The sequence below is a fragment of the Paroedura picta genome, chromosome 10 (genome assembly GCF_049243985.1).
Source record: "Paroedura picta isolate Pp20150507F chromosome 10, Ppicta_v3.0, whole genome shotgun sequence".
Taxonomy (NCBI): Eukaryota; Metazoa; Chordata; class Lepidosauria; order Squamata; family Gekkonidae; genus Paroedura; species Paroedura picta.
Genome location: NC_135378.1, coordinates 8,674,134 through 8,813,660, shown reverse-complemented (window position 1 = coordinate 8,813,660; position 139,527 = coordinate 8,674,134). Strand labels below are relative to the sequence as shown.

General features: G+C 46.0%; 1 protein-coding gene and 2 long non-coding RNA genes across 6 annotated transcripts; 1 reads left to right on the top strand and 2 right to left on the bottom strand.

The window, feature by feature from the left end:
• Positions 1-1,770: 1,770 nt before the first annotated feature.
• LOC143819427 (uncharacterized) lies at positions 1,771-16,372 on the top strand. Its single transcript, XR_013224967.1, has 3 exons — positions 1,771-2,180; positions 3,549-3,648; positions 14,001-16,372. It is a non-coding gene; the product is annotated as an uncharacterized LOC143819427 (long non-coding RNA).
• A 1,680-nt stretch (positions 16,373-18,052) lies between these two features.
• Positions 18,053-26,555, bottom strand: LOC143819482 (uncharacterized). The gene is made up of 4 exons (XR_013224986.1): positions 26,488-26,555; positions 25,450-25,564; positions 24,550-24,803; positions 18,053-18,846 (listed from the first exon to the last, which is right to left on the bottom strand). It is a non-coding gene; the product is annotated as an uncharacterized LOC143819482 (long non-coding RNA).
• Positions 26,556-32,870: 6,315 nt separating this feature from the next.
• Positions 32,871-125,412, bottom strand: LOC143819112 (ras-related protein Rab-28-like). 4 transcript variants are annotated; one of them, XM_077300263.1, is made up of 8 exons: positions 124,971-125,411; positions 115,441-115,537; positions 107,846-107,934; positions 104,613-104,742; positions 50,659-50,762; positions 49,671-49,748; positions 36,488-36,588; positions 32,871-33,323 (listed from the first exon to the last, which is right to left on the bottom strand). In XM_077300263.1, exons 1-7 carry the CDS (start codon positions 125,043-125,045, stop codon positions 36,493-36,495), a joined length of 669 nt encoding a protein of 222 aa, XP_077156378.1. In that variant the 5' UTR covers positions 125,046-125,411; the 3' UTR covers positions 32,871-33,323; positions 36,488-36,492. The 4 variants fall into 4 exon arrangements, with proteins under 4 accessions (XP_077156378.1, XP_077156377.1, XP_077156379.1 ...); XM_077300262.1 differs by having other exon boundaries at positions 36,493-36,588; positions 124,971-125,410; XM_077300264.1 differs by lacking the exon at positions 36,488-36,588 and having other exon boundaries at positions 124,971-125,409.
• Positions 125,413-139,527: the final 14,115 nt, after the last annotated feature.

Genomic DNA, 139,527 nt, shown 5'->3' with positions numbered 1-139,527 from the left:
TTCCCTTCTTCTCCCCACAACAGGCACCCTGTGAGGTAGGTGGGGCTGAGAGAGCTCTGATATTACTGATCTGTGAGAACAGCTGTAATAGGACTGTGACTAGCTCAGGGTCTCCCAGCTGGCTGTGTGTGGAGGAGTGAGAATCAAATCTTGCTCTCCAGATCAGATCCCGCTGCTCTTAACCACTACGCCATGCTAGTGTTGGAAGTCCCTGGAAATGCATAGCCCTGGAGTCTTTTGAGTTGTGCCCAAAGTCCCCCTGACCAATGCAGTGCACCATTAGACTCAGGCCTTGTGAGAAAAGGGCCTGTCCTATTTTGTGCGAAACTGGTGTAGAACGAGGCCCCGCTCTCTCTCTTCTGCCGGCTCACGTTTGGGCCACAAGGAGATTGGCTGCAGAAGCCATGATGCCCCCCGCACCATGTCAGCCACATGGCATTGCCAGGTTCTGGTGGCCAGCGTGGAAGGAAAGGCCACGGCCACGGACACCCCTGTCGGAGTCAGCCTGGAGCCTAGCAGTTTGTTTGCTTGGCATGCATTTGTGGACCTGAGGGAAAGCCTCTCCGAAGACACCCGCCAGAGAGCTCTTCATCCAGTGAATACCAACTTGTTGATGGTCCCCCAAATGTGCACTTGGCCTCAACCAGGGATTTTTCAGCCCTGGCCACAGCCTGGCGGACTGTGTTGCCGGTTGCAATGTGAGCCCTTATGGAGCCTTCCAGTTTCCGGAGGGCTTGCGAGACGGCACTCTTCCAGCAGGCATGTGGTTGAGGCCCAGGACCACCATCGCCATCAATGCTGGCCGGACCCCCCACTACTCCTCCGCTGTGCCTGGCCAGCTGCAGCCCACCTTACTTCCAGGCACTGAGGGTAGGAGCGAGGACACAGACTGTTTCAATGTATTTTTAAATCTGAAACTTACTGTCCTGGTTTTTAACTTATTGTTAATGGCAAGGAGCAGGGCAGCCTATAAATTGAAACATGATTAGATAGATAGATAGATAGATAGATAGATAGATAGATAGATAGATAGATAGATAGATAGATAGATAGATAGATAGATAGATAGATAGATAGATAGATAGATAGATAGATAGATAGATAGATAGATAGATAGATAGATAGATAGATAGATAGATGAGTAAAGCAGGCAAGAACAGCAAATAACTGCAGGAGAGTCATAGTTGGAATTCACCAAGCTTTGCCATGGTGAGGGAAGGAGGGCTGTGGGGGCTTTCTTTGAGATTTTTAAAAGGTTGTCTAGTCTTTTTATTTGTGTACTGTCAGTGGGACACACGGCATTTCATCATGTGTTCCTGCCTTCAGGTGTTCCTGCTAGGAAGTATTAAACTGAGAGATCCCTGCTGGGTCAGGCCAGGGAGGGCCCATCCAGTCCAGCCTCCCGCCCCACACAGGGGCCAGCCAGTCCCTCTGCAGGGCCAGCCATGGGGCAGAGAGACAGTACCGATGCTGCCTCCTGGCTCTGGGCTTCAGATGCTTAGTTCCTCTGAATGTGGGGGTCCCCCTCAGTCCCCAGCTGCTGACGGATTTCTCCTCCATGCATCTCTCCAGCCCCTTTGAAATCTGCTTGTTCCTGTGGCCATCACGGCATCCTCTGGGAGCCACTTCCACATTTGAATCATTTTCCGTGTAAAAAAATATTTCCTTTAGCTACCCTTAAAATTTTTTTAAATAGGCCCTTATTTTTAATGTTTGCACAGTCAGCCTGGATTTTGCTAATCGTTTATATAATTCCTCGAAGCAGGTGACGAGACCTGTAGGTTCATCCGGCACTGCCTTCCGACCCCCAGCGGTCCCTTAATCCTCTTCAGCACAGCATTGCTGAATCCAGCTACCAGAATCCCTCCTTGCATCTTCTGTATGAGCAGCCAAGGCAGAGAGAAAAGTCAGTTCAGCCCAGAGATCACAGGAGTAATATCGGAGTGGGAGATCGCTTCGACACCTGCTGGCCAAATCGGGGTATAGCGCCGTGAAATCTGCAAGCCTGTGTTCAGCCAGGCGCATAGAAGGAGCTCTCTCTCTCTTCTTCTTCTGGAAACTGACGTATATGCCCTGTGGAGTTGTGGGTTACACACATTAGCATGGAACTTGGGGAATTAGGAATTCTGGCTCAGACAGTATGGCTTGGCAGGAATGCAGCTTCAGCAACTTACTTTCTGGTAAGCCACATTTTGAATGTTTCTTGTAAATAATTTTGTTAGAGTTAAGCAGAGAAGTGGGGGGAATGAATTGAAAAGACCTGTTTGCATGGGGGGCCTGCTGCAGTGTTGAAAGAGCGTGATGGTGTCCAAAGCACTCTGCAATTTTCCTTTTATAGGCTGTAACTTTTTCTTTCCAATGAGTACAGAACCAGGATAGCTTCCAGAGGGTAGCTGTGTTGGTCTGAAACAACAGAACAAATTTAGAGCCCCAGAAGCGCCACTAGACTCCAGAACCAGTACAGATGCAGATATGACATCCACGTTCTTGTTCCTGTTCCCGTAACGCCAGGGTGACTGTAATGCCTTTCCCCTGAGACCACCCTAGGATGAGAAAGGGAGAGCTGATCAGAAGGCATATACAGTTTCCTATTCTACTGGGGTCAGCGGCATGAAGCATCTGCCTTCAGCAGTGGAACAAGCTTCTCTGCTGGTTGGCAATCTCTAGATTTAGTCATCTACAAATGACAAAACGGCTCATAGCATTTTCCTTTTGAAATCCATGCCTCTAAGTGTAACAGACACTTACCGAGCAGCCTGAACGTGGGTTTCCCCGAAGATGCAATGGGAACCATCTCCGGAGTGCTCCTCTGTATGTTTTGAATACAAGCAACTTTGATCTGGAGCCCTCTGCAATAATGGTAATCCCTCAGGATACAACCCTGCCCATCCTTGCTTCATTTCGGTTTCATGGCTGTTGTCAGGTTTCACGCACAGGCTTACTAGGAACTGCGCACCCTCCCTCCCCCCCCCCCCACGGTGAGGCGCTGGCTGAGGCGGCCTGGAGTGGCCAATTCAGACAACTCGGCGCATAACCCTACGTCTTAGTGGGCCTGGCCTTGAGAAGTCATGAAAAACACCTAGAGATCATCTATGTCTTTGTTAGGGTTAGTCCACTTTTCTGCCTGGGATTACACAGAGCAAGTCAATGTAAACCACAGGACGGGACATTCCAAAAACAATTCAATAGGATTAGGATTATAGACATCTGGAACCCACTGGAATTCTGAAAAACAGATCTGAAGCAAAGCACGGGTATTAAAATGACACATTAAATCAATGACATTGTGAATTCCTACTTGTGCTTGTTAAATGCTTGTTCAACTTCCAATTTATGGCAGCCCTATGGATTAAAGTCTTCCGAAATGCCTTCTTGTTCAGAGCCTTGCAAACTGCGGCCCATGGCTGGCTGGCTGGAGTCAATCCATCACTGCATGTTGGATCTTCCCATTTTCCTGAAGCCTCCAGTTTTTCCTAGCATTATTGTCTTTTCCAGTGACTCTTTTCTTCTCATAACATGAATTAAAATCTCTTCAAATTGCTGGGCAGGGTTGGTACTTCAATGAGAGACCACCAAGGATGAATCTACAGAGGAAAGCACTGACAAGATTTCTCTGCTTCTCACTTGCCATGAGTTGCCATGAGCTGGGTAAGGCTAGAAGGCACGTATGTATTTTTCTCATTGAGGGCTTTTCTGCATTTTTTTTAAAATTTATTTCAATAGAAATTACAGAAAAAGAGAAACTTGTCAAAAGAGTAAGAGAGCAGGCATTCTGCTACCTTTACCATTATAACACCATTATAACACCACATTATTCTTATTCTTATTGTTGCTATTTTATTTCTTCTCCATCCCTCCCAGGTGTAAATCAAATCCATAAACTATACATTTCCTTCTGATTAGACCATACAGCTATTTCTTCATATTCAGATTAAACACGTCTACATTTGTCACAGTTCATCCGATCATTTTTTTGTCTTTCCTGTAAAAAGTCCATAAAAGGTTTCCAGTGCATCATAAAGGAAGCTGTTGTATTTTCCCTAACCAGTGCTATGAGTTTGGCCATTTTGGCTAATTCTAGCAACTTTACAATTCAATCATCTACTGTAGGCAGATTTACCATACGGGTAAAGTTCCTTGATTAATCAATCGAGCCCAACAAGAATGCTTCTGGTCTCATTTGTATAACACTCTTTAAGATCTTGGTATGCAAGAATGTAGCCAGAAGGTCTATCACATATGGTAAAATGCCCCTGATTGTTGTTCATATTCCTAATATTTGTTTGATCTATTGTGATACATTTTAGTCAATTTTGATGGTGTCATTTACCAGCTGTAAATTATTTAAATTGGATCTTAATGTAAATGTAATACCTTTCTACCACATTTGTTCCCGTTGCTCCATTTGTATACTATAACTTCAAGGGGGTTGTAGTCTGCATATGTGCTAGGTAATATTTCTACATTAGCCATCAAAGGTTTTGGAAAGCCAACACTGATCAATTCTTGAATAAGAATTATGTTGTTCTGAGAAAAAATATATCTGCATTTATTAGGATGCGATTCTCTCCAAACATCTACTAGAGCTGGTTGTTTAACATTTAATGATGCCATCTTTAGCATCTTAGCACCATTGATCTTCTTTGATTTGTCCATCAATGGATCTGTGACTGCATTAAAATCACCATTCCTAATCACTTCAGTATATATTAATTCTACATATAACTGGGACAGCTCTCAAAAAAAATTGTTTCCATTATTTGGTGCATATATGTTGACCAGGGTCCAAGTCGTCACATTTGTTAAGAATAATTTAACAATAAATCCTCCTTCCTTCTTGGATCTCCGATGTCTTCCCCAGTCCCTCCCCCTCCCCCTCTCTCAGACACACACATGAACTCCTTCACCTTCCGCTCCGCCCTCCCCCTTACCTCTTGCGGCAGGAGGACCCCAGCCGATGGCTTCACAGGAGCCACTTTGGCCTCTTCTGGATACACAAGCAGCGCCCCAGCCAGCTTTGCAGGTGCCACCAAGGCCTCTGCCAGTTTTGTGGGTAGTGCCCCAGCCTCCTCCAGCTATGCAGGCAGTGCCTTGGCCTCCTATGGCTTCGTAGCCACCACCTTGGCCTCGCCCTCCTCCACTGGCTGCCTCCCTGTCTCTTCAGGTGTGCTCCTGGGGCAGGACTACAGACATCATAGAATCATAGAATCATAGAATCATAGAGTTGGAAGGGGCCATACAGGCCATCTAGTCCAACCCCCTGCTCAACGCAGGATCAGCCCTAAGCATCCTAAAGCATCCAAGAAAAGTGTGTATCCAACCTTTGCTTGAAGACTGCCAGTGAGGGGGAGCTCACCACCTTCTTAGGCAGCCTTTTCCACTGCTGAACTACTCTGACTGTGAAAAACTTTTTCCTGATATCTAGCCTATATCGTTGTACTTGAAGTTTAAACCCATTACTGTGCGTCCTCTCCTCTGCAGCCAGCAGAAACAGCATCCTGCCCTCCTCCAAGTGACAACCTTTCAAATACTTAAAGAGGGCTATCATGTCCCCTCTCAGCCTCCTTTTCTCCAGGCTGAACATTCCCAAGTCCCTCAACCTATCTTCATAGGGCTTGGTCCCTTGGCCCCAGATCATCTTCGTCGCTCTCCTCTGTACCCTTTCAATTTTATCGATGTCCTTCTTGAAGTGAGGCCTCCAGAACTGCACACAGTACTCCAGGTGTGGTCTGACCAGTGCCGTATACAATGGGACTATGACATCTTGTGATTTTGATGTGATGCCTCTATTGATACAGCCCAAAATGTTATTTGCCTTTTTTACCGCTGCATCACACTGCCTGCTCATGTTTAGTTTACAATCCACAAGTACTCCAAGGTCTCGTTCACACACAGTGCTACCTAGAAGCGTATCCCCCATCCAGTAGGCATGTTTTTCATTTTTCTGACCCAGATGCAGAACTTTACACTTATCTTTATTAAATTGCATCTTGTTCTCATTTGCCCATTTTTCCATTGTGTTCAGATCTCGTTGAACTCTGTCTCTATCTTCCGGAGTATTTGCCAGTCCTCCCAATTTGGTGTCATCTGCAAACTTGATGAGTAGTCCCTCCACCCCCTCATCTAGATCATTAATAAATATGTTAAAAAGTACCGGGCCGAGCACCGAACTCTGAGGTACCCCGCTACTCACCTCTCTCCAGTCTGATGAAACACCATTGACAACAACTCTTTGAGTGCGGTTCTCTAACCAATTCCCTATCCACCTAACGATCTGAAAATCCAGATTGCAGTCCTTCAATTTATCCATCAGAACATCATGGGGAACCTTGTCAAAAGCTTTACTAAAATCCAAGTAAATGACATCAACCAAATTTCCCCGATCCAGCAAACCTGTTACTTGGTCAAAAAAGGAAACTAGGTTGGTCTGGCAGGACCTGTTGGAGACAAATCCATGCTGACTTCCTTGGATCACCAAATTGTCCTCCAGATGTTTGCAGATCGCTCCCTTTAATATCTGCTCCATTATCTTCCCCACAACAGAGGTCAGACTCACTGGTCTGTAGTTTCCCGGGTCATCCTTCCTCCCTTTTTTGAAGATCGGAATAACGTTTGCTCTTTTCCAGTCCTCCGGGACATCTCCAGTCCTTAAAGAGGTTCCGAAGATGATGGACAAGGGCTGTGCAAGTTCTCTGGAAAGTTCTTTGAGTACTCTCGGGTGCATTTCATCTGGACCAGGGGATTTGAACTCATCCAGTGCAGCTAAATGCCTCTCGACAACCTCTCTATCCATGTTAACCTGCCACCCAGACACTATCCTTTGGCTACAGCCATCTCTAGATGTGCCTAAACACTTTGACCTGTGGGAAAAAACAGATGTAAAATAGGCACTAAGCCTTTCTGCTTTCTCTGCATCTTTCGTTAGAGTTTGTCTATCCGCACCCAACAGCGGGCCTATTGCCTCTTTTACTTTACGTTTGCTCCTCACGTAACTGAAAAATCTTTTCTTGTTACAATGGGCTTCCCTGGCCAATCTTAGCTCACTCTCAGCTTTGGCCTTTCTGATGATTGATCTACAGTGCCTAGTAACCTGTAGGTACTCTTCTTTAGAGCTCTGTCCTTTCCTCCGTTTCCTGAACATTTTCCTTTTCTTTCTTAGTTCCTCTTGAAGTTCTCTGTTCATCCAAATAGGCTTCTTAGAGCTCCTGCAGTGTTTTCGTATTTCTGGAATAGTCATTGATTGAGCATGCAATAGCTCTTGTTTGAGTAGCGCCCACCCTTCACATGCTCCCTTCCCTTCCAGCATTCTCATCCAGGGTATGACACTCATCATGTCTCTGAGTTTATTAACGTTTGCCCTACGAAAATCCAACATCCGCGTCTGGCTACAAGCTTCCTTGGCTCCCCATCTCAAAAGGAATTCTATGAGGACATGGTCACTTCCCCCTAGGGTCCCCATCCATACCTATTTCTGTCGGGCAACACAGCAGAAGATGTGTTCCACATTAATAGTAAAGCAACCCTCCACGTCTTGGGCCAAAATTTTTGCATTAACATTGGGATTTGAGATATAGACAGCCACCCATCATTATTTAACCTTTGTGATAACTATAAAAACTTTTTTGTTTCTTTACATTCAATTTTTTAATGCTTTTGTTTGATGTTTCCTGTAAACAAACTATATCCACTCCGGCCTTTTAAAATTGGTTTTATATTTCTATACCACCCTCTCCTGAGGCTCAGGGTGGTTTACATAAAAGATAGGGATATTACAGTATAAATTCATAGTAGAACATCAGGACATCAGAACAATGATAACAATGGGTACCAGGACTGAAGACAACAAGAATTACAACATTTCATAATAACAGCATTAACTTCTAACCCTAATCCTGTTGGTGCCCAATTTGAATTTAGATCATGAGTAGGGGTTTCAGGGGGACCCAGTGGATGCTGTTGGATTGGTTGGCCTCAACTAAATGCCTGGCAGAAGAGCTCCCTTTAGCAGGCCCTGTGGAACTGTGGGAATTCAAGCAGACCCCTGATCTTTTCAGGGAGCTCATTCCACCAGGTGAGGGCCAGGAGGACAGAGAAAGCTCTGGCCCTAGTTGAGGTCCAACATGCTTCTTTGGGGCCAGAAATCACCAGCCAGTTGGACATGGCAGAGCCTAGGGTTCTTTGGGGGGTGTAGGCTGAGAGACAGTCTCTCAGGTACACTGGTCCCAAACTGTGTATGGCCTTGAAGGCCTTAAGTCTGATCCAGAATTCAACTGGGAGCCAGTGCAGCTATTGGAGAGCAGGCTTCATGTGGGACCTCCATGGAGTACTTGTGAAGATCCTGGCCACAGCATTCTGGACCAGTTGCAGTTTCCAGATAAGGGTAGACCTGCATACAGTGAATTGCAGAAGTCTAGTCTAGAGGTGACCATCGCATGGATCACTGTGGCTAGGTGTTCTGGGGCTAAGTAGGGCACTAGTAGCTTGGCTTGGTGTAGATGGTAGAAAGCCTGCTGTGCTTCACTCGTGACCTGTTCCTCCATCCCACCCAGGTTTCTAGTGAAGTGAGGTATCGATAGCTGCACTCTGTCCAGGTTTAGAAAGGTTAAGCATCAAACGATTCTGCTTGAGCCACCTCGTCACTTCTTCCAGACATCTCGCTAAGGCTTTTTGTTGGTACATTTAGACCTTTCACATTTCTTGAAAGGATTTTGAGTCTCTCCATATGTTTATCTTTTCACCTTCAGTCTTTATCCTGATTTAGATAGACCCTGTGTTGGTTGGTTGGTGCCCTGGAATATTTATTTATTTGATTTATTTGATTTCTATACCGCCCTTCCATATGGCTCTGGGCAGTTTACATACAACATGGGGAGATATATGGAACAAATTAATATATAATATAAACAAATACAACAACAACAATAATCTAAAGAATAGATCTTTTCCATTCAAATTTCCTCATCCACCAAATAATCTGGAACTAAATCCTTGACATCTTGGATCAGATTATCTTTGCCAAAATCTTCTGGAAAACCTTTCACCCTCAAGTTCTGTGATCTGCCTTGAATCTCTAAATGCTCCAGCCTGTCTTCAGCTGAGTCTTGCCATCCCTTTTATCTTTTTAACATCATACTGTGATTGTTGTACCTTGGCCTGAGTGTCTTCTATTTGACTTGTATTTATTTCCACAGATTGCTTAAGGTCATTAATTCTAGTTGCTAGCTGTTTCTTAGTGCCCACCACTTCTTTCTTCACATCAACTATTTCTTTTCTCATGCCTTCAATTAAGTCTTGAAGCTCCTAACAGGGGTAGTCAAACTGCGGCCCTCCAGATGTCCATGGACTACAATTCCCAGGAGACCCCTGCCAGCGAATGCTGGCAGGGGTCTCCTGGGAATTGTAGTCCATGGACATCTGGAGGGCCGCAGTTTGACTACCCCTACCTTAGGTTATTCATCCAAGCCCCGCATAATCTGTGACAACAATCGTTGTCATTGTTGCTGTTGCTGTTCTCCCCCTGTTTTCTTCCATCTTGTCTTTTGGGACATGTCCTTCTTTCTTCTCCAGTAAGCTCTTAGGTCTGCCAAGTGTTTTTGTTTGGGAGAAGCCAGAATATTAGATCAATCCAGAATTAATTGATTAGACGTATATTGGCAAAACTGTTATTTAAACTCTGTTTTAAAATATTGTTAAAACACTGGTTAAAAATAATTGATTAATCAAATTGGCAAATTCGTTTAGATCATCAGTTAACAATCAATTATTAATGTATAATAACACCCAGATTGATTTTTAGTATCAGCACACTTAATTAAGACAAGGCCCAAAAGACAAAGGAAAGCAGCAATTGATTTCTGATCATCCGTATACCACAAAGTTAAGATAATTATCTTGTTAAAATGGGTCAAAGTTAAAAAAAACAATAGGAAAAACAATTCTTGAATATTATCCCTATAAAGGTCAGCCAAATACCATGTCAGGATTGTCTCTTCTTTAAACCTTCGTTTTCTTCTACAGTTGGCAAGGTTCTACACGATGGACAATAAATTACACCTGTCCTCTTCAGTTCTTCAGATTCTTTTGAAGCTCTCCAAATAACCCAGTTAGTGCCCCTGCGGCTTTTTGTCACCCAAGGCAAACAATGACCACATCGCCCACCTGGTCCATTGCCTCATTCCCTACAGTGGCCAGTTAGAGGTTGTTGAGACTCCCACAAGCATCGCATGAAGAGTACAGCTGCCCCCAAGCCAGCAGCCTTCCATTGCCCTCCCTCCAAGCTACTGTCATAAGGTTACTAGTTGCTGGATAGATTCCCTCACCCCAATTGTCACAAAGATTTAAGATGTTGACAAGGAGAATGAGGTGAGAAAGAATGCTGCAATGCTCATGAAGCCAGGCCCATGACCTGCCCCGAAACCTTTTGACCCACTTTTGGGTCCTGACTCAAAGGTTGGGAAACACGGATATAGATTTTCCCTTACACTTATGATGGTGAAATGCCCGTGTATGTTGCATTGCTAGCACGGGGTTTCAAAACCTTTCGCCCAGAAGGATCAGCATCTTTTGATGCTAGCACTCGTGCAGCCGAGCTTGGGGGCGGTCCCTTGAGCCTGGATTTGCATTCAGCATCCGTCTCATGGAAGCGCTCTAGAAAATAATAGGCCACGATGGTAGGAAACCCTCTGGAATCTCAGAAGTCGGTAGAAAGTAACTTGTGAAACTAATTACTGCTGCACTTTAACTCAGGATAATTTCTGCAGGATATTATCTAAAAGCCGAGAAACAGACCCTCCTTACAAGAGATCATAAACTCGCCCTTTCACTGAAAGCTGACGAAAGTGATGTTTCTAATTGTTATAATGGCACATTTATTAATGACTCATCTGGTTAGTATTTCTTACTTTGGACAGCTTTAATCAGGGCAATTATCTCTTTGACAGCCTAGACAGGCAGTTGGACAAGGAGAGACCCCTTAATAAGATTTAACTCCTATGAACCAATTAATCTTTCTATAAATTTATGTGTTCTAACAGATGGACCATACTCAAAGCAGGCTTTTGACTAAAACCATAAATCCTCTTGTGACTTCTTTTTTCTTTTCTTTTTTTCCTGGCAGTAGCAAGAGAAATTCATACCCTTTTTTGCAAGTCAACCAGAATTATTATTAAAAAACCCTCTTAAGCTGTGATTTTTAAAACAGGGCAATTTAATGCAGTTAGGTTAGTCTGTGTATATTGAGTTTGCCGTAAAAGATTCGTGGTTTTTGGAAACTCAGCCATGCACTTTGCTTATCTGTGGTTAAAAGGGGAATAGATATAAAAGTCTTTTTTGTTCTCTTGGAATATAATTTTGATGCATAAAGATAGTTTTTGTTCACACTAAAACTGGTGTGGCACATATATATGTGTGTGTGTGTGTGTGTGTGTGTGTGTGTGTATGTAAAGTTATTTAAAAACATTTATCAAGTGATATGACCATATATAATCATGTTCACCTGCCCCCCCCCCAAAAAAAGAAATGGCCAATGATGATCCTGGAGGGGGTGGGAAAGGGAGGGACCCAATTTGGGCATGTAAAGAGCTCTGCTTCCCAACCATATACGGCCTGATTGTGCCACTTCTGGGGGTTCTCAAAGCCTGAAGAATGTTTCAGGGGTTGCTCAACAGTACAAAAGTTGAGAAAGGCAGGTCTAACTGAATGGAAGCTGAATACTAACAGTAGTTTCCAAGGTGTAATGCAAAGCTGTGTGTGTGCGTGTGCAGACAATTGGTAGGGGATGGGTGGAGGTGGGCTGATGTTGTGGGACATCCATAACCATTCCTGTAATTCAAGGAGCACAGCTGTCCACAGCAGGGTGTCCAAACTTCCACTTCTGTGAAAGGAGTTGTTTGTCTGTGGTTGAAATTTCAGAAAGGTTCTACGGAAAGAGGCGCCAAGGAAAAGGCTCATGGCAGGAAATCTACCTGGGTTGATGTCCCAGAAAATGCAGTTCATCCTGAGACAGAGCCCAGCATTACCCAAATAGACAGGCTCCTAATTAGTTGGGGAAATTAGCTTTGAGGAGACAAAGCAAGCGGGAGTAACTGGGTGTTTCCACTTTTGTATACCAGGATTTTCCCTTTAAAAGAACTTTCCAATAAATCAGGCTGATGTTCAACTGGAAAGGTTTTTTATTAGAAAGAAAATGAACATAAACAAGAACGCATACACATGCAAGAGCTAAGTAAGAAAAATTGGGAGGAAAGGGGAGAGATCAGGGAAAGGCGATAATTTCCAATCCTGAAGAAGTCCGCAGAAGCAGCAAGCTGAAGAGCAAAATGTTTTCCGCTGTGCAGGGACAGGGGAGGGGGAGAGCAAATCCACAAAGGTGTTCCTAATATACGGCAAAATGTTCGATGGGCTTTCCTGTTAAGGTAGGACAATGGTAGATTGAGGTCCGATGACCCTATAAGTACCAGGGTTTAGGTGAATAGAATTAACAGTGATCGTCGAGGCGGCTGAACCAAGCTGAAGCATACAACTGTAATTGCCCTCATGATGTGATGTCACTTCTGGGGAGAAACCAGAAGTGACATCACACTGCTCTATCAATTGCTCTGTGGCAAGACCATCGTGTTTCCGGTGTTTCCCAGAGTGGCATGACATCACTTCTGGGTTTTCTCTGGCAGTGACATCATCCCTCACTGGCAGTCTTCAAGCAAAGGTTGGATGCACACTTTTCTTGGATGCTTTAGGATACTTTGGGCTGATCCTGCATTGAGCAGGGGGTTGGACTAGATGGCCTGTGTGGCCCCTTCCAACTCATGTTTCTATGATTCTATCTCATGGCACCAATAGTGGTTGCTTCTATTACCATTTCTCCCACCAGTTGCCAAAATGGTAAGAGAAGAGGGGGCAGCAGGAGGCTGGGCACTCCTGACTGTAGCACATCGTCTCCCTGGTGAGTTCCTTATCTGGCTGTGCTCTGCCCAAGCTCTGCCCCATTCTATGACTATTTCAAGGGCTGCAAGTGAGTATGACATAAGTCACTGGAATTCTTGCGCAGTCACCAAACAGGGAAGTGGCTTTGCTGGAGATGTTCACAAAAGCCAAGTAGCTTTGGCCCTGATGCCTACATTGGTCCAGGCCATTGTCAGAGAACACCCAGCCTGCCACAGCAAGACTGGGCTCATTTCCCTTTTTGCAAAAGTAGGCTGGAAAAAGGAACCAAGTTGATAATCTGATTGGTATGCAAAACCTGGCCAGAATTAAGCAGCACTGAAAACTCCAAATTTTTGAGTCACAGCATCACATTAAAAAGAGCAATAGAGCAAAAGCCCTTGCAGGTTTCTGCCAAAAATAACCGAAAGCATTAAAAACCCACAATAGTCTCTCTTTAGCCACCTTGACCTCACTTGATTTCACCCTCTCTCCCAAAAATACTTCTTGCCATCAGCTTTTAGCACTTCCACTTCACCTTCAATAATAATGTCTCGCCCCTCTGCATCTTTCTTTTCCAGAGCAGCTCTGCTGGCAGGGGGCAAAGGAGAAAGCCGACCAGAGGAACAGCATAGAGGGATCACCCCGTTTCTCTTTCGAAATGCCAAGGAAGGCAGTGGCTTTATGACAACATCCCTCTCTTCCAATCCCTTCATCTCAGACCAATTTGTATTTCTCGCAGGAAAATGGGGGGATTGGCTATCATGCATATGAGACCTGCTTATGGGCACAATGGAATGATTTTGTTAGCTGGAAATCAGGGAGAATTGTTTATTTGTCTATTTTATCCATCCATCCATCCATTCATTTTCAGGCTGCCCCTCCCTGCCTAGCAGGCAACCCAGGTTGAACCTACATGGATTCAGCCTGAGTTGTCTGGGACTCAACTGAACTTCGGCCAAGTTAGTGGGTGACAGGTCACTCTCTAGAAGAGAAGCACATGGATGTTTTAGAACCTAACCAAGTAATCTTTTTGAAAAGCACAGTTCTGTTTTTCAGTTCCATTTTATTATCTTTATAAGGAGATGCTGAATCACAACTTGAGAAGAAGAAATAAGAAGTAACTGGAGATGTTTGAAGAAGCACTCTTGGAATCCACCTGCTCTCCTGCGACGTGGTCTGCCAGTCTACGACCTCTTGCCACACGCAGGATTGGTTCTCAACCAACAACGGCCTGAACTGGGCCCAATCCTTCAGAGGCTCTACAGCCATTCTTTCTATCACGGAGTCATCAGAAGACATGTCAGACTCTTCTCCTAACAAGCTCACCAGCACTGCTGGTTCGGTTGCGATTTCACTGGTCTCCCTGTGGGTGTAGCGCCACCCAGGCAGGGTAGGTAGGTGTGGCAGGAATCTGCAGGACTCAGTGAGTCTGCACTGCCCGCATTCTCCACCAGTGTGGTGCTCCTAGGGGAGCCCCCCTGGGCTCCTCCCCCTTCTGCCATTTTGGGATTCCTATGAGGGCTTCTTCTAGAGACACAAGCAGTTGACTGCAACCACAATGAATTTATTGAAGCACAAATTCTCTTTACAGATTCCTCCCATTTCTTTCCCATCCATTCCTACTCTCTACACCCTCCTCGTGCTCTCCGTGTCTTTTATCCTTTTCCACAAGCCCCACCCTGCCAGGCTCCTATTCTGCTGTGCCTACCTCCTTCCTTAACCAGCCCAGCTCTTGGGCATTGTCTACATCTGCCTTCTGCCATCCAAACCATCCACCGCTTTTTCCATTTTCTTCTCTATTTCATATTCCGGCCATCCTCGTACTTACCCTTCTGGGGGAAGTGGCTGTGGGACCTTAGGTCTCACTCCCCCCTGCTCCCTCCCCCCTGTTGGGTATGTTGCAGTTCCTCTGCAGAGTCCGGCAGTGCCCACAGGTATGTCTCCTTCTCTTCCTCCGCTTCTTTCCCTAGTTGCTCCCCCTCGTCCGGCCCCCTATTTGGTTTGCTCACTACAGCACTGATAGCTATTCTCACCGAGCAGGAATATCAGGGGTCTCTCAGCCCCACCTCTCTCACAGGGTGTCTGTTGTGGGTAGAGGAAAGGGAAGATGAATGTAAGCCACTTTGAGACTCCTTTGGCATGGAGTCTCATATAAGAACCAACTCTTTTTCTTCCTCCTGAGATCTGTCCCACTGGAGAAAATAACTACTTTGGAGGGTGGATTCTATGACATTATATCCAATTGAGGTCTTTCCCAGACGCAGCGGGCCTGCTCTGAGCCCCACGCTGAAGCTGGGGGCTCAGGGGGAGGGGGAGCCGATGGGGAGGCCAGTGGGGACCTCCCACACCCACCCACTGCCCACTAGCTCCCACTGTATTTTGGCTACAGCGGGCTTAAACACTAGATATATATAAGTCTAAGAGTCTAAGAATATTAACATCAATGCAATAACCAGGCAAACTTCTTCATTGAACTCCTTCAGCTGCATGAAACACCAAGCTGGCTCTCTGAAACTGGAGTTCAGTTGTAATTCTGGGAGATTTCCAGGTTCCACCTGGAGATTGGCAACGCTAAGCCTGGAAGCAACCTCTGAGTGACCTGATACCACCCAAATTGCTTGACTCAACTAGGCCTGGGTACTTGCTACTGTTCAACAGCAACCATTCTATACAAACTAGTTGTCAACAACAAGCCTTTAATAGCATATAAAAGTACAATATAAGAAGGGAAAGTGCAAAAGGATCCACTGCTAGTGAGAACAAAGGCAAAGATCATGCTTTAGAGTAAGACATAATACATTCACGATTTCTCACGGCAAGATGTAAAAACTTTGCTACTGGTTCAATTATATCAGGGTTCTGGAATGTCAAAAGAAACGGAGTCTTTCATTCATCCAAATGCAGTTCTCTTTTACGCAGCAGTGAGTTAAGAAATTTGGCTCGGATCAAAGAATAAAATGGACAATGGAAGAAAACGTGTGTAATTGATTCTATACAGCATTGTCCACATGGGCACAACCTAGCTGAATATGGGATCTGTTGAAATCTCCCATATGGAACAGCAGAAGGTAGAGCATTAGTTCTAGCTAGCATGAATGCTCTACGCTGTTGTGGGAAGATTAGATGGTAGAAGTATGCAGCTAGGGGCTGAGAGCTTGGTGAGATCCCCAAGCTCAATGGCGAGCAACCGTTTCTAGCGTTTTAAGCCAATTTGTGAATGGGATAGCACTACCGCATCATCTGCGTATAAAAGCAGTGGGATGTGAAGAGAACCAATTTTTGGGCAATGGCCAGAATTGGGGGATAAGGACGGAGCAAGGTCATTTATAAAAAGGTTAAATAGGAGGGGAGCCCAAATGCATCCTTGTTTTACCCCTTTGTTGATTGGTATTTTAGGAGTAAGACTCCCAAGGGGGGTGAGTTTGACTTGGCAACAGGTAGAAGAATAGAGTTTCCTTATAAGATATCTATCTTCATCTATTTTATCTATCTTCAACAGCTTATCCCAGAGAAGATCTCTAGGGATAGAATCAAAGGCCCCCTTAAGGTCCAGAAAAGCTGCAAAGAGCTTTGGACCCTCTTTCTTAGTATATTTGTTGACAAGGTGGGCAAGGATGGTGCAATGATCAAGGGAGGATTTCCCTTGACAGAATCCAACCTGCTCAGGGCCTAGAATCTTTTCTTTAGTCAACCACAAGGTAAGTTTATTTGATAGAAGTTTGGCATATAGCTTCCCAACAATAGAGAGAAGGCTGATGGGTCTATAATTGGTTGGGAGCGAGCGGTCACCCTTTTTAAATACTGGAACAAGGATTGCATTTGTCCATGAGTCAGGCATCAGGCCTGTTTTGTTAATTACAGTAAAGAGAGCAGCCAAGAGAGGAGCCCACCAAACTAGTTGTCATGGCCCCGTCTCCAGAGGGTGCCTCTGCACCACTGCCTGAGCTCATTCTGCCAGCTCCCTCGGAGGAAGAAGTGGAGGAGCCGGAGCAAAGCAGCAGGTTGCTGTTTAGAGAGGCAAGTCCCGATAGGGAGCCACAACCAGGTCCCAGCCAGACAAGCACCGTGCCCTCTGCACCAGCATTACCCCAGCCTGCACCCCTGAACAACCCAGACTCATCTCCAGAGTGCAAGAGGGAATGCAGGAGGACAACGTTGGCAACACGCAGGCAAAGTGCTCGACTTAGACTACAGCAACAGGCTAGGTTGGGCTCATTCATCGGAGGAAGGCTGAGTGCCAGGTGCAGCCACTTGGTGTGACAGCTCTGCTTGTTCTTAAGCACAGCCGAAGTGCTTCCCAGTGTGGCTGCAACTTTGTGCACATGTCCACCTGTTGCCTTGACTGGTTTCCTGCTCCCCGACGCTTCGGCGAAGCTCTGTTTGACTGATTCCCGGCTTGACCTTAATAAAGATAAATGACAACTCTTTCGGTTCTCTTTTGGACTTCGTCAGCTAACAATTCCTGATAAGACCCGGACTGGACTTTTGACTACTCTCTGGTATGGGCTTTGAACTTGCTGGACTCAGTAACTGTACTTGCCCTTGCACTAACCCTGTGTGTGCCCGGCTAGGGCAGCACACTTTGCTGCCACCAGTTCTCCCATCCTTGCGGTTGGAATTCAGAGCCAGCAGCTCCAGCCAGGATGGACCCAGCTACAGCAGCCAACTTGGCTGCCCGCCATCAGCTGCTAGAACAACAGGTGGCTGATTTGAATGGGCAGAACCAAGCCGTGGAAACCAGAGTGCAGCAGCTTACCACTGCCGTGTTGGGACTGCAGCAAGCAGCTGGAGCAGCTGCCCAAGCTGCTCTGCCCTCCTGCCATCTCAAGGCTCCAGAAAAATATGAGGGAAGCTGGGAGACCTTTACCACATTCCTGGCCCAGGTAAAGAGGTTTATTCTCCCCGGCCCCGGGAGTTTCCTACGGAGCAGGCCAAGGTCAGCTTTACCATCAGCCTGCTTAAAGGGCCAGCTGCCCGGTGGGCTACACCACTGTTAATTGCAGACGCCCCTGAGCTGGCTAACTTCCAGGCTTTTGTAGCTAAAATGGATGAAGCCTTTGGGGACGCTCAAAAGGTGATTTGGGCCAGCCGGTGTTTGAGGCAGCTACGCCAAGGGACCCGGTCCATGAGGGACTATGCAGCGTCAAGCGCTAAAAGAACTCACAACAAAAACCTGTATAATAAGAAAGCTTTAATGGAAGTACTCTAGTCACTGTAACTCAAGAAGTCAAATCTACCCCACGATAGAACTGCAAGCCCTTTTCAATACAATTCTCCCGCCCAAAACTTGAATGTTCCCAAGGGGAGGGTGCCCTCATCCGCAGGTGTCAGCCCAGGCATCCTGACAGAGGTGCTACAATTCACACGTCCTTGGACTGGCCGGCGCCTATTGACAAGATACAATGTTGTTACAAAAAGCAGAGCTGGCAAGCAGGGATCAAAGGACAAACAGTTCAGAGCGGGCACTATAAATCATGATAACATGGAAACAGAAAGTAAGCTTCGGTTAAATAGAGAGCAGGCTTTGTTTACATAAAAAGCCTGGAAAAGAATAATGGAATACAGACAAAATGGGGTAACCCCTGTTCATGGACAAATCATGGCAGAGAACAGGCACTGATCTTGACATTCCTCCAACCCAAAAACAACTTCCCCTCATCCGTTATCCCGAGGCCTAGGGCACATGGGGAATTCCCAGTGGAATGCCCTAAGTAGTCTGGGAGCCTTGATATCAGAAGCCCCCACCCACTCCCTATCCCCCATGGGGAAGTCTTTCCATTCAATCAGATATTGCAGTTTGCTTTATGCCAGCGAGAGTCCAAAATCTTGTCGACCTCACAGTGGGTGTCCTTGTCGATGAAAACAGGCACAGGTGTGGACAAAGGAGGATGCCAATTTTCCGGAAGCGGGGCACGTTTCAGCAAGCTGGAATGAAAAACAGGGTGTACATTTCTATAAGTTTTAGGCAAGGCAAGTTCCACTGTAACAGCATTTATCAGTCTGGTCACCCGGAACGGACCTACAAACTTAGCCCCCAATTTGTGGGAGGGTTGCTGGCACCTCAGGTTTTTCGTGGATAAAGAAGCTAGGTCCCCCACCGCCCAGGATGGGTTCGCCACCCGTTTCTTATCAGCCTGAGCCTTATAGGCCAACTTGGCTTTCTCCAAGCACTTCACAATCCCTGGCCAGGCTTTGGAGATTTCACCAGCCCACTTCTGCAAATCCAGGGCTTCGGGGGAAGAGATTTCCCAGGTGGGCACAGCTAAGAGGTCTGCCCCATAGACCGCCTTGAAAGGGGACACACCCATCGAGGCATGCACCCCGTTGTTATAGGCAAATTCAGCCAGCAGTAGTAGAGACACCCAGTCAGTTTGTTGATGGTTGACAAAGCAATGGAGGTACTGTTCAAGTATCTGGTTCACCCTTTCAGTTTGACCATTCGTTTCGGGATGGTAACCAGAAGTGAGGGCTTGTTCCACCCCCAGGAGTCTCAAAACCTCCTGCCAGAACTTGGCAACGAACTGTGGGCTCCGATCCATGAGCAATCTACTAGGGATTCCATGTAGTCGATATACGTGGTTGATAAACAGGGAGGCCAGCTTCACAGCCAAGGGCATCCCCACGCATGGAATAATGTGCGCTTGCTTGGAAAAAGCGTCCACTACCACCCAGATCACACTTTTTCTGTGGCTGAGGGGCAAGTCTGTGATAAAGTCCATGGTGACATCCAACCAGGGCCAAGATGGGGTGGGCAGTGGTTGCAACAAGCCCTTCTTCTTTCCTCCCATTGGCTTAGAAGTCAAACAGCCAGGGCACCCCTGAATGTAAGTTTCCACATCCCTCCTCAGGGAAGGCCACCAATAATGCCTCTGAGCTAGGTGGAGTGTTTTCACAAAACCAAAATGACCAGCGGGTTTCGAGTCGTGGCACAATTTCAAAACCTCCTTTCTGGCGCTCAAGGGAACGTACAAACGGTTGTCTTTTAGAAACATGCCCCCCTTCTCCTCAAGAGAGGGGTGTAGCATCAGAAACTCAGTGTCAGTGAAAATGTCCTTCTGGATCCAACCCCCTGGGAATGAACCGCCCCTTTTGCTTTGCTGCGATTCATGACCATTAGCCTGAGTTGGGAGGGTGTGAACACCGTGTCCACCAATGGATCCCTCTTACTGTCATATTGGGGGAGGCGCGACAGCGCATCGGCCAGACAATTCATTTTCCCCGGCTGATGCTTGAGAGTAAAGTAGAACCAGGAGAAAAACTCCGCCCACCGCATTTGTTTGGCGGAAAGCGATCGGGGCTGCTTGAGAGCTTGCAAATTCTTATGGTCCGTCCAGACAACAAAAGGAAGAGCTGCCCCTTTTAGCCAATGTCTCCAGGTGGCCAGCACCAGCTTGACTGCAGCTACCTCTTTTTCCCAAATTGCCCAGTTCCGGGCCAGAGAATTTTTTAGACAAATAGGCGATTGGGTGCAGCTTGCCATCCCCCCCTTCTTGGAGAATCACCGCCCCCATTGCTATGTCCAAAGAGTCTACTTGCACCATGAATTGCTTCAATGGGTCCGCGTGCGCGAGCACCGGCCTTCAGGCGGTCAAATGCTGTTTGGCATGCCGGTGTCCACCGTAGAGGTGCACCCGCCCGCATGGCAGCTTTACCACCCTCCTTGGTTTTAATAGGTTAGTGAGGGGCAGGGCGACCTTAGCAAAATTGGGGATGAAGGTTCTGTAAAAATTGGCGAAGCCTAGGAAACTTTGGAGCTGTTTGCGCATCTTGAGGGGTTCCCACGCCAACAAGTCTCTGACCTTGCCAGGGTCCATTTCGATTCCCCTGCCTGACACCCTGAACCCCAGGAACTCCACAGCGTCCCGGTGGAATTCACATTTAGACAGTTTGGCAAACAATTGGTGCTTCCAGAGTCTCCGAAGGACCTCCCGTACCAAGGACACGTGTTCAGACCATTTGTCTGAATACACCAAAATATCATCAATGTACACCAGGACCCCCTGGTACAAAAAATCGTGCATAACTTCATTAATCATATTCATGAACACGCCGGGAGCCCCGGCGAGGCCAAACGGCATAACAGTATATTGAAACTGTCCCATCGTTTCCTTTCTTTATGCGCACCCTATAATAGGCTTCTCGTAAGTCCAGCTTGGTAAACACCCTTGCATTCCCCAAGTGCCCCAGCAGGTCTTTTATCTACGGCAACCAATAGGCATTACAGGTGGAGACTGCATTCAGCCCCCAATAGTCTGTGCAGAGACGTAACGTGCCGTCCTTCTTTTTCACAAAAAGAATGGGTGCCGCCAAAGGGAAGGTAGCCGGCCGGATGAATCCATAAGCCAAATTCTTGTCTAAAAAGGCTCACAACTCCTGCATCTCCATGGGGCACATGGAGTACAATTTGGCACTAGGGAGCGGCTCCCCGGGCTTGAGTTCAATCGCACAATCTGTTTTGCAGTGGTGGGGGGATCACATTCAGTCTCCACGAAAACGTCCTGAAATTCCCGGTACTCAGGTGGCAAGCCATTCCCTCCCGCCTCTGCTAACGCCGCCGTGATGGGTGGGGCGCAGTCCTCTGTCTCTGGAGGCTCGGTCCGTCGGTGCGACTCACACTCAGGGTCTAAAAATTGGACCGAGCCCTCCTTCCAATTCACGGTGGGGTTGTATTTGCGCAACCAGTCCAGACCCAGCACACATGGGAACGCAGACCTGGTGGCTACCACCGGCTGTATCTGTTCCCAGTGCTCCTTAATGTCCTATTAAAAACCAAGGAGGGTGGTAAAGCTGCCGCGCGGTGGTAAAGCTGCTGCGCCCCTACAGTGGACTGATCCTGATCCTGACTGATCCTGACATGCAGCAGAGTTCCAGATCATGGCACAAGACCTGGACTGGAATGAGCTGGCCTTAGTGGACCAGTTCATGGCCGGGCTCTCAGAAAAGGTCTTGGATGAGCTGGTTCACGTGGACTGGCCCCGTAGAATGAGCGACCTGATACAGTTGTGCTATCGGATAGACAACCGCCTGGAGCGGCGCCTCATCCGGTCCGGAACCCAGCCACCAAACCGAGGAGAGCCGTTTCTACCCCAGGTTACCGCTCCCAAGGCAGCAGTTCCCCTGGATTCGGGAGAACCGATGCAACTCGGCAGTGTGCGGCCTAGATTGGACCCCCGAGAAAAACAGTGGCACCGCACACAGAACCTCTGCCTGTACTGTGGGGGTGCAGGTCACTACGCAGGCCAGTGTCCTGGAAAAGCCAAGCCAGTGGGAAACGCCCGCTCCCAGACGACCCCGGCCCCGGTCGCCTGGGAGGAACCGTTGGGGCCACTCCGGGATTAATGCATTTGCTCCTGCCCGTATGCCTGCAACTACCTCAGAGACAGTGGCTCCTGGTCCATGCCCTGATTGACTCCGGGACCACCTGGTCTTACATCGATGCCAGAACTCGGTCCCCATCACAAAGAAGCACGGGTGGAAGCTATAGATGGGCGACTGATCTAGGCCGGATGGGTGAAATGGGAAACCCAGCCCCTGTTTCTCCAGGTGCAACAATATACTGAGACCATGGTATTTGATGTTGCACATATGCCTCGATTCCCATTGGTGCTGGGAATGGACTGGCTTGCCAAGCACAACCCGCGCATCGATTGGGTGAAGTTGGACCTGTGCTTTGCCCGGGACTGCATACATGCCACCCACACCTCTACTCCACCCGACCTCAACGGACTTCTGCATGAGTACCGTGATTATGCGGATGTGTTTGAGGAGAAAGGAGCAGATCATCTTCCCCCGCATAGAGACTATGACTGTGGGATCGACCTCAAACCAGGGGCTACTTTACCGGTCAAGAGGTTGTATGCATTCTCTGAACCCAAACGGCAGGTGCTTCAGGAGTTCCTGGAAAAAAACCTCAAGTGAGGATTCATCAGTCCGTCCACTGCCCCCACCTCAGTTCCAGTTCTGTTTGTCAAAAAGAAGTGTGGGGAGTTGAGGATGTGCCATGACTATCGGGCCCTGAACCAGATCATGATCAAGGATTGCTACCCATTACCTCTCATCTCTGAGCTGTTGGAGCAGGTAGGGGAGCCCAACAGTTTACCAAGCTGGACCTGCGGGGGGCCTATGACCTGATTCGCATCCGTCAGGGGGATGAGTGGAAAACAGTGTTTGGTACCCGTTACAGCCAGTTTGAGAACACCATAATGCTTTTTGGCCTCTGTAATGCACCCGCGGTGTTCCAGCGCTTCATCAATGACGTGTTCTGCGACCCGTTGGATTGGTTCATCATCATTTACCTCGATGATATCCTGGTGTACTCCTGCTCTCGCCAGAAGCACGCAGACCATGTTAGACAAGTCCTCCAACGACCTCGGGATCATGGGCTGTTTGCTAAACTGTCCAAGTGCTCCTTTTCCCAGACTACCATGGACTTTCTCAGGCACTGTCTTACCCCTCAGGGGGTACAGATGGATCCAGCCAAAGTTCAAGCTATACTCCAATGGGAGGAGCCCCAGAACCGAAAGCAGCTGCAACGGTTTCTGGGGTTCGCCAACTATTATAGAACTTTCCTCCCTAATTACGCGGACTTGGCTCACCCTCTGACGCAGCTTCTGAGCACCAAACGCCCTTTCCAGTGGGGATCAGATGCGGCACAGGCTTTTTAGACACTCACAGAGTGCTTTGTCTCTGAACCTTATCTAGGGTACCCCAACCCAGAGAAGCCTTTCCTGGTAGAGGCAGATGCTTCGAGCTCCGCCCTGGGGGCCGTACTCCTGCAACCCGGTCCTGGAGATGGTACACCGAGACCTTGCGCGTACTACTCCAGACAATTTACCCCCGCAGAAAGGAACTATACCATCTGGGAATGGGAGCTGCTGGCCATTAAGGCAGCTTTTGAGACCTGGCGCCACCACCTAGAAGGAACTAAGTTCAGGTATGCACTGACCACCGAAATTTAGAGTACCTCCAGTCTGCCCGCTGCCTGAATCAATGCCAGATCCGATGGGCTCTCTTCTTTGCCCGCTTTGATTTCCGGATTGAGTATATCCCCGGAAGCCAGAATAAGAGAGCGGATGCTCTCTCCAGACAACCCCAGTATCATTCGGACACTGAAGCCACACCGGCTCCCCAACTATTACCTGTTTTGGTTTTTGCCTCCCTGCCAGACCGGCTTGAGCTGCAGCAACAGATCCAGGATCGACAGGCTGAAGATCCATGGATTCAGGAGCGGATGCAGTGGCTCCAGGAACACCCTGAGGAACGATCAGAGTACCACATCCAGCAGGGTCCCTTACACCATTGGGATCGTGTAGTACTCCCAGCTGCTGACTTTTACACCCAATTTTTAAAGGCAACCCACAATGACCCAGCAGCCGAACACTTTGGCCAGTACAAGACCCTGCAACTGGTAACCCGATATTTCTGGTGGCCCCGAGTAAAGGCAGATGTGGAAAGATACGTGGCCTCCTGTCCGATTTGTATGGTAAGCCCGCAGGACTATTACAACCACTGCCTCTGCCCTCTGGACCCTAGCGAGAACTCACAATGGACTTCGTAACCGACCTGCCTGCCTCAAAAGGGTTCACCACCATTCTGGTAGTGGTGGACCGCTTTTCCAAAATGACGCACCTCATCCCTTGCCGAGGGTTGCCAAAGGCTCGGGAGACAGCTCGCCTGTTCATGGCCCACATCTTCAAGCTCCATGGCCTCCCAGATCGCATTGTAATGGATCGCAGTGTACAGTTCTCCTCCCGCTTCTGGCGTGAGCTGCATGCCGCCCTCGGAACCAAGTCTAGCCTCTCCAGCGCACATCACCCTGTTGCCTTGACTGGTTTCCTGCTCCCCGATGCTTCGGTGAAGCTCTGACTGATTCCCGGCTTGACCTTGGTAAAGATAAATGACAACTCAGTTCTCCTTTGGACTTCGTCAGCTAACCATTCCTGATAAGACCCGGGCTGGACTTTTGACTACTCTCTGGTATGCGCTTTGAACTTGCTGGACTCGGTAACTGTGCTTGCCCTTGCACTAACCCTGCGTGTGCCCGGCTAGGGCAGCACACTAGTAGAACAGTTACAGCTTCAGAGTATGGTCTGGGAGACCCAGGTTCAAATTCCCATCTTATTGTGGAAGTTCACTGGGGGTTTCTGGACCAGCCCCATATTTTCAGCCTCACCTACCTCACAGGGTTGTTGTGAGGATAATGCTGCTTTGGTTCCCACAGTGGGAAAGGTGGGGGTATAAATGAAGTAAATAAAGAATCAATGTAGCTGAAGATGGGAGGCAGAGAAAAGAGAGGCCAGCATCAAGCCACAGGTTTCCTGTGGGGGGTGGGAGCTAAAGATTGAGAGCCAGATAAAAATAGGTTGGCTGTTGGGCGGGAAGGACAGAAGGAGGCAGGAAAAGGGGAGAACCTATGGAGGCTTTCAAGAAAGGGAAATGAGGTGCCTCGCAGAGTCCTTGCCTTCTTCTTCTCTGGCATTAAAAACACACAGTCCCCAACCCACACATCCCATTTTAAACCTTGCTGACCTTCCTTATCCTATTATGCTCAACAGTAACAGTGTGGATTAAGGTTCACAATCCCAAGGACTCTGGGCATTGGTGGAAAGTTTGTTATTTTTTGTCCCAGTTTTTTATTTTAGACCTATAAAAGAAAAAAAATAGTCATCACAAATACTGTGTAGAAAAAAAACCCCAAAAAACAAACAACCACCACTAAATTAACTAAATACACAAAGTGACATATTTACATAATTAACTCCCAAACATTGCTATTTAAAGATTTTTTTTGTATTCTATTACATTTTTCCAAACTAAATCAAATTCATTCGTTTGACGGACTCCTTGAATTATTCTTATATTGTAAGTTATTTTTTCTAGTATCATAAGTTGCTTTAGTTTATTACACTTGTCTATCACCAAATTTTCAGCATTTTCCAATTGTTAGCAGTGACTATTCTGGCAGCTACAATCATAACATTAACCAAAGTTTTTTGTTTACAACATGTTATTATTCAAAAATAAGTTAAGAAGAGCTAATGAAGCTGATGGTTCTATCTTGTCTTTTATGATTTCTTCTATTTCTTTAAAGATTTCCCCCCAGAATTCTTTAACTACTGGACAATCCCACCACACATGAATAGAGGTCCCCAACTGGCCACAGTTTCGAGAACTACGTAGATAATATTATCTAATTGGTGTATAGTACCATTTCTGAATAACTTTTAAACCATGTTCTTGAACATTCCTAGATATTGAATTAAAGGGGATTTGCTTAAATAATTTATACCATTCCTCTTCTTTTATTTTTATATGAAGCTCTGAAAGTTTGCTATTTTTGAGTTACTTTCCAACTTATTGCCAAGAAGCTCTCTTGGGCACATTGTTTCTAACTTGAAAAGCAGCTCCTCTGGAGATAAATTAACACCGGGGCAGACCCCAGGCCAGAGTCATCGGGACGGGGAAGCAAAACACTGCTCTGCTCCGTTTCCTTTAATGAGCCACTGTTCTGCCGTAACCCTTTCTTTTGACTGGCGCTTTGCTCCCCTCTGAAGATGGGAATCTTACCTTTGTACAGCTGCAAAGCAGAAACACCAAGCACCATCCTTAAAATGCAGATTCAACCAATAACCCCCCCCCCCTCTCTCTCTCTCTGATTTCTTTGCCCCTAAAAATTCCCTGCTGGGGGAAGGAGGCAGAGATGGCCTCTCAATGTGATTAACTCCTAAAGCGCCAGTCTGCCAAAGAGCTTCATTTCTTCTCATTTTCTTCACACTGACTAGGAATTTGGGGTCAGAAGTGCATCCTCTAGAGCAGAGGTGGGCAAACTGTAGCTCTCCAGATGTCCATGGATTACACTTACCATGAGCCCCTGCCAGCATTCTAGCAGGGGCTCATGGTAAATGTAGTCTGTACACATCCGGAGAGCCAGTTTGGCCATCCCTGCACTTGAGGGTGCCCATCTGACCCAAAATGGAGTCTTCTGGGGCACCAATACTCAAAACCCCCACCCAGGCATTGCTGCTGAGTGCAGGCAGAGTCTGATTATGGGCACTGCTTTTATGATGCAACATCACAGTAGGGGGATCTGAACCCAGTGCCTGTTAAGGAATTCTCTAACCCTTTCCAGCTAAGTTCACTGTTCTCTGATTCTCTGCACATGGCAGCCACCCTCCCACACCAGTGGTTACTCCTCAAGACCTTAGGCTCGCACAACTCAGCTGCGGATCTGTTGCGAGGGGGGGAACTCACTCACACCCTGGACCATTCCATGAACTGGAATTGGCTGAGGAGGTCCGGAAGCTCCAGGCAGGCTTTTTCTATTATTCCCTCTTACCGTTCCTCCCTACCCTTTCTTGCTGCCAAGAAGAGACGTGCATGGTGCTCTGTGCTGCTTTAAGAACCAACTGCGCTGCATCAGGACTCAAGCAAGTAAGACAGCTGGACAGTTTTGTCCCTGCCCCCAACTACATGCCTTGTTTTTAGTATCTTACCTTGAATTTCTTGGGGAAGGCCTTCATTTGCTTTGTGATGTGCCTTACTCGGGGAGTTACTGAGACCAAACCAAGGTTAAGCTCTGCCAAGTGAGGGTCAGCCTTGATAGTGCCCTTTTACCCTCACCACACACAGAAACGGTCTGAAACAGGATGCATCAAGGCTTTTAGGGGGTCTGCTTCAGGGTGGGCACCTCTGCACAGGAATGGAACTCATCACCAGCAGTCTTCCATAGCAGAGCAGGCATTCAAATCTGGGTCTCCCACCGCTTTAACAGGTGCAGCCTGACCCACCACACCTCCTGGGCCAGGGGTAGTCAAACTGCAGCCTTTCAGATGTCCATGGACTACAATTTTCATGAGTTTGCTGGCAGGGGCTCATGGGAATTGTAGTCCATGGACATCTGAAGGGCCGCAGTTTGACTACCACTATCTTGGGCGGTGATCTTTCCCAGCCCTGCAACTTAAGCAGACAACAAGGATGGAACCAGAGACCTTCAGGAGGCAAAACATATCTTCTATCACTGAGAAACCTTAAAGAGGGACTTTGTACATTAATATTCTAGCAAGTATAGAATGCAGTTCTGCAACATATACACATTGGAATCCTTGTACGTACAAATGGGTCTGAAATAATTTACACTTGTGAATCTAGAAATGACCAAACCAGCACAGGAGGCTTTCACTTCCTCCCTTCTGTCAGGACCTCGCTCTTCACTGAGAGCTTCTCCAGTATATTAAGGGCTACGCAAACCTTTTTACCATTGCAAACAAGGCCTCTGCTGCACGGTTATCATGGAGAACCAAATCTCATATCAGTGGTCGAGACAATCCTTTTCTGCCCATGCTGGTTACTTTGCTCTTTCTCTCAAGACTACGGAGAGATTTTTCAAAGCAAATGGACTGAGAAGAGAATGTTTCCATTACGTGGCTTAAAGCACCACCTCATCCATTTTTGACAAATACAAGAACAGATCCAGGAACCGCACTTCATTTTTTCCTAGAGATCAAATAACGCCCCAAATATCACCAAGATGACGCAACTTGCGTTTGTGTGTCAGGGCCTTGATCCAGACAGTACACATGGATGCACGGTGTGTTTTAACCTGGGGTTGAGGATTCTGGTCCCCATGCATTTGGCCTACTCCAGTTGGCCTGACTCATCTCTCCTTCGCTGCTTTATTACAGGGTCACCAAACAGTAAGCCCCAAAAGCCATGACTCATCCCATTTCCTTAAAAAACCCTTCTACAGTGCCAAGTCACAAAGCTCCTCTTCAGCGGTAGGCGGGCCTAGGCGAAGTGGCGGGAAAGTGCAGTCACGTCACAGCTGACTAGGAGTGACCACATAGGTGTGACCACATAAGGCCAAACTGAGGCTCTCCAGATGTCCATGGACTACAATGACCATGAACCCCTGCTAGAATGCTGGAGAGCCACGGTTTGGCCATCCCTGCCACAGGATTTCTAAGGCAACTGATGTTCAGAGGTGGTTGTTCAATGTCTCTCCTCACATCATGACCCTGGTGTTCCAGATACCAGCCAGGGCTGACCCTGCTTAGCTTCCATGATCCGATGAGATTGGGTTAGCCCAGGCCATCCAGGCCATTAATGAAGACTGCTTAATGAGTTTGTGCTCTGTATAATATCAAGATCCCATGCTGGCAACAATATGAAGCACTCAATGTGATAACTGTTTAAAGCAGGAGTAGTCAAACTGCGGCCCTCCAGATGTCCATGGACTACAATTCCCAGGAGCCCCCTGCCAGCATTCGCTGGCAGGGGGCTCCTGGGAATTGTAGTCCATGGACATCTGGAGGGCCGCAGTTTGACTACCCCTGCTTTAAAGCAGCGGTTCTCAACCTCTGTAAAGCCGAGACCCCAGCTGTGGCTGTGGTGCCACGCGCACGCATGCAGGCACGCAGGTGCACACACAAGCACACCGTGATCTGGAGGCGACCAGTGCCACGGCTCTGCCGTCACCGGCCGCCACCAGCAGCTGCCACCCCTGCTGGCCACCAGCACCAACCTGTCCTGATGACCCCACAGAAGAGACCAGGAGGCCCCACTTGGGGTTGAGACCCCAAGATTGAGAACCACTTCAAAGGGTAAGTCTCCCGGGAGGGGGGGGGGTGGTTACAACATCCAAAACCCAGCTGAAGTGGCATTCTTGTTTGGATTCTGGCAGATTACTGAAACTGAAATGGTTTGGGGGTCAGCTGACCCAGTGACACTTTTTGAAAATGATCCTGTTTTTCCATCACCAATTGTGTGATTGTAACCCATATCGGCTACAAGGGCTCTGAGACGTTTGGGGGAGGAATCTAATTTTACTGCCTTGTATTTTGTAATGTGTAAATTGTTGTATATTGTGGGGAACTATTGTAGAGTTGTTGTACAGTGTATTGTATCTGGTTTTTACAAATTGATTGTATGTTTTATGATACGCTTTTCTTGCGAACTGCTGGCTGGGAACAGCGGTATAAAAATCTAATAAATAAAAAATTAATAAATAAAACGGGACAGACCCAACTCAGGGCAGAAACTCCGTGCTACAGTAAACTCAAAAAACAGGTATCTGTTCTGGGAAACTTCAGGGCTTTTGCTTTCTCACCTTTGGGCAGAAGATTTGTAAATTAAACATGGATGCTTACATTAATTAGAAAGCAGGTTGTACAAGGTACTGTGCGTGGTCCAAGTATTTGCTGAGGGGGAGGGGATGAAAACAAACCTGACTTATTCCAGTGGTGCCTGGTGTTTGACACCCTTGTTTATATTCATTTCATTTATTTATTTCTACGGTCACAGACCAGGATATAAAAAAAATAACAAATGGTAAAACATTAAGATTTTAAAAACATGTGGAGTGAGGTAGAAAATAAAATTGGCCCTTGTAAAAAAAAAAAAAAGCAAAGTTAGAGGTGCTTTGTTTCCTTCTGGCAGGCTTCAATCACGTAGACACAAAATGTCGCTGTTTGTGGAGACTGGAGGCCTTGTCTGTCACCCATGAGCAGCTCTTTGGTCCAATCTGCTCCTGCTTGGTGTGACCTTCCTTCCAAGAGGGGGTGGATAAGCTGGTTACAAGCTGTGCGACGCAGGGGGCAATGAAAGGGGGCAATGTTCCTTCGATCCCCCCTCCACTGATGGACAGGGGCACAGTCGTTCTGGGACTGGTATTCCTTTCTCTAGGCCAGGGGTAGTCAAACTGTGGCCCTCCAGACGTCCATGGACTACAATTCCCAGGAGCCCCCTGCCAGCGTTCGCTGGCAGGGGGCTCCTGGGAATTGTAGTCCATGGACATCTGGAGGGCCGCAGTTTGACTACCCCTGCTCTAGGCCCTCCAGAAGTGCTGTGGGATTGGCCGAACATCTGGCTCATGTTAGCGCTCCCCTATATTGGCTGATGTCAACCGATGAGAAGGAGCCAGCTGGTTTTAATATGTGCCTCGTGGAGAGCAATGGGAGAAAGCCTGGAGCATCTGCTCAGTCTTCTGTGCCTTCTGTTACTGGCCTGAGGACTCGCTTTGCCTGATCTTCACTCAGTCTGAGCAGATCATTTGGGGAAAAGCCCAAGGTTGCAAGCTGGGTCTTGGGGGTTTTACACCAACTAGAGTGGTAGGGGTCCTGAAGGATCAGAGGAAGGAGCCCTTGGGCCCTGAGATTTATTTTGAGCCACAGATATAGTCAGCCTGTGGCCCTCCAGATGTCCATGGACTACAATTCCCATGAGCCCCTGCCAGCATTTGAATCATGGAATTGTAGTCCATGAACATCTGGAGGACCACAGGTTGACTACCCCTGGATATAGGCACATGAGACTGACCCTTGTGTCGACTCTTAACATGCCGTTGTATTATGGCATTCAAGACACATCTCTGTGTTTTGTGCTTGAAACCCAATATCAGCTTTGTTTAGGGGAAAACCTATTTTTGTTTGCAGTCAACGCCAGCCAATTTGTCAGATTCCAGAGGTCACAGGCTGCCGGGGGTGGGAGCTCACTTTCCAGCTCCAGCCCGCCTGTGAGAAATGCCTCAGCGATGGAGAGGAAGGGCCATCCCATCCCTCTGGTTCCCCCCCCTCCCCAGCATCTTGCCTGGTGGTAAGGACAAGACCCAGTGCTGGGGCCCCCGTAAGAGAAGGCAGTCTTCCAGAAGGCACCTCCTGTGCGGGGTGGTCAGAGACGGACAGCTGCTTGATATGGGAAGGCATTGGCTTCATTTCTTGGACCGAGAGTCCAGCCCAGATTTCCATGTTGTCTAGAGTTGCTAGAATAAGATAGAAAAATGTCCTTCTACTCCATTTCCTTTAGGCGGTTCCAACAGATCTGAGTTAAATGGGCAGTTATGGGAACACAATAAGACCCCCTCCCAGCCAGAACCACCAGACTGTCCATGGAAGGAAATGGCTCCCGCAGAACTAACCAGGCTTTAATTTTTTGTTCACTTCCTGTCCTGTCTCCTCACCCCAAGCTGCCTCTGTTCAGTGTAGCAGCGTCTCCCTTGCTTTAATGATCCTTATTGTGTCTCTCCTGACTTCCTGTCAGTGAAACCATCTGAGTAGACGAAGGAGGCCGCTAATCCCGTTAGCCTCCAGCCAGCCTAGGGATTGTCCATCTTGGAGGAGTCCTTCACCTGAGAGTCGCACTCCAGTCAGCCCACTCCGATCACATCACATTTCAACTCACCTGTCAGTCTATAACAGGGGGAGTCAAACTGCGGCCCTCCAGATGTCCAAGGAACGCTGGCAGGGGCTCATGGGAATTGTAGTCCATGGACCTCTGGAGGGCCGCAGTTTGACTACCCCTGGTCTGTAACTTATAACCTGCCACCTGCATCACTCAGCACTGTCTCGCAGGCCAGTCTGTGGGCAGGCCCAGGAATGTCAAACCCTTTATCTGTCAGAACGTGGGCTCTGCTGTGTGCGCATTGCTCTCTCCACACCAACCATCGCTTTCCACACCCAATGTCATCGACCCCATTTCTTTGCTTTCTTGGACTCACCATTCTCCAAGACAAGTGATATTTTCTTTTTCCCTATTAAGTTGAGCTTAGAACTTAGCGTGTGTGTGTTTTCTCTGTGTGTTTCTTAATAAAACACAAAATCCTGTTTGGAACCCAATGAGGCCTGCTTATTTCAGGGTTTCCCCATAGGAACTGGAATCCTGTATACAAACAGGAAAAGATCTCCCCTCTCATGCAGTCAATTCCCCCACATTTAAGAGCATTTTGGGGAACACTAGCCTCCTCCTTCCTTGGCTGTGTCCAGGTAGGCTTTATAAAGGCATAGCTGGGGCCTCCCTCAGTGCGTGGTTTCCCAGCTAGTGGGCTCTGCCCTTTGCCCTCTCCAGCCATTTCCCCTCCAAGACTCTCCTTGTTCTTTGATGGTCTTAAAGGTGCCACTGGACTCCATAAAGAGCAAGAAGAAGAAGAAACAGAAAACATCAGGCATGAAAACAAGCAATATTTTAACTCCATTGGTTTATTTCAAGCATTGCCTTTCATGTATAATTTATACTTTTTCTGAAATATTCTAACAATATCTGTAAAAGGACATCTGTATACATAGTTACACTGGTTTATGGAAATATATAATTCACAAGAATATAGATATCTAGATTTCCATCTTAATTTTTGCGAAGTTTGTGGTCCCAAACATCCAAACCTTGGGTAGCCAAGGAAACTGCCTGCTGCTTGTTGCCTCTCAAATGGTCAGAATCTCTAACTGCACGAGAGAAATGTTCACAGTTAAAACAACACGCCTATGCAAAGGCAGCATAGCCGCTAAAGGAGATAAATACCCAAAAAAAGAGAGAGAAAAAATTCACTGAATTGTACACATCGAGCTTCTAGGAGAGTTAACTTTTCTCAACACGGGCTCCTGGCTGTAGTTTACAATATCTGCCTTCACCACCCTCTGTCATAAAAAGAGAGAGAGAGAGAGAGAGAAGAGGTTATAGTGAGAGAATCCAAAGGAAACGCCGTTCCAAAGTGCTAGTAAAACATTTCATATGTTAATGGCTCGTCTGGGAAGATAGAGACCTGACTATGAAATATGGAGCATTCAAAAGAAAGAGCTAGTCAGGAGCGCATGAGGCCGTCCTCTTTTCCTGGAAATCATGCATAAAGATTATGGTATGTCCTGATACTAATTCTAAATAAATTCCTTGATTCCAAATGAGGGGGGGGGGGACTGTTCTGTTGGTTTCTTTATGGTAGTGTGCTGAAATTTTATTTCTGAGGTAAAGAGTGGGGTCTGAGGGGTAAAAATGCCACCCTTAATCATCTCTCTCTCTTTCTCTCTCTTTCTCTCTCTCTCTCTCCATGACTGCACTGCTGAGGTGAAATTCATGCCGCTGCCTCCCAGGACTGTGGGGCACCCAGCTCTCCCAGGTTCACTTGTGCTAAATGCCAGTTCTGCCTGCCTAGTGCAGCTGAAGCAAATTATGGACTCAGGAAAACATTCCCACATGTCTTCAAATGAGGAGCCCCACCGATGCTCTGTCCCACTTAGTCAAATATGCACAGCTAGACAGGGAGAGCTATCACTGGCCTGGTGACGTCAGAATTAAAGGTGGGAATCTGGCATAAACCCAGCCAGAAAAAAAATCAGCATTTTCCAGGTATAATTTAAGCCAACTACAGAGCATCTGACGGGCTACCACTACAGCTAAATGAAAGCTGAGTTTTTTTTGTTTGTTTGTTTTGCTTCAGGGATCTTCTGCTATAGCAAGATCAGCTAGGGAAGTGGGAGCAGAGAGCTCCCAGCCAGGTCTGTGGCATGTGGCAGAGAGACACCTCTCCACCCCACACAGATCCTGCCCAGCTTCTCCTGCAGCTCTCTTTAAGATGCGCTGCAAGGGAAGCCAAACCAGCCTTAGGGTCAAAGTGGCCTTCTTAAACGGGCATTTTTTCTTCTCAGGTCTACTGAACTCCAAAACAGTTGGGATTTCTGAGATTTTTCAGAAATACCAATTCTTTTTCAGGTCAATAGACCCAAACCCAAAAATGCTGCTGGGGGTGGAAGGACACCACTCGTCAGAATAAGGGAACACTTGACCAATTTCCCCCTCACACCCAGGCAAACAATCTGCGGTAGAATCTTTCACACACCAGTAAAAGCAGAGAGGTGTGATTCTGCAGGGGGAAGAAAATTTTCTTAAAGTCCTCCCGAATTTTGCTTCGGCTTCATGTACTTTTTAATAACTGGTAATACTGCTCATGAAAGAGTTTTGTTGAATCTGATGGTAGAAAATGATGCAGCACTGGAAAGTATTCCAAACAGCACAAGCAGGTGCTGACGTCAGAGCTTCTAATAATGGAACATGAAGCTCCTTGAAGCTTTTGATACTTGTTGACCATGCCTGCCCTCAAGGTGAAAACCACCTCCCTGGTTTACCACAGAAGTGGGTGAGCTGAGAAGGGCCGGGAGAGGTCTAGAATAACATTGGCAGAGAAACTGCACAGATACCTTATGCCAGGGCTGTCCAAACTGTGGCCCTTTATTTGTCCATGAACTACAATTACCATGAGCATCCTGGCAGGCAATTGTAGTCCATGGACATCTGGAGAGCCACAGTTTGGCCACTCTGCCTTGGCCACAGAGGCCCTTGGAAGACCTATGAAGCAACAGTGAATGCAGCCAAGAAATGTTACCTCTCTGCTACTAGAGCATCGACTTGTTCACAACCATCCCAGTTGTTCAAGGTGGCTTAGCACCTGCTGACACGTAAATCTGAGCCTTTGTTGTCCCAGGAACAAACAATTAGCTGTAATATTATGCTGATAAAATACCAAGAACAATTCTGATACAGATGTTAGATGCAACAAAGGTACACCAGCAGAAAGGCCTATTATACTGCCTGGTCTATTTATGGGCCATTCTGACCCATTTAAAAAAGGCCTAATACTCTGCCTGTAGGGTTGTGCGCTTTGGCCGCCAAAGTGGCCATTCCAGCCTGAAACAGCCAGCGCCGCGGCATGGGGGGGCAGCGCCGGTGTGCCAGTTGGCGCATGCATGCAGAGTGCGCCTGCATGTGTGCACCAACTGGTGCACTGGCACCCTCCCCCCTGTGGCGCTGGCTGCTTTGGGCTGGAACGGCCGCTTTGGCGGCCAAAGCACACAACCCTCCGACCTGGTCTATTTATGGGCCGTTTTGACCCATTTAAGAAAGGCTTAAAACACTGCCTGGTCTATTTATGGGCCATTCTGACCCATTTAGGAAAGGCCTAATACTCTGCCTGGTCTATTTATGGAGAATTTTGACTCAGTTTCCGTGATGTGCTGACCAGATTCTGGGATTGGTGAAGGTACCCTGGACCCTTGCCCATCCTGGCTTCTAACACCACCTAAAGGCCACATCAACTAACCCTTAGGGATTGTGGTCTGTATTACTATGCACAGCTTCCTGTAAGTAGGATCCTACCATGTAACTTTTGCATCGCTTAATGTGTCATGTTAATACTTGTGCTTTGCTCCACTTCTTTCTCTCTTTTTGGTTTCTACTTGGTCTGAGACTCCTACTGCCCTAATCCTGTGACTCACTCTGTGTAATCCGCCTCGGGTACCAGAGTCAGGTGGACTGTAGCCAACATAAATACACGAGATAAATAATGTCTGCCATACAAAAAGCTTCACACATACAGTGGAGCAGAATCTCCCTTGCAGGATGTTCACCCATTGCCATCCAAGAAGTCATCCCTGAAATTTGGGGGGAAATGAGAAACACCTCCCAGTCAACCACAAAGAGGGACGGAGTGGGGAGAATCCCTGAGGAGTAAATGTGAAGGTCTCCACGTTTCAGCCCAGCCATCCTGTATTTATGTCTCTAAACACAGGTCTTCCACCTCACCTTAAATTCATCTAAACTAGCTCATGAAATCAATTGGAAGTTTTGGATAACTGAAGCCTCAGTGAATTTGGTGAGACTTTGGTCTGGTTTCCCTTCTGGATCTGGGTGGCATTATTTGATTGCATTATGCTCTATCCTTTGCAAAAGTACAAATCAAAATGACATACGATACCACAGTTACTATTTCACCTCTATCAAATAGTAACCCCAACTCGTTTTACTGTACCACCTGACCTACTGCACTGAACAGATTTTACTCTGACAGCTGGGCATGTTGGCCTGTTGGTTATCATCTTCAGGATACTTCACTAGTCCTGCCCTGACAACATGCTGCAGCCATGTGCCAAACAGAAGACAGCAAGGAGGTGAGTGGGAGGGGGGGGGAGAAAAAAAGAGAAAGAGAGATGAACAGTTAGAAAAGAAGTGATCGACACAAATGAACAGGAACAACAAACACAAGCCACCACATTCCAGACACCACAAAGAGTAGACATACCACCTGGTGCATCTCCCGTGTGCCACTCTCATTAGGTTGAAGAAGGCAGGCTGAACGTTCCAGCCTGCAAGTGAGAGCTGTGGCCATCTGCTCTAGAACCCTTCTAGTGGTGTCCCCATGGTCAAAGGGACAAAGGGCTTCACTGTGAGTGCTTTTTATAAGGTGGTCAAAGGCGGCTGCCCCTGTATAACTGCTACTGCAGGTGGTTTCTGGCAGAATTTAGAAATCTGTATTTTATTGCTGCTTTAAAGTTATTGTTGTGTTTGTTTTTTTTAATGAAGACTGTTTTCAGTCCCATCGGGAGATAGTGGGATACAAATGACATGAATGTGGCGTTAAAAAAAACATGGGACAGCATCATATCCTTCTAGAGATTCTGTTGGGCAGCTATGTAGGACTGAAGCCACTGAATAAAGTTTCAGGGGCACCTTTAAGTCCAAGAAGATTGAATTCTGGGTACGGTACGGCAGCTCAAGCAGTGTGAACACACCTGAAAGTTTCTACTCAGAATTAAACTTTGTTCGTCTTAATGGCGCCACTGGACTCAAACATTGTTCTATTGTTTAGGGCCCGGATCCCTCCTCCATGGGCGAAGGGGGAGGTTGCTCACAAACCACATTTGGGGCAACATGGCCTCCTTCTCATTAGCAAAGCATTGCTTGGCAAGAAATGTATTAAGTCACGTCAGTTTGCTCATGCTCTAGATCAGGGGTAGTCAAACTGCGGCCCTCCAGATGTCCATGGACTACAATTCCCATGATCCCTGGCCAGCATTCGCTGGCAGGGGCTCATGGGAATTGTAGTCCATGGACATCTGGAGGGCCGCAGTTTGACTACCCCTGATCTAGATGCATGATACATCCCTCCACAGCAGGCTTTCTCAACCAGGGTTTTATGAATCTCTGGAGCAGGGGTAGTCAAGCTGCGGCCCTCCAGATGTCCATGGACTACGATTCCCAGATGTCGTGGTTCGGTCCTTGGTGGCTTGGGAACGGGACCGAACCCCGCCATCAGAGGCGCCCGCGATCACGGAGGTAGGGCATGGTGATCATAGGCAAGCCGGCAGCTGGGCGCCCCACCCGATCGTTGAGGTGGCAATGGCCGCTAAAGAACCTCAATGTCCCCCTCCACCTTTTGACAAGGGCCCGGAGATGGCCCTTTGTTCCAGGAAAATGGGCCATCAGGAACCCCGGAAAACCTCGCATATGTGCATGAGTCATGATTGTATCAGCATGTTCCCTCCGCAAGTACTGGGTGGGGCAATACAGCCAAAGGAGGTGGGTTTTGTATAAAAGGGAGCTTCCACCTGGAGTTCGGTGGAAGCTCTTACTCCATACCAGCGGACTCCACGTTGCTGAAATAAAGCTTGTTCCTGTTGTATCGTTCACCCGGCCTGGCGTGACGTTTTCTTCAAAGGGGCACCCTGTTTTTTCAGTTAGCAAGCGGGTTCCCGACATCGTAAGAGCTTCCCACCGAACTCCAGGGTCGGCATCGCATCCGAGCGCTTATCGGGACGGATCCAGAGATGGCGTTTTCAAGCAACGGGGCGGTCTCGACCCCCACGAACCCCGGGAACATGAGTTTAATGTCCCCGGGAGATTTCCTCCGAAAATCGGGGGGCCAGGAGCAGCTGTCCGGGACCCCGAGACCCTCGGCAGCGGCGGCCAAGGGAAGGCGCCGGGCCATGGGTTTCCCAAGCACGGCGGGGAGCGCGCCGAGGTCTGGGGGGTTGGCCCCAACCTGGGACACCCAGCTGAGGCAGGCGCTTCGCCCGGTAGGACCTGAGGAATCCCTAGAGGACCTGCGGCGGGCCATGGCGGACTTGGCCAGGCGCTTGCAGGCAGCTGAAGCCCGTGAGCAAGCTCGGGCCGGGCCCGGAGGGACTGGTAATACAACGGCGGAGGGGATCGCGTCGAGTGAGGACGTCTCCAGCGACGAGGACGAGCCCGGGACTGGTGAGCGGGCCCCGGACCCCGACCCGGAGCAGTTTTCAGTCCCGAGTAGGCGAGACGGCCAGCGGAGAGGCGAGATAGCAGAGGATCTCGGGGGAGCGGGGGAGCCGACGGGGCGGCGAGAGCCGGACCAACGCAGGAGCGACGTGCAAGGCAGGGAGCGGCACGGCGTTGTTGGGCAAGTTGGTAGCCGGTGGAGCGGAGCAGGACGAGACGGCGGACGCCGAGAATCCCGGATCCGGAGGGGGTCGGACTACTCTCCAAAACGTTCCCCCCCAGAGCTTAAGGCGCGTTTCGACGGGACGCCGGACGACCTCCCGCAGTTCCTCCTCCACGCGCTGACGCATGCCCGGAGGTATGGAGACCGGTATGAGGACTCCGAGGACTTGGTCTGGGGGGTGGCCTCGTGTCTCCAGGGCAAGGCGGGTCAGTGGTACCTAGGGTTGGCCGAGCGCGGCGACCCGGCAACTCGGGACCTGCAGGACTTCGTGGTCGCGCTCCGCCGACGATTCCAGGACCCCCAGGCTGAGGACAAGGCAAAGAGTCGGATCAAGGGACTTCGACAGGGTACTAGGGGGGTTATGGACTATATAGACATTTTCCGGAGGGAAGCAGGCAAGGTGTTCTCCTGGAACGAGGAGACCCAAATCGAGTACTTCCGGGAGGGCCTTAACCCGAAGCTCAGGGAATGGGCCGTGATCAAGGGGACGGAAGAAGATCTGTCTACACTGGAGGGGTGGTGTTTTGTGGTCGCCAAGCTGGAAGCCAGCCTGGGTTGGGCCGCCGCACCCCCCCGGGAGGCCAAAGGCGGGTCAGCCGAGGCGCCGAGACCGGGCCCCGACAACTCTCGCCCCAAACGACCCCCGAACCCCGAGCGGGAAAGGAGACGCCGGGAAGGTCTGTGCCTGAAATGCGGGGGGTCAGGACATTTCGCAGCAGCGTGCCAACGGCAAGGGGGGGAGGACCGCGGGCTCTCCCAGGGGGGAGGTGCGACACGCCCCCAGCAGGCACGCCGGGCGGAGGACCTCCGCAACGAACCGGGAAGCGCCCAGGCGACGGGAAACGGCCAGGACCTGCTGTAGACGGCGCCGGGCAGCAGGTCCCGCGGTGCGAGGGAAAATCCCTACAGCATGAGGCGCGACCTCCGAACGTGGTAATTTTAGAGCTCCGGAACCCGGAGAACGGACTAAGTTGGGTGGGGGAGGCTCTTTTGGACTCTGGATGCGACCACAGCATGGTCCACCCCCAGATAGCCCGGGCTTTGGGGCTACCGAAGCGCATTCGGAAGGTTCCCCTGGTTTTCGTCCAGATGGACGGCAGCCCGATTCAGGGGGGACCTTTCGGGGAGGAGGTGGGTCCTATCGCCATCCACATAGGGGACCACCAAGAGCTGCGGTGGCTGATCCAGGTCCCCGTAGCGGGATATCGGGCGGTGTTGGGCCTGGATTGGCTGAAGGAACACAACCCCGTGGTGGACTGGCGGGCGGGGACCCTGAAGTTCGACTTGACGGTGGGTGCACGGCATCGGGTCCCCCACGAGAATTCCAGCCACAAGAGGACGGCGGCGCGTCCCAGGGGAGCGGCGGCGGCGCAGCAGGAGAAACCAGAGCCCGAGGTCCCGCCAGAGTACCGAGACCTCGCAGCCGTTTTCAGCGAGCGGGAAGCGGACGAGCTACCCCCACACCGCCGCACGGACTGCGCTATCAACATCCCAGAGGGGGCGGTACTACCCAAAGGGCGCATCTACAAGATGAGTGAGGGTGAGCTCAAGGACCTCCGGGAGTTTTTGGGTAAAAATCTGGCCCGAGGTTTCATCCGGCCCGCTTCCAGTCCCATGGGAGCTCCAGTCTTGTTCGTCCGGAAAAAGGATGGGTCCCGACGGCTGTGCCAGGACTACCGGGGCCTCAACGCCATCGCAGCGGGGAACGCTTACCCCCTCCCGCTGATCCCGGATTTGCTGGCCCGGCTGGGCAAAGGGACTCTGTTCACTAAGCTGGACCTAAGGGAGGCGTACTACCGGGTACGCATCCGGGAGGGGGATGAGTGGAAAACAGCGTTTAACTGTCAATTGGGACAATTCGAATTTAAAGTGATGCCGTTCGGTTTAAGCGGGGCACCTGGGGTTTTCATGAGTCTAATTAATGAGGTGTTGCAGGACCTTCTGTTTCAGGGGGTGGTGGTTTATTTGGATGACGTCCTGATCTACAGCCAAGATCCCCAAGAGCACGTGACCCTGGTGAGGGAGGTGTTAAAGCGCCTGCTGGCAAACCACCTATACGTGAAGCTGGCTAAGTGCGAATTCCACCGTCCCTCCCTGGACTATTTGGGCTACCGCATCTCAGCCCAGGGCATAGCTATGGACCCCGAGAAGGTGCAGGCGGTGCTGGCCTGGGAAAGGCCCCGCACCCGGAAACAGCTACAAAGCTTCCTGGGGTTTGCTAACTTTTTTAGAGGCTTCATCCCCAGATACTCCTCCGTAGTGGCTCCCCTCACGGACTTGCTAGGTACCAAGGGGAGAGGTCCTCGCGCCACGCGGCCCAGCGCAGCGCTCGGCTGGAATGAGAAATCGGAGGCAGCGTTCCTGGCCCTCAAGCAAGCTTTCGCGTCTGAGCCCACGCTACTGCACGTCGACCCAACCCAGCCGATGGTGGTACAAGTCGACGCCAGCGACGCAGCAGCCGGGGCGGTTCTCCTGCAGCGAGACAAGGCGGGACAGCTGAGGCCGGCGGCCTACCTCTCACGAAAATTCGCCGAAACGGAGCGGAACTGGTCTACCTGGGAGAAGGAGGCGTTTGCGATTAAGTTCGCCCTCACCGAATGGCGGCATTGGCTGGAGGAAACAGAGGAGCCGTTTGAGGTCTGGACAGATCACAAGAATCTGGAGGCGCTCCGGCAACCGCGATCCCTGAACGCCAAGCAGATGAGGTGGGCGGAGTTCTTTTCGCGGTACAATTTCAAGCTTGGTCACATCCCCGGCAAAGAGAATTTCCTCGCGGACGCCCTCTCCCGTCTGCCGCATTATGGGGAGGGGTACGCTCCCTGCACCAGGTCCGTGTTTGGTGAGGAGCAGCTGGGACGGGGGGTCGTCACTAGGCGTCGGGCCAGGGAGGAATGGGAGCCCGACCCGGCGACCGCCCCGCTCCGAGACCGCCTAGTGGCAGCCTACGGGACAGACGAGGAGCTGGCTGAGCTCCGGGACTCTTTGATTTTGGACTCCGGTCTCTGGCGGAGGGGGGAGGCTGTCTACGTCCCGGAAGGGCTACGACGGGAAGCCCTCAGCCTCTGCCACGATGCTAAGACCGCCGGGCACTTCGGTTTCGTAAAATCCTGGAAGTTGGCCCGGCGGCGGTTTTGGTGGCCCAGTCTGCGGCGGGACACAAAAGCTTACGTCAGTGGTTGTCCTGTCTGCCTGACCTGCAAGCCGGGGGTTGGCAAGCCGAAAGGTCTGCTGCACCCGCTCGAGGTCCCGACCCGGCCGTGGTCAGTGATCTCCATGGACTTTATAACAGACTTGCCTCCCAGCAAGGGGAAAACGGTGATCTGGGTGGTGGTAGATCTATTTTCCAAACAGGCCCATTTCATTCCTTGCGCCAGTGTCCCCAGTGCTTCACAGTTGGCTCGGATGTTCCTGGATCACGTGTTCCGACTGCACGGGCTGCCGGACAAGGTGATTTCCGATCGGGGCTCACAATTCGTGTCCCGGTTTTGGCAAGCTTTCCTGCGCCTGTTAGACATCGAGCAAGGGCTGAGCTCCGCTTACCACCCCCAGACGGACGGGCAGACCGAGCGGGTTAATCAAGTACTGGAGCAGTACTTGCGGTGTTTCGGTTCCTATCATCAAGACACCTGGGTGCCCCTGCTCCCCCTGGCCGAGTTCGCGTACAACAACGCAGACCACAGCAGCACGGAGATGTCGCCTTTTGCCGTCGTCTACGGGACAGACCTGAGACACTTCCCGGAGCTTGGAGAGGTCCCCGCCCGGGAATCGGCCGACCTTCGCGAGTGGGGGAAGCGTGCCGGGAGCTGCTGGAAGTCGCTGCAGGAGCAGCTCCACAAAGTCAAGGCAGCGCAGAAAGAGGACGCCGACCGGAAGAGACGACCAGCTGAGGAGATCCGACCGGGGGATCGAGTTTACCTTTCCACCCGGAACCTACGGTTGAATTTGCCCAGCAAGAAGCTAGGCCCTCGGTTTTTGGGGCCTTTCGAGGTCTTGGCCCCGATCAACGAAGTTTCGGTCAAGCTCAAGCTCCCCAAGAACCTCCGGCACATCCATCCCGTCTTTCACGTGAGCCTTCTAAAAAAAACTCCGGACGGTGACGTTTGGCACCCCGTGTTTTCCCCGCCAGCGCCCGAGGTCCTGCCGGGGGGGGAGCACCACGAGGTGGCGGATATCCTGGACTCTAGACTCCACAGGGGGAAGTTGCAGTACCTCGTGGAATGGAAGGACTTCGCTTTGGGGGACCGGGAATGGGTCTGGGCAGCGGACGTCCTTGCGCCCCGACTCACTGAACGTTTCCACAAGCGGTATCCTGGCCGTCCCGGGGGGTTGGAGAATGGACCTTTGGGGGGGCAGAATGTCGTGGTTCGGTCCTTGGTGGCTTGGGAACGGGACCGAACCCCGCCATCAGAGGCGCCCGCGATCACGGAGGTAGGGCATGGTGATCATAGGCAAGCCGGCAGCTGGGCGCCCCACCCGATCGTTGAGGTGGCAATGGCCGCTAAAGAACCTCAATGTCCCCCTCCACCTTTTGACAAGGGCCCGGAGATGGCCCTTTGTTCCAGGAAAATGGGCCATCAGGAACCCCGGAAAACCTCGCATATGTGCATGAGTCATGATTGTATCAGCATGTTCCCTCCGCAAGTACTGGGTGGGGCAATACAGCCAAAGGAGGTGGGTTTTGTATAAAAGGGAGCTTCCACCTGGAGTTCGGTGGAAGCTCTTACTCCATACCAGCGGACTCCACGTTGCTGAAATAAAGCTTGTTCCTGTTGTATCGTTCACCCGGCCTGGCGTGACGTTTTCTTCAAAGGGGCACCCTGTTTTTTCAGTTAGCAAGCGGGTTCCCGACACCAGAAGCCCCTGCCAGCGAATGCTGGCAGGGGGCTCCTGGGAATTGTAGTCCATGGACATCTGGAGGGCCGCAGTTTGACTACCCCTGCTCTGGGGTTTCTTGGTGGCCCTGGAAGGGCTTCCGGAATGGCTGGGTGTTAATTTTTAAAATATATATATTTAATTTGTTAGACATTTATTAGCTGATATGACCATATATGGTCATAACCTCCCCCCCCCTCGTTCCCAGAATGGCCGATGAGCCTGGAGGGGCCCTGGGGGGGGGCATGTACACGGCTATGCTGTCCAACCATATTCTGCATGATTACACCACTTCTGAAGAACGTTTCAAGGGTTTCTCACCCATTAAAAAAGTTGAGAAAGGTTCCTCCACGGGGACCCTGGGGTATGCAGAACAACATTATTGTTACCTTGAGGGGCTTTTCCCACTGCCCTTTCCCTCACCTTATTAATAAGGCTTATTTATGGGATCGTGGCACCTGGGAGCTTGCCCTTTTCTTTGATACTTTTCTCACACCTGTGGTCATTCTTTCCCTTAATTAAGTCCTCCCTACTTCAGCCATCTCCCTTAATTACTGGGGCATCAGATACCTGGACATTCTTGCTAACTAATCCTTTCATTTTATTTCAAATTTGGCCTCTGTACGCGTTTTCTGGAAGTGACCCTCAAAAACTTTGGTGGAGATTCTGCTGTTACTCTCTTGCTCAGACGCCTCATATAATCAGTTGATTTCCCCCTCCAGAATTCAGCAGGCAGGTCTATTTGCTTCAGCTTAATGGGAAAATGAGTTAACCATGTTCTGAAATCTTCCCAGCTGAAATCCAAGCGCTTAATTTTGGCTGGCTCAGAGGTCCTGTGGCTGGGTAGGAAGGGACCAGTGGACAAAGTATGTCTACCTAGCCTGGATGGCGTGCAACTTACTGTTGCACAGACTACCAGGAATCCAGGGGTGACACCTGATGCCTTCCTCTCTAGTTCACTCAGCCCCAGTCATTCATGCAACAGACACCTCTAGACTGGACTTCTGTAACTCGCTCTTCATGGGCCTTCCTTTATACTTTCTACCAGAGTCCTCACTTTGGAGGGCTCACACACACCTTGTGCTCAGGCAGCTGCATTGGCTCTCAGTAGAATAACAAATTAGGTTCAAGATGCTGGCTTTGACCTTTAATTTGTGGTCTGGACCCGGCATACCTGAGGAATCACTTCTCTAAATATGTTCCCCAAAGAGTGTTGCGCTCAGTCAGTTCCAGCACGCTAGTGGTCCCTGGCCCACAAGAGGTGCGGCTGGCCTTCTCGCTTCTGGCTCCTGCCTGGTGGAATGAGCTTCCAGGCCCTGTCAGAACCTACCCAGTTCTGCATGGCCTGCAAAATGGAGCTCTTCCACTAGCCATATGGTTGAGGCCAGGCCGCCAGGAACATCTAAAAACACCCCTCCCCCCAACCCTCTCCCTTGTAGCATCTAGACCAGGGGTAGTCCAACTGTGGCCCTCCAGATGTCCATGGACTACAATTCCCATGAGCCACTGCCAGCATTCGCTGGCAGGGGCTCATGGCAGTTGTAGTCCATGGACATCTGGAGGGCCACAGTTTGACTACCCCTGATGGCAATCAACATGGGGGGGGCAATGTGGGAGAGGCCTGGAGGTGCAGGATACGGACGTAGTGTTAGAATTTAATAGTTTTTAACAATGTTGTTTTAATGTGATGCACACCACCCCAAGATGACTGGGCGAGAGGGGCAGTCATATATCTGATTATAAATATAAATAAATAAATTTATAATTCAATAATTTAAGCCCCCATTCATTAATTTAAGCACCTATTGCCAGCTAAATCAGTGTCACATTACACCATCCTTGGCAAATGGTGTTCCCAATATGTGAAACATGCACATGTTTTAATGCACTTCAGATATACAGCTAATATTTTGTAGATGTGTATGACCATTTTTCCCCCCTTCTTCTAATTCAGCATAATGGGCAAAATGAAATCACATCAGAGGCATGATCCAGTCTGAGTGCCGAAATCCCACAGACTTTAATCAAGTCTCAGTGAAACCTGTGGAGCTGGTCTGGATCATGCCCTAATTTTCTTTTAAAGAAAAACACAGAAACTTTTACAGGTTCTCCCACTATATAAATATTTTAGTTGAAGATAACCTTGGTATGTATTAAACCAAAGTGGTAATGGACACAGATGGTAGGAGGGGTCTATGACCGTTTATGCACTGGAGGTTTCATGCCGTGCTGCCGGCTAGAGTTTTAGTTGTGGCAGGTTGCCCCACCTGTTCCTGCACCCACATGGGGGAGCATTTGGCTTGGTGTACCTCATCCGCCCCCGATTTGTATTCCTGTGCAGGAGCTGGGGCAGTGAAGTTCCCAGTGCATAAACGGTCTATGAGCTGCTCATGTTCTTCTTTGAGTTCTTACTGACATCATATTCTGTTATCAGGGAAGCAAGCACCATCACTCACAGGCTTCCCGGCCTCATGGTGTCATCAGAAGCTCAATCCTAGGAAGATCTTTGCAGAAGAACAACAGTAAGCTCAATACAGCAGACCCAACATGCTACCTTCAGCAGCTAGGAAAATCCTGGTTCAAATCCTCTCTTGTATACAACAGGGAGGTTACTGAACCCATGTCTCATGTACTGCATGGCAGAAGATTAACAAATGATTTAGAAGCCTTAAAAGAATGTCAAGCACAATGAACAGAGCATTGCCTTGACGGTACATTTAGATCCATTTAGAAAATCTGTACAAAGCTTCAGCTTCTCTTACAGATCAACTGGATTTGAGTCAGTTGTCCTTCAGGGACCAACACGACTGTTGGGAAATGAACTTTCCAGTGTAAAAGCTTCTTTTTTTCGGATACAAGTAGAAATGAAAATCCCTGAGTCTTTCTCTCCCAGTCTCCCAGTGGGAGGGGAGGTACAGAGAAACTAGTTGGGATGCCCAGGTATTTATTATGCAAAATGGAATCAGCTGGATTAGAAAACAGGAGAAATGCTGAGGGGCAGAAAATTTGCATCTGTCCTAAGATGCTAATCTTCCTGCCCTCCCTTGGTCTTTTGCACTCCGCAGTTTTGTGCTGCAATTGAGTTTGTTTGCTTGTATGGTCTTGTGGCCACTTTGAGAACAGGGCCAGATCAAATTTTGGGGGGACGCTAAGCCTTCGTGCCTACCTTTACCTTGTTTGAGCCTCTGTAACAGGTCTCTGGCCTTGGGACATTAACCAAAAGGACCAGTGTGGGGCTGTCAACCAGCTCTCCCCTTCAGATGGCGAGGGAACTGTGCAGCAACTTGCACCCATGTGGAACCTCAGGGCTTGCCATCCTGTGCTGCACCTGCAAGCAGGAGAGCTTGGGGGGAGGGGGGGATTACTGCCGCTGGGTGACAGGCAGGTCACCTGATGCTGGATCCATAACCTATGCTGCACCAAGGCTCCTTGGATTGTGTTCAATAGAAACTGTCACCCATTTCTTCTCTGGCCATGTGTCCTCTTCACCCTTGCTCCCTCCCCTGCCCCTAGAACTGCACAAGGATCCAGCCACACAATGTGGCACCCAACCAGCATCTCATCGGAACAGCACTCTCCACTGCCCCGTGTGCCACTGCTGCACCATGAAACGGGAGTGACACTAGTGGCCTATGATTATACACACGCCCCTTGAAATGAGACGCTTGTGCCTGCAATGCCATAGGGTGGCAAGACTGCCCTCTTGAAGGACTGGAAAGGCTGTCAGGAGGGAGGAAGGGAGTGGCAAGAATGGGGCGATATTATATGAAGTACCAGCTGGGTATTAAGGGGAAAGGTTAGTTCAGCAATGATATCAGCTGCCTAGGGAGCTCCCCCTGACTGTCAGTCTTCAAGCAGCATCTAACAAACACTCATCAGGGATTAGGCTGGCCCCGCATTGAGCAAGGGGTCAGATTAGATGGCCTATGGGGCCCCTTCCAGCCTTATGATTCTAGTTGCTGGCCAGCATCACGCTGAAATTGCACCCCGCTCCCGGAGATCCTTGCTCACATCATAACCGCTGTGAAGCACAGATAGTCAGACTGCCTGTTGACCAGACCGGGCCACTTAAACAGAGCCATCCTCTACAGTTCAGGAGGAGGCATTTCCTGCATTCTGCAGGGGGGTTGACTAGATGACCTTGGAGGTCCCTTCCAACTCTAGGATTCCAACTCTAGGCTAGGGGATAAAAATAAAGGATAACATTGTGAAAGCTGGCTTGTGAGAACAGGAGCTCTAGAAGAACAGATCCTCTCCCAGATATAGCAAAGAGAACAATGTGGGAAAATTGCTCACCTCTCCCAATCACGTGACAGTTTTGGAGAGAAACCTCCAATCTGGATTGATCGGGGGAGTGCTCTTTGCGGTGAGAGAACTCTAGAAGCTTGTAAGAATTTCTCCACAGCAGGGCTGCAGGACTGCACAGAAGCTACGAAGACTGGATTTCAGTCAGGCTTTTGACTAAGTCCCCCATGATGTTCTGAAGGGTAAGCAGGAGGACTGCAGACTGGATAGGGACCTAGTTAGAAAATCGTACCCAAAGAGTAGTTGTCAATTGTGTTTCATCAGATTGGAGTTGAGCAGGGGGTGCCACAGGGCTCAGGACCAAGTCTAGTACTTTTCAACATTTTTATCAATGATCTGGATGAGGTGGTGGAGGGACTACTATTGGCAGATGACACCAAATTGGGAGGAGTAGTGAACACCCCAGAAGATAGAGATAAGAGTTCAATGAGAACAGAACATGCAGTGAAAGGGGGCAAATGAGAACACAATGCAACTCAATAAGGAAAAGTGCAGAGTTCTACATCTGGATCACAAAAGGTAGCTTGGTGTAGTGGTTAGGAGAGCTGACTTCTAATCTGGTGAGCTGGGTTAGATTTTGCGCTGCTCTGCATGCAGCCCACTTGCCACAGCACTGTTCTGACCGAGCAGGAATCTCAGGGCTCTCTCAGCCTCACCTCCCTCACAGGGGGTCTGCTGTGGGGAGAGGAAAGGGAAGGCAAATGTAAGCCGCTTTGAGCCTCCTTCAGGTAGAGAAAAGAGGGATATAAGAACCAACTCTTCTTCTAGATATCAGGAAAACATTTGTTCACAATCAGAGTAGTTCAGCAGTGGAATGGGCTGCCTAAGGAGGTGGTGAGCTCCCCCTCACTGGTGGTCTCTAAGCAGCAGTTGGACAGATAATTATCATTGGTGCTGTAGGCTGATCCTGCATTGAGCAGGGAGCAGGACTAGGTGGCCTGTGTGGCCCCTTCTAACACTATGATTCTGTGATTCCAAAGGCTCTTCCTTGCTTTGGCACAGTGCATATAAGGAACAGTAGGCAAGAACACAAAGGGAAGTATTGCACTCAGAGGTGGAGGATAAGCCTCATCCCAGCCCTGGCATTTGGGAGCTCTTTACTAGTAGGGGACTCTGTGATGGGGGCGGGGGGGGGGAGGGGGGAAGCAAACTTTTCTTGTTCTTCCCAGACATTCAGCAACTTACCAGTTGACAGTTTAAATGAGGTCTGAAATACTGCTCTGTCAGCAAAGTGCAAAATTCTCATCAGCTCCCTGATAAGGGGAATGAACCCCAAAGAGTTTCCCAACGGCATCTTCAGATATGGCCTGGGAAGCCATTGCTTCCAACAAAACAAAAAGCACAGAAGGCAACAAATATACCAGGGAGCTGTAGGTCCCTACTGATGTGCAAGAACTTTGGGGGGAAATTAAAGCTAAAAGCTTAATTGTATGATTGCAAGTGTACATTTTGTTTCAGTATGCAAATCACACATTGCCCAAAGCAGCCACACCACACAGTAAAACCAATTATTATTGATGGCTTTAAATAAATCAGCTGGCAACAGCCACAAGCTCAGGAGGATCACCTGTGATTGCTCTATTTCCGCTCTGTTTAATTTGACGTCAAGGATGTCGGCAGCAATTCTTTGAAAACACAGGAAGACCTTTTTTAAAAAAAGAAAAGGCTTAAGTGATTAGAAACAGACATCCTGAAGTTACTTCAAATACAGTAAACATTTCCTGAACTATAAACAGTGAGATTTGGGGGGGGGGGGGGGGGGATATCACCTGTGCAAAAAAAAAAATCTCTGAAGGACTCCATTGGTAAATTTCATGCCAGTAAGCACAGCAGTATTTTACAACAGGGCTGGGCACCTTGGCCCCCGCCAACACCCTTTCTGGAGCTCACCAAGTGTTTTTAGAAAGGAGGTCGAGTTTCTGCCCTGGAAGGCTTCTGATTGGCTGAGCAGATTTTTCAAAATGTTGCTTTGGCATCCCCAGTGTGCCTGGAGTCAGCTGGGGCAGATATGTGTCGCTGGCTCTGCCCCCGAAGCAGCCGTTTTGTGGCATCTGTTTTGTGGCGGCACTCATCACTCTGCGTCAAAACTCCAATGGTGCCCCACAGGGTCAACCAGGGATGTGCGCTTCGGCTTGGCCACCTCGGCCATCACCGAAGCCACTGGCGCTGGCCTTCTATGCGCCGCCTCAGGCTTCGGTGATCGCCGAGGGGGCCAAGCCGAAGTGCATATCCCTAGTCCAAACAGTTGGGGACCCCTGTTCTAAAGCAACTGAATTACAAGGTGGAAAAAGGGCTAATGTTCTGGACTTCCAATGGGACTCTAAAGAAATAAATGCAGAAGATACTCTTGCATACAACGATAACCAGCATGATGCATGCAGCAGAATGGCTCTTTAAAGGCATGCCCAAAACCCCTACAGAGTTTTTGAAAAGCATCATGTTAAACACCTGTGAGCTCGCAAAAGCATTGCCCATAGTTTAGTTTCTTTTCACTCCGCTCTGGGGATTGGTGCGGTAAGTGTAAAGAGCGCTTAACATTCTTCACATTGACTTACAGAGTCACCTGTCTTGGCGGACACAAAATGGCTGCTGCAATGGTTTTCCTGACAGAAGCGATGGTGCCGATCAGCCTTGACCGTTCGCAGATGCTCCAAATCAACTGTGGAAAGTTTCACCGGAAAGAAAAACAACAAAATCAGAATCCAGTGGTATCTTTAAGATCAACAAAGATTTATTCAAGGCGTGAGCTTTCGAGTGCAAGCACTCTTCCTCAGACTATGAACTACCATCATAACAGTGGGAATATAAAGCAAAAGTTAATTCTGTTAAATTAGTAAACTGTGTCACAACATCCAAATTCAGCCATATGATAATTGTTTGCTAAAACAGCCGATCAATCCCCTTTAATTCGGTTGTAGATCACAAAACATAGGGAAGAAAAACAGCCTATTGTTGTTATTTCCTTAGATGCATTCGGACTTTCAGTTAAGTCATTAATTTTTTCTGGGAATAAATTCATTTTGTGTTAGAACATTCATTGACCTTTGAGCATGCTCACGTATTTTTAAACCACCTGTCCATCTCTTGGAGCCTAACCCAATGAAAATGGACCCTCCCTGCAATCACCATGGCTAAAAGACTGGTGTTACAACATTGGGAAAATAAAATTGTGATATTGTTACCCGCCACGAGCCACAAGGGAGTGGCGGGATATAAATATAAATATAAATATAAATATAAATATAAATATAAATATAAATATAAATATAAATATAAATATAAATATAATAATAATAATAATAATAATAATAATAATAATAATAATAATAATAATAATAATAATAATAGCAGCAGCCCCCCTCTGGTACTGAGGACCTTAGGACTATATCAGCAGACTCATCACCACAACTGTCATATTTTATCTTATCTTTAAGTATATCTTTCGTAAAAATCTTAATTAGTTGCTGGATTTTAATTGTCCCCCTTGTTCTTTTTTAATAATAATAATAAACTTTATTGTTCTTCCCCACAAGAAGAAGATTCTCATATGCCGCTTTTCCCTACCCGAAGGAGGCTCAAAGCAGCTTACAGTCGCCTTCCCATTCCTCTCCCCACAACAGACACCCTGTGGGGTGGGTGAGGCTGAGAGAGCCCTGATATTCCTGCTTGGTCAGAACAGCTTTATCAGTGCCGTGGCGAGCCCAAGGTCACCCAGCTGGTAGCATGTGGGGGAGCGCAGAATCGAACCTGGCATGCCAGATTAGAAGTCCGCACTCCTAACCACTACACCAAACTGGCTCAGGCCAAGTAACATCAGTCATAAAACATACAAATTCTAAAACAATAATTTATAATAAAACAGTCCCAACTAAACTCCTTTTATTAATTATACCTCAGCTTTGCAATTGTCTTGAATTTATTTTATTTATTGCATTGCATATTTTGAACTTGCGATGACCTATGACCTACTGCAATAAAATTTACTATTACTACTATAACGTATATACTTATATATGTTTTCCTGACAGACAAGCAGACAGACAGAAATATGTATCTAAGGAAATTTCCTTAGACACATTTTAAACATAAAATATCGAGCAGCTGGTACATTTCTTTGCACAGTCATCTGTACGATCACAGAGACAAGATTGCCCCAGAGACAAGTTCTCTAACAGCAGGCAAGAAATTGGCACTCTCATCCTTCCTGCTAAGAGTAAGCTTTGTCAAGAGGAGAGGTTAACATCCCAACTTCAGAATCCTCTATTTAGCTTCTTCAAAGAAGCAAAAAGAGAGGATCCAGCAGTAGAGCAGGTTAGGCAACAACAGAGATGACCACTAAAGAAGGTCCAGTTACAGGTAAGTGACCTGTCTGTTTTTGTGCTTTCTGCAGTTCCGCATAAGGTTACCCAAATAAGAAACGGATGTACTTGGACATTCTGGCCACAGAACTGAACCTCTTGTGGTGCAGGGTGGTAAGGCAGCAGACATGCTGTCTGAAGCTCTGACCATGAGGCTGAGAGTTCGATCCCCAGCAACCAGCTCAAGGTTGACTCAGCCTTCCATCCTTCCGAGGTCGGTAAAATGAGTACCCAGCTTGCTGGGGGGTAAACGGTAATGACTGGGGAAGGCACTGGCAAACCACCCCGTATTGAGTCTGCCAAGAAAACGCTAGAGGGCGTCACCCCAAGGGTCAGACATGACTCACTGCTTGCACAGGGGATACCTTTACCTTTACTGGCCACAGAGGCCAAAAGATTCATATTCCTGTACACAGCCACTGAGGTGGAAGAGGAAAATTGGGGGGGGGGGATTGTCTGAGCTGCTGCTCAATGTATACCTGGTGAAACAGGTGGATCAAAGAGTCCACTTGGTCTTACATAAAAAGCTGCTCATTCAAACTGGTGTCTTGGTGAAGAGATAAGCAAATGATCTCTGGGCTTCATTCCAGTCCTGATCAGATCCACAAAAGTACTTATTTCCATCATCTCTCCAAAAACTACAGAACATTGGTTGCCATCAGTCAAGGAATGAAGCCAGCCCCTCACATCACAGCCACAAAGAGGGCTTGTCTAATCTGTGTAGCATTGCAAATATTGTCTCTGACAAAGGGGGAGATCAACTGCTTTGAGATCAACTGCTGCTTGCAAGGTGGCCTAGTCATAGCAACTGGCTCCTATAGCAACCGGAGCATCCTGATCTTTCATGAACCAACACAAGTATCTCTGTTGATGTCAGTGCAGTGAATACACATACACGCAAGATGTTGCCTAATACTGAATCACTCTGGATTCAACAAAGCCAGCATTGTGTCTACTCAAACTGCCAGAGGATCTCCAGCGTCTCAGGTGGGGTTGGCCGCTTCGGAGTCCGAAGCGGCCGTTCGTGGCCAAAGCGGCCATTTGTGGCCAAAGCAGCCAATGCCGCGGGCGCGAACGGCCGCTTCAGACGCCAAAGCGGCCAACCCTAGTCTCAGGATCTGGATGTCAGAATGTAGGCAGTGGTCATCACCCTAGGTAGGTTGATCAGAGCAGATTGAAGGACCTGCACGTTTCAGGTGACTAATTAGAATTGGAATACTTTTGCTTTTTCTTCTATTGTCTTTCTTGCCGAGGTACTGATACAATAGATTCCGTGTAGTACTGGCTGGATTTGAACCAATTCAGGATACGGGCACAGACGTGAGTGCCTGTGATTCTACTGCATGACTGGAAATGCAAAGTGGGGGCATGGAAGCTTATAACAAAACCTAGTGCCAAGAGCTGACACCAAGTTATGCAAGGCCAGCTCAAAACAACCCAAGCAGCCTGTCTTCCTGTCTCGCCTGAGCTGGGCCTAAGGCATCACCACCAGATTGCAGCAGATCACCAGCACAAAGAACCACTTTGGTTGCTTGAATGAGGATCCAGCACTGTGGCCACAGTCCCAAAACAGGATTGACAGAAGGAACTGAGCCACAGTAATCATCATCAATCACTTTTCCCCAGAGCTGTGAGCAGGTGAGAAATATGGTTCCTGGCACATAAGCCACAGGTGTGGCAAAGATGGCAGCTGGAGCAGTCAAACATGCAGACTCCTCCCAAAATTAAATTGGCCTAGCCCACAAAAAGTTGCCAATTTTTTTTAATGGCCAAAATCAAGCAAAAAAATGACAAGTTAAACACCAATCAAGTTTAACTACAACCCCCCCCCAAAGCAATCTAACACACCAGAAATTGAAGCAAAGCAACGACTCCAGACCCAGATTACACAAAGAAACTGAGACGTAAGAAACAGAATCCTAATAGAAAAAATCCAAAATGAATAATGAACAAAGAGGAAGGTGAGCCCTCCACAAAACCCATTCCCACCATCCACGGACAGCCTCCATCACATCCCACCTCACGCTAAGCCATCAGGAGCTGTGCTAGACAGCCACTCCCACTGGGCCCAGGCTGCCGGGCGCCACGCCAGACCACCACCATCACCGTGCCCAGGCCATCAGGAGCCATGTCAAGCCACTGATATCACCACACCCAGGCCGTAGGGAGCGGCGCCAGACTACCACCGCCAACACGCAACAGACCACCATGCCCAATCCATCAGAAGCTGCTAACACTGTGCCCGTGCCACTCTCGGGCCGCCCAGCCCCACCATCAACGCAGCTCCCGCCGGGCCGCCAGGCCCCACCAATGCCACAGAGAGACCCCACAGCCTTCTGGATCCCGCTGCTACTGCGTCCCACCACCCAACCCCGCCATCGCCGCAGAGAAACGCCACAGCCTGCCAGGCCCTGCTGCTGCTACATTAGGCCTACAATCGCCATGGAGACACAGGAGGCACCGCTTCCTGTCAGCCCCCGTTGCTGCTGTCCCGCTCCCAAGCGGCGGCCCTGCCATCGCCGTGGGGAGGCAAGAGGTGCCGTGCCCTGTTGGTCCCCGCTGCTGCTACCCACTTCCCCTGAAAGCCGCACAGCCACGGAGAGGCGCCACGGACTGTCAGCCCCTGCTGCTGCTGCTACCCCTTTTTCTCTGGGAGGCCCCCCAAGGCGTCTGGGAGGCCCCCCAAGATATCTCTTTGGAGGAGGTATCTTAACCAAAATCAATCTATTGGTCCACAGCAGAGGTGAAGTCTGTGGAAGGGTACACACTTCTCTCTTCTGGTGAGAATCCGCCAAACTCAGGTAGATGTTCCATACACGTACATCTTTGATGCCTTTTAGAGGGACCACAAGTCCTACCTCTACAAGAGAATATTTAGAAGCTATTTGAAAAGAATGAGTCTAGAGAATTGCTGCTGCTAATCTGAAAGTTGTTGCTGTTTACAAGAATTGTAAACATTTGCCATTTTAAGTCATTTGAGCACAGAAAGATGGGATATTTTTTGTAGTTAAAGGAACTGAATTTCCCTCCATATGCAGTTGCTTATACAATGTCCTTTGGTCAAGCCAAATAAACTTTCTTCTGCTTGGTGATTAGTAGCACAGGCATAAATATCTGCTGTTTCACAAATGAGCATTTCAGAATGTGGTATTATAAAATCCAAATCAATGAATACCCAGTTTTCATTTTGGACCACTATATGCCCACCGGCTGTACAGAAAAGCTTTTACACACCACCACATTTCACTGGAAAGTCCAAACCTGTACAGCATAACATGGAACTCAAGGTTTGTATGGGCTTGACTGTGCACATTCCAGTCTCTTCAAATCTAACTCTAAAGTAACAGGAAGCGATAGTGAACAAATTCTCTTTTTATTGCATAAGGGTGTTGATTCAATGCTGTCAAATTTAAAAGGCAAACACATTCACAAGGCTTTAAGGACAACCAATCTCTTTATGCCAATATGAGGGGGGACTTCAAGTGATTTCCTGAGGAAGGGACCCAGCTGACTTGTGAAAGCCTTGTCAATTGGCAAATCTAGTATGGCTGCATAATGGTGACATTTGATTATCAACGGGGGAGAAATGCCACATTAAATACTTTATTTAAAAATGATACTGAAAGTCTTTAATTCATAGGCTCTGGAGATTTGGTCTGAAAGCCTTTTGGTCTAACAGAATTCCTAGACATTTTTTATTTAGCATGCTTTGGTGGAAGCGTGGGTCTTTCAGCCATTCTGATCTTAACAACCGAGAGAAATCAAAACCTAGTAGTAAGACTGCTTGCAATAACAAGATAAAATAATAATGATGTCAGAGAAGTGGCTTTTTAAAAAAGGGATCCTAAATCGCAGGGCTTAAAAGGGTATAACTGTGCTTAGGACTATGCTGAAAATAAGGCCCCTTCCAACGAACACCCTGTGATTGTTCTCTCATCCCGTGGTGGAGTTTTCTATTATAGCTTGGGGTGCCAGCAGAGAAAGAGTTTTGCACAGGATGGAAAGGGCAGGAACAGGCAACCTAAGCCTAAGCAGCCCGTGGCTGGTCGAGAGGGCTAGGGAATAACTCTTCATCTACTCGTTGAGCGTGCACGCAGGCTTGAGGGTAATATGGGCTGGGAAAAGAAGAAAGCTTCAGTCCAGTCAGTAGCACCTGTAACAGCAACAAAGCTTTGTTCTGGATATAAAACTAGGGTTGGGCACTTCGGCACACCTCAGCCGCTTTGGCAATCATGGAGGCCTGAAGCACTGAGATCACCGAAGCGGCCGAGGTGAGCCGAAGCGCCCAACCCTATATAAAACTAGCTTATACCCAGAATAAATCTTGTATTGTAGCGGTCCCCAACCTTTCTCAGGTCAGGGACCGCCTCCGGAGTGAGGGAAGAGCCGACGGCCCGGGTGCTGCGAAAACGCACATGCGCAATTGTCGCGCATGCGTGTTTTCACCACCAGGTGGCGCTAAGGTGCATGTGCGGCAACTGCGCGTGCGCGTTTTCGCCACTAGGGGTGCTAACGTGCTTGCGCGGCAACAGCGTGCATGCGCGTTTGCATCACCGCCATACCGGCGGCTGCGCCTGCCTCTTCCCTACCTACTTGCTGCTGGCGGGGGAAGGCAGCCGTGGCTGGCGGCGGCCCGCTACCGTGGCCTTTGCGGCCCACCACCGGGCCGCGGAGCGGAGGTTGATGACCACTGTTGTATTGGTCCTAAAGGTGCCAATGGACTCTAACTTTGTTCTGCTGCTTCTGACCAACACAGCTATCCACCTATGAGTGAGGAAAGACATTTGCCAAGAGAGCAGGATACATCTTATCCTTGGTTAGAATATGCAAGACCTAGAGTGTGCATGACTGAACAGAATATGGATAATGTCCTGCAGAGGGCATCAGAGCATCGTTAGTCTGGGAAATTCCTGATGTTTTTCAAATAATCTCCTCCAACATCCTGATTAGACCCCCTGCTCCTTTGCGTCCACTTCTTCCCTGCTTGCCTCCTCAACAGAGTGAACGAACAAAGAACAGAATAGTTAAACTTCCTATACAAAGTTTGCTTCTCTCATTAAAAAACACTATTTTATTCTTTTAAGCAGCCTAGTGTTCTTTGCATGTTGCATACTGAAACTCTGCCAACAAACATAAGCTATCACATGTCCTTCCCTAAACTGAAGAGGCATAGAAAAAAGCTGCAGTATGCTTGAAGATTAACAAATTAAGGACCTGATCAAACACGGCTTTCGAGGAGGAAATGCTGAACTCATGAAGATCTCAGTGCACACACTAAGTGAATAAGGAAACACAAGGAAAGCTGAGGCCCTCCACCACATAGCAAAACTGTGCTGCAAGCCTCTCTTCTCTTCCAGAAGCCAACAGCATGTTTTCTTGAGCTGTTTCTTTGAGCAATGAAAGCCCAGTTCAATGCCTGGCCAATCCAGAGTACACTTTTAGCAGAAGTTAAGTTCTACCAAGTTCAGTAGGACTTTTGTAGATACACTTAAGGGTACAGTCTTAAAAATACATATGAAAGGTTAACTGGTGTTCTTAGAAGAGTAGTGAAATTATTAAGGATCCGGTTTTTGTTCCCAGGCTTACCATGAGGGCCCTACATGTTGGCCAATGTATCACATACACATATGCCCAGCCCTAGACACTAGAAAAAGAAATGACCAAAGGCAGCAAACAAAAATTTAAAGAGGGTATAAGAGTGAAAATGTAAGAAATGTGTGTCCCCAAGGAAAGTTATTGCTCACAGCTAAAGGATCTTGAAGAAGATTGACCAGCAGCGCCAACAGCGCCTTTGCTAGAAATCATCCAAAAACCACTTCCTTATTTACTGAACAAACATACAAATGAAGTTGCAACAACACTCAAAGATCTTCAGAGCAGCAGAATACAGGGATGTGGCATTCTTGGCACAGCTTTCGGTATTAACTCTCCCCTTACATGCCATGCCCACCCAAGAATCCTGGGGGAAGGGGGAGCAGGCTCCTGCCATTCTATTTCCCACCCCTCTCTAGCTGCTTGTCTTGGACATGAGGCAAGAAAAAGATCTTCACAGCCCAGGACATTTGCCATCCTTTGACGCAGAGATTTATCAACCAGATCCCCAGTGGATGTACTGCAGGCCTGTTTGAAGTGCAGGAGAATGGTCCAGGCCCACGCTCTTTGATCCACACGTCACAAATGTCATTAAACATACTGCTTGACCTGGATGAACACAAAACCACGTTTTACAAGTTAGAGACCATTTTGGACTGAGACGAGCGTTTAAAAAGTGAATGACGAGGAGTCAGATTTTATTCAGCACTGCTTTTAAAAAACACCAACAACCTTACTGGTTTTGTCTGCCTGAATTTTTATGGAATGCGGTGCTAGATCTTATTGTTTAAACCAGGGGTGGGCAGACTGTGGCCCTCCAGATGTCCCATGATCCCCTGCCACCAAATCCTGGCAGGGGCTCATGGGGATTGTAGTCCGTGAATATCTGGAGGGCCCCAGTTTGCCCACCCCTGGTTTAAAGCAATGTTGTCACAGGGTTCTGCTTTAACCGCATTCCTTAACATGTCCTGTTTGATAGCTGCCTCAAGCATTTGGAAAGGCAGCCTACAAACTTTTCAAAATACATAAATCATTATGGTTGACTCTCACATTACCTTTTCAGAAATGAGTCCCGGTCTGGAAAGCCACCCCTCCACATCTGCTTCCGATCAGGGGCAAGCAGTGCCAAACCACCATGCCAGGGAATGATGTCTCTGCTCACAGAACAAGAACACCCACGGGTCTGGCTGTTTCCATGTGACACAATGCGCAGGTTGCCCAGCAGCATGCCTAAGAAGTGCAGCATGGGAGCCAGTTTCAAGCCAGGAGGCACCGTCTGCCAGTCCAGCTCTCATCCCAGAACCCCCCTCTTCCCAAAGGAGCTGGCGGAATGCATGGAAGACGGAGGCTCAAGGTCGTGACCTCTGCAGGTGTTCCCTGTCGTGTCGTGTCGTACGGACTCATTTAATGGAAGTCACTCTGTCTGTTGGTGGTGCCACACTCAGTTAAGAGTAAGGCATGAGAGCAAAATGGATCCCCCCTGAGAGAGAAAGAGACTGTAAGTGGAGATGGTGGACCCAGCAGAGACTTTCACACATGCTAAATAATGCAGTTTCAATCCACTTCAGAAACATTTTGTGAGTGGATTTTGCAATTTTTACACAGTGAAATCCAGTTAGACTCATAGAATTTTAGCGTGGGAAGGGGCCATGCAGGCCATCTAGCCCAGTGTAGAATCAGCCTTAAGTATCCAGGATAAGTCTCTGTCCAACTGCTGCTTCAAGAACACCAGTGAGGGGGAACTCCCCACCTCCTGAGGCAGCCCATTCCACTGCTGAACCTCTCTGGCTATGAAACGTTCCCCCTGATGTCTAGCTGTAGCTGATACCGTTCTGCACATAGTTTAGGGTCCTCTCCTCTGCTGCTGACAGGAACCTAAGTGACAACCTTTCAAAAATTTAAAGACATGTATCCTCTTGACCTCATCTTTTCCAGGCTGTCCCTTTAAAGCAACGGTTCTCCTTCCGTTCGCCACGACTCCAACTTGGTGGTGGTGGTGGCAGCAGCGCACGCGCATGTGCACAACAATTGAGGCGATGGGGAGGTGGCCATTGCCATGGCTCCGCCGACTCCACATACCACTGCCATGGCAGCGGGCAACCTGGTGACCCCAGGGGAAGGGGCCAAGTGACCCCAAATGGGGTTGTGACCCCAAGGTTGAGAACCACAGCTTTAACCACAGTTGAGCTGCCATTCTTGCCATGCCGGCAATATTGGCAATGTTATTATTGTTTTATGGGGTTTTAATGGGGATTTGTGATATTGTTACCCACCACGAGCCACAAGGGAGTGGCGGGCTATAATCTAATAATAATAATAATAATAATAATAATAATAATAATAATAATAATAATAATAATAATAATAATAATAATAATAATAATAATAATAATAATAATAAAGGACTGCTCTGAAGCGCCAAATTGCAATTTGAGCTATTTGCACAGCTACGATTTGGCCACGCATATCAGTGGAGATGGCCAAATCAAACTATTTTCAGACAATGAGAGCCTGAATCAAGCCTGTCGTGGGGAGAGGAAAGGGAAGGTGACTGTAAGCCGCTTTGAGCCTCCTTCGGGTAGGGAAAAGCGGCATATAAGAACCAACTCTTCTTCTTCCTTCTTCCTGATTTGGGTACTTTTTGACCAAAGCAGTCCAAAATGAACATACCTATTATACTGCTTCATGCACACTGCATGTACAGGACACACCAAAAGTGTCCTGCTGGCATGCCTAAAACTGGTCACAGAACAATTTAATATTTGCCTACAATAGCAGGCATTCTCTATTGTATACATATATATTAATCTACATGGCACTGTGTAAAAATGTATGCTTTTCTATAGCATATTGTACAAAACCAAAAATAATCTCTCAAAAAAAAAGCATTTGCAGCTGTTCATACAAGTTATAAAATTACATAATGTTGAAATAATGACCTATTACGATTACCCCACACCTATCTGACAAGTAAAATGCTCTCAACATATATTACATTGATTTACATATGCTTAAAATTATATACATATTAGTCTTATAAAAACATGTCTGGGGCATAATTTAAAAAGTCATATAACCATTTTTCTTTTAACTGCTGTGGTGTCAAAGGGGACCATAAACTAGGCACTTGGCCGAAGCCAAGCCTCAACAATGTGAGCCACAAGGCCAAACAGGAAAAAGTTGCTTTTTATTCCCCACTTTTCACAACCAGAAGGATCATAGAATCATAGAGTTGGAAGGGGCCATACAGGCCATCTAGTCCAACCCCCTGCTCAACGCAGGATTAGCCCTAAGCATCCTAAAGCATCCAAGAAAAGTGTGTATCCAACCTTTGCTTGAAGACGGCCAGTGAGGGGGAGCTCACCACCTCCTTAGGCAGCCTATTCCACTGCTGAACTACTCTGACTGTGAAAAACTTTTTCCTGATATCTAGCCTATATCGTTGTACTTGAAGTTTAAACCCGTTACTGCGTGTCCTCTCCTCTGCAGCCAACAGAAACAGCATCCTGCCCTCCTCCAAGTGACAACCTTTCAAATACTTAAAGAGGGCTATCATGTCCCCTCTCAACCTCCTTTTCTCCAAGCTGAACATTCCCAGGTCCCTCAACCTATCTTCATAGGGCTTGGTCCCTTGGCCTCAGATCATCTTCGTCGCTCTCCTCTGTACCCTTTCAATTTTATCGACGTCCTTCTTGAAGTGAGGCCTCCAGAACTGCACACAGTACTCCAAGTGTGGTCTGACCAGTGTCGTATACAATGCGACTATGACATCTTGTGATTTTGATGTGATGCCTCTGTTGATACAGCCCAAAATGGCATTTGCCTTTTTTACCGCTGCATCACACTGCCTGCTCATGTTTAGTTTACAATCCACAAGTACCCCAAGGTCTCGTTCACACACAGTGCTACCTAGAAGCGTATCCCCCATCCAGTAGGCATGCTTTTCATTTTTCTGACCCAGATGCAGAACTTTACACTTATCTTTATTAAATTGCATCTTGTTCTCATTTGCCCATTTTTCCATTGTGTTCAGATCTCGTTGAACTCTGTCTCTATCTTCCGGAGTATTTGCCAGTCCTCCCAATTTGGTGTCATCTGCAAACTTGATGAGTAGTCCCTCCACCCCCTCATCTAGATCATTAATAAATATGTTAAAAAGTACCGGGCCAAGCACCGAGCCCTGAGGTACCCCGCTACTCACCTCTCTCCAGTCTGATGAAACACCATTGACAACAACTCTTTGAGTGCGGTTCTCTAACCAATTCCCTATCCACCTGGCTATCTGAAAATCCAGATTGCAGTCCTTCAATTTATCCATCAGAACATCATGGGGAACCTTGTCAAAAGCTTTACTAAAATCCAAGTAAATGACATCAACCAAATTTCCCCGATCCAGCAAACCTGTTACTTGGTCAAAAAAGGAAACTAGGTTGGTCTGGCAGGACCTGTTGGAGACAAATCCATGCTGACTTCCTTGGATCACCAAATTGTCCTCCAGATGTTTGCAGATTGCTCCCTTTAATATCTGCTCCATTATCTTCCCCACAACAGAGGTCAGACTCACTGGTCTGTAGTCTCAAAGCGGCTTACAATCACTTTCCCTTCCTCTCCCCACATATGTAGCTGAGAGAGACCTGTGAGAACAGCTGTAGCAGGACTGTGACTAGCTGAAGGTTACCTAGCTGACTGCATGCGGAGGGACAGGGAATCAAACCCAGCTTGCCAGATTAGAAGCCACCACTACACCAAGACGGCTCTGGCCCCTGGGCTGCATCACCGTTTGGACTTAATGAACAGACTGACTGGATGACTGCATTTTAATATATCTGTATAGTTTTGTTGCATTTTCTAGCAACATCCTGGCAGAAGAGTCTCATTTATTTTGTTTCTCATCATCTCCGTTTCCACAACTGCATCCTCCATCCAGTGTAGCCGTGTGTATGAACGAGATCTTACTAGCCTCAGCTGTTGTGATTGTAGCCCAGTCCCAAGGAGGGTACCAGTTTCCCTTTCACCCCCTGCCCTACTGCTGGAGCCCCCACCTCCCTTTCCCCCTCTCCAGCCTCTCCTCATTGGCCAAGCTGGATGGCCAACTGGAGGAGGCGACAGACTTTCTGAGACCCCCCCCCCCCGTACTTGGAAGGCCACTGAACTGCTCACCACCAAAGCAGCTGGTGATTACCTAGACTGCAAAGATAAGCAGGATTGTAACCTGCCCAGTGACTGATGTCTGAGGAATGTAGTACTTCCCCCTGCCTCCCCCACCCCACCCCACCCCACCGAGTGGAAGCAGCAGCAGCAGAAGTATTGCCCCATCTGTCTCCTTGCTGAGAGGCTGGGGGGCACTGTGAAAAGTGGCGTTTATTTCTGAGCAAGTGTGTTCAGAGTGACTAGCTTCTTTTAAATTCATACTTTACAGATCTCTGTTAGAAATCCGTGGTGATGCTCCTCATGCCGAATGCTGGTTATTACAGAGAGATCTGGAGCAAAGAAGTGTCAGGAAATTCTGAAGCAACTTAAAATGTTGTCATTGTTTGTATGCACTTATTCCACGAGTGACCTGTGCAGTCGCTGGTCTACATAAAAGAAAAGCTCCTCAGTGTATTTCTAGAAGTCTCTGATCACCAGAAACTACAGAAAGAATATTTGAGGGCAAAGGATTTTAAATCAGAAGTAGAGAGGTACAAAATAAACCAAACTAACATTTTGCAGTTCCGCAGAATGTTTTCTTAACCACAGTTGTTTCAGCGGTGGTTTCATTTGAGGCACAGAAATACATGATTGGCAAGATCTGAGCCTCCAGCACAGGGGTGGTCAAATTGTGGCTGTCCAGATGTCCGCAGACTACATGGCAGAGGCTGATGGTAATTGTAGTCCATGAACAGCCGCAGTTTGGCCACCCCAGCTTCCAGCACGTCTTGAACCTCAGAGGTGCCATGTAGAAAATGTGTCACTACCGATTCTGGCCAGAGGAGGCAGCAACAGTCATGGCCACAAGGAACAGCAGCTAGAGCAGCCTGCCCTGGCCCCTGTGAGAGCGTCCCACTGAGCACCCTACCCTGAACCACAAGGTGCTTCCTTGCCTCAACAGAGCACTGCCTTCCTTAGGACCATACAGAAAGAGGTACGCAGGAATCCTTTTTCTGTGTTTGAAAGTAAGAACTATAGTGTAATTGCATATAAGCTTTTTTATATGAATCTCTATGTCAGGCTTTCTCAACCAGGGTCTGGTGACATCCCCAGAAGGGTTTCGCCAATCGGGTGGGAGTTAATTAATTTTAATATATATATTTTAAAAATTACCAGGTGATATGGTAAACGGTCCCCCAGCCCTGGGTTTAAGGCAGGAGATATGGTGTTCATTTCCACCAAACATCTAAAAAACTTGCGCCCCTCCAAAAAACATGGACATGGTCAATGAGGTGGCCATCAAAGTGGAGTTGCCTCTTTTTGGAAAGTTCATCCCGTGTTCCACATTACTCTCTTGAAGAAGGCCCCTACTCTCAACAAGTGGCATTCTGATGTTTCACTTCCCCCTTCAGTCATGGTGGAGGATAATCATTATGAGCTCTCTGATGTTCTGGACTCCAAGGTGCAATACTTGATTGCTTGGAAGGGTTTTTCTTACTCCACTAAAGAATGGGTGGATGTGGAGGCCATTTCCACTCACAAACTGGTTCACAAGTTCCATGAGGCTTACCCCAATAAACCTCATCCTCACCTCCATGATTTGGAGGTCCTCAGGAGTCCCCCTTAATGGTGAGCAAGTGAGGTTTAAACACTAGCTGCTAGAAGGCATCAAGTATCACCTCCAGATTCCTGGAGGTCTGTGCAGCAGTAAGTTTCACGCCATCCAGACCAGGTAAACATACTTCGCTGGTCCCGTCTTTACCCAGCCACAGAACCTCCATCTTTGAAAGATTCAGCTTCAGACAACTCTGCTTTAACCAGTCAGCCACAGCCTCCAGATATCTGACCAGCTGTTCTGGGGAGGAGGGAGTTTGGTCAGTCACCTATCAGGAGGCGGAGCTCTGGATATCATCAGCATACTGATGACATCCAAGCCCAAAACCTTTGGATCACCTGGGCAAGAGGGCATATAAAGAAGTTAGATAGTGTTGGGGGAAGGACCGCCCCCTGCAGGATGCCACATTGGAACATCCAGCTATGGGACTGGTCTTCCCCGATTGCAACCCTCTATCTTCAGCTCCAGAAAAATGAGCCACTTTAGTGTCATCCCCCTGATCCTGGCATCAACAAGCTGGTAAGGTAACAATGTGATCCATTTTGAACACCACCATGAGGTGTAGCACCATAAGCAGCATCAATCTGACTCAGTCCAGTTTTCTCCTGCGGTCATCCATCAGGGTGACCAACATCATCTCCATCCCATGGCCAGGTCGGAAACCAGACTGAAAGGAGTCTAGGATTGAAGTTTCTTCTAGGTCAGTAGAAGTTGGTCTGTGGTGGCCCATTCAACTACCTTTTCTAAGAATATTGGTGGCAGTTGGAGGAGTCCCACAGATCTAGCAATGGTTTCTTCAGGAGAGGCAAAACCACAGCTCCCATCATCCCCTCCAGGAAGTGCCCCGAAGAGAAAGAAAGGTTGATGATCTTTCAAAGAGCACCTTCTACCCACTTATCAGCTGTTTTTAGGGGCCATGAGTGGGCAGGGGTCCAAAGGGCATGTGGTGGCCTAACCATAGCTAACAACCTATCTACTTCATCTTGAGACACCTGAAGCTATCGAAAGTCACCTCCAAAGGAGACAAGGGGGCCTCCAGTTCATGTTCTGTATTAACTAATGGGGATAGGTTGCAGTGAAATGACAAGATTTGATCTGCAAAATGGCTGGCAAAAGCCTCACAGCTAATGGTCAATCACCTCACCTTTCAGTGCCCTTCTTCCAGGGAGGTCAGTAATCAAATTATTCTAAACAATCCTACCAGGCATGAGCTCGCAGATGCGATGGTGGTGGCAAAGCCATCTCATAGGACCTCATAAGCATCCTGTAAAATGTTTGCGCTACTTTGTTGCAAGTCTTGCTCCAAACTCACTCTAGCCACTAGAACTCTGGCTCTACTGTGGGGGAAATGTGCACGGCATTTCTGGTCATCTAGCACTAATGCTTACAGCTGCTTATGTGGATTTATGGGGGGAAATATGAATCTTAAGGTTTTTTGTTTTGTTTTGTTTTGATGACATGATCTGCTTTGCCACGTTTATTGTGATACACTGTTAGTAAACAACAAAGTATCCCGTGTTAATTTTCTGTCCCAGTAGCAACACACACTTAATTAAAGGAAAGGAAGTGTTGTTTTAATGTGATACTCAAGCAAATTCAAAGCTGTGTGGAAATTATTTTACTAGAGTAATACTTGTAAACATGTTTTAAAAAAACATACCCCAGCATGTCCTTCCTTCACATTGTTTAAAATAGCAAAACAAAAATAAAAATCTGAGAACAGTTACTGAGAACACTTGATACAGTCAGTTTAGCACACCCAAAGAACTGTGCCTGATATGCCACAGTTGTGGTTGGCCACTCCTTGATTTCGACAGGATTTAACTAGGGTTGGGTGCTTTCGTGGCCGAAGCGGCCGTTCCAGCCTGAAGCAGCCAGCGCCGTGGCACGGCCACTTCGGCCACCAAATCACCCAACTCTAGATTTAACTTTCTTTCACAGAAGTCGTCAAGGAATTTCAGTTTCTCTGCCACTCTCCACAGAATCACTGGCATTACTTATTTTACTCATTAAACTTTGTGCAGCCCATCTTTCCCCTTGGCTCAAGGCAGCTCATAAAGCATTGCAAATTAAATACGAATTTAAAGAAACCCAAATGCCACTCCCCTCCTCCCCACCAAAGATGGCTGCTGCTCATATCCCATTAAAAGTCTTGGCAAATGAACAACCCTTGTGGTTCCTCCTGAAGATCTGCAGTGGGGCTGCCCTCTCATTCCTTTAACAAGCCTGCTCCACTAAGGGGGGGAGGGGGGCTGGCCAATGCCAGGTGGGCCAACCTTGGTAGGGGAACGGTCATCAGGTGGCAGCCTGAGGGCCACGGCCGGCGTGCAGGAACAGCACACGTTAGCTTCGTATTAGATGACAATATCCCTTCCACCACGTAAAAAGAGATATAAAAACAGGAATTTTAACTTTGGGTGTGCAACTCAAATCAAAAATAACCAAGTGAATTCAAACCAAGTGGATTTTTATTTGGACGGTTGAATACATTTGAGGTTTCACATGCACACACACCAGCCAACTTACAAATTAATCTCTCTCAGACTGTTTCCATACTAGGGTTTTGCCTCAGATTTGTATTTGCATAAGGTCAAGTTTTTCATCCATTATCTACCCTTAAATCCCCCTTTTTGGGCACAGACTCAATTTGCCCCCTTACTTGCCCCACATCAAGGGAATCCCCCAAAATCGGTTTCTTACTTTTTAAACTGGAGAGTAATGGGTGATGCATCGGGTCTGGCATTCAGAGGCAGCAAAATAGTGGTGGCAGATGATTGGCTGTTTTTGTCATGATGGACAAGTGGGGGAGGAGAAAGGCTGCTGGGAAGTTTCCACTTCCTGTCGCTCAGCTTCAGCGTGGAAATGAATCTGGGGGCCCAAATTAAGGGCAAAGAGAGGGAAAAGAGGGCCAAATGCTTCCAATGCAGAAATATGAAACAGTCCAGGGTGCAATCCCAACCTTTAAAACCAGGAATCATCGCAAAAGGATGGCTGGGTGAGTCCTCAGTGTGGAAACTGCCTCATATCACTCCTAGGGATAATCACTTAGGGGAAAATTAATCATAAGTGAAACTGCCAACCTTGCCTAATATTGCATTGGCAGCAGATTCATTCAATGGGAAGCAGGAGTTCTGCAGTGGGAAGAAGAAATCAGCAAATCCCCCCCCTCCACTCACCAACAGAAGTTCCATTCCACTGGCCTCAGTGGTCTGACCACTGGTCATATGGCCACAGAAAATCACCTTCGGACCCAACCTAATTTAAATGGGCTTGTTAAAATATAGGTATAATGTACAAGATATTTTCTTAATCAATTAGATGCATTTTAATCTACATTCGTTCCTCAATGTTTTTAAAATTTTTCTCTACAAAGGAGTTTCAAATGTGTTTGTCTGAGCTACTATCCTATTACTCCCCCCCCAAAAAAAATTGTAAAACTGTGGTCTTTCTAGAACATAAATTCTAGTTTCTCCCTAGAAAAATAAATAAATGAATACTGAGGGTGAAAAGCAGCCAGCCAATGTGAAAGTGCTTTGGATAGGTAAAGTCTTGGTGGAAATTTTTCCCTTTTTAAAAACTTTTTTTTTTTAAAGTAAGTTTTTAGCTTGTGGCTCTTAAACAGCTGTTCACGTACCTCTGGGCTAGAATTGAAGTTTTATTTCCCTACTGCTAAGCTAGGAGCTTTAAAAATTTGATTTAGGGTTTTCTTAATTAAAAGTCGAGGTTAAAAGGCGAATGGCAACAGGCACCGCAGCTGTGCTGATTCCAGCGGAGAGGCGTCCAGAGAAAGAAGCGAGGAAAAAACATATAAAAGAGTTCCACAAAATCTAAGTGGGTGCCTTAAACAGCTGTTTTGTTTTAATTAATGGAAAGTGAACCTTGTGTAAATATGTCTTATAGCTATTTCAACAGCAACATTCGCAGTACATTTTCCTAAAAAGCCTGTACCAATTCGCCAAAGTCGGCTCAAGTGGTCTCAGGTTCCCATCACAAATTGGTGATGTATCCTACTGACTTCAAGTGGGAGTTCTTAGACGTGGTGGAATCGGTCGTTAAAACAGGCTTGTGTGACTAAAGTCCAAGGAAGTCAGCTGCGGATGAAAGTGAAAGGATTCTATTCTTCAGTTTTCACTGCCGTGTATGCTGGACAGGGACCCAACACATGAATTACAGTTTTTAGACAGGATATCTGAAGGTGGCTGTTCAGCTACAGCAGGGGTAGTCAAACTGCGGCCCTCCAGATGTCCATGGACTACAATTCCCAGGAGCCCCTGCCAGCGAATGCTGGCAGGGGCTCCTGGGAATTGTAGTCCATGGACATCTGGAGGGCTGCAGTTTGACTACCCCTGAGCTGCAGCAACGTCACTGGGACTATGGCTAAATGAAGAGTGGCTCATGGGGACAAAAAATGAGACACATCAATGGGGACTTGTAAAGGGTAATCAGTTACTGATTTTTCTGATACATGGAGCTTATTCACCGCCTACCAAAATACCTGAAAAGGTTTAGAGATTTATTTAAAGCATTTATTCTAGTTAAGATTAAGGTTAAGGATTAGGGATTTGATGGCAGTGATAAATTAGTATAGACGGGTAGGATTGGTTATGTTCATGATTAAGTAGGTTAGCTAGTTTATTTGTTACAGTCTTTGACTAGCACAAACAATGCAATGCAATGCAATGCAATAAAATAAAGTAAAATAAAAAACAAGTCGTCACAATATTTACAGACATCCTGTAAATATGTCAAATAGGTCAAAATGCAGTATGCTTTTTAAAAGGCAGACAAAAAGATATCCCAGTTCATAGCCATCTGGCCACCCCCTTTTTTGATAGATCATTTTGTTTCTTACAGAAATGTGGTATCTATCAATCTGCCAGGCAATTTTTTAAAACTTAAAGAGTTAAATTGCATTATCTCAGGTTTTGTGTAATTGATGTTTAATTAGGCTGTTTGACATTGCCAAACTAACACACCCAGTGCATATTTTAAGCCTATTCTGGTTTGGGACAGAATGATCACATCATCTGCAAACATAAATATGGGTAGCTTCTGTTCACCTATAAGTATGCATCCCTCCTTCTGAAGGCATGTAATAAGGAAGTTGATATACAACAAGGGGGGCCAAGAGGCCCCCTTGTCTCACTCCTTTCTATGCAGGTATAGAGGTGGATATCCGACTATCATGGCTAAATCTTATGCATAGGCTAATATTTGTATGAAGTTTAATTATCAGATAAAAGTAGGAGTTTATCTATAGTTTGAGAAGTTTATCTATAGTTCATTAGTTTGAGCCACAACTGTCCACAAGGAACTGTACCGAAGATGACTTTGAAATCCACAAAAGCTGCACAGAGTGTTCCATTTGCAGAACAAACTTGTTTTTCAATAAGATACTCTAAAATTAGACAGTGATCCATGGTTGACCTACTGGGCCTGAAGCCTGGCTGTGCCTCAAGATAACCTCCCTGATCCACCCATTTAAATTATTTTAAATACAGATGTTTAGTACACAATTTTCTGATTACATTTAAAAGACTCACTGGCCTATAATTTGTCAGATCAGTCCTTTCTTAAAGATAAGTACTACAAAGGCCAAGCCCCTATCTGGTGGTACTTGGGCTGTGCTATCAAATGAATATAGAAAGAGTTGTCAAGATTGGAGCTCACCTGTGTGTATTTGATTTCAGCCAAGCATCCGGAATGAAATCACTGCCAGGAGCTTTCAATTGTTCAATTAATCATTTTATTTCACAGGTTGATCCTGGTGGCCAAGGAGGGATGCAATCCAGATACACTGATCAGCTGCTGATCAGTGTATAATGAGAAGTGATGCACCTATTGGCCATAAAATTAGATGTAAAGTTATGAATATGAGAGATTAATCTCCCATGTTATTGTAGACTCGGCAGTTTTGATCATCATCAAGCATCATCTGGGCATGGAATTGGGGTCGCTGTGGGTAGGCAGGTAGTTGTGAGTTTCCTGAATTTTGCAGGGGGATGGACTAGAATAACTGGAGTGAACCACCAGTTCTCAGGGACTGCGTCTCTCTTTTTTTATCTTAAAAGAGCCTTATAAGCTCTTTTGTATTCCCGAATTTCATTCTTTGTTATCTGAGTTATTCTTTAAATTATCATATAGCCTTATAAGATTTTTTGGCAGTCCTGATCAAACGACTTTTTAGATGAAATTCTTGGGGAGCCCTGAATGCTTAAGTAGGATATGGATTTGTTTCCTGAAGCTATTGCTGTAGTGGTTGTTAACGTTTGGTTTAATGAATGGACTGAAATATGAAAATAAAAGTTAGTATATTTCAATAACTCATTAAAATAGAAAAGGCAAGAAATAACATTCTAGACCTAACTGCACTAACACAGAGATGACTGATAAGAGTTCTCCCACGATCACTGAGTTTATACTTGACAATATGACTCCTTATTACAGGATCTGAAAGTTACCCAAAAGAACTGTTTTAGGAAATTACAGTTTACTTAGCTTAGTGCATAAGCCAGGCAAACAAATGGAAAACATTATCAAGCACATGGAAGAACAGGCCTTGCTGATGAAGAATCAGCATTGCTTCTGCAGAAGGCAGGCTGCATCCACACCAGGCTTGTGTACTTCGGCAGCCAAAGCGGCCATTCAAGCCCGAAGTGACCAGCGTCATGGCGCAGGAGGGAGGGGCAGAGTCTGCGCCGGTGCGCCAGTCAGCTATGCATGCAGGTATAGAGCTCTGCACCTGCCTGCAGGCACCGGGTCGCACACTGCCATCAATGCCATCGCCGCCCCCCCCAGCGCCGCAGCGCCGGCTGCTTCAGATTTGAATGGCCGCTTCGGCGGCCGAAGCACACAAGCCTAAATTCCAGTTTTTTTCAGTACTTTGGCTTCCAAATGGCAGCTGGGGGAGGGGGGAGAGCATCCATGTAACATTGTTCCTTCTTTCCTGTCCTCAATGCATTTTCTCTTCAGTTTGGTATAGTAATCCCCCTCCCCAGAAAGAACACAATATTAACATCTGTGCCAGGAGGTGCACTTTTGCAAAGTTTCCCCTTTTTTGAGAGTTGGCACCATTTCTATCAGCCCCTCATAGCTGTCTTTTTCCACCCACTAGATCACTAGGGCTAGAAAACTGGGTTAAAATGAATAAAATGAATTTTAACAGTGATAAATGTAAAGTTCTGCATTTAGGTAGGAAAAATCAAACGGATCATTATAGGATGGAGAAGATTTGTCTTGGCAGTAGTATGTGCAAAAAGAATCTAGGGGTCTTAGTAGACTAAACATGAGTCAGCAATGTGAATCAATGGGTAAAAAGGCAAATGAGACTTGGGGCTTTTATGGTGTCCAGATTGTGCAAGGTTAAGGTACAGCTTTACTCTGCTCTGGTTACACCTCACTTAGGAGTACTGTTTTCAGTTTTGGGCACCACACAATTGAAGAAGGATATAGAAAAACTGGAGCGTGTCCAGAGAAGGGTAATGAAGATGGTGAGGGGTCTGGAGACCAAGTGGTATGCTTGGTCTGTTTAGCCTGTAGTGAAGATGACTAAGAAATGATTTGCTACCCATCTGCAATTACCTGAAAGGATGCTATATAGTGGAGCAGAGTTGTTTTCAGTTGCCATAGAGCAGGGGTAGTCAAACTGCGGCCCTCCAGATGTCCATGGACTACAATTCCCAGGAGCCCCTGCCAGCGAATGCTGGCAGGGGGCTCCTGGGAATTGTAGTCCATGGACATCTGGAGGGCCGCAGTTTGACTACCCCTGCCATAGAGGGTCGGACCAGAACCAATGGGTTGAAACTAATTCAAAAGTATTTTTGGCTAGACATCCGGAGGAAGTTCCTGACAGTCAGAGCGGTTCCTCAGTGGAACAGACTTCCTCGGGAGGTGGTGGGTTCTCCTTCTTTGGAAGTTTTTAAGCAGACAGCCATCTGGCGGAAATGCTGATTCTGTAAACTTAGGCAGATTGTGAGTGGGGGAGGGGAGAAGGGTTGGCTATTGTGGCCCTTTCTTGCATGGTAAATACCAATCACCACTTTGGGGTTCGGAGGCAAATTTCTTCCCGGCCAGCCTTGCCAGGGATTCTGGGGGGAGGGGGAGATGTTGGGGGGGAAGCATAATCTGGGCATGGAATTGGGGTCACTGTGGGTAGGCAAGTAGTTCTGAGTTTCCTGTATTTTGCAGGGGGTTGGACTAGAAAAACTGGAGCGAACCAGTTATTCTTCTAGATCGGGGTAGTCAACCTGTGGTCCTCCAGAGGTCCATGGACTACAATTCCCATGAGCCCCTGCCCAGAAAATGCTGGCAGGGACTCATGGGAATTGTAGTCCATGGACATCTGGAGGACTTTATTTATTTATTTATCATACTTCTATACCGCCCTCCCCGGAGGCTGACTATAGGTTGACTACCCCTGTTCTAGATGACTCTAGAGGTCCCTTCTAACTCTGATTCTACCAGAGTGTATCTAAAACTAGTAATTATCACTGTGCAATAGTGCAATAATATTATAGTTATCTACTGCAGTGATCTACTAGTTTCTGACTGCTTTCATATTTTTGTTGCAGAGATCCACAACAGACAGTCCTCTTTACTCCAAAACTGTTTAATCTAGTTTAGAAAAATAAGTTTAGTTTAGTGGGGGGGGGGCTATAACGAAGGAGAGACTACTGTCATTAAACTACACATGAGGAGAATGAACTGGTAAAGGAATACACTTTTTATATCTGCTCATATTAGATACAAAAATACTAGAACCAGAATCACCCAACTAAATTATTGGCAGTAGATTGAGGACAGCACGAAGAACAACCTACTCATCCAACACAATTTATGGAATTTGTTTCCAAAAGACAAGGCCACCATTTTAGATGGCTTTAAAGGGAGAGCCTCTTGTGGCGCAGAGTTGTAAGGCAGCAGACATGCAGTCTGAAAGCTCTGCTCACGAGGCTGGATTTTGCAGGGGCTGTTTGTGAAGAAAAGGAACCTCCATACATCATTTAAATTAGAGGCACTGCACAGGGGGTATCTCCTCTCACTGGCAACTGATGCTTAGAGATGCAGGGGAGGGATGTTGGTTTCAACCCAGTATGTGGCCTTCTCAGAACATCTTGTTGAACACAATGAAAAACAATATATTGGACAAGATAGGCCTTTGGGCTGATTCAGCACAATTCTTCTCTTGTTCTTAAAAGACTAGTCTGTAAACCGCTCCTGTGGAAATAAAGCAGTAAGGGCTAAGTGGGTGGAGAAAGGGGCGGAGATGAGTCCGTGATAAAAACTCGGAGGACCCAATTGGGAGCCGCGAATTGGCTCCCAATTGGCTCCTCAGTGTGTCACTGCGCACGGCTCCTGATTGGCCGCTTGGCCCGCCATGGACTGGAGGGTGCGGGGGCTGGCATAACACGCTTCGCCGCCGGGAAATGACACGGTGGCCCTGCTCCTTTCCCCATGCCAAGGCCAGGTCCTGCCCTGCGGGTGGCCGCAAGCCACCACTTCCCACCGACCTGACGACTCGGGAGCCGTGCAGCGGCTCTCGAGCCGACTTACACCCCACTGCCATTTCCACGCTGCCCGCCGCTCCCACAGCCGGCCGCCTGCCATGGCCGGCCTGCTGGAGGCGCCAATGGGGGAAGCCGGAGCCCAGGAGGGCCAACTCGTTCCCCTTCTGATCCGCCCCACCCTGCCTGCCTGAAGGCAGCCAGGCGCCGGGAGCCTTCGACCCTAGTGAAGGGACAGCCCCACCGCATCACTGATGCGGCAGCTCTGTCCCTTACCGCCCACGGACAGCGCCAGCCGGCTGCCAGCTGCCGCCCCGAGCCAGCAACAATGTGAACAATCCCTGGCCAGCAACCACGCTACGCCACAGGTAAGCCGCAGCGCCACCTGCGCTTCCATTCGCCCCTTCCCCACACATGCGCACACGCACACACAAACACACACACCCTGGTCTCACCGCCAGCCCCCAACCCCCACCGCGCTCCGCCACCGCTTCTACGCCGCTTCACCGCCCCCCCAACCGCCAAGCTACCCAACCAGCCACCCAACCACTGCGCGCTTCCACCGCCCAACCCCCCCACGAGTCTCCCCCTGCACTCCCACCCCCCTCCGCCACACATTCCCCCACCCTAAACACCCATGCACCCACCCCACTCTAGCCCATGATCTTCCCCCGCCACCCCCTCCCAACTGGCCCCCCTCGCGACTCCCCCCCAACCACCCCCCGGGGCCCTTTATGCACCACCCTCCTTCCCCCCTTTACCATCCCATTCCACCTACCTCCCTGCGTGCCTTCCTTCCTTCTTCGTTCCTTCCTGACTTCCTCACTTCCTGTATTTCTCTATCTCTTTCCTGCCTCTCTCTCTATCCCTCTCACTTGCTCTCTTTCCCCTTCCTGTCTTTCTGCCTCTATCCCTTCACCCACCCCTTCCATCCTTTCTCCCTCCCATCCCTCCTTCCCTCTTCTACCTTCCTTTACTACATTCTTCTTCCACATCCTGCTGCATTTTATCTACAGTGGGCTTAATTTCCAGTTACAATATAATGGCTTAATACCCGCCTAATTCTGAGATGTCCATTCAGGATGTAAGACTCTAATATAAGGGTAGTCAAATTGCAGCCCTCCAGATGTCCATGGACTACAATTCCCATGAGCCCCTGCCAGTGAATGTCCGTGGACATCTGGAGGGCCGCAGTTTGACTACCCCTGCTAATCTAATGAACTTGAAATATATAAACATGGTCTAGCAACTTAATCACTTTCTAACTGCACATAATCATCGGATCATCAAGGTTAACAACTTAAAATACAGCTGAACCTAATTAATGAACAGAATTCCACAGGCAGAATGCAAGTATGCTGCAAATCTATATTCTTAATTACTATTTCCACAACAAAATTCATGAACAGTGAACCACCGCAGACTAAAAGGAAAGCCTATGATCTGCTACCAGTATTACAACTTAGCTACATGCAAAGTGACTTGTTTATCTTCATCTCTTAGTAACCAAGAGGATTTGGCTTCTAAAAATAGAGTCCAGCTTAAGCAAAGGAAAGATAAATTCAGCTCTCAAATCTGAAAATTCTGGGCAATTCAAAAGAATATAATCAATACAGTCAAGTCTGTTAGTATTACATCCACACCTATGAGAGCATGGAATACCATTAAACCTTCCTAATCACACCACCAATGGTAAGGTGTTCAAACACATAAATGCCCTCCTGCACTTTGGAAGAGATCATTCAAAAAGGTCAATTGGCAGAGTGAGAATAGCAACTGAAAAGGATTAACATACTCTGCTCACTCTGACCAGCATACTCTTATAACCAAGATCCCTCAAATGCCTTTAATTGATTCTCAATTCACTACTATGCAGAGTTTCTATTATGTAATTGGTAATGTCCACATGTAATAATTTAAATCCAAAGTATTTGTTCCAATCATTTGTATGCTGATCCAACATAACTAAGCCAAGACCACCTGATTCAATTTCAACATCCTAATTTTCCAATTAAACACTCTCCACCAAGACTTTGCTTCAAAAGTCATCTCAGCTCTCAAAGCTATTCCTGCCACACATCTCAGAATTCTCAGGCCCATACAGCATACAATAATTGCCCAGAAACTTTAGCATTAAATGCTTTAACTGCTGCAAGAACATATTGTCCCCCCAGAGGAATCATAAAATCTCAAAATAGCCTTCATGACTTATATTATTACAGAGTTCAAATGCACCTTCCAAGAAACATTTGCTTGAAACAGAAGTCCTAAGTATTTAAATAGTTCTGTTTGCTCCATAGACTAACCTGTTACTGCCTGCTTTTTTCACCTTCATCGTTTTAGGGTGGTTTTTTACTAAAGAGAAGGACTTTTGACATAGAAACAGTAATATTTAGGTCCTCTCTGGAGTTATAAATGTACGTAAGCCAACCACCAATCTTTAGATTGTTATCATCTGCATTAAAAAAAACTTGGCAACTTAAACACAAACAAGAAAAGGCAGATGGAATTCATCTCTGGAAATCAAACAGCTTAAATCATTGATAAATAAATTAAAGCACATCTATATCAAAGAGCCTCTTGTGGCGCAGAGTGGTAAGGCAGCCATCTGAAAGCTTTGCCCATGAGGCTGGGAGTTCAATCCCAGCAGCTGGCTCAAGGTTGACTCAGCCTTCCATCCCTCCAAGGTCGGTAAAATGAGTACCCAGCTTGCTGGGGGGTAAAAGGTAATGACTGGGGAAGGCACTGGCAAACCATCCCGTATTGAGTCTGCCATGAAAACGCTAGAGGGCGTCACCCCAAGGGTCAGACATGACTCGGTGCTTGCACAGGGGATACCTTTATATCAAAGAGATACTAAAGTATTTTCAAAGGAAAACAGATTTACCAAGATGGATGTCCTAAGATCATGAAGGAAAAGTGATATTTAGTAATGGAAAATCTTCCTCCAACAGCTCCACTGGCTCTAGAACAAGATCTCTCCTGCTAACCGAATTAAAGAACAATACTAAAATGACATTCTAACCAAATTCCAAAAAAAAAAAAAAATGGCTAAAGAGGATTGTGAATACACAGTAGTTCACATTTCAGGGAGACTGAAAAGCCAAAAACTTGACATCCCTAGTATGTGACATTTGAATTTTATTTATTTGCTTCTTTATACCACATCTTTCTTTCTTTCCAAGCAGCCTCCATCATTCTCATTACCTCCATTTAATCCACACAACAACCCTGCAAGGGAGACATGTGGCTGGATCAAGGTCACCCAGCAAGCTTCCAGGCAGAGTGAAGATTTGAACCTGGGTCTCCCAGATCCTAGACTGACACTCTAACCCAGGGGTAGTCAAACTGCGGCCCTCCAGATGTCCATGGACTACAATTCCCAGGAGCCCCTGCCAGCATTCGCTGGCAGGGGCTCCTGGGAATTGTAGTCCATGGACATCTGGAGGGCCGCAGTTTGACTACCCCTGCTCTAACCATTATACCGTTTTAAGCAACCTACATGAACAAAAGATCCTACCTTTGACTAAACAGGGTCTTTCCCTCTCCTCTTTCATTACAGACACCGCAAGTCTATGTCAGAAAACCTTAAAGGGCAGTGATTTATATATTTCAGAAATGGAAGGGAGGGAAACAGAGGTTTTTGCAGCACATTTTGTCAGTCCCTATTTTCTTGCAACCTTAGAGTAGCGGGGGGGGGGGGGGGGAACGACACCTGTTCTCAACAACTGCCTCTTAAACAATAAGGCTAACTTTGTTGGGGTTCAGAGGAACTGGGTTCCAGTCTCATGCCCACATCAGCTACTTAACCTTTTTAATTCTCCTTCTAATCTTCAGGCATCAGAAAGAAAAAACAGAATCTGAGTAGTTAATTCTTATGACAGAATTCCACGGCTGAAGTGTAGGTGTGTTTGTAAGTATTCTCACAATCAGGCTGCTTCCCACACAGGGATGCTTTTTTGTCACGCACTCAATGGCTGCTCAGGCATTCCCAGGGGCAACAGAGCAGCCACACAGAGGTCTTTAGCAGTTTCCCCTGATAGCCAATTCCCTCAAGCTGTTTGTTTTTTTTCAAAACCAGTAGTAGCTAGACCACTATAGTCTTTTAGCAATATAGCACCCATGTTTAAAAAGCTAGGAAAAAGCTAATAGGTGGTAAGGAAGACAGCGATTTCAGGTGCAAAAGGGATAGAGAAGAGAAATTGTATCACGGTGGGTAAGGGAGGTCCAAAAATCCACATCTTTCCATCCACGAAGCCCAGTTGAACACAATTTTTCTTGAAGAATCACAACAAAGCAGACTCAGGAAAATTCAAACTGAAGTAAAGGAAAGCCCAGACAATTGCTTGACAGTGTCATGAAAAAGCACACACAAACCCCCAATAGTAAGCTGCAGGTAGGGAAGTAAGGTCTGTGTTTTACCTCCCCAAAAGGTTGTAAGGATGCCAACAGGCAGAAAGAAATTTTGTAACGTATCGGAAGGTTTCTTCTCTTCAGTGGGGCAAAGTCAGTCGAGCTGGTTAGGTTACACATCTGCTCTCTCAGTAGGTCTATGCAAATTTTTCTTGTGTAGCTTCCTCTTGGGTGGCCACAGGCAGGCCCATTCAGTAATGTCCAAGCTCCTCTGCGAATTACTTCTTCCACTTAAATCATTGTGACGATTCCATGTTTCGTTGTTGTTGTTGTTGTTATTGGGAGAGGTATGTGGATAGGTTCCAATGTTTTGTTCTATTTCAGTTGGGAGGGGGGTCATCCAAGCTGGTTATCTGTACCTAAGCTTCACTTATTCACTCTGAAGTGGGGTGAATTAGTATGCTTTGTCCACCACTACTTGCTGCAGTATGGCATCCCTGATAGTACAGGTGCAGAAATCTCCTCAAATCTTCGTGTATGTGGGTAAACCTCCTTGAGGTCTAATGCAGTCAAATCATTGTTCTTCTGAAGAGCTTGCAGTATATAGCATACTGATTCCATGTGGAATTTGTACCACCTAATGCATTTGTTGAGCCCGCTAAGGTTCAAAATTGGTTTCCAGGCCCCCAACTTCTTGAGCACTACAAAAAGGACAGAATAGATGCACTCAATCATTGTTCTGATGGGACTTCTTCTATGGCCCTAATCTGCCACAAGTGTCGCACTGTCCGATCCAACAGATTGAGGAACTGGATTGAGGAACTGGAGACATCAAGATTGAGGATTGAGGAACTGGAGATTGAGGAACTGGAGACATCATTTCTATCCTGTAGCTCTTCGATATAAATGAAAGTACCCATTTGTCTGCCACTGAGTTCTTCCAGGTGTCCACAAAGAACTGAAGCCTGTCCCCGATCTGTGAGTCAGGTGGACTGTCTTTTGGCTGGAAGACTTTTGTCCTGCCGGAACAGTTTTTGCTGATGATGACCAGTTATTGATCACTATGCAAAGGAGCAAAAACCTCTATACTCCTTAGACTCCCTTCCTGCAGTTGAAGACCAAAAACTGGAAGGAGAATGTAATGGTCGCTTCTTGGCATCGCTGTCTCTTGCAGCAGAAGACGATGGCATTGCCTTTTTCTTTAGTCCCCACTAATACCTTGTTAAGGTTAGATTCCCCAAACAGCAATGTACTGAGAATTTCTTGGTTGACAAGTTACTCTTTGAGGGAAGGTTAACTTTCCAGTGCTTGAGCAATATATTATCTCTGATGTTGATGTCTACTGCCTAGGTTCTAGCCTTGAGGCATCAGATATGCACTTCACAGCCGTCTTGAGATGCGCTCTCTTCAAGGCCAGAAGGTTAAGTTCTGGATTCTGGACTAGATCATCTGCCCAATTATAGCTTTTGCAAAACTGGAGATAATTGGAGACACCCTAATCACCAGCAATGCAGCTTCATGCGCTTTCTTGAGCACTTACTCATTCTTTATGTCTATGGAGTCTATTAAGGCATTTTCCCCACCCTTTGGAAGTACCGCCTTTGAGTGCAGTGCTATCGCCAGCACATCTACCAGTGAAACCTTCAAGTCCATCATGGTTCCTTGGGGCAGGGTGTAAATCTATTTTGCTTGTGAACTGAGAGAACTTCTTCCCTCTGGGATGGCACATGTGCTGGAAACAGGTATAGTGCATGGACCCTTGCTGACTTTCTGAATATTTTAGAATCCAGATTTGCCACCTGCAGCAGGTTATTCTAAGGGTTCTGTTAGGTAGTTGATAGAGCTGCAACTTTCATTTAGCAGCTTTGGAAATTCCCAATCTGGAAGCATCTAGTTCAGGCTTTCTCAACCAGATTTTCGTGAAACTGTGGGGTTTCTTGGTGGCCTTGGGTGGGTTTCTTGAATGGGAGTTAATTAATTTAACTCTTTGCTCTGTTTATTTTATGGGTAGGGGTTATTTCTCAATTAATTATTAAACTAGCACATTGATCTTTATACATTTGTTTTATCCAATCAATAAAATTCTTCCCACAGTCCATTTTTTCTAGAACTTCCAACATCATATTCCAGTCCAAAGAATCAAAGGTTTTTTCTCTATCCAAAAGAAGTAAAGCTAATTGTTTATCTGGATGGTTTTGATAATATTCAATCATGTTTATTAATGTTCTAATATTTCCTTTTAACTGTCTATTTGGAAGAAACCATGCCTGGTCTTCATGAATCAAATCTTTTACGATTAATTTTAGTCTTTGGGCAATTATTGCAGTAAATATTTTATAATCTACATTAAGGAGTGAGATACGTCTAAAATCACTAGTATTTGGTAAAACATTATCAGTTTTAGGGATAAAAAATACTTGCTTCCTTCCATGAATCTGGTATTCCATTATCTTTTATATTATTCATGAGTATAACTAATGACAATTCTTCAAAAAAACATTTATAATATTTGGCAGTAATGCCATCTGGCCCTGGCTTTAATACTTCAACTACTGCCTTTAATTCCTCTAATGTAAATTCTCTATTCAATTTTTTAAATGTTTTCTCACTGTTTTTAAAAACCTCAGAGCCATCTTTGATTTTATCTATCCATTTCTTTTGATGTTGTTTCTTTAACTTCCAAGCTAACCATTTCCCTGGTATATTTGTTGATTCAAAATATTTTTGTTTTGCCACCCATAGTTGCTTACTAACTTCTTCTGTTAACATATCTATTTGTTGTTTTAGTATATTTAATCTTTGGGTTACAACCTCTTTTCTGGGATTTCTCATTAATTCTATTTCTTCTTTTCTATTTTTTTCCTGGATATGTTGTAGCTTTTAATCCCTGATAATTTTCTGTTGAGAATTATGAGCAATTATAATTCCTCATATATAAGCTTTACTTGTATCCCAAACTATTCTATCGTCAACTCCTTTGTTCAGATTCTGATTGAACAATTCAGTCAATATCTGTTTACAGTCTTCCACTACCTCTTCATTCTGTAACAATAAATCATTTAATGACCATCTAAATTTCCCTCCAACCTTCAAGTTTTTAAGTTCTAACATTACAGGTTTATGGTCAGAAATTACACCTGGCGAGACTGGGGGTGGGGAGTCGACTGAAGATGGCGCCGTAAAAGCTGGACTTCTATTCAGCTCTTAAGCCATGCCGAGGGTCAGGAGCATCTGCACCTGGCTGACCTGAGCAGATACGCAAATCTGCTCGCCGGTCGCCCCAGGAACCGGGAACGGCATCCTGAGGGTCCTACAGATCCGTGGGAAGGTAGGGATACCGAGCTCCCCGGATCAACAGCGGCGTGTGCTCAAGGGTCACGATGGCGCCCTTGTCGCAAACAACTTTCTAAGCTTGAAACGACCAGCTGACCCTACATTCTTCCCAGACCATCTTTTACCAGATTGACAGGAGCGCTGACAGAAGCTGAAGTTTACAACAGTAAGGATTGAAAGCTTTCTGGCTCTTCCCTTTCTTTTCCCACAAGCTCTCCCCCCCCTCCTCAACCAATTTACAAGTGAATTCCCTCTTTCGTCGAGTGAGAGACTCCCAGCTAATTATACCCACTAACCAAACAAAGAGAGAGCTTTGAAGTGTTGTCGGTGAAAGTTCAGTGGGGGTTGCTGACTTGTTACGGAGATCGACAAACTGATAATTTGGGATCGCTCGTGCTCCCGCGAGACCTCACGAGACTTTCTGTTTATAATTTGTGACTGCCTAGAACTATGGAAAAATTAACTAAGGCACAGCTTTTCCATTTGTTATGCGAAGGGAACTCAAAGATACTGAAAGCAGTCAATAAGCTGGAAAAGGAAATCTGTGGGATTAAGGGGGAGCTTTTGGACGGAGCCGACGGTCTGGAGAGACCAGCTGACATAGCTCAGCCAATAATAAATCAAACGAAAATTCAATGTTTGGAAGTTAATCAACAGGAGAGGGAGAGAGCTAGGGATGTAAAAACCCAAAGTACCTTTGAAGAACCTGGGAAAACAGATTCAAGGAAGGAAAGCACCAAAAACCTGGAAATCTATTCAGAGCAGGAAGTGATTTGGATCAGCAAAATAAAAAGAGTCTATTCAAAAGTGACAGCACCCAGGAAGCTATCAGGAGATATTCCTGTGCGACCAGAGGAAGAGATCCAGATTGATAAAGTATACAGAGCCTACTCAAAGGCGACTGCAAGCAAGAATCAAGTAAGAGACTTCTTTGGCACTGACAGAAGGACAATCAGAAATACTCTACTATGGAAAAAAACACAATTTCATCTTCTGCGACCACCTGAAGGCTGAGTTGGAGTATTCTCCTGGTTTCCTGTGGGAAAGATAGCAGCAGTAACTTTTAGGACAGGACCAATATATGAAGGGAACTGACTTTATATCATCTAAGACAATAATAGAATATATCCTTTTAATAGATTATACTCTCATATGTATTAACAACTCCTAGATCAGGATCAATATGTGATGGGAATTGAATATGTATGTTAATATGTATGCTAAAAGAGGATGACAAACTATACTTCATAGGTATTAACAAGACGGCAGTAGTAGCTCCTAGGTCAGGGCCAATTTATGAAGGGGACTGACCTTATATCACTTAAGATAATAACAGAATATATTCTTATAACAGATCATATTCTCATATGTATTAACAATCACTTTGCTAAGAAAAATGGTAAAAACTTCTAGATTAGGAATAATATGTGATGGGAACTGAATGTGTATGTTAAAAGAGATGGCAAACCATATCAGCTGGTCGCTTTTTTCTTAATTTTTCTGTAAATGCTTTATATAATAATAAATAATAAAACTAGAAATTACACCTGGCAGGATTTCCACTTTAGATGACATTAATTTGTCATCATGATTTATGTCTGGCTGAGAAAAATGTATATTCATAAGAATTTTTATTTCTGTTTCTCCATATATCTAATAAACCTAGATTTTCCAGTAATTCAAAAATATCTGTGGTTATTTACCTAGGCTTTTATCTAAGTTCTTTCCCTCTTCCTTTTTTCTATCTATTAATGAGTCCTTCACCGCATTCATATCTGCCATCATGATTAGATCCTTATATAATAAGTCTTCTATACTATTTTTAGAACACAAAAAAATTCCTCTTTCCCTGCATTTGGAGCATAAACTCCTACTAACGAAACCTTTATTTCATTAAGTATAATTTCAATCAATAAAAATCTACCCATATTGCCAGCTATCACTATTTTTGGTTTCAAATTATCTTTAACAGACATTTTTCTTAGCACCTTGTCAAGTTGCTATAAATTCCTTACCTAATTGTTCGTTAAACAAATATTTTTTGCTCCTTTAATAATGTGTGTCTCCTGTAAACAAATAATCTGACTTTCCTTTTCATTTAAATATTGGAAAACCCCTTTTACTTTTACATGGTTCATTCAACTCATTCACATTCAAGGATAAAATATTAATACCCTTACCATTTTCAGTTGTTCCTATGTATATACATTTCTTTATCTTAGTTGAAGTCCTTTTTAGACATAAAGTATTTAGCCATTTGGATGTTTCTCAAACTCTTCTTACCTCCCTTAAATAGAAAAGATAATCCCTCTGGTACTTTCCAATGAAAATAAATATCATGCTTTCTGAGGGCCTCAGTTACAAAACTATATTCTTTTCTCTTCTGCAATACCAGCATAGGTTTTCATTAAGATAATTTCTTTACCATCTAATTTTCTTATAATGAGCATAAAGAACAGCATATCTCATTGACTTTTGAGTAAACCTAAAATATCCCTTGGTAGATTTTTCTCTTTCCCCACGCTAGAGTTCACTCGAAAAACTTCATCAATCTCAACATCAAAATCTTTCTCTTCTTTGTTTAACTTCTGAGCCAAAAGCTGAGTGATCTTGCTATAAATATCTTCATTCTATGTCTCTTCCAAGGCTCTAATTCTTAAGAATTTTCCTTCTGTTTAATTTCTAGCATCAGTCTTTTGTTGTCAACCTTCTCTTTTTCTTCTTCCAAATTATCAATACATTTTCCAGTTGATTTAGTTTGTCATTTATAACTTTAAAGTCCTCTACAATTTGCCTTGCTCCATATCTGTAATCTTTGCTGTTTCCTTCTTAATATTGGAAAGGTCTTGGTCTATCTTTCCCACCTTTCTGTTTGTATCCATGATTGTCTTAGTCATTTGGCTATTTTTCTATTAATTCTTGCATATTCAGCTTATCTGATGTTGCAATTACATCAGCTGCTTGCATCTGAGTTTGGTTACGTTTCTGTGGGGTCATTATTAGCTATCTTTGTAGCTGTTTTCATTATCTTTATTTTCAACACCGTCTCTCAGACTCTGAGAATGTCTTTAAACAGTTCTTACTAATAACTATACACTGTCTGATCCTTTTCTGCATAGTTCTGTTTCTCTTTCTTATCGGCAATTTGGCTTTATTCTCACACAGACGCCCACACAGCTAGGCGGCTCTTGACTCTCACACACATTCCATTCAATGTAAGTAAGCTTCAATTCAGATTGTGTTATAAAAGTTTATAATAGTTTTTGAAATGAGCAACCTTCCAAACCTTTTCTCCAAAAGGAGTCTATGGGTAGGGATCAGAAAATGGCTCCTCCACCCATGGTTCACATGCTCAAGGTGGGTGGGGACAGTAAATATTTACCTCTTTCCTTTCTCTCCTCTGCAGTAACCCCGCTCTGCTGGGCTTACATAGAGGCCCTTGTAACACTTCTTTTGCTGAAGTGTTTTGAAAAAACAAGCCTTAAAAGACTTGAATATATCTTCTGTCCCATGGAGCTCTAAGATAGAGCCTACAGCCAGGTCAGAAGCTCACCGGAAGTCCCTCAGAGTTTATTAATTTTTAAAATTTGTTAAACATTTATTGTTTAACACCCGCCTCTCCCAATACGGCTAACAATGGCCCTAGATGGGGTGGGAAAGGGGGGGGGGCTCTGGGTGGACACGTACACAGCTATGCTTTCTAATTATTTTCTGCATGATTACGCTACTTTGAGTTTCTCGAAGCCCAGAGAATATTTCAGTGGGTTCTCAAAGTTAAAAATGTTGAGAAGGGCTTGTCTAGTTGATACCTGTTACACCTCAGCCTCCTCCCCTGACCACTACCCCTCTTCCTCCTCTGATGCAAGGTCTGTAGATGCTATGATGGAAGAAACATCCACATAGTCCCATGCTGTAGAGCAGGGGTAGTCAAACTGCGGCCCTCCAGATGTCCATGGACTACAATTCCCAGGAGCCCCTGACAGCGAATGCTGTCAGGGGCTCCTGGGAATTGTAGTCCATGGACATCTGGAGGGCCGCAGTTTGACTATCCCTGCTGTAGAGGGAGGGGACATCTATGGGGCCTATGGGGCCTTGGTGTCTTCCCCTTCTGAGAATGACATAGGAACAGAGCACAGATGCCTTAACTCCCATTCCTCCTCCTCCCCGAAAGCCTCAGAATGCCCGTAACTATTTGGCCCGGGAGGGGGGGGGGGAGCTGAGGCCTCTCTAGAAGAAGAGGCAGGGCGATGATGGGGCCCTCCCTTGATACATCTAGCTACTCTATCTCCCTGTGTTTGGTTTCTGGCACCGCAGTTGGTTCCCATGCAGCCATGCCACATAACAATACTGACCTGCTGCCGCAGGGTATTCATGCAGTGGATGGAGTGGCCCCCAGGCTGTGGCGCAAGATCAGGGTCCGCTATAATGCTGTCAAGTCCAACCTGGCCCAATAGAGTAAGGTCGTGGGTAAGAGGGAGCACGGTGTGCTCCATGCATGTGGTGGCAACATCTTGGGATCCACTCCTATTTTTCCTCTGCCAGGAACTGGAAAGAGGGGCTGACAATTACTGGTAGAACCTCCCTCCTGGATATGGTTCTTTGCTCCCTCCCTTCCCAAAAAAGGGAAAGTCTGGCACTTTTCCCAGAAGGCTTGGCTCACCACTGGGGCTCACTGGTCCCAAGGTGTTCCTGTGCCATTCTTCCCTCTGGGAAGCCACTGCAGGGTCAGTACTCAGATCTCCGATGCTCTGTGCAGTGGGAGAGCTTCCGCCTGAAGTCTTGGGGAACTCTCCTTGTGGCAGCAGCCTCTGGAAATCTCTCACATCCACTGCCATACCTCTACCTGGAGCCTCAGGCAGGAGGGCTGCTTCTTTTTCCTACCTGACACAGTAACTCCCCTAAAGGTGTCTTCAGTTTCCAATGTTGGATGGGAGAACTGTTCCCGGGGGTAGTGGTTGGTGGAGGGGATGGTACGTTCTTAAAGGAGCCATATTCGCCTATAGAATTTTGAAGGCTAAATCAATTCTATTCCAAGTAGTTCTGGCTTGGAGCACAGCCAGGAGCTTGCTGCCTGAACAACAGGGCTACCAAAAACGGAAGGCCAGCATATGGTCACCCAGGAGGAAGCCATGCAACAAAAATGTGCATATCACCACTTGAGTTAATAAAGGCATGACCTAACTATCTTGGATTACTCATACACACACATACACAGAATTAGAACACACAATCTCCATAGTCACTACAGAAATATTCCTGTGTAACAAGACAAAGGATGAACTCACTTAGCTGTTAGGAACACTGATCAATAGGGAACATTGCTTGCCTGTCTTGGATAACTGTGCAAAATGAATTGTTTCAGTAATTGAGGCATTTAACGCATGACTGTATTACTGCTAATCAGAGTCTTGTAGACCACAGAATTTATTGAAGCATAAGGTTTGGAGAACCAGAGATTTACTTCGTCATGACTATGATATTCATTCAAAGAGGATCACTGCCAACGCTATTAATCACTACCAACACTTAGTGGGCTCCAGCTCAGAAAAACATATCCCTCAGTAAAGCTTGTTAGCCTTCAAAGTACCACACTCAACTAACACTGCCACCCTCTGGAATTTGCTAAGCAAAATAATATCCAGGTACCTAGATACCCCAACTTCCACAAGACAAAAAGCTCATTCTATGAACTGAGTAAATTACACAAAATGTATTTTATTATTGTTTTATTTCCATAATAATATACTTCACAATTTGTACCACACTGTAAATGTATTCATTTTCAAGCAGAACAGCTAGGAATTGTGATCTGAAGTCCAAATGGAGACCCACTAAAAGTATTACTAATCCCAGTTTCCATATTTCCGCAGGTGTTCCTACCATGTTATCAAGCCTAAACAATGCGCACACAAAATTTCAAGATTCTTGGAAGCTGAATTCTGCAGCAAATGCTCTTGCCTGAAACTTGAGCAGTTCTCTGAAACACAGCATACTTAACAGATCCATCAGTGACCAATCCCCATTATCATCTCAGCTTTTTTCAGAATATGAAGACTTGAAGTTCAGGTGCTGTAAATAAAAGACACTAGCTTTTTGAAATAAGTGAATTTAATCGTGCCACCTCTAGGCCAGATCACCAAAGTTACATATGCACTTTTTTCTTTTTTGAGTAATAAATAGAGTAATTATGTTAAGTGTGTAAACGGGGGGACGGACGCATGTAAGGTCAAATAAGAGGTTTATGAACTGCAGAATAGAATGATTAATATGAAAGGGCAGTAAGGGAGACATACATCTCACACTTCCACTGTAAAAGAGCATGAGTATCATACAGAAACTGCCAAAACAGATGTTCATAAATTTGGTCCTTAATCTAGAACACTTTCCAGGTTTTAAAGTATATCCCCTGGTCTGCAGAAATTATGCCGTGCTTTAATATAATCCTTCTGTTTAGATTTTTAATAAATAAGTTTATGACTTTAGTAGTGATGCCAGCTGGGCAACTGTGATTTATTGTCTGGGCCTGCTTTAATATTGAGTGGCTTTTGTGGCTAACCCGGCAGATTACATTTTAAGCTTCAAGATATCACTCACTATAAAGCAGCTGGAAAAAGGACTGGCTGGGCTCAGAAACTGAAATTATTGCCTGAGCCATCCATGTCTTGAAACATGCAGCCTTCCGAAAAACTTTGGCTTGGCTTTGTTCTCACTAGGGAAGTTATAAACACCAGAGGGAGTCTCCACTGATTCTGCTGGTTAGACTTTTGATCAGAAAGACATCTTAGGAAAATCATTAATTTTGCAATGAGAAATCTACCTGGTCAAAGAATTTTTTTTTAACTACGTCTAATTTCCTCTTTTAAAAGAGAAGTCTTCAAATTTCTACCTGCCTGCTATTTCCAGTACTCATCAGCACCTAATATAGATACTTCTTGCAAAGCATACCTCATTTTCTGCCTGGGACCTTCTCCATGCAAAGCACATATTTTGCCACTCATAAGATAGAGTAGCAGACGTTGGATCAATGCCTTTTCTACCTAAGTGTTTATCTGGGTCCCAAAGGGGACCCAAACCAGCTTACATGGTTTTCCTCTTCTCCATATTGTTCTCAGAACAACAATCCTGTGAGGTGCATTAGGCTGAGAAAATGTGACCGATCACTCAGCAAGCTTCCACGGCAGAGCAAGAGATCAAACCTGCGTTCTCTTCATCAGATTCCAACCTTTGGCTGTCACCAGATTATGTCTCACACACACACAAGTGCTGTTTTTGCTAAACAGAATCAATGCATATCCACACATGCCCTTTTAAATTCTGACATCACGGAAGAAGAAAGAGGAGAGCATAGGTTCAGGGGGTAAAAGCTTAAAGACCAAAAAAGGGTTAAATGAATATCGAGGTCAGCTCATTACCTCTTCATGCCTTAGCCAAGAAATATGGGGATAATCAAAGCCAAGGGCAAGGGTGGGAACGACCACTAGCTTCTTTCAAGTTAAAGGATGGACATATTTCCCTTAATAATTTCATCTGGTTTGCTCTTCACTGACACAGAACAATTTCACCTTCAAGGGCAGAGTAAAGTGGAAGGAAGTCCCACAACAGAGTAGGCCTCCTATTTCACACTGGTCTCTTGAGCAAAACAAACAGCCAAATCTAGACATCACTCAATACTCTGAATTTTAATAACAAAGCAAAATCATGCCCACTAAAGGGTTTAATAACATTTCTTCATTAATATATTCGTTTCCAGACTAACTCTGAAAATGATCGCATAAATGCAGAGCAGACACACATTTCTGGAAATTTTGCAAACAAGGAGAGGGAAAAGAAATGTTGGGGGAAACTGAAATAACATGTAATGCTTAATTTCTTTCCAAATCTAAACTTACATTAAATTCAAGTGGGTAGCCATGTTGATCTGAAGCAGCAGAACAAGGTTTGAGTCGAGTTTTAAAGGAATTGGATCTGCCTGTAGTGGATGGTGCAGATCAGTTTGAGTTCAGTAGTTAAAGACCAACAACATTTTATTCAAGATATAAACATCCATGTGCAAGCATACTTTCCAGATAAAGACGTGTGTGTGCACAAGAAAGTTTGTACCCTGAGTAAAACCATTGGTTCTAAAGGGGCACCATTAACAAGCATCCTTTGGGCATGATCTGTCAACCAGTTATCGATCCTCCTAACAGTATTAGGATCCATACTGCATTTTACCAAGTTATCAACAAGAATACCATGTGGAACCTTTCAGCTTTACTGAAATTGATATAAACTATATTCACAGCATTCCCCCAATGCAGCCAAGTAACTTTCTCAAAAAAAAAAGAAAAGAAAAGAAATAAGGTTAGTTTGACATGTCTTGTTCTTGCGAAAGCCATGCTGACTCTTAGTAATCACAGTCATCTGCTCCAGCTGTTCCAAGGACCGACTGATGATTTGTTCCAAAATTTTGCCAGCTATAAACATCAAGCCAACAGGTCGGTAGTTACCCAGATCCTCCTTTTCCCCCTTCTGGAAGATGGGAACAACATTTCCCCGCCTCCAGTCTTCTGGCACCTCACCTGTTCTCCAAGAATTGTCAAAAATAATGGACAGAGGTTTCAGAAATTACATCCCCAAGTTCTTTTAGTACCCTTGGATGCAACTCATCTGGCCCAGAGGACTTCATTTCATATAAAGAAATTAGGTGTTGATGGACTACCCTACAGTGATCCTGGGCTGCAACTCCCATCCCTCGTCACATGATATGATGTTGCCACATTGGGCACGATTTCCCCCGCAAGAGAAGACTGAGGAGACGTAGGAATTGAGCAGTTCAGCCTTCTCTTCATCACCTGCTACAATTTAACTTTCTTGTCCCTGCAATGGTCGTACCATGTCCTTACTCTTTTTCTTACTTGAAATGTAACTGGACCCTATTTTGCTATGTTTAGCATTTATTGCTGGCCTAAGCACATATTGAGCGTTAGCTTTTCTAATACTTTCCAAAGGCACACGGTCAATACTACCAAGTGTGCCCACTACTTCCACCTCGTCTACCATTTCTTCCCTATTGATGAGAATCAAGTCTAAAACAGCAGAGCCCCTGGTTCCCCTCTCTACTTTCTGGGAAATGAAGCTGTCGGCAAGACAAAGTCAAGAATTTATTGGAATTTGCATGTTTAGCAGAATTAGTCTTCCAACAGATATCTGGGCAACTGAAGTCACCCATGATAACTGTATCCCTCCTCTTTGAGAATTTTGTAATCTGGTCAAGGAGTATCTCATCCAAGTCTTCTGCCTGGCTTGGTGGTATATAGCAGACCCACACAATGATACCATGATTATTTCCTACTCTTTTTATTTTTACCCAAAAACTCTGAACTGAACTTCTATGCTCAGATGCATACAATTCCTCTCAAGTATACGCATTCTTAACATATACTGCTGCTCCTTCTCCCTTCTTTGTTTGTCTGTCCCTTTTAAATAAGTTGTACCCCTCAATCCTAATATTCCAGCTATGAGTGTTATCCCACCAAGTTACCCCACTGCCTCTTAGGTCATAGTTCCATTCCTCTATTAGGACTTATAGTTCTTCCTACTTATTCCCCATATCCTATGCATTAGTGTAGAGACATCAAAAATCTTCATTCATGGGTCCCAGGGTTCTAGTTTTTGAATTTACCTGTAAATTAATGTAGCGGTCCCCAACCTTTCAGAGGTCAGGGACCGTTCTGGAGGTGAGGGGAGAGCCAACAGCCCAGGTGCCGCGAAAATGCGCACGCACAGTTGCCGCGCCTGCATGTATTCGCCACCAGGGGGCGCTAACGCACGTGCATGGCAACTGCGCACATGCGCGTTTGCCTCGCCGGTATGCCGGCGGTCGCGCCTGCCTCTTCCCTTCCTTCTTGCTGTGGGGGGGGGAGGTAGGCGCGGCTGCCGGCAGCCCGGTACTGTGGCCTTTGCGGCCCGATACCGGGCCGCTGACTGGGGCTTGATGACCCCCGAATTAATGGTTCTCTGCATATGGTTCCCATGTAAATCTGCACGGTTCCCATCTACAGTTATTGTCATCAAACTAAGTTTTGAATATAAGTCTCGCTTCACCATTGTATTTAGTTTAATTCATCAATGAATTTCCAGAAGGGGAAAAGTACATGTTTGGTAGCAATCATGGGACTCTTAAACCCAGGCCCGACCCAAAGACCAAGATTCCAAAGGACAATAAGCAGACAGAAGGAATAAACAATCTTAATCTTAACTCTGCTCCCTACTGTGCCAATTCATGGTTGAGAACTCCCACCTTCGCTACAGAAAACGTCATTCACCTCACAGCTAGAAGATCCGGAGAACCTATAGGCACTTTTCATCCCAAATGATTTCAGTGCCCCTACTTCACTCTCTCACTGAAATCAACGGGCCCCAGTTATGATCACCTTTTGCTAAGCAGCGCCAATAATCCAGCAAACACGAACGCATCCTCACAGAGTCCTTATATGGCAGGTCACTGCAATTGCTGCTTTACTGGCAGAACTGAAGTGGTGGAAGAGTGCTGAAGAGCATTCTAATTATAAGGGTTGTGAACAATGCACCTAATCGGAAATTGTGCTTTACCATAATTATATCATTTTGTATTTTTTGTATATCTTGTTCTTAAATGCCAATAAAGGCTTCTGTATTCTGGCAGGCTTCCTAGCTACCAGTTGTTATCAAAGCTGGAACATACAACAACTACCAAAAACCTTAATACTTTTTTCTCCAGTCTCAAGTATACGGTTTCTCAAGTATACGGTCATACTTCCACCGCCTAAACATGTGCGCGTACACACACACACAGCTATGCCACTAGAACTGAAAACAAATACAGAAATCAGATGAATCTGTGGCATAAGGAGCAACATTGTATGCAGGCTGTGAAGTTTTATTACAGCTCCTAATTTGACTCACTCTTCAGTGAAAGAAACAATTTTGAAAAAAAAAATGCTTAATGGCACATACAGAAAAAGATTTATAGAAATTCTTAAACACGTATTTGCCCCTCCTTACAAACCCTGTCCAAAAGCCCAGTATTAATGTCCTTCTTACAATCGAACATTCGTTATCCTCTATCATCAGCTTCCTTTGGTGAGGATATATTTCCACAGTAGCTAATGGAGACATTCCTCCAAATCAATGTGCTGCAGTGATAGAGAAATAAAAGCTCATTTCACTGTAATGATGCTTCCAGACTTCCCCCAAGTCAGGTGGTTGCTTGCCGTTAATGATCTGTGACATACCACACAAGTAGTCCTAAAAAGACTTATTATCCACTGCATGTGCAACAATATTTGCTTTATGGATGGCTAAATGAATGAAGACATTCAATGTAACTGTAAAAGTAAAAATCAAAAGAAAACTTACAAGTAACATGTTTTCTTTGAGTAAAAGAGCTGTGAACATTTTCCATTAATACTTAACCTTTTGCTGGAGCAGCACAACCACATATAATGCTTGAATCCATAAAGCCAAAACATGGCATGGGGATAATGCGGATTATCTACCATGTTGTAACTTAAAAAAAAAATGCTTTGTTGTTGTTGTTAGGTGCAAAGTCGTGTCCGACCCATCGCAACCCCATGGACAATGATCCTCCATGCTTTCCTGTCCTCTACCATTCCCCGGAGTCCATTTAAGTTCGCACCGACTGCTTCAGTGGCTCCATCCAGCCACCTCATTCTCTGTCGTCCCCTTCTTCTTTTGCCCTCGATCGCTCCCAGCATTAGGCTCTTCTCCAGGGAGTCCTTCCTTCTCATGAGGTGGCCAAAGTATTTGAGTTTCATCTTCAGGATTTGGCCTTCTAAGGAGCAGGCAGGGCTGAACTCCTCTAGGACTGACATGTTTGCCTTGCAGTCCAAGGGACTCGCAAGAGTCTTCTCCAGCAGCAGAGTTCAAAAGCCTCAATTCTTTGATGCTCGGCCTTCCTTATGGTCCAACTTTTGCAGCCATACATTGCAACTGGGAAGACCATAGCCTTGACTATGGCAGTCTTCAAGCAAAGGTTGGATACACACTTTTCTTGGATGCTTTAGGATGCTTAGAGCTAATCCTGCGTTGAGCAGGGGGTTGGACTAGATGGCCTGTATGGCCCCTTCCAACTCTATGATTCTATGATTCTATGACTAAACGCACTTTTGTTGGCAGCGTGATGTCTCTGCTTTTTAGGTTGCTGTCTAGATTTGCCATAGCTTTCCTCCCCAGGAGCAAGCGTCTTTTAATTTCTTTGCTGCAGTCCCCATCTGCAGTGATCTTGGAGCCCAGGAAAATAAAATCTGTCACTATCTCCATTTCCTCCCCATCTATTTGCCAGGAATTGAGAGGGCCGGATGCCATGATCTTTGTTTTCTTGATGTTGAGTTTCAAGCCAACTTTTGCACTCTCCTCCTTCACCCGCATCAACAGGCTCTTTAGTTCCTCTTCACTTTCTGCCATTAGAGTGGTATCATCTGCATATCTGAGGTTGTTGATATTTCTCCCTGAAATCTTGATCCCAATTTGTGATTCCTCTAATCCTGCCTTTCTCATGATGTGCTCTGCATACAAGTTAAATAGGCAAGGCGACAGTATACAGCCTTGCCGAACTCCTTTCTCAATTTTGAACCAATCAGTGATTCCATGTTCAGTTCTCACTGTTGCTTCTTGACCTGCATATAAGTTTCTCAAGCGACAAATAAGATGCTCTGGTATTCCCATCTCTTTAAGAACTTGCCACAATTTGTTGTGCTCCACACAATCAAAGGCTTTAGCATAGTCAATGAAGCAGAAGTAGATGTTCTTCTGGAACTCCCTAAGCTTTCTCCATGATCCAGCGTATGGTGGCAATTTGATCTCTAGTTCCTCTGCTTCTTCGAAATCCTGCCTATACCTCTGGACCTTTTCCAATCCTGTGGCCATTGTTGAGTTTTCCAAATTTGCTGGCATATTGAGTGTAGCACTTTTACTGCATCGTCTTTTAAGATTTTGAATAGTTCAACTGGAATGCTGTCACCACCACTAGCTTTATTGTTGCTCAGACTTCCTAAGGCCCATTTAACTTTACATTCCCGGATGTCTGGCTCCAGGTGAGTAACTACCCTATTGTGGTTATCAGGGATGTTAAGCTCGCTCTTGTATAGTTCTTCTGTATAATTTTACCACCTTTTTTTGATCTCTCCTGCTTCTGTGAGGTCCCTACAATTTTGGTCCATTATCATCTTTGCATGAAACGTTTTCTTCATATCTCCAAATTCTTGAAAAGATCTCTGGTCCTCTCCATTCTATTGTTTTCTTCTATTTGTTTGCACTGTTCATTTTAAGAAGGCATTCTTATCTTAGCTTTTCTCTGGAATTCTGCATTCAATTGGGTATATCTTTCTCTTTCTCCCTTGCCTTTCACTTCCCTTCTCTCCTTAGCTATTTGTAAAGCTTCCTCAGACAGCCATTTTGATTTCTTGCATTTCTTTTTCTTTGGGATGGTTTTAGTTGCTACCTCTTATACAATGTTGCGAACCTCCGTCCATAATTCTTCAGGCACTCTGTCTATCAGATCTAATTCCTTAAATCTATTTGTCACCTCTACTATATATTCGTCGGGGATATTAGTTCATACCTGAGTGGCCTAGTGCTTTTCCCTACTTTCTTCAATTTAAGCCTAAATTTTGCAACAAGAAGCTGATGATCTGAACCACAATCAGCTCCTGGTCTTGTTTTTACTGACTGTATAGAACTTCTCAATCTTTGGCTGCAGAGCACATAGTCAATCTGATATCTGTGTTGACCGTCTGGTGATGTCCATGTGTAGAGTCGTCTCTTGGGTTGTTGGGAAAGAGTGTTTGCTATGACCATTGAATTCTCTTAACAAAATTCTACCAGCCTGTGCCCTGCTTCATTTTGTACTCCAAGGCCAAACTTGCCTGTTATCCCGGTTATCTTTTGGCTTCCTACTTTAGCATTCCAATCCCCCATGATGATAAGCACATCATTTTTGGTGTTGCTTCTAGAAGGTGTTGTAGGGCTTCATAGAACTGGTCAACTTCATCCTCTTCAGCAGCAGTGGTTGGGGCATAGACCTGGATTACTGTGATGTTGAATTGTTTGCCTTGGTGAGAACATTCTCATGCAATCCCCAGATTACATTTTGGGGATTGTATCCCAAGACTGATTTTCCTACTCTCTTATTGATTATGAAGGCTACTCCATTTCTTCTGCGAGATTCTTGTCCATTTGAGTTCACTGATTCCTAAAATGTCGATGTTCAGTCTTGTCATCTCTTGTTTAACCACGTCCAGTTTGCCTTGATTCATGGATCTGACGTTCCAGGTTCCTATGGAATAAAAATCTTTACAGCATCGGACTGTCTTTTCGCCACCAGTTACTTCCACAACTGAGTGTCCTTTCGGCTTTGGCCCAGTCGCTTCATTCATTCTGGCGCTACTCGTACTAGCCGTCTGCTCATCCCCAGTAGCATATTGGACACCTTCCGACCTGAGGGGCTCATCTTCCAGCGTCATATCGTTATGCCTATTGGAACTGTCCATAGAGTTTTCATGGCAAAGATACTGGAGTGGTTTGCCATTTCCTTCTCCAGTGGATCACCTTTTGTCAGAGCTCTCAGCTATGACCTGTCCGTCTTGGGTGGCCCTGCACGGCATAGCTCATAGCTTCACTGAGCTACGCAAGCCCCCTTGCCACAGCAAGGCAGCCGTGCTATTTATGCCCTATTGGTAACTCTTATTTACTCTTGGGGATGGCCCAGGTAGCAAACTTTGTGGAACAAGGGATTTCCCTGGGGTTACTGGGCAAAGTTCCTCATAAACTGTACTGCTGTTAACTTATCAACAGAGAAAAAATTATCTTAAATATAAGAGCTGGTGCAATCAGGCAGGGCAATACATTTTCCAGCCCAAGGCACCATCTCAAGTTTTCTGCTTGCTATTTTTACTGCATTTATCCTAGATACCCATTTTGTTATTTATATTTCAACTATAAGTTAACTGTTCACTAGGTGCAATTTTTTAAAATCATTTTTATAAGAAGACTAAAGAATGAAGGATGCAGCCAGAAAAATACTTCCAGTTAAGCCAGAGATGCATTTATCCTCACTATGGTTCGCGAAGCCTCTTTTGTTTACCAGAATTATGGCCATGCTGCCAAGGGGGTAGTCCACTGGGCAGTTCTCCTGCACAAATGCCACTCAATTCAATGGCCCTTGCACAAAAAATCTCCCACATTTCACCAGGCAGATTTTAAACACCCTGGTCACTGCACAAAATATGGTCTGACATTATAATGCCATCCAAGTTTTGCTTTTCAAGTTTAGATGTCACTTCAAAATATGTTGTTATCATTTCTGTGGCTGGTCAGCTCTGAGGGAAGCCTTTGCTTTCCACTAATTTGACTAATTTCTAAGCAAAGCATAATCCAGTTAACTAATTGCAATTACCACCATGCAGATACACAAAAGAAAGCCTTGACTGACTTTGTTAATGGCTCTTGTCATACAAGGGCAGGGGGGGGGGAGATGGAGGAGTCATAGGCATTTGGCCCAGAAAACCCTCCAATCCCACCCCTCTACATGTAATTTAAACTGAGGGTGGAGAAATGTTCAGGCAAAAGTGAAGGCGCACTTATTTCAGTGGAAGGCAATGGTGTGAATAAGAAATGGGGCTTTAAACATTATTTTTATGAATGTTATTTACAGCCTTTCATTCTCACTGAGACTCTGAACAATTACAGAAAAAGGCAATGCAATCAAGAGGATGAGACAGCTAATTGACAACGTTTGTTGACTTTTGAAAATGCAATGAGACACCTCTCCATCCCTAACCGACTCCCAAATAGCAAAACATGAGTTCAGTGGCACTTTAGTGCACTTTTAAGACCAACAAGTTCACAAAAAGAGTTTTTCACACCAGCAGGAGTCTCAAAGTGGTCTAAGCTTCCTTGCGCATGCACACCTCAGTTTAAATGACATTAATGGGATGGGACTGGAGGACCTCCATGGGCAAATTGTCCTGTAGCCCTTCCATCCCCTTCCCCTTACATGTCCCTTGTGCATGGACACCAAAGCTTCTACCCAGGATCTCAAATAATTCATCTTCCACTCCCTCTTGCACCCTATCATACTATTCCCACGGAGAAAGGAGATGCGGAAGAGTTGCAGCCAGCAAAGATAATTTCAACTAGGGAAGCTACAATCAAAGCCTGCTAGCTTACTGGCTACTATGCATGGTGTAGGGATGTGCACTTCAGCTCGGCTGGCCTGCCTCAGCGATCACCGAAGCCCGAGGTGGCATGTAGGAGACCAGCGCAACGGTGTGGAGAAGAGGGGCGGTGGTGGTGGTGAGCTGGCTACCACTGCCACCACTCCTCCTCTCCACCCCACGGCACTGGCCTCCTACATGCTGCCTCGGGCTTCAATGATCGCAGAGGCAGCACAACTACCTTCAGCATTGCCCCCCCACACACACCCACACAGTCATGGATACTCAAGTGTATCGCATAAACAGGGAATACCTGGAGATCTTGGAGGTGGAGCCTCAGGAGGGCAAGGTTTGGAGATAGGAGAGACCTTAGTAGAGTGTGATGTCATACGGTCCACCCTCCAAAGCAGCCTTTTTTTGTAGGGGAACTGATCTTAGTGATCTAGAGATCAATTTGAATAGTGGGAGATCTCTAGGTGACACCAGGAGGTTGGCAACCCTATACATGAAAGACTACTATAGGTCGCTGGAGAGCTAACCAAAATCCTGTTGCAAGTTTTGTGTCGTAACCTTGGTAGCTTCATTTGAAAGCCAACTTGGCTTCTCAAAGCAATTAAGTTATGACTGAGTGGAAAACCATTCGGCTGCCCTTGTTCTAGCGATCATCACACTGCTGTTTTCATTAGACTATGAAAAGCTGTGGTGAGCCTTCAAGGAAAGCTTTTCCAAGAAACAAAGCTTCGAATGCGTGGCCAGACTAAAACGTCTTATAACAATTTCCTTGTCACTGTCAAGAAAGTACTAACAGCCAAAATGGCAGGAAAACAGTCAACCATGCATGGCTTTCTGGTGTATTCATAGGGTTGTGCACGGCGGCATCTGAATCAGCCGTTCCAGGCCAATGCAGCCAGCGTCACACCGTGGGGGGGAGGGAAGGCACGGGCGTCGGTGAATAACTCGGCACACACACACAGGCACCCCCCCTCCCCTCCCCTCCCCCCCCCCCCCGTGGCGCCGGCTGTGTCGGCCTGGTAAGGCTGATTCGGAGCTGCCACACACAACCCTATCAAAATGGAAACAAAATGGAACCTTCTTGATACACAAAAAAGCCTGCAGGAAGGATCTGTTGGGGCCAGAAATGGGCTACAATATCCTAGCTTCACCTGATCCTTCATGATCCTTCAGCTACTCTGAAGGAATCTGGTACAACTAAGCAACCTCCAGTCAAAATATAGGGTTGGATCCAGACTCAACTGGCCATTTCCATCAATTCTCCCGTATTTTATTTGTTTTTGCATTTATACCCCCTGCCTTCCCCATCAAAACGATTAAAATACATTAAAAATAAAACACTGATTAGGTTTTTAATTTTTTTAAAAATAAAATGAAACAGAAAATTAAAGCATTTTCAAAGCTTCCCCAACTGTAAAAGATGGGGAGGAGTAATAAAAGTCATTCAGATGGCATTGAGTGTTATGGGCAGTGGACAAGGTGGCCAGAAACTATAAAGTTGTCTCTAGGTACCCACTGTAGGCCTGGCAGAAAGACTCTGTCTTGCAGGCCCTGTGGAACTGTTTAAGGTCCTGCAGGGCTCTGATCTCATGTCACTCCTCAGGATCACCTGCTCCAAAAAGCATTTGTGGGAGAACAGAAGGCTGCCCCCAGGCAGGGAAGGGGGGAGGTAGGAAACTTCAACTCTGTTAATGGAAAAATTTGTCTGGATCCAACCCACGATTTGGAATGAGTTTCTCCTGTGAGGTAAGACAGGACTCTGCTTTGATCTCCCATTGCACTGCCTGAAACATTACATCATGAGATGCCTACCAAAGCAGGGGGATGAGTGAATCTAGAGCAGGGGTAGTCAAACTGCGGCCCTCCAGATGTCCATGGACTACAATTCCCAGAAGCCCCTGCCAGCATTCGCTGGCAGGGGCTCCTGGGAATTGTAGTCCATGGACATCTGGAGGGCCGCAGTTTGACTACCCCTGATCTAGAGCATGGTCATTTTTGAGCACAGCATTCTAAAACTGCAAACAGGGCCGGAAGGCTGCTGCAACAAGATTCCTCAAGAGTTTTCTCCAAACTGCTTTTCTAGGGGCAAGGGCATTTGACGGCTTCTGGCTTTCTCCTTTTAGAGAATGCGCAGGCAAATGTAAACTATATTTTACTACAGAAAACCCTGTGGCAATCCTTTCTTGGGGTTTGTTATTCCCGCTTGACGGAAGGGAACTCTGTAATGCTTCTCTGTTCCGCAAGGTAAGAGTGCATTTCTCAGCCGAAACAAAGAGCTACACTTACATGCCAGTTTATTTGGAAATTGCCAAGTATCCATTAGTAAAAATTATTTCTAAATACTCAGATTTATAACTAAAATCTATAGTTTCAAGTGCAATTATGTTGTCCTAATAGATCATCAGACAGTTCAATGCATTAACCTTACAATTTACATTAGAAGTTAACCTTTACACTTCACACTACAACAGTGAAACATTTCCTGCTCAGAGACAGCACTCCGGCATCCATTAATCATCACTCAGGCAAATATACCATCAGCATTTTTAATTAGCATGGATGCACTCTCTTCTCAGCCCCATCTGTCACAATGGTTGTTTAAAAAGCTGACTTATTGGACTCTGTTTCGGGAGAGGCTCTGGTTAACATCTAGGAGAAGAGAGATCGTTCATCCATCCAGCCTACACTGCAGCCTGATAATTCCTACCCCTTCTGTAAGTTGCTGATAACCACTGCCCTCAGGCCAAGAAGCACACTGCAAATCAAGTAACAGCAGCTCCTACACAGTTTGGGTTAATTTTGGGTCACAATTTATCCACTAGGAATGTTGACTTGACACTTAGGGATTTTGCTTATAAATGCGATAAAGGAGGGACGCTGGAAGGAAAAGAGAGCAGCGTGTGCATTTTTGGAAAAGAAATTATGCTCCTAGTGCAAAGTTTGAGTACAGACCAACAAAGTTAAATTCAAACTTTGGACAGATTTTATTCTACCAGCTGAATGTAGACTCATAGTAGTGGACATAAAAATGGGTTTTAAAACTGAAATACACACACTTTTGCTCTCCTGCCTCAGCCCCTACTCAAAATGAAAAAGACTGTAGGAGAGAAGAAAACATCTTAAAATTAGCTACAGATTCCTTGAATAAGGAGCAACTGTCTATATTACCTCCTACGTGCCAGAGCACCATAATAAGGAATGACTGCATAATTTGTTTTTTAAAAAATTTACAGTACTTCCAAAGACGCATTTTTCTACAATAACAGTTCCTTACCTTGGATAAGCCAATTAGCCCCCAAGAAGTGGATAGTGAAAAGAAAAGCTTTCAATCATCAGGCCCTCCAGTGTCCAGGCAAATCAATGATCTATTTGACAGTATACAGAAATATAAAACAGCAACCCCACAGGAAATTTTCTTTTTCCAAGGGGAATTAGTGCTACTAATTGGCCATGTTAGTGAGAGCCATTGGGAAGTGGCCAGCAAGAGACTCACATATATTTCTAGCAACATATAAAAGGGTTTTTTAATTAATTGAGGGAGGTGCACCATACAGAATTCTCTAGTAGGCCATCTAAGCGATACGGGCTCCTGTCCTGTGTGCACTTTCTAGGAAGTTAGCCACCGTTTATTCAGTAACCAGCAAAAGAGCAAGATGTTACTTTAGAGATTTCTAGATACTCTAAAATGGATTTTCAATCAAGGCAAAGTAAAGCACCACAGACTTTAGCAGATTGATTAGTTGTCTCTATTCTCTTTACAGGATGTTAGTACCAAGAGTGGCTCTTGGTTAAAGGTACAAAGACCGCTCCATCTAGTACACGCTTATGGGAAATGTTACCATCATCTGATGGAGATCAGCTCATCTTCTAACATATGCCATTAAATGCCAACAATGCCCTTTCTATTCTCCACATCAGGCAAACAGGTCAAATGCCCCGCCAAAAGATAAATGGACAGAAATCTGACATCAAGAATCACAAGACTGAGAACTTGTAGGAGAACACTTCTGCCAAGACATTTAATAGGACACCTCAAAATAGCTGTTTTATTACAAAGGAATTTCACGAATAGACTGGAAGCATAAATTACACTTCTCAAAACAATGGAATCCACAGGATTTAACAGGGCTATCGGTTTCTTTTCTCACTTATTTCATTCGGCCCTTATATCTGCCTTCTTAACAATCCCTCAAAAGGGCCACATGTCCTCTTCATTTCTTATTTGGAATTATTTCTTATTTGGAATGCTAGATTAGAATAGTAGAATGTAATGAAATTTGGACTGGTAGATGGGCATGTATTTCTCTGGTCTGGGAGATAACTCTACACAGCTAGTTACCCCACTTCAAAGAAGGATATGTTGTAAACATGCCTCCATGCCTTATAGGAGATGGATGGAGCGTAATGGCGGGTCTCCGTTAATTACTCACAGCAAAATCGGTACATCTTTCTGTTAATCTCCAATCTTGACATATTTATTCCCTTCACTATGTTTCCCCTGAGAATTAAATCCAAATAAATAGTAACCTTCTAGACTCAGCTTGTTTTTTCTGTTTGGTCCTTGAGTGTTAAATATCTTCGTTATGCTGTGTGCTAAATTACTGCTTGCCCTCTGCCTATATGTATGGACCAGTAACTTCCACTTCATTATATCAGAAGAAGTGTGCCAGCACACAAAAGCTTATACCTTAAATAAAACTGCACTCGTCTTAAAGGTGCCACTAGACTCAAATGTTATTCTGCTGCTTCAGACTCAATATGGCTACTCACTTGAATCCACTGTCTGATTTGTACACTTTTGTAATAGTATACTAATTAAAAAACAGTGGCGATCATATGAGTGCCAAACTGACAGGAAGTTTTTTTTTCCAAATCAATCAAGTGATGCAATCAAGCTGAATTTTGATGAAGAGAGAAGAAATGACACGTTCAAAAGTGTTCAAGGTACAAACACAATTATGTTGTTTGTTTCAAATTTTAAAAAAGTCAAGAAACCGAAAACTGAACAGATACCTCTACCCAGGTGGGCTACGCTGCACCAAAAAAGGGCTGAAATACCCAGCCCTTCAGTGGCCTCATGCAGTTGATGAGCAGAACTGAAGGAAAGGAAATCTAAACCAAACGGTGCCTGCCAAAGCATTTCCAACTTTGAATTTTCTAATATGTGAATGCAAGGATGACACTTGAAGGGCTGGCTGTAGAGAAACTGGGAGCTTTATTGAGAAACGGGAAAGATTCTCTTTTTCATTTTGTCATGGCTTCCTTCTCAAAGCCTTATCCTTCTTCCCTCAGCTCCCCACCATTGTCAAAGTCAGACTTTAGGGTCCTCTGAACTGGCACCTACATTTTTCCATTTTATGGCAACTATGAGTTTGATCCAGGACACCAGTTCCACACGTACAAGGAGCTCTGCCTGAGGAGTGCAACTTTCACAACTGCCCCCTCTCAATGTGCCTTTCAGGAGGCATCTGCCTTGGGAGCGACAGAAAAATCTGACTCCATGGCAGGGGTAGTCAAACTGCGGCCCTCCAGATGTCCATGGACTACAATTCCCAATTCTGGGAATTGTAGTCCATGGACATCTGGAGGGCCGCAGTTTGACTACCCCTGCTCCACGGGATGCCCTTGCCCCTACGGAAACACTTTGCTAGATGAGCTTTATTGATTATCCCCGATTATCCCTGTCCACGTTCCACTGATGGAAGCAAGATCTTTTCCTGCCAGCCCCAGGCAACCCCTGAAAAGACCCTGTAAAGACCCTGGTTTTTTGTCCTCACAAACAAAAAAGCCACACAGGTGAAGGCTTGCCACGAGAAAGAAAACCAGGTGACATTACCCCTGCACTATCTTTCATTAGTGAAATGGTGGAAGAATGTCATGCATTGAACTGGGATGATGTTATCAACCAACGAGTCTCTCTCAAGAGATGGTGACCAACAGAAGCCTTTCACTTTTAAGGAATAAGAAAAAAAGCATCAGGTTATGTGCTGCTGATCAAGCATGCTTTTTGAAGGGGGAACATAAACAATAATGCAGCCATTTTATGGAAGAAAAATAAGAAAAACAAACTAGCAGAGCTTCCCAGGTTTTACAGGCAGTGTCATGCTGCTAATCACTGAAGCAGGTTATTTCCACGAAGTGATATCCCCCAGCAGACTAAACACTGTGATTGCTGTCACAATATAGCACCCCCCATTTGGTGCAACGCATGAAATATTACATTCTGGAGTCCAGAGCTTGCCAAAATCAATGCACAATGGTGCCAGTGAAACGAAAAGGACCACACATAGACCAGTGTCTGCAAGGCTGAAGCCCACAGAGTTGTAGTACTGAGCTGAGAAGATGGAATATAAATGCTGATATGCATTTTAGTAGATCACTCAAACATTCCAACTAAATAACAATTTAACAACTTACTTTTATTGCCCACCAGTGCCACATGCGGCTGAGCTTCTGACTCTTCGTTGACCTTCTTTATAACATTGTACCAGTCTTCCAAGTTTTCAAAGCTCTGCTGGTTGCTGATATCATATACCAGAAGGACAGCCTGAGGAGGGAAAGTATAATGTATTAAGAAAAGTGTATTAATTGATGCTGTCTTCAAAAATGGAGACAGTCCCTTCTGTAAATATGATTCCTGTAACACAAAAGGAAAGTTATACAAGCCTGATATGTTCGGGGTCCCTAGTATGCACGCGGATGAAGAACACAGAAGATGGAGCCTCAGGATCATGACCCCACCCACAAGGAGAGCAGATAAAAATAGATTTTTAAAATAACTTTTTAAAAATTAATCATTTTTAAATTTTAAAATTATATTTATAATGTATGTACATTTTAGCTATAGTAAATTTCTCTTTTAAATATAAGCATCAAAATAAAATCCGAACTTAAGATCTATGTACAATCTGTTAAAATCAAATTTACTTCCTCCCTAATCCATTTACGGATGCAACTTCATCAACTAATCATATAGCACAATCATTCATGCATTTATACGGCCCTGTGACTGACATCTACTGGGTGGCCTTTCATTCCCATTTCTTATCTAGATTCACCTCTCTGCAGCCGACTCAGTATTCTAACTAAAATGTTTATGATTCTTACCTACCTGTCAAAGAACATGGATACCTCCTAAAAGCGCAATGATATGACCAACCTATTTCCTAAAAGAGCAAGGATATAACCAGTTACTTTTTCCTGACCTTCATTCTGGTTGAAAATATTTCCTCTCTAGCTGACTGGACCACAGCAGATATAAAAGTAAAGGGGCATGCTTTAAGAGAAAGGGAAAGAGAGAAAGCAATACTGGGGAAAGGAAGCAATCTCCTAATGTTGATATCTACCAACATCTGTCTCCAAAAACCTGTTAGAAGCTAAGCAGGGTCAGCCCTGGCTAGTATTTGGATGGGAGACCACCAACTAAGTCCAGGGTCATGACACAGAGGCAGGCAAGGGCAAACCACCTCTGAACGTCTCTCACCTTGAAAACCCTACATCAGCTGAGACTTGACAGCAAAAAAATAAGTTGTATGGTTATAGCTACCATATACTAAATATATGTTTAACATGTATTTAATTTAAGAAGTAATCAAATATTGATTTATATCAATTCCATCTCTCTCTAGGGAAAATGTCACCTTATCCAAGAATGGAACTATTCACCTGGAATACAAGCCTGCTCGGACAGTTCCTTAACTTTTGACTCATGACGCTCCACCATGGTATAGGGTCAGGTGGCCCAGATTGCTTCCTTAGCCATCAACATCTTTCGCTGCTTGTGGAACATCAACACCAGCACCCTAATTTGCAGCATATTGTAGTTCCCATAATTGTCTGAAGAGCCTTGCCAGAAATCCACTAGAGCAATAATTACAGTAAACTGGCCGTGAAAATGCTGAACATCAGGACAACAGTCTAGGGCATTCTGGCAACAGACTGAGTCTGACATGGAGGAAATAGCAGCTGGATAGAAGAGCTGGTGATCATAATTCCTGTACAAAGGCTCATCCCTTATTTATACTTGTGTTCGGCAATTAAACTATGTCCTGGCTAAGGCAAAGAAAATATCACTAAAGCCCACTTCTAAACATAATCTGGACTGTGGATACCTACAAAATCACCAGCAATTTTGCTGTCATCAAATGTGTGACCACAGTCAATGGAAAGCTGGGCTGTGGGACATGGATGATGAAACAGGATAGCACCGAATGAAAGGGACGGGAGGAAGAGACAAGGCTGGCTAGCCGCTCCTTGCTGAAGGACATATAGTGAGTCAGAATATAAAGTGAGCCAGGAACCCCAGGGTTCAAATCTCACCACGGTCATAAACTCAATGGGTATCTTTAATGAAGTTGCCTCTTCTCCGCCCCATCTAATCTGCAATAGGGGTCATTATAACAACACACCTCATACCATATCCGTTGTAAGGATTAATGAAATAACACAGTTCTCAAGACGCTTCAAGTAAATACGAACTGATAGTAAGATCAACAGCAAAATACTATTATTAATGAAAAGTCAAAATGAAGCTCCATCAAAATGGATAAGAATTATTTCCCAAACCGTTTAGGACTGACTGTGTAAGAAGCATTTCTGTTACTTCTCATGTCTCCAGTCATTTTAAACTTTGTCCATGGAGTTCATTGCCATACAAGTAAAGCCCCATGTTATTGGGAGCTTTAACTTAATCACACTTTACAACACTTCCGCTTCATATGTAGGAAAACATGATTTGGCAACACAGATGTGGCAAAGTTGATTCACGATTGGGTTATGTTATGTTAAACATCTGTTAACTACATTTTTGAAAATGACTAGCTTTAAAATTTAACAACTTGGCCCCTTTTTCATCTCCTAACATGTAATTTCCAGGCTTTCCTGAGTTAACGGTTCTTCCTCTATTTTTACATACTAACACACAATATTTACATGTTCCCAAAAGCAGCAAGCAAATATAAGTTAATCTTTTAATATATAAATATGCAATAGCCTTTTTGGTGCATTTCTCTAATTTTATTCAAGCAGTCCAAATGATGCAGTTCCAAAATCAAATGGTATTTTGTGTCTTTTTTCCAAAATAACCAACAGTTCTTTTTCTAAAATGTTTATTTTTTAAAAATCCAGAAAAATATTTGAAAATGGGGTTATATCTAAAGCGTTTTAACCATTCTGCAAAAAAAAAAATTCGCTACCTGCTTGACTTCTTTTGTTCGGCCTCCTCAAAGTTCAGCTGGTTGAGAAAGTTTAATGGCATAGGATTGGTCTTAATTTCCTCCTCTGCCTTCGCTCCCCAGGAAGCATCTGCACTCAGAACAGCCACTACACCTACCATACCGTGGGGATATCTAAATAACCTCGGCAAAGACGGCTATTTTCAACTTAACCCACAATGCAGGGCAATGAACATCTGTTTCAGAGAGCTGCTAGGGATATACAAACTAGCACCTTTGCTTCATAAAAGAAAATACTGTTGAGCAATCCTGTATAAAAATTTAAGCTAGTTTAACAAAAGCAAAGTTCAAAACAATTTCACTTAAGCAGATGTTTACATTTTACTAGTTGCTTCACATTATCTCCTAAACCTTTTCTTTAATGTAAACATGTTCAGAAGGCCAACAGTAAAATAACGGTAATTTCTAAAGCCATACCTGTGCACCGTAGATATATTTATCCAGCATCTTGCCTCCGATTGTTTGGCCACCAATATCCCATACTTGAAGAGTAACATTTACATTTCCTGTAGCAAGAGAACAACACCCAAAACATAAGTGTTTGAATACTTAATTTACAGAAAACAAGTACAAATATTTAATAATATAGATATCAATTATGCTGGATGAGTTGCATTTTGTTTCTTGGAGGGAGGTTGTGTGTGTGTGTGTGTGGACATCTACAGTGGACTGTGCAAACAGGAACCTATATTTGACCCGGATCCAACAAGCCACACAACTTGTACGCTTGGGTTCAAGGGATACTACATCTAGGTTTCTCCAAGTAGCAGCCCCCTCCTTTGTTTTTTAACTGAAGGCAACTTTTAAGACTGGCACCTGTAATATGCCTTTGTTTAAATAATGCCTATCTATTAAAGTTTAATGGGATTAATGGCAGTGCCCGCTGGACAAAGAAAAACAGCCCAGAAATCTCACAGAGTCGCACCTGAATGCTGCCTTGGACATACCTGAACAGCTACCTGCAGTTATCTTTAGGAAGCATATAAGCAGGGCTCAACTCAAGGAGCTTTTTGGGCCTAGGTTGTCTGAACCCACTGAACTGCACTTTCAAACCCCCTGCCCACCCATTCACATTTATAGAAATCGCCTGAGGAACCCATGATCAAGAAATGCACTTAGATCCTGGCCTGCAATACACAGCAGTTATGCACTTGGCAATATAGACATAATAATTTGTGCAAATTTTAGTAACAAAATAATTCTGATTTCCTTGTATCCTGACCTGTATAGACCAAACTATTTATATATCTGATATTGTTCAGCTCCTAAAATAGTTAAGGTCAGTGGAATGTGTGTGTGCATGCATGTGCTGGTCATCATATCTAATCTTCTAATACATTAATATAATGTAAATATTGCTACATTAGCAAATATCCTAAAATTAAATATATCCCGTCATTTTAGATTTCTTGTGTGTTGGGAATTCTGCTTTTAGATAGCACTGGATCTTGTTTTCTTTTCTAGCCAAATATTTTAATTTAAGTTTCATATAATATTTACAAATATTAAGAAGCACAATTTAAGCAATTCCTTCAAATCCTTCAGTTTTCAGTGAGAGGGTTAAGCAGTGAAAAACAGATATTCTAAATTTAACTGAACAAACTGCAGTCAGATTATACCATAAATTTTTTAACAGCCGGGGAGGGGGGGGGGGTCACAGATTACTGCTGTGGATTATGCATCTGATCAGACTAGAGAACACTTCTATCAATATGAAACTATTTATCAAAGTATAATATATCAAGCAGTGTTGGTGGGGTCATAAAGGCTGACATATGAGCCTACTTTGCAAAATATTTTATAGACACAACAGAAGCCATGCAATTTGTTATAACTAGCATGACATTTCTACGGCAACAGGAAATACTTTTTAATGCAATGAAGTTCTGACAGCACCACTTTCAGAAAACAAAGTTTTGTGTCTAAGGTCCATGAGCTACTTTTACAATGTTACCCCTATGGAAAAATGCTGCCATTGGGTCTACTATATCAAGCCCCAACTATCTTGGGAGTGCCATTTTTTTCCGCACAGAAATACTGTACCCCAAATAACAGGCACGCAAGCAGAAAAGCAGGGGCTTCTATTTTCCGTGAATTCCACAACTCTTCAAATACTCAAACAAAATGGGTGAGTTTTAATTTTTCTTAATTAGTACTTAAAATTATTAGAGCTCTTATACCAAGGATTTCAATAACAGTCCCACTTCTTCATAGTTTACCAGACAAAAAGGCACGGAGTGGACACGGCCATCTTTTCCACTCTTGTTCATCCAATTCCCCTTCTTACTGCAGTTCCCAGCGCATGCGGCTTTTACTGATGCAGGTCCGATGATATCAAGCATAGCATTTTTGAGTGGTCAGAAAAGATGGTTTGATCCAGTCTCTGCTGGGATTATGCTGCTCTGTATCATTTAAAACAGAGGTAGTCAACCTGTGGTCCTCCAGATGTCCATGGACTACAATTCCCATGAGCCCCTGCCGCTGGCAGGGGCTCATGGGAATTGTAGTCCATGGACATCTGGAGGACCACAGGTTGACTACCCCTGATTTAAAAGACGCAACATTTGTTATGATCCTGCTTAGGTAGATGCCCTTGCAGTTACGGAAACACAGCGCTAGATCCAGCTTTATGAATTATACCCTACCATGTTCCGTTGATGGAAACAAGACTGAACTAACTTTAATTGACTGAACTGACTTCTTTTAGTTACTAAACATAGAATTCCATATTTTTAAAAATCTCTCAAAAATTGCCACATTGTAGTAGCAGATATTAGTAACTTAGCGCGTTGCATCAAGCACGAAATAAAATCAAGAAGTACAACTGCACCAAAGACAACAATAAAGAGGCAAGACTCAGGACACCTTGACTGGCATCACAATAAAGAGACACTAAAAGTGAAGCCGATAAGGTGTGGTGTTATTAATGGAAAATGTCTGACATGATTTAGTTTTCTTCATCAGGACAATTTATTCAATAGTTGAACACACACATATTGCACCAGCTTCTGCTAAGACAGTGGGAACTGCTTTGAGACACAGCTCCTCTGTGCCTCTCACCAGAAGACAACGCAGTGTGTGTCCGATTAACTGTTGAGAAAGCTGCTCTGAAAAGAGCACAGAAACAAGTCAGAACTTTCCAGTAACTATGGCACCTTATGAGCTTCACTTTCCATATTCCTTCTAGTAATTGTAGTCAAACTGTGGCCCTCCAGATGTCCATGGACTGCAATTCCCATGAGCCCCTGCCGCTAGCAGTTTGACTACCCCTGGTCTATACTCTCCTCCTCTTGAGAAAGTTACCTGATCGTCACCATGTTTTCACCTGTCTTGAAGAGATACCTGTAACAACTACATTCAGATGCAACTCTGCATCTTCAGCTGGATGTTAAGCACACAGTCCACTGGGAAATTCTCTTGTGCAAGCCTCACTGAAATGAATGGGAATTCCCATCCTTGCAGCACAGACCATCAAAAAAAAAAACTTTGAGTGGACAGCACCAGAAGTAGCCAAACGGGGCTGCTGAGAAAGACGAATTCAAGCCACTAGCAACAAAATTATGAGCAGAAGTATTTTAATAAGATTAGAAACTTGCAGAACAATATTTTCCAAGCACAGTATGGTCCGTCCCCCAATATGCCCATATTGCTCCGGGTATAATTTTCTGACTTGCTTGGGTAAATAAATATCTACTTTGAACTGGAATCCGAAAAACTGAGTTCTGTTTCTTTGGGTGCTGAATGTCAATCAATTACATACAGAAATGTACATTTTCCAGCTCAAGCCATGGACTTTCAGTAATATTCAAGCAATTTAATTATATCTAGCAAACTGGAAAATTTAGAGTTGGATATCACACAGCGTTATGTATTTTAGCAGTGCTGTATTATTTAACATTTCTGCAGATCAATGTCAATGACAGGGGGAAAATTCTCTGTAAAATTCCAAGTTTTTGTAGGAATCATATATTAAGAATTCTTCAAGAATTTTGTTGAAACTTTTTTTTTGGAGGTACTTTACAGGAAATTCTGCTTAATTGAAGCAAAGTTGATCTTATTAGTTATCCAAGCTCTTTTGGTTTGAATCGAAGCCACTAGCAGGATTCAACAGTAACCTTCTAAAAGTATACCTGGGGCACATTAACCGTTCTTAAAAATCTACAGTCAAGATGGAACTAAAAACACATGTCTGTCCACCTCTTCACTGAGATTTTTTTAAAGTCTTTTCACAGTGAAACCCTGTTTGCTGGACTATACCCACAACCTTCCTGAAAGTATTTTGACTATGACTCTTAAGGAGCTCTATCTGCAAAACCTCTGACTAACAGATGCACTATTTTCTGCACAGTGGTTGCATCCAGACTATACAGCACATTGGATCATGAAATATAATGAAAAGGGCTCCTCTTTTGAATATAATTTTCTCCTCGAACAGAAAGAATTACATCACTTTGACATTTTTAAACATTTCCAGGTAAAGCATTCAACTATATTTGATGATGTGCTAAAAGGACATACTCCAGTCCAAAACACAACGGCCACAGGGAGGAGATCCTTGCTTAAAGCAGGGATCTGAGTGTGAGAAAGAACCCTCCTGGCAAAAAGATGCCCAGCACTATCAGCATCACTCTCCACCTGTTTAGGGGGAGACCGAGAGAGTGGGGTATATAGAACTAGCCCCGTTTCTGATGCCAAACAAATCCTCAGTTCTGTCAAAGCTGTCACCGCTGTCCATGTAGCCAACAAGGTGTGCTTAAGAAGGAGTACCACATGCTGGATGTCAGGTCCCTTCTGAACATACAGGCCAATATTAGATTTATTAATATGGTTAAAGCCAGCAAAGTACAGGCCAATATAATGGGCAGAGAAACCCACTGTTTTAATTCAGTGTTGTTTTAATTCAAACACCTTTCATGGTATAATAAGTGTCTATAAAAAACAAAAGAGAAAAGTGTTCCCAGCAGAAAATTTTTAAAAAAGAAAAAGAAAAAAATATTTTAAATACTTTTAAGGATTAAAAGCTTTGTGAATAAAAAGAGCTACAGCAGATCTGTGGGAGTTTATCCTCAAGAAGATAACAAATCAGCATCCCATCAGAGTAAAAAGGTCTCGTTCCCAGTAATGGAGTCAGAAACAACTTCCGCTGCAATGAGTATCTAAGACAGGGAAGCAGCACATGAGCCGTCGGCTCAACTTGACGGAGTCGGCAGGAGCAGAGTCGATCAGCAAAGGGAGTGTTTCCAAACCTTCCCCTAGCCCAAGATGTTGAAAGAAGGTTTAATTGCGCTTGCATAAAGCAGCGCCTAAGCATTGGATTATTTAATGTATGAAAATATGAGAGGAGGGACCTATAGACAGGAGAAATGTCGTAAATTAATGGTGAATGTGCTCTTTGAGCCCCACCCACCGGAGCCTGGAAGTCAATGTCACAGATGCGTTATTTTAATACATCCAAACACTGATCTTTCATCAAGGTTTTGGAATCTGTCCAATGCAAAACCAATCAGATTTTTAAAATTTCACGATTTTTCCACACCAAGTGGAGCAAAACTGGCCTGCTAAAAGGCAGGAGGTTAAACTATCAGCATGCTCCCAGATTTGCAATCAGATCGTATTTAATAATCATCAGCCACGCCCATTATCTTAGAGTAACTGCATGCACGGTAATTCGCTGCAGGAACCACAAGTCCTATTAACTTCAATAGGGCTCACGCACAAATGTAATTTTATTTCTTCATTTACTATTTTATTTCTAGCCACTAAGGATCGAAATCAGTTTGCATTACTATCTTCTCCATTTTCTCCTCCCAACAACTCTGTAAGTGGGCGGCTGGCCCAAGTTCACCCAGTAAGATTTGATGACAGAGTGGGAATTCAAACCTGGGTCAGAAACACAGCCCTAAGCAGTCTATTATGGAAATTTTATTAATCAGCATGAATTGCAAAAAATACCAGTCTGCCAAATGTAAGGTACCAAATCTAAATAACTGAAATGAATACTGATCTTCATAAACCAGCGGGTGTTTTTGAAAGAGGAAGCAGATGAGCACTAAGTTTAAAATAATAGTGTCACATTAAGGCATCACCACCCCAATATATGAGCATGAACCCCCTAAAATATATACCTCTGAGGAAGATAAAATGGATTACCTACTCCGCAAATGTAAACAGTAAAAAAATCATTTTTACACAGAGCATCTGCAGCACTAATTTGACCGCTTTAACAGTTGACTTTGAAGAACAATCAGCACTGCCATTCAAACTGAATTAATTTTAAACCTGTGGTTTCTGTGGACCTTACTCTGCCGCTTATTCAGGAAAAATAATTATGTTTAGGATATACTGGACACCACAGTATTAAAATCATTAAAGGACTAAGAAATGTGTTTAATTGTTGGTGCTGTAACTTTGCAAGAGGTGTTTCTTAAACATATGTTTTGGGCCTATCTTGGGGGGGACACATATTTTTAGATATATTTATAGATATTTTTATACATGCTTATCTGTAGACAATATTATTATATTATATTTTTTAAAATTTCTGTTGGGATAATTAAAAATTAACAAATTTTTGAAATTGAATTAAAGTCTAAGCGCAATGCACATTTAAAAACTTTTTAGCCCTAAAATGCTGCCATTCTCTTTTAAAAAATCATATATCCAAATCGGAAAAATGTATTTTACTGTAGTAAATTCAGGGGAGGAGACCCACAAGTGTTTTTGTTCACCAAAAAGTGTGAAAAATTCCGGGGCAGCATTTAGTCTACATTAGTAGATAAATAATTTGGCATCTGCCAAGAGAGACCAAAAATATGCACATATTCTCAGCACGCACAGTCTCACATGTATGGGGCATATGTTCTGTTGGTCTTAGCGTGAATACCTACCTGCCCACCCTTCCAGGTACCTACCAGGGACACTTGCAGTTAATTTCTTCATTCATGGAGAAGTAGCCAGTGTGGCCTGGAATTCAAAGTCATACTGAAGATCTATGTCCTCTGAATATTAGAGGCCAAATCCTCAAACTGTGGTCAAACTAATGTTGGCACCTACATATTTAAACTATTTTTCATCTCCATATGGATGACAACCATAAATTTGATACTGGTTCTCCCAAATTTAACACTAGCTACTCAAAGCTAAATATTTCAGAGATCTAATTGTCAATGCTATAATTTAGCATTCAGAGTCAGTTAGAAAAACTGCCCTGAACACTGTTCAACGAAACTATGCCCTATTTGTATTTTCCTGAAGCATCCCAGAATGTTTTTTTTAAGGTTAAATTTGCAACCACATTATCATTTTTCCTCCCAGTCTCAGTGAAAGTGTTCTCTCCAGCTTCGGTTTGTTAAGCACAACAGGGAAAATGCATTTAATGGAATATTTTTATGCTTACAAATTGAATTACACTAAAATGAACAAATGATTTGTTTTAGATCCCTACTTGTTTAGAAACAAACTTTAAGATCCTGCCATTCTTTCTTAATTATTTCTTTATGTTTTCCATGCAGTGTGCCACAACTGGCATCTAAATAGTTGCTTTGCATCATGAAGTGAAACATCTTGAATGCTCAAACTGTATTTTTATGAGTGCCTTGGGACCCTGCATTTTAGTGGTCTATTAAATGCCAGCAATTTCATGCTGCCTTGCATAAGACAGCATTCACAGATCGCAGCCTAGCAACTCCACAGCCACACTGCATGTACTCCATCAATCTAAGCAAAAGTGGGGAATACTTCTTTCCAAAATCATACACTTATTTCAACAGAAACACATTAATTCAGTTCTTCTTACCTACTTAGAATCCGCACACCTAGAAAACTTGGACTAATATATTCCTGAGAGCCTCATCTCTAAATTGAAACAATCCAGCCGCAAATGCGCAACTCTTTATAGAGGCACACCTCTGAAACATTATTAAAGCACCACATTAAATCTTGTCTATATCAGAATGCAGCTGTTCTTAGTTTTCCCCACTGTTTGCATTCGTGCACGTTAATTATCTTCTTACCTGGCAGTGTAATTCTTTTCAAAAAGAAGTCAAGTCCTACGGTTTGTTTGTACTGCTTCCCGAAAGCTTCTTGAGCAAAGCGTGTGGCTAAGGAGGTCTAAAAACAGAATCACATCAAATCCACTTGGTATCTGAAAAGCCACATCTGAACAGTAACAAAATAAATAAAAACAGCACACATTTTTTAAAGTAACTGCTAATGCACAGAAATGTATAAAATAATCCCAATTTAAACAGAAGATAAAAGAATTAAAAACATAGCTGGTAAAAACAAAGACAAAACAGTTATACAGCCCAACCTATGCATGATTACTGAGAAGCACCACTCCTCGCTAAATGAGCATATGAATTCAATCTTCTATACGTAGGTATTTTGTCAGTTTTTTTCTGAATGCCATAATTACAAAGACATCACAATTTTAATCGTAATGGTAGGCAAAACTGACAACTTTTGCAAGTCACTCTTTTGAATGATTGGCAGTTCTGAATTTTTAGAATAAATAACATTGTCAAGAAAACACCTGGTATATACAAATATTACATGAAAATTCTCAGCTGCTCCAGCAATACAGAACAAGAAAACCCCAGGTCACGTATTGATTCGTTATTGCAGAATCATGAAAAACACTTCTGACAATGTCTGCTTACTTATTAATATATTTACACCGCTCCTTTCCACCTAGATCACTAATACTGGCCAGGATCCAAAACGTCACAAAAATTGTTCACATGCCTCGAGGCTTTTTGCTCTTGTGTTTCTGGAGCAGTCCTGCCCACCCACACACCACACCACCCACCCCATAATTTCTTAAAGCTAAGAGGATCTGACAATTAATGCAAACCAATTTTAAAATGTTTATGTTTTGATTGTTGTATTATTATTATATGCTGTACACCACCCTGAACCCTCAGGAAAGAGCAGCATAGATATTTGAAGAATGAATGAACGAACAAACAAAGGAATGAATAAATAAATGAATAGCAGTATGGCACAGAGAAGTGGAGATTACAGGGGGGGAAGCTTAAAATATCTCACACAGCTAAGATGTCTAAGTAAGGTGCTGAATCCCAATGGCTGATGATAACTGCTCAGAAAGAGAACTGAGGCAAACTCATGTTTATACATGTGTGATCATGAGGACTAACCTACTTGTCAAGTATGGCCACATAGAAGACTCCTAGAAATTAAGGAGCAATTTTCCTAATATTATATTGGTTTTCAGTTCTAAACACACTACTAAGAAACTTGTAGTATTTGAAATAACACCTGCTGAATGCAATGGAATGCATTTCCTAATATACATGCTTGTGACCAGGGCCTCAATTATAGTCACATTATTAAAAGCTTAAAATAGAGTGGGTTTCTGGAAGGACGACATTTATTTCAGGTAACAACAATATAGAAAACAAACCGTACTGTGCTAGTGTATTAGTAACTGCAGTTACTCCATTCATTACAATATAAAGGATATTCAGGCCAGAAATTCTTCTGAAACTTTGATTTGAAAACTGCATCTTCTTAAGAAATATTTCAGCATTGTAATTTCAAATCTGTTCACAGGAAGGCTACAAACTAAATAATACATAGATGAAAATTCTAAAATAAAAATAACAGCAAGAAAAAGATTCATGGAGAAAACAGCCAATGGTTCTCTTCCCAAACTGATCCCAACTTTAACTATGCCCTCTGTCTGATCAGAAACTGAACTTCAGGGGCAAATATATGCACAATATAGATGCAAATTTAGAAAACACAGAATCATCCAATAAGATTATCTACTTTATTCCTGACTCTTTGATTTAAGGACATTGTAAATATTAATTTTATCCTTCTCCAACACTTGATATTCCCCAGAGGTTTTTAAAGGTGTTAATGAAAACACACACTGGGTTAACAACTGCCAGTGAGAGCAAGAAGTTATCAACAGCAAAGGAAAGTTCTCTTAAAGCAGCCTTCTTACATCCTCTCCTTAATGAGAAAGAATGTAGAGCAGAAAACCAGTGACTGTCTGGGACCCCTTATATTTTTGCTGTTAATGAATGTGCTACATTGGAGGTCCTGCTCTAACAGCCCTGGAAAAACATGACTTCTAGTTCAAGCACAAATATTTATACTCCAAGTACAACGGCATCAGCAGTTCATGTTCTTCTATTCAGCAACAGGCTTCCAGAAAACTAATTCCAACATTTGTCTTTATAGATTTTTCTAAACCTAAAATACACTCTCTGGTTTGCAGGACCAGACAGTCATGTTGCCCTCAACACACTGAAGTACTGAAAACGATACCTTGCAACCAGTCCACGCCTTCTTGCCCTAATACATGCAACACACAAAAATAGGCATTGGAGAATTCAGAACAAAATCTTGGCATTCAACTTAGTTTCAGACTACTTCAACTTCTCCGAAATCTACACACTGCAGACTAAAAGTGAAATACTGGACGACTAATAAATCAAGCCAAAAGTTTTGTTTGCCTCACAGGGTAGGAGAGTTTGTCAAAGGCTCTAGTCCTACAGATTAACGAACACTGACTTATGGGTCAAAAAGAGCACCCAGAATTAACATCGAAAATGCTATGGGATATCAGAAATGCTCCTGGAAATGTCCCTGATCAGAATTTCCATCAGGAACAGCCAGTTACGGGTTCTCACCAAAACTGCCAAGTGCAAGCCCTAAACACCTTATCAAGCCTTTCAGGCAGCCTTTCTCACCATCGAGAATCCCTTGAAACATTCTTTGGTCGTTAAGAAACCCCAGAAGTGGTGCAATAATGCAGAACAGGGTTGCAAAGCTTCAAATGAGTAGCCGTGTTGGTCTGAAGTAGCACAATAAAATCAGAGTCCAGTGGCACCTTTAAGACCAACAAAGATTTATTCAGGGAAGAAGCTTTCGAGTGCAAGCACTCTTCCTCAGACACTTGAGTTCTGATTTTATAGGATTGGAAAGCGTAGATGTGGACATGCCCAGGCCCATCATTGGCAAGGGGAAGCAGATCAACATGACCATACATGGTCATACCAGCCGATAAATGTTTAGCAAATTTATTTCAAAAATTAATTAACTCCCACCCAATTCAGGAAACCCTTCCCAGGGCCATCAAGAATCTCCAGGGCTTCATGAAACCCTAGTTGAGAAAGCCTGCTTTCAGGTATCCAGTGTAGCTCACACCAACCCAACTTGGATACAACTACCTCACTCGCTAGCCAACCCATTCATCCATGTCCTCAGAGCATCTTAAGTCTGCATCTTCTGGCCTTGGGGCTATTTCAGTCGTCATATCTTCTCTGTTATGACTGTGTTTCCCCAAAACCTGCTGAGGTCCTTTTCACTGGAGATGCCAGCAACTGAACTTATGGCCCGCTAAGTGCAAAGGACATGGCAAAATCACTGAGCCACCATTCCTCCTCAAAGCATAAATGAATGCTCTTCCATCCAAACAGTTCCCTTCCGACAGGATGTTCCAGCATATTACTTCTCTATGTGCAAAGAATTAGGGATGCAACTGTTGTTTAATCATGCAACGATCTTTTAAATGTTTAAGTTTCAGCAGGCTCACAGGGTAACCAGCTCACATATATATTCTTGCATATTAGATTTTCTACTCACTTTTGTTAAGGAAAATTAATGTTAACATTCTGAAGAGTCCATCTTGGGTGCAGATTATTAACATTAATGCCAGCATGTGAAAACAAATGTTTTGCAAGCACAGGTGGTCCCAAAATGCACTGGTAACCAATGTTTCCTCTAAGTTTATTCCCCTTAGTGAGAGGAACAGTTTGTCTCCTAAGCAGAATTTAACTGCTGGTATCTTCAAATGGGCAGTGGTAAGTGCAAGAGCCTGCCTAGCTCCAGACTGCTGCTGAGTGGGGCTTCCCGTGTTAGTGAGAGGCTACTCTCATGCAAAGCTTAGAGGGAAGAGTTTTCCAAGCCTTGGGAGACGTTTAAATGTTTACTTGCATCCCTCTCTAGCTCCTCCACCAACATTTGCTCGAGGCCGACCAGCCCAAAAACACCCACTGCCCCCCAGATTCCCGCTCCCAGGACCAAAGAATCTGACCAACCCAAAGCTGTGCCAACTTCCTGTCCCTGTTTAAGTATTGTTCTGGTTGACAGGTTATGTTATGACTGTTATATTTGTTGCAATGTTCTATATCAGGAATAGTCAACCTGTGGTCCTCCAGGTGTCCATACACTACAATTCCCATGAGTCCCTGCCAGCATTTGCTGGCAGGGGCTCATGGGAATTGTAGTCCATGGACATCTGGAGGACCACAGGTTGACTACCCCTGTTCTATATAATTACCCCATGCTGTTATATGTAAACCACCCAGAGCCATATGGAAGGGTGGTATGAAAATCTAAATAAAAAATAAATAAATAATAAAAATTACCAAATTGTCTGTGACTTCAGGGACTTTTCCAGAGAAGCTGAAGTAGGCAGCGGTCAGAATGCTTTTGAAAAAAAACAAAGCTGTATACAACAGACCCAACCAACTACTGCCAGGCTACATATTTGTAATTCCTGATAAGGTAGTTGAACGTGCGGATGTGTAATAATTGTTTTCTGGAAGAAACATCGACCCTTAATCCTTCCCATACCAGCTTCCAGCTTGGCCGTGGGGTGGAGATAGCGCCTGTCGTCCACAGATGATTGTTAGAGAAAGCTGGATCTAGGGGGGTCAAGCACTGCTGATTCCACTAAACCTTACAGTAATGTTCACCACTGCAGAATATGGATTTCTCAACCAGTGCCTAGTCAACATGGAGAGACAGGGTATGGCCTTTCTCCATGGTCATGGACAGAGAGTGACAGTAAGGGAGAGTAAGCTGATGATACCCAGCAGTATGTGCTGATGGACAGCCAGCCAGCCACACCCACAAGTGCATTGGACTGGAAGTTGTGGTGGAGTGGCTCAAGTGGAATCGACTGAAGTTGAATCCAAATAAAACAGTTTCTTTGGCTGGATTGGCACGTCCCAGGTGAAGTGCTACAACTCCCAACTCTTGACGGTATCTAATTAACATCTTTGACATCTTGGACTCCTCCCTATCAATGGAAACCCAGGTCACAAATGCTGTCCACTAGGCTTTTTAATAACTTTACCACGCACAGCAGCTAGCATTTTACTTGTCAACACCCAACTTGGCAACTGTGACCAAATAATGGTCACCTCCAGGTTAGACTACTACAACTCACTCTATGCAAGGCTACCCTTGTATCTGATCTGGGAACTTCAACTGGTCCAGAATGCAACTGCCCAGCTCCCTACAGGAACCAGGTGGAAAGCATATATTTGACCAATGTTTTCCCAGCTGCACTGACTCCAGACTGAGGACTGAAACAGGATCAAGGTTCTGGTACTTACCTTTAATGCACTAAACAGTCTGGGATCTTCATACCTGTGGAACCCACCTTCTCCCATATGCCCCCAAAGAAATCTATAAACATACAAAATATTCTCAAGATCCCTGGCCCAAGAGAAACTGACCTCAACAAGAGGCAGAGATTTCTCAGCCCTGAGCAAGATCAGGGATGGGACTTAAAACAGTTCTGTAGGGCCTGTAAGACAGAACTGTTCTACCAGGTCTATGGTTGAGGCCTACAAATACCTTCAATAAGACGGCCTCCCTACACAAACAAGCATCCAACATCTGTATGCCATCCAGTATTTTCACAACAATGTGCTTTACCTCCCCCACTCTTGTACTGGAGAGGAGGCAGTGAGATCCTCTGATTGTTTACACATAATTCAACATGTTTAAAACGTTTGTGATATATTGTGAGCCGCTGAGTCCTTGAGGAATGGCGGCATATAAATCCGAAAATACATAAGCAATAAACCAACCTTATTGTTTAAATGGCTTCTGCGAGGAATGGTTCTGCACAAAGAAACATCCCATTGCATTAGCTCTGACAAGGGTTCACTTTGACCAGCAAGAAGACATGCTCAGTCAGTGATCCATGAGATAACAGTAAAATTCTAATGAGAATCAATATGCTATAGTGGTTAGAGTGCTGAACTATAATGTGAGGTACTCATGTTCAAACCTTGCACTATCCATGAACTTCTCAGTTCAAATGAATCAATCAACATGGGTAGGCACAATACAGGTTTATAAAATCATGTACAGGCAGACAGATCTGCTGTCATTACACTTGGACTTGAGAGCACCAAGGAAAGTGAATGGCTACAGATTACAGGCAAACAAAAGGAACTCCTTCACCCAGACTAGTGATTCAGTTGATACAAACTGTGAAGGAAGGCAGTTGATGGCCATAAGCAAAAGGGGCTTAGACACATTCATAAAGGATAAGTCCATCAGTAGCTCCTAGTCATGTTGATTAAGGGTAGCCTCCACATTCACACGAGCCTCTTGTGGCGCAGAGTGGTAAGGCAGCAGACATGCAGTCTGAAAGCTCTGCCCGCGAGGCTGGGAGTTCAATCCCAGCAGCCGGCTCAAGGTTGACTCAGCCTTCCATCCTTCCGAGGTCGGTAAAATGAGTACCCAGCTTGCTGGGGATTAAACGGTAATGACTGGGGAAGGCACTGGCAAACCACCCCGTATTGAGTCTGCCATGAAAACGCTGGAGGGCGTCACCCCAAGGGTCAGACATGACTCGGTGCTTGCACAGGGGATACCTTTACCTTTACCTGCTTACCACATTCACACACTGAAAACTCTGAATAACAGAAGGCAACATCAGTGAAGGCCTTGGCCACTATTGATTGCTTCTTGGTACACCAGGGTGCCCATTGACACCACTCCCAAAAACTAATGTTTCAAAAAGTGGGCAGGGGCAGGTGGAGCTTTTGCTTAGCAAGGCTTGTAATTGGCCACTGGAAATTTGACTGGTTGTGCAGAAGTCTAAACATATTGTTTCAGCAGCAGCTGTCACGAAAGCACAAGCACTACTGCTGTGTGGCGGAAGAGAAGCTGAGGTAGCTGTTGTATGGCTTGCTCCAACGCCTGCAGCAGCCATTTAATGACTGCACATACCCCACTGTGTCAAAGGTGCCCACAAGCTCTCTCACTCTCTCTCACACTCACACAGAGTCAGCAGAGCTGACCAATAAGAGTTTGTTGTAAGGATAAAAAGAAAATGGAGGAAAGATCCAGGATCTCTTTGGAGGACAGGCAGGAGACAGATGTACTAGACTAATAGTTCCAGGAAAGAGGGGTAGGCCACTGACTGGTAGGGTGTATGACTAGCAGATTTTTCACACCATGAAACAGCCACTAGTAAAGGGACTGGAATGGTAAGCAACTTTCCTGAGCTGCAGTCTGATGCCTTGGAAGAAAACAAAGATCCAATACTCTCCAGCAGGGCTGTCACACTTCTCCTGTGATAACAAATGATCTAATTCTAATGTAGGAAAGCAAGTATCAGTGGCTTGCCCCAGGAAGCACAGGTCAAACAGAACCCAGGGTAAAAAGTTTCAGGTACCATATTACCCATGCTCAAAGCATGGGCAATAAAAAGGAGGAGCCCAGGCTTCTCATGCTGACAGAGAAGTATGATTTAGAGAGACTTGGTGGAATGATTCCCATAACTACAATGCAATAGTGGATGGATAAGGGTTGTTCAAAAGAAACAGAAAAGAGCGAAAAGAAGATGGAGTAGCACTATATGTGAGGCCAACCTGTAAAGTTATAGTTAAGCGTTTTAAATGCTTTTAATGTTTTAAATGTTTAACAATGTTGATGTAATTTTATTGAAATGATTTTTTAGAATGCATTATATTTCGTATATTCTACTGGAGTAGTATATTGTATTGGACAATGTCATGAACTGTCCTGAGCCTCACGGCAGTATATAAATATAAATAAATAATTAAAATGAAATAAATAAATAGGAGAGGGTTTGCCTAGAGGAAGAGAGTGACACTCCAGTAGAAAGCATCAAGATGAAGATAAGGGAAGAAAAGAAGAGTATCTGCAGGTTACAAGGCACTGCTGGTCATCAGAAAGGCCAAAGCTGGGAGAGAGCTGAGACTGTCCACTAGGACAAGAAAAGCTTCTTCAGGTATATGAAAAGCAAACTTAAGGTAAACAAGGCCATAGGCCCACCACTAGGTGAAGATGGAGAGGCTCTGATAGGGGACAGCGAGAATTCAGAATGGCACAGTATTATTTTGCCTGTTTTCCCAAAAGAATATGAACACGCCTCAAGATGTTAGTAGGCAAGGTATAGTGTCTGATTGACATGGATTGACATGGAGATTGTCGAGAGGCACCTGGCTGCACTGAATGAGCTCAAATACCCGGGGCTGGATGGTGTGCACCAAAGAGGGCTTAAAGAACTTTATGGAGAACTTGGGGAATCCTTGCCCATCATCTTTAGGCCTGCCTGGAATCCTGGAGAGGTGCCAGAAGACTGGAGGAAAGTAAATGTAATCCCAATCTTCAGAAAAGGGAGGAGACGACCCCGGAGTCTAACAAGCCAGTATGTCTACCATGAACCGCAGGTAAGATAATGGAGGAGACTTTAAAGAGGGTGATCCGTAAATATCCGAAGGACAATTTGTTGATCTGGGGAAGTCAGCACCAATTTGACTCCCAACAGGTCCTGCCAGACCAACCTGGTTTCCTCCTTTGACCGAGTGATGGGCTTATTAGATTGTGAAAACTCAGTGGATGCTGTTCTCCCGATTTGAGAACATCTACCTGAGCCTTCAGGGAGGGCTGTATATATAAACATAATACCCAAGAAAAATTTGCCCAACCAGTGACCAACCGACACTTCCCACCAGCCCAATAAGATTCCAATTACCATCAGGAGGCAGCTTCTAATTTTGACATCATTTTAAAACCCTCCGCAACCTAGGAAAGTCCAGTCTATAATAATAAAATAATTATATTATTATTACTACGAGAAATAACAATACTTCCAAAAGACTAGGACTCGAGAGCATCCCATGAGGTTGACGGGCAGGACGTTTGAAAGGAAATACTTCTTTACACAGGGAGTCATGAAAAGGTGGGCTCCACTGCCGGTGGATGTAGCCAGGGCCCCAGGAATGTTCCCACTTCTGGCGGAGAAGCCTGCCAGGGGCCGAGGGGGCCTCCATGCTCAGACTAAGCCGGGAGACGGCGTGAGGGGCGGCCTTGGCCTCTGCGTGGGGGCCCTCCGGGGCACGGGCTGTGCGAGAGCCGGGCGGGCCCAGTCGGACAGGGCCGGGGTGCTGCTGGCCCAGCGCGGCTCTGGGCGACGAGGGCTGCCGGTCTAACCCTAACCCTCCGTTCTCCGGGAGAAAAGGGCCGCGGGGGAAGGGCGTTCTGCGGGGCGCCAACCTCCCGCCGGGCCCAGGGGAACCGGCCCCGCCCCCAAATCCCCACGGGTTTGCCCCTCCCCTCCTCCCGGCGTTTCCCCCGGGCGGGAGTCGGGCAGCCGGTTTTCCGCCGGCCGGCGTTGCCGAGAGGAGGAGGAGGCGGAGGAGGAGGAGGCGGCGGAGGGCGCCCACCCGCCCGCCCCGAGCGCCGGTATCGCGAGACGCCGCGAGACTCTCGGCCCGGCCGCCTGGCTGACCTTGCCGGAGGTGCCGTCGCCCACGACCACGAACTTGAGCTGCCGGTCGGGGCACTCCTCCTCGGAGTCCGACATCGCCCGGCGGCCCCAGGGAGCCCCGCGCTCATCCGCTCCTCCTCACGGCGGCAGCGGGACCGACGCCGCCATCTTACGCCCCCCTCCGCCGCTCGTCGCTATGGCCGCCGCTGGACGAGACCACGGGAGGGAACGGGGGGGGGGCGAAAAGGAAGGCCGGCGAGGGGGGGGGGCGTTGCTGCGCGGACCAGGAACGGGGGCGGAGCGAGAGAAAGGCTGGAAAGAGGCGCGGCTCCCTCCGGGGGATTGAGGGCAAGGGGCGGCGCCGCCACCGTCGCGAGGGAATGGTTTGGCCCAAAGCGCCCACCGTCAAGATAGTGACGCCCTGCGTGGTAACCAAGGCCCTCCGAAGGCGAGGAGGAACGCCCCCTGGCCTAATATGGGAAACGAGGCCGCCGGAAGGCTCAATGACAGCGGGCGACCGGGGGGGGGGGAGAGAGAGAGTTGCGCATGCGTGTTGCGTTGGCTAATCCAGATTATGCGGTGGGGGGGGGGGTTTGAGCTAAAAATACGCGAGCGGGAGAAGGAGGGACGTTATTTGCGATGAACACCTTTTGGCCTTTAAAACCGCAGGCCGGTAATTTGATCTGTACTTGGGGAGCTCGCAGGCAATTTAATGGACGCAAGTAGGCAACAATTTACATCTATAGTGATGATAATAGATTCAAATGTTGGTTTGAAGCAGGGGTAGTCAAACTGCGGCCCTCCAGATGTCCATGGACTACAATTCCCAGGAGCCCCCTGCCAGCATTCGCTGGCAGGGGGCTCCTGGGAATTGTAGTCCATGGACATCTGGAGGGCCGCAGTTTGACTACCCCTGGAAGAGTGCTTGCCCTCGGAAGCTCCTGCCTTGAATACATCTTTTTTGGTCTTGAAGGTGCCACTGGACTCTGGTTTTGTTGTGTTACTCATAAGCAAGTCCCACTGTTTACATACTCAAGGTGGCAGCCCTTGGAAGGAGTTGTCTCATTATGTGTGTTGAAGGCACCAAAACCCCCTAGTGCATCCTGTGTTGGGTGAAATGTTGTAGAGAAATGAGAAAAGCACTGAATCAGAGAGAGAAAGAGAGGGTGAGTCTCTGGTGTCTATATTCTCTAGTGTTCACACCCAAAATATTACATTGGCAAGTCTGAGGGTCTAGTTCATGTCAGAATCAATGGACGGAGAAGCAGAATCAGGAATGGTATTTTAGAAGCACCTATAGTTTCTCATTTCAAAACTGAACACCGTACAGGAGATGAACTGAAATGTTGAGTTCTAAGTATCCACTTAAGAGCCTCTTGTGGCGCAGAGTGGTAAGGCAGCAGACATGCAGTCTGAAAGCTCTGCCCATGAGGCTGGGAGTTCAATCCCAGCAGCCGGCTCAAGGTCCACTCAGCCTTCCATCCTTCCGAGGTCGGTAAAATGAGTACCCAGCTGCTTGCTGGGGGGTAAACCGGTAATGACTGGGGAAGGCACTGGCAAACCACCCTGTATTGAGTCTGCCATGAAAACACTAGAGGGCATCACCCCAAGGGTCAGACATGACCCAGTGCTAGCACAGGGGATACCTTTACTTTTACCTGCTTACCACATTCACACACTGAAAACCTCTGAATAACAGAAGGCAACATCAGTGAAGACCTTGGCCTCTGTTGATTGCTTCTTGGTACACCAGTGTGCCCATTGACACCACTCCCGAAAACTTAAGTGTCCACTTAAGTGGCCCCCACCTGGTGGAACAAGCTCCCTGAGGAGATCAGGGCCCTGTCCGAACTCCCATAATTCCGCAGGGCCTGCAAAAGGGAGCTCCTCCACCAGGCATTTGCCTTAGACCAGGGGTCCTCAAACTTTTTAAACAGCGGGCCAGTTCAGTGTCCCTCAGACCATTGGAGACTATAGTTTTTTTTTTAAACTATGAACAAATTTCTATGCACACTGCACATATCTTATTTTGAAGTAGAAAACAAAACAGGAACAAATACAAGTAAAGTTAAATCAACAAACTTGCAGTATTTCCATGGGAACTATTGGCTAATGAGATGGTCAATGTCTGGTTCCATATTTGTCACTGCTAGTTCGGTCAGTGTGTCCCCCCCCCAAAAAAAATCCCTCTCGCCGAGTGCCCTTGGAATAGAAAAGGTTCTTTCTCCATGCTCAGGTGGGGGGGGGGGCCCTTGTCCCCCGGTTGGCTGCTGAGATCCTCAGCAAAGAACAACAACAAAAAGGCATTATGCAAGGAACTTTGCAGCCCCAACTTGCAAGCAGAAGGTTGCAATCCTGATTGCGCTTTCTGGGAAGTGAGCCGAACGTCAGCTTGGGTTGCCCATCGTTTTCCCTTTCTCCCTGCGCCAGCTCTGTCTCTCTTCTGGAGTTTGTCCCACTATGGCAGGATGAGAAGCCTGAAGTCAGCCACCACACAAGTATCCCCCCCCTCTTTGGTTGCCTCTGCTCAGGCTACAGGCAAAGGTGAGGTGGTGACATCCCTATGAAGTGCAAATAGCCTGCAAGTGTTCATTTCCAGTTCGCAAGCACCTTGAGAGGGGGTTATCTCTGCCCAAGGTGGAGGGCAGAACTTCATGGTGTAAACTGGGGGTGGGGGCATGAGTGGATGAATCACATATGCCACATTGCTTAAGGAAGCGTGTCCTCACATGTTTAAAGTTTCAAAGCAATGAGTTGCTGGCTACTTTGAACCTGACACGGGCATTTCCCTTCTTCTGCAGAGCACCTTGAGCAATAGCTGTACTCTTGGCATCTTGGCGTTATTGTGCTTAATTGCCAAGGTGGCACTTGCTTTGCTTTCTTTCTTTATATCTTGCCTTTCTGCCCACTGGGTGGTAACCCAAAGCGGCTTACAGCATTCTCCTCTCCCTTTTATCTCCACAACAACCCTGCGAGGTAAGCTACGCTGAGGTGTGTGTGTGTGGATCCAAAGCTGGATTTCCCAGATCCTTATTTGCCACTTTAACTGGATTTTGGCAAGGGCGTGGCCCACAGTACAGGCAAGGGAAAGTGCTGTTGGAGGGGTGAACTAGGCAGCTTGGGGGACTTCTGCTCCCAGAGCCTGGAGAAATATTGGAAATAAATATTACACAATAGAGAATTACATATTGTTTTTGTGATTAATCACTATGTTCAGTTTGTAACAATGAAAATACATCCTGCATATCAGATATTTACATTACAATCCATAACAATAGCAAAAATACAGTTTTGAAGTAGCAATGAAAATAATTAGATGGTTGGCGGTCACCCCAATATGAGGAACTGTATTATGGGGCCGTGGCATTAGAAAGGTTGAGAACCACTGTTCTTCAGTAATCTCAGGGCTCTCTCACCCTCACCTCAATCACAGGGTGTCTGTTGTGGGGAGAGGAAAAGCAAGGCAAATGGGTACAGAAAAGTGGCATATAAGAACCAACTCTTCTTCAGTAATATCAGGGTTCTTTCAGCCTCTCCTCCCTCACAAGGTGTCTGTTGTAGGGAGAGGGAAGGGAAGGTGACTGTAAGACGCTTTGAGACTCCTTCGGGTAGAGAAAAGCAGCATATAAGAACCAACTCTTCTTCTTCAGTAATATCAGGGCTCTCTCAGCCTCACCCACCTCACAAGGTGTCTGTTGTGGGGAGAGGAATGGGAAGGCAACTGTAAGCCGCTTTGAGCCTCCTTCAGGTAGAGAAAAGCAGCATATAAGAACCAACTCTTCTTCTTCTTCTTCTTCTGTCATTTAAATTGGGTTTCCAAGGGGCCTTGAGGCTCCCATGCAATAACACTGAGCACTGATTATTTGCATTTCCCCTGAGCACTGACAATTTGCATTAGCACTGAGCAACTAACCAACTTTAAAAAAAGGCTCTCCTAACTTAAAAAAAAAAAATCCTAACTTGTTCTTACCTCGACCCTCAGGCAGCAGCCACCTTTGCACAGGCAGGCAATCCTCCAATCACACCGAAGACTGAGAGGAGGAGTCAAGATACAGGGAGAAGGAGGCAAGTCAGAGAGGGGCTCACATTCCAGCATGCGCACTGCGGAGGGGTCGGCTGTTAAGCAGGCATCGAAAAACACCTGGGAGGCCGGATAAATGTCCTCAGGGGGCCAGATTTGGCCTGAGGGCCATAGTTTAAGGACCCCTGCCTTAGACCAACAACAGGTCCCCCTCAGACATCCCCTCTATGGCCTGAACCAATCTCTTCTCTCTAACGGCCTTAGCTAAGTTCCCATTCCTGTTATATTGTTATTTAAGATCACTGAAATTGCATTATTTAGATTATTGTTGTTGTTGTTGTATTGGTTTATGTTATATATTAATTCGTTCCATGTATCCCCCCATGTTGTATGTAAACTGCCCTGAGCCATATAGAAGTGCGGTATAGAAATCAAATAAATAAATAAAATAGCCTTAGTACATTTGCTAATAGTCATGGCCCCTTTCAGTATTCATGCACCAATTATGAACGGGCAGAAAGGCCGGGCTGACGGAAACAGGGCTGTGGGACTAATCTCCACATACGCATGACATCACTGCCATCCCGACCCCCTCCCAGCCCTAGCCTGAATCAGGACCTTGGATGGCCCACAGCAGGGGTAGTCAAACTGCGGCCCTCCAGGTGTCCGTGGACTACAGTTCACTACAGCTCCTGGGAATTGTAGTCCACGGACATCTGGAGGGCCGCAGTTTGACTACCCCTGGCCCACAGCAACGGGGATTCTTCCTTGTTCCCTATCTTGCTGTGGCAGCCAGCAGAGACCCAGCCAGGACAGGCCTGTGCATAAGGGAAGAGCCAGGCTTTTGAGGCCCAGCTCCCCACACTTACAGTGTTCCTGCAAGGGCCCCAAAATTCTCTGTTCAGCTGTGCAGTGCCGCAAAGCCACACGGACGTTTGTACACCCCCATGATGTTGGGATAGCGGCATACTGTGGTGGGATCCCTGTGCCCCCCCTCCGCCCCCCTCCCCCGCTGCCACCGCCACTTTCCTTGATGGAAAGAGAGTGAAATAGTATCAGGGGCCACAAAAAGAACAATAATTATCCCTTACTATGTAACAACAAATTGATAGTATACACAATGTAAATAACCCCTACACATAGTGTAAACTGTAACAATTTCTCAGTGTCCTCAAACAAGTTGACTTGATTGTTTGCATTGTATAGATTTCTTACAATTTGTTGTTGTCCAGTTAAGGACAATTGTTCTTATTTTTTTTATTTTGGTGGCCTGTCATAACAAGCACTTTGCTAACCTAATTTTGATATGCATCAAATCTTTTTCACACTTCGGATTGGTGAGTTTGCTGATTCATGATAGAAGTATTAACAGGCACCTGCCTTGACTTTTCAATAGCTCTTTATCATGTGGGAAAAGATGTTTTTTGTGCTGCCAAAAGACAAATATTTATCCTTTGTATTAAACAGCATATTGCTATCACAACAGATGAACTGCAGTGCCTTTCCCGAAAAGAATCCTGGGAATTGTAGTTTGGCAAGGCACTGTGAATTTTGGTTGGAGTTCTTCATCCCTTCTGTGTAAAACTACAGCTCCCGGCATTCTTTGGGAAAAGATAATGAATATTAATCTAGTTGAAATAAAGTGTGCTCTTAAGAGTTATTCCCTCTTTGCACACACTGTCATGTACCAGTGCTGAACAAGCATAGTTTGGGCCTGTGATATGGTGAGCCTTAAGAAATATTTTCTTGATCTCATCCTTCAAGAACTTCAGAAGCCAAGTTTTATGTGCTCTCTACCATTTTCGGGGGGGGGGGGAATTAACCAGAAAGTACAAAACTGTCACCTCAACCTGTGACATGAGACATGTGTACCTGGATCCTGCAAAGGATATTACATGACTGAGTGTAAATAATGAAGCTTTTAAAAGGTCCCAGCTTCAGAATGTTGCCTGGTTCTGTTCTTGAGCTTGTACAAGCTGTAATTTAAAAAGGCTCTAGCCACTAAAATTCAAAGTGACAGAAACCTACAAATTTTTATTGCCAGGCATTTAATAAAATTTACATTTACAAGCTGTCAGTTTGTAATGCTGAATAACTGGTAGTTTAGGAGGCTGAATAACAGCCTGGGGTGTGCTCCAGGTTCATTCCTGCCCACTTCTGATGTTTTTCAGATACACAGAATAATCCTTCCAGCCGAGGAGGGGTTTGGCTTTTTTTTATCTCTATTAAGTCAACATTAGCACAAAAACGTCCATTGACATGGCAGAAAAGCCAGGAAAAGGTATTTATCATGCCTCCATAAAACAAGGCATAATTAAGACACCCCCCCCCCTCTGCTGGTTCAACGTGCTAATATGAGAACATTAGGGCCAAAGTCCCACCTAGGGCTTGGTTTCTGCAGCCGTCTGGGTGTTTGTTAATTTACAGACTCAATTACGTGAAGTCCCTTAAATGCAGAGCGGCGGTGGGTGGTAAAGGTGGACGGCTAATGAAGAAACCCAGGGTAGAAAAGCCACTTTAATGCCTATTTTATATGCATTTGGGGGACCAGTTTCTTGAGAACAAAGATCAAAGTTCATAACTGGGAGAATTCTCCAGGCAAGCATAAATGTGCCTAGTCTTGAGACACGCCTAAAAAATACAAGATGGCCAATACTCTTTGGATTCTGGGATTTGTTCTGATACAAAATGTGAAGCCAAATATTTGGCTTTGTGTAATAAAAACACCAGAGCACAATTCAGTCCCATCTAGCCCTTGTGACACATGTTTATTTCAGTAGTGAAATTAAGCACATGCATCTATCTTTTTTCTCCCACTGAAATGCCCAAGATTTAAACGCTGTTATGCCCAGCCAAGACATGCCTACATCTGGTCATGGTTTCCAGTTGATATGAAAGGAAGACCTCTGGGGAAGGTTTCTGAATCAGCATGCAATTGATCTGCCCAAAATTAAGTCCCTTTAAAACTCACTGATTTCATGATGAAAGGGGTGGAGCTCACGTGTTTCAGTCATGGTGCCTCAATCATAGAGGGATTCCAAGAGAATGTGGACTGCAACATGATGACATGTCCAAAACCAGAGGATGTACTTTCAGTGTTGTTTTACACACATTACCTTTTGTAATGTACAGTTACATCTCCGAGAGCGGTATAAATAAAACAGTAAGGGCTGTGGGGGTGGGCACTGTCCGGGATGCAGGGGGGGGGCAACGATTGGCCCCTTGGCCCAGGACTGACTAGTTGGGAGGCACAAAGCGCCTCCCAACCTGCCCACCCCCCAACGTGGGCCACCTTCGGCCCACGCCCGTCATTCCCGCTCTGCCCGCCAACATGGCAGGTAGGCCCCGAGGCCCTGGCGTTGCACCGGAGCCGGGGGGGGGCTCGGCCCGCCCAGAGGGACAGCCCCACCATGTCGCAGATGCGATGGGACTGCCCCTTTGGGCAGGCTGATGCCCCAGCGTCACGCCAGAGCCGGGCGGGGGGGGGGCTCAGCCCAGCCCAAGGGACCGCCCCGCGGACGGGCCAGGACTGCCCCTTTACCCAACCCAAGGCTAGCGCCTGCTGTATTTAAAATACAGTGGCCTTGCATCCTAGTATGTACATAATGTACAGTTACATATTCCTTTGCTATTCTCAGTGAGTATATCCCACGACTATTTTTATTAGAAAATTAATTGAGCAGATGCTGCCAGAGCCTACTGAATTCTTGTTAATTAATGTTCCAATTAATTTTTCCCAGTCCTGTCCCTCCTCTATGGCATAATTTGTCTTTCAGCTTTAAGTAACTGGCAGTTACTAGGTCTGCTGCAGTCTTTGCCTAAGCCACCTCAGAGTGTGACAATTTTTCACTGGTCTCTCTTGATGACAGCCAGTGTAGTATAGCAGAGTGTCAGACTAGGATCTGTGAGAGCCAGGTACAAGTCTCCTCTTTTCCATGGAAGCTCATTGGCTGACCTTCCTGGTCACCAGTCACAATGTCAGCCTCACCTACGTCATAGGGTTGTTGTCAAGATGACTGACAAGAAGAGAATGAAGCAGGCCACTTTGGGTCCCCATTGGAAAGAAAGGTGGGATATAAATGAAGTAAATAAAACAACTGAGGGGGGATTTAATAACTATCTTCAAATATATAAAATGCTGCCATATAGAGGATGGAGCAGAGTTGTTCTCTCTTGCCCCGGAGGGACGGACCAGGACCAATGGGATGAAATTAATTCAAAAGAAATTCCATCTAAACATCCGGAAGAAGTTCCTGACAGTCAGAGTGGTTCCTCAGTGGAACAGGCTTCCTCGGGAGGTGGTGGATTCTCCATCTTTGGACATTTTTAAGCAGATGCTGGAGAGCCATCTGATGGAGAGGCTGATTCTGTCAAGGTTCAAGGGGCTGGCAGGTTACAGTACGTGAGCGATTGGGATGTGAGTGTCCTGCATTGTGCAGGGGGTTGACTAGGAAGTCCCTTCCAACTCTATTATTCTATGATTCTATGAAATAAAATGGGCCTGCCTCTGTAATGAGTAAACCCTTTGGTGGGCCATGTATGTCCAACAGAACCAGTTGCCTTCACTGACACCCCTGGAGGGATTTTGTCTGAAGCCTTCCAGCCAGAATGGAGTCAGTGAATGAATGACCACCCAGTTTGCAACATGAAAGTTTCCATTATTGATCACCTCTTTTAAGAATAGGAAAGTACTTTATACCAAAGACAGGTAGAGATATGTCGGTGGTAGCGGCCCTCCTCCCCATACAAGCTTTCCAGTGTTAAATGAATCAAGACCACCATTATCCTCCTGCCATGAAACTTTTTTTGGCTGTGACGGCTGAACATGGCATGGGGGGGGGGGCACTTAAGGAAGCTGACATTTATCTTAGAAGGATGTTTGCTGTAAGCTCACAAAATATATTCATACTCTAAAAAAGAATCCTTAATATCCAACCTGCATATTTCCACCCAGATCATTTCACAAACCAACAAAAAGATGCATAGACATGTGCACCCAGATAAATGGTCTGACTGTTTCTGGTGATGACCGGGAAAGCATCAATTTAAATTCAGTTTTGTGACGGCCCACCAGAACATATGGCAAAAAACTAGCCAAACTATGGAAAACCTTAGAACAAAGTCTGATTCCAGCAGCACCTTGAAAACCAACTAAGTTTAACCCGGATTACAAGCTTTTGTGTGCATGCGCAAAATGGAAGACGTGTGTATACACACAAAACCTTATATCCAGAAATTCGTTGGCCGTGAAACTGTCACTGGACTCAAACGTTCTGTAGACTAACATGGTGACCCACCTGAATCAATGGAAAACCATGTTATTTAATAGGCGGTTTAATAAGACACAGAGTCATTTATGTGCCGAAACATCCGCTCTTTATTAGATTGCGCACAACTGAACTAAAACAGTCCACCACCTGAACTTTTATACAGTTCAGAGGTTCCTGCCAAACCCTGTGATCAGCCCTAAGCGGAGCCCTCTGATTGGGTAATTAGAACCACCAATCGCTGACTGAATCCTGCGAGCTACCCAATGTTAATTATGCATCTCTGATGCTAGTGCTAGGATTCAAGCTCCTGTGTTCTATACCACTGCATAAACAACACCCCTCCCCACTTAAGTACATTTCTATCAAATGGCAGATAGCAGTGCCATGTCTGGATCTGTTGGGAACAGCACAGTTCCAGAGGAGTCAGAGTTGCCAGGGTCAGAGTGGCAGTCTTGGGCATTGCGGCTTGCTCTGCCAGTCCTGGGTTCTCCACGCCCAGGGAAGACAGTTGCAACTCTGTAGTTCCAGGCTCTGGGACTGCTGCAGTTGCTGGGCTAGAGTTCACTTTGGCTAGCACACATTGCCAAATCTGGTCTGCATGCTGGCATAATGTGCAGCCATCTGGAGACTGCATCTGTCAAGACACAGGACCTGTGACCCAGGTAACCACCATTAGAACCCAGTAAGGAATATTCACATAGTTGTGGATGTAGGCTGGGTCTTCAGGAGCGAAGGAGCAGGGCATCATGACTGCCACCGGGCATAGTGGATGATCTGATTGAGATTGAGGTGGATCCAACCCAGGATTGTTGCCAGCCGGGCTCCAGCTGGTTGCAGAGCTGGATGCAACATTCTGCAGGAGCAGGAAGACCACTAGCCTCTGTAACCATTCAACCTGGACAATCCTGGTCAATGCTTCCTTAGTAGTCTGGGCCATCCTCTTAGTCTGGCCATTGGTGGATGGGTGGAAGAGTGCTGATATGATGTGCCAGATCAGGTTAGAGTCCATGAATTCTTGGAATTCCAGTGATGTGAACTGGGCCCCATTGTCCAACATGATGGTATATGGTAGCCCATGGGTTGTAAAGAGTCTGTTGAGGGCCTTGAAGACAGCCCTTGAGGACATTGTGAAGACAGGCACCACCTCCAACCACTTGGAGTATGAGTCCACAATGATGAGGAATGACTGATCTTGGAATGAGCCTTGCCCATGGCACCCATGTAGTTTCCCAGGGCTGCACTGGACCTGTCATCCAAAAGGAATTTTAGCGGGCATCTCTCTGCATATTTCAAGTAGAAAGAAATAAAAGCAAGAAAGGCATTATCAACTCATTACTTTCCACTTCATGGACAGCCTCTCATCAAAGTGGGTTAGGACACTGGAAGAAGATAGTAGAGCCTTGACAACAATGTGGCTTGGTGCCCCCAGCTCAACTTCCACAGTGCTTTCCTGTCAAGCAGACGATGGAGTGGATCAGCAACAGCGGTATTGCTGGGCAGGAGAGCACGGTAGAAAGTGAGGAGCCCAAGAAAGGACTGCAGTTCCTGCTTGGATTTTGGTGGCAGCACCTGCTGGATGGCTTTGCCCTTAGGAGAAGTGGGGTGTTCCCCCACAGTCTGCATTAATGCAGAATCTGAGGAACTCCATGGAGAGCATGTCAAAGTGACAGCTACTTCTTCACCTTAAGTCCAGCAGTGTAGAAACTGGCAGAGGACTACATGGAGGCAGGTGGTGAGATCAGTCTCTGAGCTACCTGAGACCAGATTGTCATCAAAGAAGAAGAAGAGTTGGTTCTTATATGCTGCTTTTCTCTACCAGAAGGAGGCTCAAAGCAGCTTACAATCACCTTCCCTTTCCTCTCCCCACAACAGACACCCTGTGGGGTGGGTGAGGCTGAGAGAGCCCTCATATCGCTGCTTGGTCAGAACAGCCTTCTCAGCACCGTGGGGAGCCCAAGGTCACCCAGCTGGTTGCATGTGGGGGAGCACAGAATCAAACCTGGCTCGCCACATTAGAAGACCACACTCCTAACCACTACACCAAACTGGATGGTACCCTTTGACCCCTTGAGGACATCCTCTATGAGTCTCTGGTTACACTGAACTGCAGCTGCTGGACCTTCCTTCTTTCCTCCCTTCCCCCAGTGTCTGTCTGTCTTTTTCCTTCCTTCCTCCCTTTTCCCAGTGTCTGTCTTTCCTTCTTTCTTTCACCCATTCTGTCCTTCCTCCCGCCAGTGCGTGGCTGACTGTCTGTCTTTCTTCCTCTTTCCGCTGTCCCTGTGGTGACTTTGCAGTCCCAAAACTGGGCTCTTCAGAGCCCCATCTGGACTAGGCAGGTATGTATGGGGGGGGTCTCTCTGCATGTCAGTTTTTCATGGAAGAAAATGTCTCTGGTCTTGGTTCTTCTGCTGCCCTCAGTGGACATTCCAGAACACTTTTGCCAGTGAGAATCAACAAGGATCGGGCTACCTGTTGAGGAAATACCTGGGACCACTCTGCATGCCTTGGATAATGCACTTTCAAAGTACTGTGGAAGTAGATTTTATTGGGCCCTATCGGAAAATGCACTTTGCTTTCAGATTTCCTGGGAAGCCAATTCGGAACTAAGGGCAAAGGTTTGGATGTGTGCAGGTGCAATGCCCGGCCCCTTGGGAACCCGACTGACTTCTGTTTACAGGATCAGTTCGTTGAAAGCAGCAGAACCAAAGTTGCAGGATTGTGGCCTGGGAAAGGGAAGCCCGGGCTCTGCCACACCCAGGCCCTCGTGCCCAGGACGCCGCGGGAAGCGCCTGTCCCAGTGGCCCCGCTTCTGCCCCTGGGGTTCTGCCGGTGGGGCCGGGGCCGGCGGGGGCAGAGCTCGCCTGCGCCTCCTCCTGGAGGGCCCCGCGGGGTCCTTGCCGCCTCCTCCTCCCCCTCCCCTTCTGGCGCGGGCGGGGCGCACATCTGGCGCGCGGCTGGGGGTGTCGGCGGCGGCGGCGGCGGTAATTGCCGGTCATTAGCGGCTCGGAAAGGCGATCCGGCGCGGCGACGACGGCCCGTCTGGGCGGCCTGATTAGCGCTCATTACGCCTGTCAAGGCGAGGCGGGCGCGGCCGAGCAACCTGGCCACGGAGGGAGGGAGAGAGGGAGAGAGGGAGGGGGCGGCTGCCCCCCCCCAGGGAAGCGCCTGGGCCACGCCTGGGATCGGGACGCCCCGGCCGCGGGGAAAGGGGGCGGAGGCGGAGGCGGCGGCCGGTACCTCTGAGCGCGTGCAGAGCGCGTTCCCCGCAAGACTCCGCCATTCCTGAGCAGGGACTCCCGGCCCGTTGGCTCCGTCCCGTCGGGCTCCTGGACGCGGGCTCCTGTCTGAAGGGCCGTCCGTGGATCCGCCCAGACGACCCCCTCGCGGCCCTTCCTCTTTCGGGAGACGCGGGCCACCCGAGGCCAAGGGACCGTCCGGCCTCCGCCCCGGCTCCGCTCCTTCCGTGGCCCCCCGACGGGTCAGCTGCGTTGCCTCCCGGTGGCCGGGCCAGCGTCGCCAACTTCCCGGCGGGGTCTTTGCGCAGCGCTTGCTGGAGCGCCGCCCGGGCCCGCCTCGGCTCGGAGGCAAAGGAGGGGTTGGCCGGAGCCCCCAGAAGGTCCCTGGCACGTCGCGGAGGGGGGGATCGGGGCCGCCCGGCACCTCGGAAGCGGAGCAGAACTGCTCGTGCAAGAGGAGGCTTCCTGGTCCCGCTCCCGCTCGTGCGCCCGGCATTCCGGGCCCTTCCGGGCTGCCTCCGGGAAAGAAGCGCTGGCCTCCCGAACCCCCGACTTTGAATCCCCGCGTCCTCCCCTGGCCCGTGCCCTCGGGTGGGGGGGGGGCAGAGGTGCCCTACAGCAGGGCGACGTGGCCTTGAGTGGGTGCTGCTGCCAGAGCGCCTTTTTGGTCTAGCCCTTGGCAAGACAGAGGCAGGACCAGATCCAATGGGATGAAATGAATGCAAAAGAAATTCCGTCTCAACATCCGGAAGAAGTTCCTGACAGTGAGAGTGGTTTCTCAGTGAGTGTCCTGCATAGTGTGGGGGGTTGGACTAGATGACCCATGAGGTCCCTTCCAGCTCTATGATTCTAGGATTTATGTCTGCAGCACGCACTTGGACCTCGCAAAGACACACACACACACACACACAAATAGGCCGTCCTGGCCTCTAGCTGCCGGGGGAAGCCTTTGCCAGCAGCCGGCCTGGCAGCTTCCTCGAGGTCCAGCACTTCCGGGCTGCCCTTGGCTTCGCAGTCCCAGGCCCACTTCAAGCCGCCGGTCCTGGCGGGGCTGGGGGGAGGGGGGATCGGCACTTAGGCCTGGAGCGTGAAGCGCGGGCGTGGCTTTGGAAAGAGTTCGGCTCCGCTGGGGAATAGTCTGTCCGGTTTGCGCTGCTTTCAGTCCGTCTCTTGGTCTGGGAGTCATCTCAATGCGGAAGGCAGCTGAGCTGCCCCTCTCCCCGGGGTCCACTTCTCTGGCTGCGATCCTGAAAGCACCCAAGGGAGAGCACGGGACCGGAAAGCCCCCCCCCCCCGCCCGCGCTGCGGCCCCAGCAAGGGCAAGTCACGTCTCAGAGCCAGGAAGGCTGCCCCGAGATCCCGGCCACGCAGACCCACCGAGTGTTAGCAGAGTAAATAAGGCGTAGATGTGCACAGGCTGTATTTTAGGATAAAGGAGATAAAAGGGTTTATTTATGGAGCGACATACTGTGTAGTGCAGAGGAGACACAGGGACAGGGACAGGCGTCTGCTCTACGTGGCTATCGAAGAAGAAGAGAGACTGAAGCTTCCGAGAAGAAGCAGGATACGGCCCTAAGAGTAGCAATCTAGGGACAGCCTAGAAAGCACACTTAATAGGTAGAAAGGTCCTGAACCCTCTGGCCTAACAGCCCTCTTGCTGCCCCCTTCAGAGTCTTCTTCCCTTCTCATCTTTGTACACCAGACATTGTCTATTCCAGGGGTAGCCAAACTGCGGCCCTCCAGATGTCCATGGACTACAATTCCCATGAGCCCCTGCCAGTGGCAGGGGCTCATGGGAATTGTAGTCCATGGACATCTGGAGGGCCGCAGTTTGGCTACCCCTGGTCTATTCCAACACCGAGAGCCCTTCACCTCCCCATAAGCTGTAGGGAAGGAGGCAGAGCGGGGCGGGGCCTGATCCTGACACCTGGCCGGCAGGGACGTTTTCCAGCTCGCCCCCCAAGTGCCACCGACGTGACCCTCGAGCTGCGTTGAAGGAGGCTGGTTTGTTGGGTTTTTAAACTCGGTGCTCTTTCCCCCGTGAGAGGTTT

Coding starts and splice junctions, on each gene's coding strand:
- LOC143819112 (XM_077300261.1), bottom strand. CDS start 125,045: ATGTCGGACTCCGAGGAGGAGTGCCCCGACCGGCAGCTCAAGTTCGTG. Junction 107,935..115,440: donor GAAAAGAATTACACTGCCAG/GTAAGAAGATAA, acceptor CTCTTGCTACAG/GAAATGTAAATGTTACTCTT. Junction 50,763..104,612: donor GGCACTGGTGGGCAATAAAA/GTAAGTTGTTAA, acceptor AACTTTCCACAG/TTGATTTGGAGCATCTGCGA.